The following is a 144179-nucleotide window of genomic DNA, read 5'->3' on the forward strand; positions in this document are numbered from 1 at the left end:
TGATTATTATTTCCCATGTAACTTTTTATATTTGAGTAAACTTACAATTCTCTAAGTTATGTCTTATCTTCTAATTCACCAGCTTCAACAATCTCAGGAGAGAGGTTATTCTACTGGTGTATAGATGTGGAAATTTAATAAATAAGGGAGTCAACCTGTGTTGCACTAGACCCCAAGTCTTTTGATTTTGAGACTTATTCTAGACCAAGATTGGCTACCACCTCTGTCATATGAGTGGTCCACACTCCCCTCCCTGACTCCTGCCCAACTCTTGCTTGAAGGGCCTCTTGGTGGTGGTGATTCTTTGACTCCTGCTCCCCAGTGAGCAAGATTAACTCATGGCAGAAACAAAGCTTATCCTCCAACCCAGAACAGGCCACTCATAGGCATGGTGCCATACTTTCTAAAGCAAACGTTGTACATATGATTCAAATGTATTAAATGCCACTGATAATGGTACATTTAATAAATGGATGGCATTTAATAAATGTAATGTGAATGCAGAAACATTGACCTTCTGGGACATTTTGATCATTTACAGGAACAACAGGACAGGTATTTAAACAGAACTGACCCCAAAACCTAAGACATACTTTGTGTATCTGCAAAACAATCTTTCCATCACAGCCTCTCTCCCTTCCTGGTACAGTAATCCTAATTAGAGCAAAATGTTGAAAAATGAAAACAACTCACTAGAATCATCAGTGCATAAAAAAACATACAAACCAAACAGGGAATTTTGACTCAATGCAGATGTTTATTGGAACTAATGTTTGGTTTTCCATAAGAACAACAGCTTCTGTTGTTCATAAAAACCAGGCGCGAGTATGATTGCTAACAGCAGCACTTATGGCTGAAATGACAGCTTCAGCTACACCAACTGTATTCTAGAGAGGTGGGCTTTGGTTGCACAAAGAGGAGATCTTTTTAAGAGGTGGCATATTAAAAAAATTTTCTTACTTATCTTAAAAAAAATAATATTCACAATTAATTCAAAAGGCAGCAATTCTACAGTTGGAATGAGCTGCTTTTGGGGGTGGTGAGTTTCTCCTCACTAGAGATGCTCAAGCATGAGGCTGTGACGTTAGAAAAGGTTGTCTTCACAGACACTTCAACCCTCTACTTCTATGGCTCTGTGAGATATTTGGGTTTCTTGGACCTTAGCAGCACAGCTAAGAAGTGCTTGTGGATGAAGGGGAAGCCTGGGTTCCACGACCTACTTAGACATTTTCTCAGAATAAGAATGAAATTGCAATTGGAGGAATAAACAGAATAAACCGGGTCCGGCCGGAAGTCAGTATTCGTGCACAAATCTTGAGGCCGTTCCAAGTCCTGTTTAGAATTCAAACTTTAAGGAGAAAAGCTCTTCTTGGTGTTGGTTCTGATCCCAGAACACGGGTCTACTGGACACGTGTTTCCATGGGAGGAGCTGGTATAATAAAGGAGATCTTGAGTGGATATTTACTACTGTTCTCCCTCCAGCTGGAACGCCTGCCTCTGTCTTATCTGTGGAAATGCCCCCTCTCCTCAAGGCTCCAGTCCAACCCTCTCTTCTGGAAAGTTTGTTGATTGATATCTCCTCCCCAACACCTTCATGCCAGAATGGTCTTTCTTTTGCCTCCATGACTCTCCAAAACAGCACTTGGCCGGGCTTGTTCTGTGACACAGTAGTCACTTACACGTTTCATGTCGTCCAACAGGAGCTCCTAGAAGGCACGAGTGATACTGTCCTCATCCAGGAAGTTCCCGCAGCAGTCAGCACAGCCTGGGATGTTGGGGTGTGCCCAGGCAGTGCTTGAGACGGGAAGGTATGGTGTCTTGGAATGCTTTGGGGGTGATTCCCAAACTGCATCGCAGTTCTTCTTTGGTATTTAAAATGGAGTTCCTGCTAGCTTGACAAGTGTCTGATGGAGCTGGGTCGCATTGCCACCTTCCCTTTACAGAATAAACCGCAGGGCACACACAGGTAGAATGACTTGTTTATAGAACCAGAGGCAGGCTGCGAATGGCTGTCCCTGAGTCTTCAGCCTAGGGCTTAACATATGTAAATTCTCATTCTCGATTATCTTCCTCTTTTTTTGCAGTAAGAGACCTGGAATTATTCCAGCAGCTGCATACAGGTCAAGAGTTAAAATCCCCTGGGAAGATCAGTTTCTACAAAACAGAAGACAGGAACTTAGAGCTTCTGATTCCTAGGAGGGCTTATATCTTGGAGCTCTGGAGGGCGTAAGGTCTCTAGAAGCTTCCTGAGAGAGGATGGGAGAGGCATTCTGCTTGGAAAACACATGTGGCCTTGCAAGGTTAGGGAGTTCAGGGTGAGGCTCAGGGCTGAGGAGTCGGGAAACAGCTGCGTGGGGTCAGCTGTGGACATAGGAAGGAAGAGTGCAGGGACTGGGGTACAAAGTACCAGCACTCACCTGGTGCAGCCCAGTTTCACAAGATGGGCAGGAGGCCAGGGCCCACAGCAGACGCTCTGCTAAAGAATAAGGAAGGATCCCTTGATTGCACTTTGCCTGGCCTACGTCCTTGGGAACCTGCCCGTAGTGGAAAGGGGTGGATATTGCAGGAGCAGCAGCAGCGTTTTGTCTGCATCGAAGTTCTTTGAACCTAATGTAATGTTTGCCTTTTGGTTACATTGGCTTTAATTCATCTTATCAGGGGGAAAATGGCTTCATTGTATCTTAGATCGTCAGAGGTTGGAGGGCCCTTTGAGATGAGGGAAAGGGACTTGCATAGGGTCATCCAGGGGGCTAAAGGCAGAGTTAGGTCTAGAACCAGGTGTCTGCCTTCCCAAAACACAATTCCCAGGATCCCTCCTGTCCCTGCTTCTCCCAGGCACTCCCGAAACCTGGTACCCAGCGCATGTTCCTAGCTACATAGCTAGGGGACGTACCAGAGGACTCAGAATCTTGTCTGTTTTACTTTTTTAGGGGTGAGGGCGAGGATTGATGCTGGGAAAGTCGCATGGTGGCAAAAAAGCATAGAACATTTAAGGGCAGGTGGAGATGGTCAAGGCTGAGGGGAGAGGCGTGTCCCTGATCAACCCTCAGACCCAGGCAGGGTTTTGTAAGAGAGCTTCGTCTGCCTGGTAGACACACTGACCTTTTGCTAAGTTGTATTTATTGAGAACTTAGTGCATGCTCTGCACCGTGTTAAGTGCTACGCATCTGCGCTATTTCTTCATCAGACTCTTATGAGGTAGGTAAGGTATACCATTTCCATCTTATGAAGAAACTGAGGTTTGAAGAGGTGAAGTCACCTGCCCAGCACTGCAAACTAGTAAGTGGTAGAGCCTGGATTTGGCCTTGTGTTCTGACCACTTCCCTGCTCTGTCTCTTTAAAGAGAGTGAAAGGGAGCAAAGATACCTGCTCTATTGCCCAGTAGTGGATAGGCTGAAGGAGAGGGGAAGGGGGGAAGGAAAGGAGAAATGGTCACTTGCATCAGAGGACTGTCTTCTGCTGCTGACTGATCACAGCAGGTGGTGCTGGGGCTGAGGAACCAAATTCAGTTCTTCACCCCGGTGACCCTCTGGATCCAGTCCTTGTTGTGGTGGATGGAGGAGTACACTCCATAGCGGTCCTTCTTCCCGCAGTCCTCACCCCAGGACACAATGCCCACCAGGTGCCAATGGCCTCTTTCTCTATTAAGGGTCACCATGGGGCCGCCAGAGTCACCTGCACAGGCGTCCTTTCCTCCTACGTGAAAAAGAGATGCAGATGAAGATAAAATGCTCCCCTTCCACAGCCCAAATCCAAAGGTGGTCTCGTTCTCCCACATCTGATGTGTAGTTCAGAGAATTGGGCACTAGAGGGCAGAGCAGACCGTTGGACCAAACCTGGGCTCCGGGCAGTTCTAGATCAGGCTGCATCAAAGCTCAAATGATTCTAGAAAGCATTGGTTCAAGCTTCTTTTTCTTTTCTTTTCTTTTCTTTTCTTTTCTTTTCTTTTCTTTTCTTTTCTTTTCTTTTCTTTTCTTCTCTTCTTCTCTCTCTCTTTCTTTCTTTCTTCCTTTCTTTCCCTCACTCCCTCCCTCCTTCCTTCTCCGTTCCCCTTCCTTCCCTTCCCTTCCCTTCCCTTCCCTTCCCTTCCCTTCCCTTCCTTCTCTCTCTCTCTCTTTCCTTTTTGTCTTCCTTCCTTCTTTCTTTTCTTTTCTTTTGAAATGGAGTTTCACTCTGTTGCACCCAGGCTAGAGTGCAGTGGTGCGATCTTAGCAAACTGCAACCTCTGCCTCCCACATTCGAGCAATTCTCCCACGTCAGCCTCCCTAGTAGCTGGGACTTGCAGGGACCTGCCACCGCACCCGGCTAATTTTTGCATTTTTAGTACAGATGGGGTTTTTCTATGTTGGCCAGGCTGGTCTCAAACTCCCAACCTCAGGTGATCCACTTGCCTTGGGCTCCCAAAGTGCTGGATTACAGGTGTGAGCCACCGCACCCAGCCTCCTTAAGGGAAACACTGGACTTGGGAAGGGAATGATGGACATTCTGTAGCAATCTTTTCTCTGATGCATCTTCTCCTGTGGAATCCCTCCTTGCATAGCATTCCTTCAGTCCCCCACACCACCACACTGGCAGCCCGCCAGTCTGGGAGGCCTCTGTGCTCCCTTGCTGGCTCTGCACCACTCCCTGGCTGGCAGCACCCCTGTGGTATGCCATCCTCTTAACCCACCTTCCTTCTCCCCAGCACAGATCATGTCCATGGTGACTTTCCTCTTCAGTGGGGCATAGGCCTTCTGACAGGTGCCGTGGTCAACAGTCGGGATTTCTATCTAGAACACAAAGCTGTTATTGGTCCCCACCCCTCGCTAAGAAGCCTCTGCTGTTACGATGCCCCTGAAGCCGGCTCCTCTCCACTACATACCTGAAAGGACCTGTGTCTCCCTTAGACTTAGTCTAAGAGACTGCTTCATGCAATAGGTAAAGGAACAATTGAAAGGAGAATCAGAAGACTCATGTTCTAGGGCAGTCTCAGCTATGAAGACCTTGGCTGTGTGAACCTGGGCAAGTAACGTGCCCTCTCTGGGCTCCAGTTCTCTCATCAGTAAGATTGAGATAATAGTACTTGCCTAGGAGATGTATTATTTCGATAGGACAATGTATACAAAAACGACAGTCAGTTTTCTTTTCTCACACCCCTACTGTGGGACCTAGGACGTGTGGCTTAATCATTGTTTTTCAGACTCTGAGACTGTTTTCTCATCTGAAAAATGGAAGTGGCAATATTTGGTATACTAATCACTGTACAAAGAGGAAATGCATGAACAAGTGCTTTGTAAACTACACACACTGGATAAATATTATTCACTGCGGAGTTATCACTGCTGGCTTTGCAGCAAGCTCTTTCTTTCTCTTTCTTTCTTGATGGAGTCTCTCTCTGTCACCAGGCTGGAGTGCGGTGGCGCAATCTGGGCTCACTGCAACCTCCACCTCCCGGATTCAAGTGATTCTCCTTCCTCAGCCCCCCAAGTAGCTGGAATTACAGGCGTGCACCACCACGCCTGGCTAATTTTTGTATTTTTAGTAGAGATGGGGTTTCACCATGTTGGCCAGGATGGTTTCGATCTCTTGATCTCATGATTCACCCTGTCAGCCTCCCAAAGTGCTGGGATTACAGGCAATAGCCACAGTGCCGGACCTCAGTTAGCACTTTCTAATGTTGTCCTCCCTCACTATAGTATGAGCATCTGTCTAGATGCTGGATCTGTGTTATACGCATTTCTATCTTACATAGCTTGGAGCTTAGTAAATACTCAGGAAAAAAATTTTTTTGGATTGCAGCAAAATTGATACATAAAAATAAAGCATTGTGACTATTATTGCCCTTGAACCAGTGTGGGGGTAACTGTTGGGGTAGACATTTGTAATTAAAAAGGGAAACGTGATTCTCTTTCAGTCAAATCAGGAACTGAATGGGCCTTATTCTCTAAACGAACAACTCCTGTGGCCCTTGCTGGGAGGAAACCAGAGGCCATTCAGATTCCTCTTGGGCCATGGCCTTCCATGGATAAGGGGAGAGGAAGCCACGGCAGGTTGGTCCTGAGGACAGGTCCTCAGCAACCTTTGAGCACCTGAGGATCATCGTTCAGGTACCATTATCAGCATCACTTCCTTTGGGAATCCCTGAGATGAGATCGGGTCCTCTTTTATATGTTCCGGAGCAGCCTACACTTCTCTCTCACCACTTTATCACATCTGAAACTACTTTCTGTCCATCCCACTTGACCATAAACCCAAGGGGGGCCAGAGACCAGACCTGTCCTTTTACCCCAGCACAGCTAGTGACTGGTATGGCATCTGGTACAAGGGAAACACCAAATAGACCCCTGGGAGTTAGTGAATGAAGGGATGAATGGTTGTTTCGAGTCCCAAATTTTAAGGTGTATCAAAATAATATACGTGGAAGAATTTAGAAACTGGCTGTGTCAGTCACAGACCCCAGTGATACCAGAGCCAGGCAGCTCTTGGAGAACAGCTCATGCTGCCCCATAACTTTGCAGTTGGAAATAGTATCTTATGGTCTAGAGAGGCAAAACGACTTGCGTCAGTCACCCAGCAAGTTAGTAAAAGCCAGGACTTGAAACCATGGCTCCTCAATCTTAGTTCAGTGTTTTTCTTCCTGAAATGACAGGAAGGTAAACTTCTGTCAAATGTAATTGTCAAGTTCATTACTGCGAGGATTGTGGTTCTCAAGAGCCTGGCTCGTTCTGGCCAATTTGGTGTGCAGTTCTCATGGTGCACAGCTGGATTATCACCCATGGGGGTGTCTAAACCTGCTGCTTTCTGGGAGAATTTTCATAAGCTAAGCCTTTAATAAGCTACCACGAAAACTTAACAGTGTTTAGAGGCTAGAGTCCATGACATGTAGAACAAACAAATCAGGCTTTCTGGGGTTCAAAATCCCATTGAACTTTGGAGGGGGGCCTGGGCTCCTAGCTTCCTGCTCACCAACCCCCGCCCAAGCCTCAAAGTCCCTAAGGGAACAATGTGAGCAGGAAGGCTCCGTGCAGGGCTGAGGTGTCGCTGTCTGCGAGTTATAAAATGAAGCTCACCTCCATCAGGGTCTCTGGGAACCTTTGCAAGAACTGCTTCCCCCAGCCACTGACAATGACCATGGCTCCTGGAGGGGAGAAGACACTGTGAGAACCAAGAGGCTATCTGTGGGGTGTTGGGGGGTTGCAGCTTGCAGCTCCATCGTCCTCTGTCTGTGGAGGAAAGACTGAATTATTCTTCTCGGTGAAAGGTAGCATGGTAGGGAGGAAGACGTGAAAGGCAACTGGGCATGAGATTGCCTTCAGGAGAGCTATGTGCACTAGTTTCTATGATGTGTTACTGATTTACTTGTTTAGTTTTCTGTTCTGTCCCACCCCCAACTAGCCTGAAACCTCGGCTCTGTGAGAGCATGATCTCATTCTTCTTGTTCACTGCTATATCCCCATGCCTATAACAATGCTGGCACATGGCAGGTGCTCAATCAAGAACAGCGAGTAAATGCAAAGCCCAGCCTAGTCTGCTACACGCTATGTGCCTTTAGCAAGCCCTCCTCTTTGCCCCCTTTCTAAGCCTCAGTTTTCCGATCCATAAAATGAGGATGCTGGACTTGGTCTTCTCTAAAACCCCTTTCAGACTTGACATTCTAGAAGTCTATGAAGTTGGTAACTCTGTGGGGCAATGCGGAGGTGGGTTGAGCACTGACAGAGCAATTATTTCCTCATCTGAAAAGGAGCCTGGATACTGAAGGCAGCGTTGAGCTTAAAGTCAGAAAAACTGTCCTATATCCCCACATCTGCTTCATACAAGCTGCATCTTGGGTGAGTCACCTTGCTGCCCCTTAGTTTTCTCGTTTGTAAAATGAGGCTACAATGCCACCTTGCAAGGCTTGCACGATGCACACATAAGTAAATGAACATAAAGCACCTGGCACATGGCAGGCACATGGCACCCATTAGGCAAAGCCAGCTACGCTTGTGCCTTTCCTGTTGGCTCAGTTCCCCCAAATACTCCTCGGATTACATCCCAGCCATTTTTATGTTGAGCTAAAGGAAGTGAACTATCATGTGGCGTTACTGAAATTAGAATGAAAGGGAAGCCAATTGGCATGGGTTGCATATGTTTAAGTATTATCTCAAACGTGGAAATATCACAGCCACCACATGGGGTATTATCTCCAGTGTGGAGGTAAGGGGATTGAGGCTTAATGAGGTTAAATAACGACCTTAAGATCACTCAACTGGGAAATGGCTGCAGTGGGGTTTGAGCCTGCGCCGAGTGTCAAGCCGTTGCCCCTTCGTGCCAGACCTACCCTTCTATACTCTGCTTTGTGGCCCTGGGGATGAGACTCTGATGTGGCAGTTCTACTTTGCTAGCTGTTTTTCTGAAAACAGGGGGCACTTTCAGAAAGGCAGGAAGACTTGCTGTGGTTGGTGGCATCAGCCTGGTAGTGGGTTTTCACCTCAGTAGTGGCCATTGTTTCCAGCTGTTTTCCTTAGCACATTAGCCTCTTCTGCAGACGTTCAAGTTCTGACTCCATAGGGCCCCTTCTCCAAGCTTCTAGTTTCTGCGAACTCCAGGTTCTTATCTTTGCTTCCTCAGCCCTAGGGTTGGCATTTTTTTTTTTTTCCTGCAGGTCCCGTCCCTGTGATCTCAGATCTTCCCTTTTACTTCTCCAATCCTCCAGTGCCCTATACTAAATTCTCTCTGTTACTGTAACTAGTCTAGTTTTTGTTTTCCCACATGGACCCTTAGGTCTGCCTGTTTACTATGTGCTTCCCTACACTTTTGCCACCTTGGACCCAGTTCTTGGCTGCTTGAGGGAAGCAGCTGGTGAGTCATGCAGACACTGCCAGCTGGCTTAATCGGCACCAGCGCTTCACCAGCATGAAGACGGACTCCCTGTGGAGGCACCAGCTGCCCTGCAGAGGTGGTGGTGGGGGAAGGTACCTTCCTGCTCGGGTCCCTCGGGGAGACAGATGGGCATCACGAAGGGGTTCAGCACTGGGCTCTCCAACAGCTCCACCAGAGCCACATCATTCTCGAATGTGTTGGGGACATACTGGGGATGGAGAGTGATGTGTTTGACCCTGAGATGCTGTTCATTTTCATCTGACCGGAGCCTCCAATGCTTGCCTGGGCAAGAAGAAGACATGTGAGCCACGGGGGCAATGCAGGATAAGGTCACACTTTGTTCCCTGTCAGCACCCACCCCAGCCCCGTCCAGCCCATGCTTCCAGCCTTAGCCCTTTCACTGCCTTCATCCACCTTTCCCCAACATCCCGCCCTGTTGGTCATTCTCCACATACTCTCATAGGTTCCCACCTCTCTTTCTTCATGAGCTGACGCTATTGCCTTGTAATGCTTGTTCTTATGCCTGCTGCCACATGTTCAATGCGTATCATCACCTTCAGTTCCTGGGTCAGACATTACCTCCTTCCTGTAGCCTCTCAGACTCTTCAGTTAAAAGTCTTTCCCCTCTGAATTTCCATGGCAATTTATCTGTTCTTCTTCTACAAAACTTACTGCTTCCTACTTTCCATTAGAGGTTTCTGCTCATATCTCATTCTTTTATTAGACTGTAAGCTCCCTGCAGGCAGAAACTAGGTCTTGATTATACTGTGTCCTTAGATCCTGGCACAGTATCAGTAGGTAAATATGTGTGGACCTGAATTGAATCAACTGATGGTCTGATTTTATAAACAAGAGGGGAAGCCTGGATTGTCCATGTATGATCCATTTGAAACCACAAGCTCATGGAAATCTAAAGCATCTTCGGATATTATCTAGACTGGACTCCTCATTTTATCATCATGAAACTGAAGCATAGACTTCAGTGCTTTGCTCATGTTCTATGACTGGAGAATCATATTTTGCACTTGGACTCAGGTTTCTGGACCCCCATCCCAAGTGTCCTGCCCTGACAAGTGAGGGAGCGAGTGAGTGAGCAGACACACCTTGGAAAGGGGCAGGAGGTCATCCCATTCCCAGAACCCCAGCTGGCTTTGGGAGTCAGCTTGTCACTCACTCACTCACTCACTCCTCACTCACTCACCCAGGATGATTTTGAAGTCAGAAGGGCTGAGCAAGTCTGAGGCATGTAGGGTGGGATCTTCTGGATCGAGTGACTCGTGGAGGCAGTGTGCAGCGGTCACAATCCAGCTGGACCCTGGAGAACAGAACACACGTACCGTTGTCCCACACTGCTTGGTCTTGCCTCCCTCTGCCTTGAGCTGAGGATCTTCAGGCTACTCCAGGGAACCCCTCATGACCTGCAAGTGGCCGTACTTCTCGCCATTGTATTTTATGGCCCCCGACTCAAACACTCATGTGGACCTAATCTGGAGATGAGGAATTAAACCTGTGATTTTTGCCTGCCTATTCCAACCCAGGCCTGGAATAAACATTGTAAACAGGACTTCAGGAATCCTTTAAGCCTGTGGCATTGGTGACAGCCAGATAGCCCAAAGTGGGTGCACAAAAAGCCTGTGGTCACTGGCTGCTTTCTCAAGTCTTGCTTCTCAAAGTGTGGTCCCTGGATGAGCAACATCAGCATCACCAGGAAGCTTCTTAGAAATGAAGACTCTTAGGCTGGCCCCACCTCAGATCCACTGAATCAGAATTTTCATTTTAACAAGAGTCCCCACTAATTTGTATGCACATGAAAGTTTAAAATTCACTAATCAGAAGCTAGATACACTGGCTGCACATTAGAATTACCTGGGGAATGAAAAAAGAGTAAATCAGGGGGACATTTATGTCATGGGAGTGGAGCCCTGGCACAGATAATGTTTTCAACACTTCCTTAGGTTAATTCTACTGAGGCCAGCACTGAGAACCACTGCTCTGATCTAGGCTTTTCATTTTATGGAGAGGAACCCTGAGGTCTGGAGAAAGCAGGGATGTCCAGAGTCACCCAGCAGGTTGGTTTCAGGGTCAGGGTCAGGGTCAGGGCCAGACCCCAGGGCTCTCAATAGTCAGCCTTGTGCATTTCCTGTGTCCCATCTGGCATCTTCCTCTGGATGAACAGGCATCTGCCCTTGGTTTAATGCAGGGTCAGGCTTCCATTCACCCCTTAGGTGGAGCAGATGACAAGCCCATCAGTAGCTGAGCCCAGAGACATACTCAGGATGAGCCAAGCAGAAAGAAAAGCTCTAGGACATGTGTGTGGGGGAGGCTGAGTATCAGGTGGAAGTTCAGGTGGAGGGCAGAAGTACTTAGTCCTGGAGCAGATTCCAGGCTCCACCCGGCCCTCTCAGGAGCAGCTATGTGCTCCTGGCTCCCGGCCAGAGCTCCACCTAGGCCCCTCTTCTCTCCCCTGGGGCATTTTGATCCCTGCCCATGTCTAGGACCAGATCTTCCAGATGGATCAGATGGGCTGAGGTACCCAGGTTAAGAGAGTCTGCCTTGGTGTGGGGCTCTGGGCTATTTAGGTGAACCCAGGGGTGAGCACTGTCCAGTTGAGAGACATCGCTTGGCCTGCCAGCTCGGCAGATTCCTCTACCCAGGCGTCAGTGTGGCCATGAAAGAGGTGCTTTTTCCTTCCTCTGTCCCTCAGCTGCTTTCCTGTTTCTTCTGACCTGTCCTATCCCTCCCTTGCTCTTTGAGACTGAATGATAGGAGGGGGTCAGAAATGATAGATCAGGATTGCTGCAGGGGTGTGAAGTGTGGGGGAATTCCAGCTTGGCTGAGGGTAGAGAAGTGAACACTAAACATCTTTCAAACATAAGTCATAGAGAATAAACACGCAATGAATAACAATATATGGTGGCCATTAGGGGACTCAAAAATTCAAGGTTTAAGAAAACAAATTCACTCTTAAAATTGGGTGCACACAATCCATCTCTCTTAGTTGCCTTCCAGCAACATTGGAGCTCTCTGGTAAAGCAGAGCCTTCCCTCCCTCTGCCCTCCCTGGCAGCTCTTCCTCCGCACCACCCGGCCTCTCTCTGACGTCCCTCCAGCTCCCTCCTCCCCTGGCTTCTTCTCTCCTGGGTGTCTTATGCCTGCCAATCTCTTACTCTTGTTGTGTTGCTCCTTTTTGTTTTCTCTTTTCTCTCTTTAATCCTCTGTCTTATTTTCCAGGTCTCTCTCAGTGTTCTCTGTCTCTTTCTGTCCTCTCCATTGCTGCTTTCCAATTCTGCTCCTCTGCCTCCCTTTCCCTCTCTCCCTCAGTCCTCTCCCCCACTCTGCTCCCACTGCACTGCCCTCAGCCCTGCCTGGACATTTATCACCTTCTCTCACTGTCTTTTCCTCTCTGGAGGACTCCTTTGAGTGAGAGCATTCATTTTTGGGCCTGTGAGGATGTGAGGATAAATTCCTTGCAGAGGTGGGTTTTTATATAGCCCTGGTGCTTTTGGCTGCGGTGCTAGCCCAGGCCGGGTGCCTTGCCAAGGGGATCCCTGCCCTGGAGCTGTCCACCCTGGTTGGATCTGGAGGAGGGTGAGGCTGAGTGAGAGGTTTGCCCAGCAGCCCGGGAGCTGCCCATGCAGAGGTGGACCAAGGTGGCCAAGAAGGTCAAGCCAGGCCTTCTTCCTCGGTGGTGAGATCCGTTGCAGAAGTGACCTAGATAGCCCAGATTGCTATTCAGTTTTCTTTTGATATCAGAACTGGAACACACCTTAGATTGCCTGGACCAAACTGTGGCAGAAAGAACCATCAGCTGCTCCTTTCTCACTCTTGCTCCCACTCCCTCCCACATTCCATTACAAAGGTGACAGTCTATTTCCCTGTCTTTTTGAATCTGCCTCCTTATTTCCATCCCTCATGCCCCGTTCTTATTCTGAGGCTATGCCTTCTTTCCCCACCAACGCAATGGACACCTCACTGATCTCCTGGCCTCCAGTTTCACCCTCCATTTTATCAATTCTGCTTCTGGAGAGAACTTTCTGGAACATACTTACCAACCTAGAGCAGTGTTCAAGATAAGTTAGAAATTTCTAAGCATGGCATTTAAGGCCTTTGTAAATCGACCTTCCCTGATCCCCAAGGGTGAGTTTCCTGGCTCTCCCTAACCTCACAGCCCTGGGATGCCCTGCCTTTGACCCCCGTGCACTGTTACTCATGGTTGAGAGACTCCCTGACATTATTCTTCCCAGTGCCAGAGACAGACCAGGATCCAGTCTAGTCAAGAACTCTTTCTACCACAATGTGCTTCTGTGCCCTGATGCTGGTGTGCAGTGATTCTCAATGAAGGAAACTTGGCAAGTCTCCAAGGAGGGGGTTTGGTTCCTTAGCTCTGCCCCTTCCACCTTCTCCTTACCTAGAAGGGAGCCCCCACAGAAGGGCTGCCCATTCAGGTGTGACAGCATGGCAATCCAAGGAGTTGTGCCCTTCTGGGCTGGGCGTCCATTGAAGATCCTGGCCAGCAGCTTCCTGGAGACCTTGGGGAGCCCACACACTGCATCCAAGGGAGGGAGGGACAGATCAGACTCTAGGCTCCTTCTTTCCCACCACGAGAGCTCCCAGCTCATCATCCTGTTAGGAACATCTATCATTTTTGCTCCACCAGCAAAATTGACCTTTCTGATAATAGCATCCCAATCTTTCTTTGGAATCTGCACTTTCCCCATTCTTAGTCTGTGCAGCTAGAGTTGGATTGACCTCATCTCTGGTTTCAGGGATAGGCGTGTGACTGATCAAAGCCATGCACTTCCTGGTTACAGCAATTGCTCAGAGATTGGTATGTGACCTTGGCTGGGCCAATGAAAGCCTGACTTGAGAATTTTTCTAAACATATTAGAGAAGAAAAAGTCAGTCCCTGCTGGAGTTGCCAAGTTATTAGCCATAAGCCCAGATCTGCCAGCAATCATGTCATTAAGAGTCTGCTGAGAACGATGGAGAAAAGTGGAGCTGAAAGTTGAGGGGTGAAGAGAGAGTGAGGGCTTTTCAGTGATGTGTGCCTATAAATGACCTCTATTTTCTCCCCTTAAGTTGCTTATGTTGGGTTTATGTCATTTACAAATGAAAGAGTCCCAACCAATAACTAATCATTTTGCTCTAGCCACAGGAATCTTGTCTCCTCAGAGAAGCCCTTCCTCAGGGCCTTGTGGGTTGAAGATCCCCACCACAGTGTCTGCCTGTTCCATCCCATTTTCCGCTGGCTTGGATTCACAGAAATGCCCTCACACTTTACAAGTGAATAGCCCTTGGAGACCATCTAGTCTATTGCTCTCATTATTCAGCTAAAGAAACCGAGGCCTGGAGAAGGAAATTGACTTGCCAAAAGGTATTTCATGAGTTAGTAGCAAGACTGTAATTCCAGGACTCCTGACTCCCAACTCTGGGCTTTTCTTACTCTGGCCAGCCCCCAAAAGTCTTAACTATGTGGCTTCCCAGAACACTCCTAACCCAAGCCTCTGGATCCAGGCAGTCATCTGCTACTGTTTTAGCTGTCACCAAGCTGAAGAAAATCTCAGATAAATGCTCTGCAACCTTGATGCATCCTCAGCATCTCCCAGCATCATTCTACATGCCCACAGCCAGCTTCCCCAAGCTAATGCCCTGCCCCCATTCCAACAGATGCTCAGACCCCACTGAGTGGGAACTCCTTGAGTGGGAACCCCCTGAGTGGGAAACATCCCCCTCACCATCTCTTCCTCCTGTAAACCTCGTTGACTTTAGGACAAATTTTTCACTCTGGATCTCTTAACTTTTGAACTCTTGGAGACCTGGCTTTGGCAATTCTCATCCTTTGCCTCTATTTTTCATCTCTTGCTGTTCTATGCCTTCAAAACTGAGTCAAGACTTTTCATCCTAAAAATCAGCCTCCATTTCCTTGTTTGTCATTCATTCCACAGTCTCTCCTTCTCCTCCCTTCTATAGTAAAGCTTCTGAAAAGAGGAGTTGACACTCCTTCCCCACATTCTTCCCCCTCCTTTGGAGCTGGATTCAGAAGAAGAAAGTGACATGTACTGCACAAACTTGGAAATAGGCAACCATTTGAATATTTAACAGCCTACAAATAGTAGATGGAAATCAAATGGCTTTGAGACCATAAATGGAACTTCAACAGTGATATCTACATACCGAGTAGGATACTATTTTTCGAATCTTATCAGATACATTTTTCATCCCTAGGAATTCTCTGTGCACTGTGGCTCCCAAGCCATTGAAGCTGAAGCAGTCATTGTTTTAAGCAAAGGCTGGATGTGGCTTTGACTTGTAAGAGCAAAGCAGAAACCAAAGTCTGGAAAGACAGACTTTCATTTTGAAGAGTCAGGCTTTATAGTAAGAATAAAAAATTTGTAGGTTTCAAGAAGCCAAAACATGGAGAACTGAACATATAATTTTTACCGTAAGGCTTAGGGAAGATGCAAAGGCAGTTTCCTAACTCTGAGAAAAGAGCTAAAAGCCCATCCTGGGAGACTGGAAAGGCTGGAGAGAGGAAGGAGGGAGTACAGAGAGAGGACACAGAGATGACAAAGGTAGAGACTTTAAACTTAGAGGCCTGCTGCCTGCATCCTCCCTCAGAGATGACAATGGAGACTTGGCTCCTGTCCTGGGGAACTTCCAACCTGGAGTCCTTCACTTGGACTCTTAGCAGCTCTGGATGCTGTTGACCACTTCGTCCCTCTTTATAACTCCTTCTCTTGGCTTCTGAAGCACTTTTCTTCCTGTGTTTCTGATCCCCTCCTTTTTAATTTTTTTATTTTTTGGTTTATTTCTTTTCTTCATGCCTTCCATGATGCTGGTGTTCACTCATTTGGCCCCAGGGCTTGGTCTCCTTTTCTTATCTATAAATTTCCCATAGATGATGCCCTCTACCTCTATGCCATCATATTACCGGTGTACTGATGAACTTCAAATCAGTGTCTTTAAATCTGCCCTGTCCTCTGAAACTCACCATTCTTTACTGCCAACTTACATTTCCAGCTGGATTGCTCATAAACTCCTCTGACTCAGCAAAACCAAGCCCACATGTCCACCTTCACCAACCTTCTCCTCTTTGTTATTCCAGATGCCTGCTAATGTCTGAACCAATCACACCCTTGTTGCCTCCCTTTTCTTCAACCCCGTCTTCAGTCAGTCACTAAACTGCTGGTCAATCCCTAGGAGAAGGAGAGCGATGTGTCTCTCCCACTTCGTATCACAGAGTGCTCTCTCTGTAACCTCATGATGCCTCAGAACCTCAGTATGTCACAACATAAAGTCCAAGTATCTAAAGAAAAACAAAAATTGGAAATGTCACGAGACACGATAGTCCTTCAAACTGTAAAGTGCAAAGCATAATTTAGGATAGGCTCTTATTTTCATTCTCAATAGTGTAAGAAGTGTGGCATTTTTATTATGATACAAACACAAAACAAAGGCAAACCATGAGTTCGTTCCATGGTGAGACTTCACTATCATGTGTCACTCATGCTTGAAGTTATCAAGAGATGCCTATAGGCCAAGCCCTGCTGAATGTACCACTCAAATAGATTTACGGTGTCCCTCCGCCTGTCTGCATTGTCTCAGCTCTGTGGCTGCTGCGTCTGCACCATCTCTCATCAGGACAGCTGCGTAGCTGCTTTCCTAGCTCAGCCCTTTCCTGTCCACTGCCATACCATGCTGCCCACCCTCAGACCTGCTGATTTCCAATTTTTCAGTGGGTGAGAACAAGCAATCGGCATTTTCCACCAGCACCCCAGGTGATTCTCATATACCCCAAGCTTAGAGAATCACTCATTTCAGGACAGTCCACCTAGAGTATGTGTTTTAAAACTCTTCCCACGTAAAGCCCATTGCTCTCACTTTAACTGTGACCAGCTTTCCCGCTCTGACACTTTTTTCCACTCTGCCCCTTCCCTCTCATCTCCCTTACATCCTTTGAAGCCTCTGCAAAGCTATTCTAAGCCCGCCCCCAGCTGTACGAAGTCACCCCTTCTTTAAGTTCCCCTAATACTTAAATCTCTGTTCCTTTTACATTTAACTCCTTTGCATACGTAAGACCTATATGCACATTAGCTTGTCTTGTATGCCAGTTTCAACCCTTTGAAGGCAAGGACTTAAATGGCAGGCGCTTAAATGAAGGAATAAGCAGACTCTGAGAAGGAGACACGTCAATAACCAAATTCTTTCCTCATTACCTCTTGGATAATATCCAGATACCAAAAGTTGTACTTTTTCTGCAATAAGGGAGATTTTGGTTTGATGAAGGGGCCGATTTCTTTTCAAAACGTCAAAACAAATGAACACACTTCCCCAACAATAACAAAACCTATAAATCAAGGCTGTTGGTTATCCACGAGGGTTTATTTCCACTTTAGACCCCTGCTGGGAGCAACAATGCAGAAGCCCTTTAGAGAGTGGTCAAGCATGTGATATAAAAAACAGAAAATACAACATCCTTTACATGTGCCATTCATAGACATAGGAGTGTGCTTTGATGAACCAGTTGGAGAAGTGGATACTTCTCAGTCATTCCCTCTCAGGGACTTCTCTGGCTGCCTTGCGCTGATGGAGATTTCCAGGAGAGAGCTCCAGGGAGAAGGAGAACAATCAGCCTTGTGAGGGCCAGAAAGGCTGCTGGCAGTCAGGGAAGCTCTGAGTGCTCTGGCTAGAAGGACCCTGCGGGGGACCTTGTGCCCTCCTGTTGTTGATGGAGAACCAGAGACTCAGAGAAGGAAAATGATTTGTTAAAGTTATACAGCCAGTTGTGGGCAGAGCTGGGACTAGAACCCAGGACGCTTGGCTCTTTTCATTGCCTGTCATGGGTGGGTCTCTGCTTCTCTTGACTCTGGAAAATGAAGGAGTGGATCCCTCTGAATGTCCTGCGGGGTGGATTCTTTGTCCAACTCATGCCCCAGGGATGTCAGGCAGCCTGGCAGGATTTGGGTGACTCCTAATGTGCCAACGCCACCCTTTCTTCCATTTTCTTGCCCAAAAGCACAGCAGGACACAGTGTGGGTATTTTCCTTTCGTGGATAATCAGCTAAGTCTCCACATTTGGGTCTGGGATTCAGGTAGCCTTTTAGAAATACATTTCAAGGTTGAAGGGTTGCTTCGTGCTTGTCTGGAGCAGCAGGTGTGGACACCCGTGGGTGACAGCTGGTATTCCAGGGTACAAATGTGTTCTGAGTTGACAATGGGGATTTAAGGGCTTGGTGAGCCTCCCACTGCTATTCTGCTCCCACCAGCCACCACAAACCTTTCCAACTTTCTCCACCTCCTTTGAAATTCCTTCAATGGGGAACATAAGGGTTAAGGCTTAGACTGCAAGAAGCTTTTGGGTGAGAAACCCCAGGGATGAGAGTGCTCCAAGGGATTACACTCAGAGAGAGGGGCTTGGCTAGAAGCCATCTCCTAAAACCTGAATGACCTTCTGGAGGAGGGACTAGGCCAAGGCTAGTCCCAGAGGGCAGAGCAGGAAAATATAGACTCGGAACTCAGTTCCATGTTAGAAACCATTTTCTAATAGTCAAGTCTAAGCTCAGTTATACCAAGAATGGGACTGATGGGTTTGATAAGTGCTCAGGAGTGAATAAAGGCCACTGGGGTAAGCGGCATGGCCTGGGGAGGAGTGCTGGGATTGACACAGAGGCCTTGGTTGAGCTCCTGATTGTATTACTGGGGAGTGAGGCCGGGACAGGCAAAGAGAGTTGGACAGGCTCAGGAATGCAGGCCTCTTGCCTAGAGCCTTTTCCTTATACCACACGCTGCCTCTCAGGGTCCTGGGGCTGTCTCGGTGGGAGGAGCCACTGCTAGGTCTGTGTGTTCCATTCCATTTGGTCTGATAAGCAATGTGGAGTGTGCTGTCGTAAGTGCGCTGTAGCTTTGCTCAGGCCGGAGCAGGGGTAGCAGGCCCCGAGGAAGTAAGTCAGCTCACCGCTCCACTTGGGGCTCCACCCGGGGCTCCCTGATGCTTTGTGGTGAGCCTATCTGCTCCCACACCCAGTCCACATAGTTGGAGACCTTTGTGTAGACTCCATAGACCTGCTTGCTACCACATTCTTCAGGTCCCCCCCAGGACACCAGGCCCTGTACCACCCAGCGCTGGCTCGAGTCATCAAGGATGACAAAGGCCCCGCCACTATCTCCAAGGCATGTGTCTTTGCCGCCTTCATAGTAGCCAGCGCAGAACATGTTCTCCGTGACGCTGTAGTTGCCTGAGCGGGACTCATAGCTGCTTTTGCACTCAGCATGTGGCACCACGGGTAACTTGACATACTGCAGGACATCCGACAGGGTCCGTGTGCCGCTGCTGATGATCTCATCCACGGTCACATTGGGATTGGAGATGCCCCAACCGGCCACCAGGCCCAGCACGTGGGGGGCCGGGCCTTCAGGCTCGAGCCTTGGCAGGCAGATAGGCATGATGTGGGGTCCTAGGGGCACGGGCTCCTGCAGCTGCACCAGAGCTATATCATGGTTGTAGTTTTGGATGTTGAAGTCTGGGTGGAGCACCATTCGGGCAGCTGAGCTGTTGATCGCCCCTGATCTGTTCCGCACATCGTGCAAGCCCAGGTAGACGGTGACATGCTCCTTGGACACTGGTATCACCGTGTTGTCTCTACGCTGGGAGCGCAGCACGTGAGCTGCTGTGACGACCCAGGACTCAGACAGCAAGGCCCCACTCCCAAACCACTTGTCATTCGGCACCCTCGAAGTGTCCTCCACCACTATCAGGGCCTGCCACGGGAAGAGGCCGGGCTCAGCATTTCGGCCCCCGATGATCCTCTTGACCAGGTTTGGCAGAGAGCGGGAGGGCTGACCACACTCTGTAAGGAGAAAGAGGGAGCAGGGACAAGAGACAGAGACTGGTCAGGTCAGCCAGATGACAGGAGCCACAAAGAGAAATTCACATCTCACCCACTATAGATTACGCCACCAAGGGACCCTAACCTGCCTGGGTCATGCTAGCCTGGGAGAGCTCTACTCAGGGTCATTTGAGGTCTAAGTCTCTCTAGTCTGGCTCTTCTGCAGCTGGGGCCCTCTCCAGACTAAACCACTGTGGGCTTGGGGTTTCTCTATCCTAACCACCTCTGGCTAAGACCACTTGTGACCCAGACCATTTACACCATCTATTCCTAGTATTGGTCACTTCTCCCCTTCCTTCTCTAGAAAGGCAGGTCCTATTTCAGAAGTGCTCATGCTATGGGAACCTACAGAATTTCTGAAACGTTTTTCTTCACGGGGACAGAGAAATAGAAGAAACCTAAAAAACCAACTACCAGGTCACAGCAAACACTAGTCTGGGAACAAAGACTGGAAGCCTTGACCTGGCTTTTCCATTTCCCATGTGACTCGGAGTCAGTGAATTTTCATCTCTGGATTTCAATTTTTGATCTGTCAAATGAGGCATTTGGTCACAATGATCTCCAAGGATCCTTCAAATTCCAGAAATCCTTTAATTTTCACTTTATTTGCCTTGACCATCACCGTTTACTAGGTGAGCAACTCCCTGGAGTTTAAGTGACTAGTCCAAAGGGATATGACTCTTAAGTCAGACAGCAGGGGCTTAACTAGATTCTGAGTCTTGTATCCCACCCTGACTCCATAGCTATGAAAACCATGGACATAGGCCCTCAAGCCTTTTCTTCTCTGTCCTAAAAGAATCTTCCTATAAATTGATGCCCATGGATTAAGGGCATCCAGGGCTGGGGAAAGGTGGCATAATCTATAAGCAATGATGCATGGGCCCTGCTCTGGGCCACCCATCATTGCACCCAGGAGCTGTGTAGTACCTTTAGGGGAAGGAGAAAGATCTCAGAAACTTCATTCCACTGAGTTGCACCCTGAGCATGCCATGTACCAGCAGCCTCCTGCAGCCAAATGCTTCTGGCCCATGAGCAGAAGGTCTTCGGCACCAAGCCCCCACTGGCTAAGAGCATTCTTGCATGGTCTTTCCTAGGCAGGGTGCTTGGGTCTGGGAGGCAGACCTACTGTGAGTGTGGCCTCCTCCTGGTTGCAAATGGCCAGGCTACACTCCTTGGCCTGGACGCTTTCAACAATCCTTTGGAGACCATGGAACATTGAGTTTTCTTGTCAACTTTGGGAGAGTAGGCTTTTAGCAACCTAATGCTTTTCAGATGCTCTTCTTCCTGAGGCCAGATGCTTCTTGCATGATCCTGGGCACCCTGCCATTCACCCAAAGCTGGATGGGAACTGGTTTTTGTAACTCTCTGTGGCCTGGCCTTTCAAAGTTGAGGGTCAGCCTTCCAATTACAAGTAGCAAGTTGCAAGGCAACATCTCAACGCAGTTCTGCGACTGGTCCTACATACACCTAGTGCTTCAAGGCCCTTATCCGGTAAGGGACACGCCTGTTGGTTGTTCCGTGGTCACAACAAAGTCAGCACTAAATGGTACCTTTCTCCAAGCAAAGTGTCAGTGGCACACTGCAGGTCATGCATCAGATCTGGAGAAACCCTGAACAGCTAATTATTTTTTTTTTTGGAGATGGAGTCTCGCTTTGTCACCCAGGCTGGAGTGCAGTGGCATGATCTTGGCTCACTGCAACCTCCACCGCCTGTGTTTAAGCAATTCTCCCACCTCAGCCTACTGAGTAGCTGGGATTACAGACACACACCACTACGCCCAGCTAATTTTTGTATTTTTAGTAGAGACGGGGTTTCACCATGTTGGTCAGGCTGGTCTCGAACTCCTGATCTCATGATCTGCCTGCCTCTGCCTCCCACAGTGTTGGGATTACAGGCGTGAGCTACCGCACCAGGCTGAGAACAACTAATTTACAGATGGAAATGTGGACGTTGAGAGAAGGCAAGTGACTTACTCAAAGCTGTTAATGGGAAAGCCAGAACTAGAACTTGTTTCTCCTGGGTCTAGCTTCATAACTCCACTGAAATCTGTTTTTCTCCTTGAAGTGTTCTTGTCCTTTTAAGAGGCTGAAAATGATACAACAAGCTCTTGGGAGAGCTCATTGAAATGGGGTCATTCTTACTGGTTGCTGCCATTTCCCACCCAGTCTTTCCTGGGACAAAGGAATCTTACTGAAAAGTTATAGTCTTGGCTATGCTGAAGCCAGATTTGGGTTCTAGAGGACAGTGGTTCCTGAGGGAAGGTCTTTAAAACAAAAACGTGATTCTCTAGGATTCAAGGTTCCTGAGGATGGCGTAAAACATGATCATGGTAAAATAATGGTTCAGCATTGCTTATGTTGCCATCAAAAGTATTGAGTTCACCTTTCAGCTCTGCCTCTAACTTTCTACAGGTATCCTTGTGCAAATCACTACACTGTTCTGATACTTAGTTTTCTCATTTACAAAATAAGGGGGCAAGTAATATTTGCTTAGCAGGCCTCCTAAAATGGCGGGCCTTATGACAATAGATGACATGGCTTTCTCCATCCTGGCCTGCATCCTGGTTTAATCACATGTGTTTTACGAGGAGAGAATTTAGAAATTTCTGGCCTGGTCCAATGATACACCATATTCTGCCCAACAATGAGTGTTAAAAGAATTTCATGACTCATTGTATCCAAGATGCTTTGTACAAACATAGAGGATGATGACCATTAAGAGTCATAGACTATCGTAGGTCTCTTGGTCCTGATGCTTTTACTTCTGAGGTATGGAATCCCAGACCCAGAGATGTGAAATTACTTACCGAAGATCACAGTTAGGAAATGGCAGCATCAGGATTAGTACCCAGGGCCCTGACTCCTTGCCCAGTGCCTTGTCCCCTTCCAAAGGTTGTGACATGAACTTACAGCATGCAATCTATCCCTAGCTTTCTTGGGCTCACATAGTATTTTAGCAAAAATTGGCCATGGATTAAGAATCCATGCCCAGATCCTTTGGTCTGATGCAGCTCCACCATTCCTCTCTTCTCTGAGGCTTCACTGCCTGGAGCCCGTGGGTGTGCTTCTGGGCAAGCCTAATCGAGGTAAGTGGAATCAGCAGAGTGGGTGGGATGAACGTTCCCTTATGCCACTTCCTCATACATTTTTCTAAGAAATGAAGACCTCTTATGTGAAGCCTTCCTAGTCAGTTCCTACCCCTCCAGTCATACACAACCAGGCATTGTTAACTTTCTTCTTCTCTGGGGTCCCATAGCACCTGTGATGGTCAAAACCTGGCTCCCAAATGCTAACATGTTCTTCACTTGCTAAGGATGAATGGTAGACAATGCCTTAGCCTTTCCATTTTAATGTCCAGTCTGATATCTAGAAGCCTACTGATATGGTTTGGCTATGTCTCATTTCTCTCTTGCCTACCACCACATAAGATGTGACTTTTGCCTTCTGCCATGATTGTGAGGCCTCCTCAGCTATGTGGAACTGTGAGTCCATTAAACCTTTTTTCTGTATCAATTACCCAGTCTTGGATATGTCTTTATCAGCAGTGTGAGAACAGACTAATATACCTACTGAGTGAACATGGAAGGTTACTGAAATGTACCATTAATGTAATAATACACTGTGTCAGTTTACCCAACACTCTCATTCAATAAAATACAAATATTTCTCAGTGCTTAACCATATTGCAGATTTCCTGCTGTTTATGCAAACATGCAGATGGAATTAGACAGGACACTTAATTTTCAGTATTCCTCAATGCTGCCTTGAATGACTGTATCATTAAACTACTGCCATTCCTGCTTTTTTAAAAAAAGATATAAATTACTGTTGTAAATATTAAATTTAATTTTTTGTGGATTATTTGTTTAATCCTAGAGTGTGCATTTTGGGGCTATACTTTTTTTAAGTTGACTTGAGTAGCTACACAGTGTGATTACAATGCAAATTCTCCATACTATTCATTTATTTATCGAGACGGAGTCTCACTCTGTCACCCAGGCTGGAGTGCAATGGTGCCATCTCAGCTCACTGCAGCCTCCACCTTCTGGGTTCAAGCAATTCTCCTGTTTCAGCCTCCCAAGTAGCTGGGATTACAAGCATGTGCCACCATGCCTGGCTAATTTTTGTATCTTTAGTAGAGATGGGGCTTCACCATGTTGGTCAGGCTGGTCTCTAACTCCTGACCTCAGATGATCCGCCTGCCTTGGCCTCCCAAAGTGTTGGGATTATGTGAGCCACCATGCCCAGCCCATACTTTTAATGCTAAAGCAAATGTTCCCAAAATCTGTATGCACAGTGACACTTCCTGTTACCACAAAATTTTCTTTCCATTTTAAAGTGGAGTCAGTAAGTAAACCACGGGAAAGGCAGCAATCAGAAAGGCTTGACCATGTTGCTGTTTGGAAGAAAGAATTTCTCACTCTGTCCTATTGTGATGTTGTTTGTCTTATCATCTCCTTGATAGCATGGCGACTGCTTGAGGACAGGGTGCCCACTTTTTAAATTTCCCTCACGTGACAGCAGGCACACACGCAAACTGCGTTATATGAAAAAGCTGGTGGCAAGGTCACAGAGAGAGGACAGGAGGGCTCTTGGAGTGATGGAAGAGGCAGAATATACAGGCTGGTTTGAGAAGGTGTGAAGCAGAACTTCTCTGACCTTTCACCTTTTGAAGACATCTCTTAAAAAGCAACCAAAGCATCACCTCCCCTTTCCTCCATCTCCCTATTAACAGCCAGAAAACCTGGGGCCCTAGGGCCTTGGATGGAAAACCTTGAGGAAACGGATTTGGAGAGTGAGGTACCTGGAAGGCAGGTGGGCAGGCTTCTCCCCAGCACTTTATTCATCCAGACTCCTTGGGCAGAACAGGTATATATACCTGGATTAGTGAAAGACATTAGGAGAAGAGAGAGACAATGGTTGATTTGTAGCTCATGGAAAAATAGATCTGGGTACTTAATTTCTTTAAAGTGAGTATTGTAAAAGTCTTCCAAATGGTCACGTAGGCTCAGATGTGATTCTCTAAGCCTAGATGTGCTAAAAGGAATGAGGAAGAAAGTGGAAGGCTGTGGCAGGTTGTCTCCGGGATATAATCCTCCAAAGAGACCAACTGACCTCCAAATAGCCTTCAAATACCCCTAGGGCTATCATCCTAATCCCCCTATCAAACTCCCGTGCAACCCGAAGATCTTTCTAAAATGGGAATCTGACCATGTCCTTTCTCATCTCAGAATCACTAATGGCTTGCTGTCACCCTCAAAAATAAGCACCACACTCTTCAGTATGGTGTCTGTCCAAAGCTCTGGGGAATCCCACTGCTGCTGGCTGAGGGCTGCTCTCCTCCCCACCCCATGCTGCCCAGCCTCTGGCAGGCACCTTCCCCTCACTTGTCACAAAGACCTGGGCTCACATGGCTCTCTGTTGGGCAGATGCCCTTTGCTTTCTTCTCCATTTGACAGACTTCAATAAACCACATTTGTGGCCACCGTCTCATTGGAGTCTCACAATAGCTCTAAGACCTTCATCACTGTTCTCTCTTTTAAAAATGAGGAGTTGGGGCCACACACAGTGGCTCACACCTGTAATCCCAGCACTTTGGGAGGCCAAGGTGGGTGGATCACAAGGTCGGGAGTTCGAGACTAGCCTGGCCAACATGGCAAAAACCTGTCTCTACTAAAAACACAAAATTTAGCTGGGTGTGGTGGCAAGCACCTGTAATCCCAGCTACTTCAGAGGCTGAGGCAGGAGAATTGCTTGAACCCAGGAGGCGGAGGTTGCAGTGAGCTGAGATCGCATCACTGTACTCCAGCCTGGGTAACAGAATGAGACCCTGTCTCAAAAACAAAAACAAAGAGAACGTGGAGGCTTAGATGTGTCAGGAGAATGTTCTCAGTGCTTGCATGCCAGAGTGGCAGAGCTAATGGGCCTTCCTTTCTCCCTGAGAGTTCCTTTTCTGCTAGGGACCATGAGTGTGTGTTGAGGGGGTTTTGGGCTGCCACAAGGCAGGGAAGAGGCAGTTTATGTCTCTAAGCACTTCTCCTCCCAGTTCCTCCCAGCCCTCCAGTGTGGCCAATGAACAGGTTATTGCTGGTTCTTCACGCTTTGGCCAGTGTGCTGCTGCCCAGCTGCTGGGGCAGCCAGGGGTCTCCCTGCCAGGTGGCATGGATGAGGCCTGGACAGAGACTGCGGTGGCTGTGCTTGAGCTATGCTCAGGGCATATGCCGGGTGACCTTGGGAGGCAGAGGATCTGCGTCTCACTCCCCAACCCTGCATGGACCCTGTCCTTCGCAGGGGAACATGTTTTTGAAAGAAGGACCCCTACCCGCTGAATGGGTCTGGCCTGGTGAGATGTTGCCCTTACCCAGAAGCCAAGGCAGATACTGGGTGAAGCAGCAATACTGGCCATTTATTGGAAACCCAGCTCAGCCTCAGACCACATGAAGGAGTTTCACTTGGGAGGTTCCAAGCTTCTTTAGAGTCTCGTATCTTCCCTTAGTTGTGTGAATTTGTGATTCCTTCATGCTCCCACAAACAACTCATTAGTAAATCAGTGCTAGATTTAAAATGAAAACAAATAAAAAGCCTGGGTTTTGGTCTTGAGACTGTTTCTGCCTCTCTATGTGGACTTGGTAACACAAGCTCATGGAAAGTGAGAACCTGATGAGAAGGTGTGTGAGTGACACATTTCGCCTTATCAGGCTCTATACGTGCATGAGCAGTGATTCCTTTCAGAGCTGTCAGCCCCCAGCCCAACCCTGAGGCCTCGAGAGTGTGAGATGGAAGTAGGATGGCTTAGCATGGAGGGCTTACCTGTGATATTGTTGAGCATCTTGTAATAGGGCTCCTGGCAGGAGTATTTGATCTCAGACTTGTATGTGGTGAGGTTGTTCCTTGTGGAGAAGGTGACCAGCCCGTGTTCCAGCTCCCTCGGGGCTCTACAGTCTACAACTGAGAGAGAAGAAGTGAGATCCCTCAACTGCTTTTTGCTCATCCTCTTTTGGATGGATCCTCTTATCTGATGGATCAGTCTCATGCAGATGTACAGGCTGTGTACTGCACACAATTCCAGAAAGCAAGATTAGAATGCCTCTGAATGGTGCCCCTGGGATGTGCAGTGTACAACCCGTGAGTCTACCAGTGGTCCTGCTTTTGCGGTCTCTCCCATACATTATGGTACTACTGTGTGGTCAACTCACCTGGCCAGTGTCCATTTACCGTAGGGGAAGTTCTACTGAGATTTAAGCAGACTTCCGTCTCTTCCTCAGCAGGGCCCCTTTCTTTGACTTCTAGTTTTATTGGGCAATCCTCTCTGCCTCTTGTGCCCTAGCATGAAACCCACGCCTCCCCCCATCCCCCCCGGGCCTGGTTTAGTGAGAAAATTCTCGTTGACATAAACCAAATAATCTTTTGTTCTTCTAGTCCCAACCACAGGCTGAGAGCAGCTAATGTGCTTGCATTAGAGTCTGGCACAAAAAGAAAGCAAAAAGCCCAGCTCCTGTATGAATGAATACATAGCCCCACCCTGCTGCCTCTCTACAGGCAGCTTGCTTGGCCATAGAAGACAGGAGGCAGGGTTAGAGGCAGATCGGCTTTCAGTCTTCCCCTGTTCATTTTCTGTAATTGTTGATGGCTGGGCATTGGAGCTGGCTGAAGTCCTAGCACCGGACATGACTAAAGATGCCTGTTCTCAGAGATGGTTTTTGGGGGAGCTTTCCAGTCCAGCTCAGTATTAGGGGAGTCGTAGCTCTGATGGAGCCCAGTGTGAGTCACCTGACAGTTGGCACCTTTTCATGGCCACATCAGAGGCTCTGGACCCAAATGTGTTAATCTTTACATTCCTAAGGAAATCCTAATTGTAGGTATGACAGCCAACTCCTGAGTTGAAGAATCATAGACGAATCACAGAATTTCACTGCTGGAAAGAAACCTGAAGTAGGCAATCTAGAATGTCCTCTTTAATTTTGTGAGCCTACAGAGGAGACCTGACTCGTGTAAGGTCATATAGCAAGTTGCTGCCACAGTGTGAGAGCTAGATTTGACCTCAAATCCATTGCTGCTTTAGTAAAGGGGACTAATAGTGCCTAAGGGTCTGTTTTCCAGTTAAATGGCTTGTTCTAGATATTAGCTGGCTAACGGTGGACATCAGCTGTCAGAATTTCCAGAGCCTTGGTAAAATTTCCAAAGTTCCATGTCCTCCTGAATTTTACCTGGTCATTTTGGGAAATAGTGAGGGATAATTTACCTCTGAGTGCTATTTAGACATTGTGATTTTAACTGTAGGACTCCAGATTCATCTCTTTTGGATTAGAGAGTCCATTCAAAACATAAATAATTCCAAGACCCTCCAGGTTGGAGGAAAAGATGAAGGAAGGGCATAAATACAGGTACTTTTTATCCACAAGGAAGGCAAGTCAACACAACCCGTTTTGCCCTGGCCTCCAATCCAATCAGCTGGACAAATCATCTCCATTTGTTTCATCATCCAAAGTAGAGATGCTCTTCTACTCTGTGACATAACCGTGTGCAGCTCAACACTAGGATAACGAGGCAACCATATTTATTATTTAATTACTATAAACAGTTTTAAATTTATTTTCCGCTAAAGCAGATTTTTCCTGTTTTTAGAAAATGCCGCTGACCTGGTACCTAGGTATTTGTATTACTCATCCTCCTTAACTTTGCTCCAGCAGTTCATCTTGTCAAAGTGGTCTCAGGACCTGACCACCTAGTTCAGGAATTCCAGGGTTGGCCTTAGGGTGGCTAGATGGCAGGGCCCCTGGGAGCCTGTTATGTGGCTGACACTAGGGGACAGATATTTTCTGGGTGGAGGACCTACTTTCACATCACTTCAGAGAAGCAACTTTGCCCACGGATATAGCCGGCCCTACAACTAGGTAGAGGGGTGATAAATAGTGGAGCATAGAGGGTTGTGTCTGTGGAGGGCTGCACTTTCTTCCCAAGTCTATAGTGTCAGGGAAAAAGCCTTGTCTCTCCGGGACCTGGAAGTGACTTCCCCTTGAGCAGCTCTGTCTGGCAAAATCAGGACATCCTAGACCCTGCTTCCTCCGCTTGGTCATGCTCTTTGCTTTAGGAAGGGTTTTATCCTTTTCTCTAAAGTTCTCTGGCCAGTCCCACACTCTGGAATCAAAACACCCTTCTCTTCCCCTGGCCTTGGCAGTACCACCCGACACCCCATCTCCATGGTAATTACTTGTTGACACTTATTTTCCTCCAGACACACCTTTCTTGACCTGCAGTTCCAAGTGTGACGTGCTGTACTGGGGGGCTTCCTAGAGAATGATGCACAGTCAGGTAACCCTGGCATTCAGGCCTGGGGGATTGGGCTCTAGCGCCCTCCCTGGCCTCATCTTTTCTCCCCTTGGTGCACCTACCCTCCAAACACTAGCTCCTTCAGCGTGCTCCCCTGCTGCCTCCTGCTCCCAAGAGGAGGCTGGTGTCATCCCTGCTGCCTGGGGCACCCTGTGTCCACGCCCTGGCGGCCTTGATGAAACGATCCTTCCTCTTGAAAGCCTTTCTAATGCGAACTGGGCAGGGCTGCTTCCTTGCTCTGGAACTCTTCACTTACGTTTCTTTGATGCCATGTATCTCATGCTGCCCGCATCAAAGCTATGACAGTGATTCGGATATATACCAAAGCTTCCTCTTAAATTCTGATTCCCTCTGTGGTACTGTTATTTCTGTTAATACTTTGTAGTTTTAAACACATTTATTCAACTGACGCTTGTCTTTAGCAGACAGCCCGTCTCTTCTTTCAGTGGTGCCTCTAGCCAAGAATGGCACCTCAGGCTCCAGACTGCCCAGGGTTGTGCCCTCACCACATAGCCTTTTAATCACCAAATGGGTCGGGCAGTCCATTTAATGCAAAGGTTCTCTGACAAGTGTGTCCAGGTGTTCAGATGGAAGCAGAGATTCCTGCTGCCACTCCCCAGCCCTTTCTCTATCACTGGTTAGGACCTGTGATGTCCCATGGCACAGAGCTGGGACCACTGCTTTCAAGTGTGATACCTATCTTTTTAAAATTTTTAATCAGCAAATTTTAAGAAACATAGAACTTGTAAGCCCCAGAGGAAAGAAGATCTAATGATGACATTTCAGCCCCGCGCTAGGTGGGGGTAAAAGGGATACTTTCGTGAATGAGAAGACATTCAGATTCTCAAAAATCCACACTATGTGAGTTATTATTTGCTTTACCTACTCACGGTGGCTAAGAAAATAGCAACAGGTAACACTAGCAGATTCATAAAATCCCAGGCAGTCTGGCTCATTTAAACTCCAAATGTAGAATGGATTAGAAACCATGCTGATCTGGTCAGCTTGAGGCCACATGATTTTATATTAAATCTTGTGTCTCTGGGACCAAAGGCATATTTTTCTTTGAGAAAAGTACAGTCCACTCAGAGGTGCTAAAATAAATCCCATATTTTTTTTTCATTATTTTCTGGAGTAGTGTTTGAATGACAGGCAAACCCTCAAGTGGAGAATTTGTTCTCACACATGCAGCAGCGTCAACTGCTGAGATCATGTTGCCTTGTTCAGCACTCTTTCTAATCCACACTGAAAGGGGCGCGGGAGTGTTGTTTGGTGGGAGGGGAGGTGCAGCTCTGGGCCTCGGGGGTCTTGGGAGTGATCCATTTCTGGATGTCTGCTTTGTGTGTAGTCCCGTCATTCACTCTGTCACTTGCTCTGACTTGAGTTCGCTCTCCAGATCGATTTCGTTTTCTGCCACCATGGTGAAGATTAAGAGATACAGAGGAAGGAAGCAGAGAGAGGAAGAGCAAGATAGATAGATAAGAGAGTGAGAGAGAGAGAGAGAGAGAGAGAGAGAAAGAGAAATTAGCAAGCAAAGCAGAAACAGTTTATGCAGGAAATACAGAAATCACTCCACCAGAATTGATTAAGAATGCATAGTTTAGGTACAGCCAGTGTGAAGAACAGTTTGGGATTGTGGAATTTGTAATATTCTGAGAATTTGCAGAGTCATACATCCTGGCTCATGAGGATTATAAAAATCTGTCCCTGGAGGGAGCTTTGCATGCATCTGGTTCAAACCCTCACTTGACAGCGTTCAGAGTAGAACAGGACTTGTCCGGGAGTCAGCACAGCAGGGTGGAGGCAGGGCCAGAACAACGACCCATAATTCCTGGGCTCTTTTCTAGTGCACATTTCTTCACCACACAGTGCACACCTCTTGTCTGTTTCCAGCTCTGTACCCCACAATCCCTGGGGACTCTCAACTCCTCAGTCCTGTCTATGCCTTTCCCCTAGGACCTAGCACAGTGCCTGGTACAGATACTCAATACTTACTAAGTGAGAAAAGATGCTGGGTATGCCTGAATAGGAATTCTAATAGTCTTAATCCAGCCTATTTTGGGAGAATAGGGTAATAATATGGAGAGAAACACTTCCTCTTTACTAAGAAATGACAGGGTGTTCTGTTGTATGCTAACACAAGTCAGGGAAAAATATAAATCAAGGAAACATTATTAATGTTTCCCACTTTCCAAAAACATGAATGAGAGAAACGAAACCTCTTCCCAGTAAGGGGATTGGGTTGGGGGAGGAGGAGTTTGTTGATCTTTTGCACGTTTCTGGCCCTCCAGGGTATAGTGTGTATATTAACCCAGTTAATCCCCAGACCAATCTTGAGGGCAGGAAACTGAGGCTGAAAGAGTCTGAAGACATCGATTAGGGACTCTCAGCCGGTAGAATCTGCATTTGAATCGAGAACTTCCTGACTCCAAAGCCTGATTCTGTCCCAGACAGCCCATATCCTCCTTCACCTTCTCCTTCAACAAGGCCCTCGATTTTCCTGCAGTGCTTTGCTTACAATGCTTTCATAGCCCTGCACCCAGAGCCTCAGACTGGGGGAGGTGGTGGCTGCGGCCACTAGCACTTGAGTTCCTCCGTGCCTGGCCCTTGTCTTTTCCATCTGACCTCCCCATAGAACTCTGCACAGGCAACCAGTCAACATTTTTTGAAACATTTTGTTAAAGCCATAAAATGCCCCCTCTTTCCCCATACTAGGCTCTGACTCCAGCCACATCATACGAAAGGAAAAACTAAGAACAAGCATATTTCACTTCAAAGTTCTGCCTGGGATTTGCCTTAAGGGAATGTCCCCCTTGGGACAATGGAAGGACATTTGTCTGCCTACTGAATCAAGGCCGTGTAGGAGAAAAGGAAGAGGACAGCGCTCCAGTTTGCGTGAAATAATGAAAGGAAGATGGGTGGGACCGACTCCAATTCTAGTTATTTATTTATTTATTATTATTTTTTTTGAGATGAAAGTCTTGCTCTGTCACCCAGGCTGGAGTGAGTGCAACAGCACAATCTTGGCTCACTGCAATCTCTGCCTCCTGGGTTCATGCAATTCTCCTGCCTCAGCCCCCGAGTAGCTGGGATTACAGTTGTGCACCACCACACACAGCTAATTTTTTTATATTTTTAGTAGAAACAAGATTTCATCATGTTGGCCAGGCTGGTCTGGAACTCCGGACCTCAAGTGATCCACCCACTTCTGCCTCCCACAGTGCTGGGATTACAGACATGAGCCACCATGCCAGGCTCTAATTCTTGACCCCACCTCTCCATTGTAAAGCAAATTCCCTCTTCTCTATCCCTTCCTTCCCTGACTATTTCTGTCGCTGTGCCGCCTCTCATCAATGTTCGCCATAGATAAGTTTCTAAAACTGTGGTCCTTATAAATCTTTCGTTGAAATCACCTAAGTGCTGAGGGGTGGTTGCAGGGGGTGGTGGTGAGGTGAAGTGGTTGGAAGCTTGTATTTTTACAAAGCTCAGTAGACGATTTATATAGACTATATTATTTTAAAACCAATGGGCACATATTATAAAATATAAAGCTAGTCCAAACTCCTTAATTTATAGTTGAGGTGAAGGGTCTTATTCACAGTCATAGAGTTGGTTAGGGGCAGGGCCAAGGCAAGAACTCTGGGTCCCAGGAGCCAGTGAAGAGCTGTATCCTCTGCTTCGTGCAGGTCTGCTGTGTTGACCCCACAGCCCTTCCCGCCCTAAATCATGAGCTGTCTCAGAAGACATAGGGGATATGGCTCATGGCCACGTGAAGACTAGCAAGGTCACTCAGCTCTGGGCACCAGCACCCAACTAGTTTCCTGAATTAGCAATTGCCAAAGCTGGTTTCAAGCCTGGACACACGCTATTCCTTTAGTAAGTCTGGCAACCCTTCTATTAGGCTGAATTAAAATTGGTATTTAACAGAGTAAACTGGGGACCACACAAAGTTTCTTTTGAGATCCTAACGTCTGATTGCCAAAAGGAGCATTGATACTCTTTTGTCCCCAACTCTTGTGTCTCTGTTAAATTCCTGCTCCCATCCCCCTTAGAGTGCTCCTGCCACGCTTTCACCCTTGCATGCTCTGCCTGTATCCCACCAGTGTTGGGGAGCTCAGTATCTTTATAACAACCCATTAGGCTTTCTTACTTTTACAGGTGGGAATCTTGTTACTCCACGTCCCATCCTTCAGACACTCAATCTGGAATGTGTCCATCTCCACATTATCCTGGGAAGAGACAGGAAGAAGGGAGTGGGAAGAAGGAGGTGGAGGTGGTGTCAGAGGTTGTTTCCTGGCAAAACCAACTCAAGTTCCACATGTGCCTGTCCTTGATTGAGATTTTCCACCTAGGGGCCTCCAAGGGCAAGCTTGAAGGTAGGGGAAAGATACATGCTGAATTCATATTCCCTTTTCATACTCCAGAGACGGGCAAGGGCTGTGTGTAAGAAGGGTTTGGGTAACTATCTATGAAGGGAAAGCTGTAGCACTGACGACTTTTTCAGAGCAGTGGCTCTCAAACTAGGGCATCTCAAACTAGGGTCAGCATCTCCTAGAAGGTTTGCTAAAACACCGGCTGGGGGGGCTTCTCCCCCAGAGCTTCTGATTCAGTGGGGCTGGCCTACCCCAGCACTTGCATTTCCAACAAGTCCCCTGTGATGCTGAGACTAAGGACCCCTCTCTGAGAACTATTCCTTGAAAGCGGTGGTCTTCAAGCTTGGCTGCACCAGTCAATGGTCCCAGCCCCAAAATGTCTGCTTTATCTGATCTCAAGTGAGAGCTGAGAGGTGATTTTTTTTTAAAGGTAATCATGTGATTCCGAGAACTACTGCTTCTGGGGGTGGGAGAATGAGGGGAACCCATCCGTAATTTTTTTTTTTTTCTGAGATGGAGTTTTGCTCTTGTCACCCAGGCTGGAGTGCAATGGTGCGATCTCAGCTCACTGCAACCTCCATTTCCTGGATTCAAGTGATTCTCCTGCCTCAGCCTCCCAAGTAGCTGGGATTACAGGTGCCCACCACCACGCCTAGCTATTTTTTGTATTTTTTAGTAGAGATGGGGTTTCGCCATATTGGCCAGGCTGGTCGCAAACTCCTGAGCTCAGGTGATCCACCTGTCTTGGCCTCCCGAAGTGCTGGGAGCCACAATGCCCGGCCCCATCTACTACTTTTAAAATGTCTGCTTCCTTTTCTGGTATCCCATTCCACTCTACCCTATAAGCCTGATGAACTTTGTTTACAGTTCTCAGCCTTGATGGATGGATCCATATTTTCATTTATTTATTTTTTTGAGACAAAGTCTCGCTCTGTCACCAGGTTGGAGTGCAGTGGTGCGATCTCAGCTCACTGCAACCTCCACCTCCCGGGTTCAAGCAAATCTCCTGCCTCAACCTCCTGAGTAGCTGGGACTACAGGTGCACACCACCACACCTGGCTAATTTTTGTATTTTTAGCAGAGAAGGGGTTTCACCATGTTGGCCAGGGTGTTCTTGATCTCTTGACCTTGTGATCCACCCACCTCGGCCTCCCAAAGTGCTGAGATTACAGGCTTGAGCCACTGCGCCCGGCCCATATTTTTAAAATTCAAACCAACTCATGCTCTGATTTGGGAGGAGGGGAACAAACTTTTGTGCCATTTTCAGAGTGTGAGAATGTCTGGGACACATGCTTTGGAATTTCCGGAGCATTTGAGAAGTTGATGGGCAGCTAGGAAATTCTGTGCTGGAACTATGACTGGTGCTGGCAGCTCATCTGCCCTGGGGAGGGGGCAGGTAGGGAGATTTTCTGTGGGCTAGTCACTCCCCTTTCCCAGGCAGGGCTCTGCACCTTCAGCACTTTGTAGCCTGTGTCACAGCTGACGAGCACTTGGTCTTTGAAGGAATACTTGGCTTGGGAGGGCTCGAGTTTCCCATGGACAGGAGGCCGTAGCTCTGGGCACTCATTTCCTGGTGGGGAACAAATGAAAGAACAGCAGGTGAGAAAATGAGAAGTGTTACCTTAAAGGGCCAGTCCCTAGAAAGCAAGGCCTGATGAAGGTGAAGACAATATGAAACTGGGTATTGGAGGCATGGATCTTCCAGGACCTGCAAGAGACTAATTCTGGAATCGTGAATAGGACAGTTTCCAGCTTGGACCACCAAGTCCTTACTTGTAGAATGAGATGGTTGGCCAGATGATTTCATTAAAACTCAGGGTTGGAAGGAATATTAAACATCATTAGGAATGTTAAACCAATCCTCATCTGATGCTTCTCTTACAATATCCTCCGCAGTAGACACCAAACATACTGCTCAGCTGGGAGCCCCACCAGGTCCAAACCTGCATCCCTCCTCCCTCAACCACCACCCCCTGGGAGGGCTAAGCATGGCGGCTCGTGGACACAGTGACAGGGAGCTCAATGCCTCCCTAACCTGTACCTTTCAGTAATGGACTCTGCTAAGTACATGAACACTGTTTTCCTACTTAGCTGAAATTCATGCCCTGTAATTTTTACTCATTTGTCCTCTTGGGCCATTCAGGATGACCCAAATTGCTCTTTCTTCCCAAGACCCTTCTTCAAAGCATTAGAAAGAATGTGATCATATGCCTCTGAGTCCTCTCTTCAAAAGGCTAAATCTGACAGATTCTTCAGGCCTGGGCCTGTCCCACAAACTCTCCTTTGTTAATATTGTCTCTGCTCTCCCCAGTCTGAGCAGTGTATGTGATAGTGCAGGCCGGGCCAGGGTTTCAGTCTGTGAACTGAATTGGTCATGCCAGCTGAGATCTTTTGTCAGTGATGTTCACCCTCTCCCTCCTTGAATTCCTACAGACCAGTTCTGCAGGTCAGGTGGCTCGATCAAGGTTTGGGCCAAGACTGGCTGACCTGGGGGACAGGGGCATGAGACCCAGGGGCTTTGCTGGTGGCGGGGTGGGGGGCACAAGGAGACAAAGCACCATAATGAAACATTCTGGGCTCTAGGACCATATCCAAATTCTAGCCCTAGATTTGGAGAAGGCTGGAGCTGAAAATGCCCTCCCCAAGTCTACTGAATCACTGTGAGGGGTAGAGTTCAGGAAACAAGATTTCTTTTTCTTTAATCTCTCTATGTGATACTGAAGTACATGTTTTGAAAGCCACCAGTATAGTCCACATGACATTATTGTTGTCCTTGCCCTCATTTTATACACAGAAAACTGAGTCAGGAGAGAGCATGCGCCTTGGTCCCCAGCTGCTCAACTGGGAGTTCCATCAGGTCCCCAGAGGAGATCCAAGCCTGCCCCCCTCCTCCCTCAGCCACTGCCTCTGCAAAGGCTAAGCACAGCAGCTCAGTGTGACCTGGGAGGGAAGAGGTTACCTGCAGCCCTGTATGAGAGCCTCCAGCCCCGGTTCTCGCCCGAGTTGTCGCTATGGAACAGGATCAGGACACGGTGGCTCTGGGTGTTGATGGGTTCTGGGGCTTTCTCTCCACAGAATGGCCCCCAAATTTTTGGACCAACTTTGACCTGCAAAATATGAGAGAGAGAAAGAGAAGGTTCCATCTGAGCAGCCAACATGGCCACTGCAGGCAGCACCTCTCCTGCACTCTGGGTTTTCTGGAAACCTCCTTATGAATCCTTGGTATTCACTTAGGTTTTTAATGAGCCTGAGCAGTCACCAAATGGTTTCATCTCCACTCTCTCATTTATAATTTACGATGGCTCTTGACGTGGACAAGGCAGGTTAATCATCTGCTTAACTATTTATAATAGCAAAGGCATGGAACCAACTCAAATGTCCATCAATGATAAGGAGATGGATGAACCTGGAAGCCATCATTCTCAGCGAACTACTGCAGAAAAAGAAAACCAAACACTGCATGTCCTCACTCCAAAGTGGGAGTTGGTCAATGAGAACACATGGACACAGGGAGGGGAACATCACATACTGGTGCCTGTCAGTGGGTGGGAAGCAAGCATCAGGACAAATACCTAATGCATGTGAGGCTTCAAACCTAGATGATGGGCAGGGTGTGGTGGCTCACGCCTGTAATCCAGCACTTTGGGAGGCTAAGATGGGTGGATCACAAGGTCAAGAGAATGAGACCATCCTGGCCAACTTGGTGAAACCCCGTCTCTATTAAAAATACAAAAATTAGCGAGGTGTAGTGGCGCACGCCTGTAATCCCAGCTACTCAAGAGGCTGAGGCAGGAGAATCACTTGAACCTGGGAGGTGGAGGTTACAGTGAACCCAGATCATGCCTCTGCACTCCAGCCTGGGTGACAGAGTGAGACTCAGTCTCAAAAAAAAAACTAGATGATGGGTTGACGGGTGCAGCAAACCGCCATGGCACATGTATACCTCTGTAACAAACCTGCACATTCTACACATGTATCCCAGAACCTAAAGTAAAATAAAAAAAAAAATCCTCTGCTGAGAGATGAACATATTGTGGCTCAGAGAAGGGCAGAGCACTGTCTGGTGCATAAAGCAGAGAAGATCTCTGCTGTCAAAGAACCTGCAGTCTATAGTTGGGGGAGGCTAACAATTAATAATAAACAACACTTTGGGAGGCCGAGGCGGGTGGATCACGAGGTCAAGAGATCGAGACCATCCTGGTCAACAAGGTGAAACCCCGTCTCTATTAAAAAATACAGAAAAATAGCTGGGCACGGTGGTGCGTGCCTGTAATCCCAGCTACTCGGGAGGCTGAGGCAGGAGAATTGCCTGAACCCAGGAGGCGGAGGTTGCGGTGAGCCAAGATCGCGCCATTGCACTCCAGCCTGGGTAACAAGAGCGAAACTCCATCTCAAAAAAAAAAAAAAAAATAATAATAAACAAAAGAACTATAGGCTATCATAAGGGTTATAAAAATAATCAGGATGCATATGTAATAGAAATATATGCCATATGTTTATAATTGATGTAGTAAAATATATGTAACCTATAGAAAGAATCACTTTTCTTTCTCCTTCCTTCCTTCCTTTCTTTTTCTTTTTCTTTCTTTCTTTTTAAAACGGAGATTCACTCTTGTTGCCCAGGCTGGAGTGCAATAGTGCAATCTCAGGTCACTGTAACCTCTGCCTCCTGGGTTCAAGTTATTCTCCTGCCTCAGCCTCCCGAGTAGCTGGGATTACAGGTGTACGTCACCATACCCAGCTAATTTTTGTATTTTAAGTAGAGATGGGGTTTCTCCATGTTGGTCAGGCTGGTCTTGAACTCCCAATCTCAGGTGATCTGCCCGCTTCGGCCTACCAAAGTGCTGGGATTACAGGCATGAGCCATCGCGCCCAGCCAGAAGTAATCATTTCTATAATGGCAATATAATATATAATAATTTTAATTAGGTGATCCAGAAAGGCCTTTCTGAGGTAGTACTGGAGATCTCAGATATGTAGGATGAGTATGAGCCTGTTTGAAGACGAAGGAAGAAAACTTTCTAGGTAGAGAAAACTGCAAACGTGAAATCAATGCCAAAGGTGGGAAAGAGTTTGCCTAGTGTTAGGAACAGGCAGGAAGCCATGCTGGCTGGGCAGTGGGCGTGCCATGGCATGAGGTTGGAAAACACACAGAGGTTACACCGTGTTGACAAATTTAGGTTTAATTTCAAATGCAAACTCGATTGAATCTAGCTTTTATAAAGATTACCCTCTATGCTGTGGGAGAATAGATTGTGTAGGGCAAGAGTGGAAGCAAAAAAAAACAAAACAAAAAACAAAGGGAAGTTTTGCAGTTGAGCAGGAGGCAGGTGATGCGTTTGTGGGGGGTTGGGGGCAGTGGAGGAGAGAAGGCAATAGGCTCTATCATCTAATCCGGATTCCCCACCTCCCGGTCCTGGTTATTCTTTGGGTCTTCAAACCGCTTTTCTCCCATCTCTGCCATGACTCCTTACCTATCGTTCGGTGACTTCTGCAATCCCAAGTGACATCTTTGTCTTGTTGTCCTTATTGAGGAGATGGGGAAACAAATGAAGCCCAAGAGGTTGTGTGCTTGAGTGAGGCTCCCAGGTGTAGTTCCTGGGACACCTGGCAGAATTCTGGGGTGGCCCCCTTGGCCTTCATTCCCGGTGTTACTTTGTGGTGATGTTATATTAAACGGTAAAAGGGATTTTGCAGAGGTATTAAAGTTATTCATTACTGACCTAAAGTTAAGAAGAATATCTGGGTGGACTTAACCCAATCGCATGAACCCATTCAACACAATTTCCTCTGGCTGGCAGCGGCAGCAGAAGTCAGGGAGATTTGAAGTGTGATAGGATTTGATGGAAGGGACTGTTTCTGATGACAAGGGGCAAAGTGAAAGGATCTGAATGCAACTTCTAGAGCTGAGAGCCACCACTGGCCAACAGCCAATAAGAAGGGGATTTTAGTCTTACATCTGCAAGGAACTGAATTCTGCCAAGAACTTAAATGATCTGTGAAGTTGCTTCTTCTCCAGAGCCTCTGGATAAGAACTCCACTAGCTAACACCTGGATTTCAGTTTCATGAGACCCTAAACAAAGAATCCCAACTGTGGCCACTGGGACTTCTGAGCTACACAATGCTGGGATAAGAAATTGGCATTGTTTTAAGCTGTTATGTTTGTGGTAGTTTGCTAAAACAGCAAAACAGAAAACCCATGGTTTATACTTCCTGATATTCCACCTCCAGCCAAGCTGCTTCTTAGTCTCTGTGTCCAAGTAGAGGACAGGTCAGGCTCTAGGTTCCAGAGCTTTCTTTTGACTCCTCTCAGGTTTTCTGCCTCTCTCACTGTTGACAGCTTTCTTTTTGGCAGTCTCATTTTCTGGCTCTTCCTGACCTCTGTTGGGGGTTTCTCCACCTCCGTCTAGGTATCATAATTTATCGTGTTCTAGCTTCCATTTTTTTTCTAGGACATCCTGCCATTTCCATGGTTTAAATCAGCACCTCTTTAAACATTTGATGACTCCCATCTTTATCCCCAGCTCAGTGTCTCTTCTGAGATAAACCCTAATTTTTAGCTCTACTTGGATGCTTTGACTGATCACTCTGTAAGGATTGCTGGTTTTACTTTCCGCATATCTCAAAAATATCTCCCCCATTATCCCAGCCATGGCTCAAATTCAGGCTGCCATTGCATCTTAATTACAATATTGAAGTAACCACAAATTGAGTCGTTATTTGCCTGTGGTATTTCTTCCCTCTTTATTTGTCTTTCGCATAGCCTCTTCCCACAAGCAGGCCCAGCAGCAAAATTTGTGAGTTCTGGGGCAAAATGAAAATTTGGAGTCCCTTATTTAAAGTGAATTAAAAATTTGATAATAGGTTAAAAAAGTAAAGAGAAGAAAATACTTTCATATGTTTATTAAACCAAGCATGAAGCCCCTCTGTGCACAGGGTCCTATGTGACTGCATGGCATGGATGCCCATGGGGCTGGGCATGCCCGCAAGAGACCTTTCTAAAATGCAGATTTGCCAGGTGTGCTGGCTCATGCCTGTAATCCCAGCACTTTGGGAGCCGAGGTGTGGATCAGGAGGTCAGGATTTCAAGACCAGCCCGGCCAAGATGGTGAAACCCTGTCTCTACTAAAAATACAAAAATCTGCTGGGCATGTTGGCAGGTGCCTGTAATCCCAGCTATTTGGGAGGCTGAGGCAGATAATCTCTTGAATCTGGGAGGTGGAGGTTGCAGTAAGCTGAGATTACTGCACTCCAGCCTGGGCGACAGAGTGAGAATCAGTCTTAAAATAATAATAATAGTAATTAAAACAAATAAAATGCAGATTTTGACCTTATGACTCTCCTCCTCAAGCCACCCCAGTGACCTGGGTGATAGTTTCAGATCAGAGATCCCTGGAATAGATCTAACGAAGATGATAGATGTTATTTTAAATAATGGCTTTTTGAGAAACTAGCTGCTTGGCTCTCTATCCTGGGAGAAGAAGGTGAAGGTTCCGGAATATAAATTTCCCCAATTCAGCCAAGATTTTCTAGCATCTCTAGGACAAGTGTTCATTACAGGCTTACCTTAATGTAGTCATAAGGGCAGGACACGTCAGGATGGTCTTCAATGTCAAAAATGTCCTCGAACTGCAGGCTGACCATGAAACCCTCCTCCAGCTTGATGGTATAGAGGCATTCAGAGCTCTTGGGGTAAGGGTTTGGGAAGTCAGGGCTGGTGATCACCCCCGTCCTTTGGGTGAAGAGGTTGTCACTGCACTCCACTGTTGGAAACACAGCAGAGAAAATGGCACATCGCAACCACGCCATAGCAAGCCTTGCTTATCTGTTACTATGTGATATTCCCAGTGGTCCCAAGCAGTAGACAGGGAAGGTATCGGCATCTTCATTTTACAGATGGAAAAAGTGAAGCTCAATGACGGGAAATGATTTGTTAAAGGTCGCATGTTTAGGAATTTACAGAGTTGAGACTCAATAACAGATTTTCTGATTGTCTCTCAGGGTTGTGTACCCTGTGTCATGATCCTTCTCATCAGATCCTCTGGTATAGGGGTCAGGGAGAGGAATCTGAGAGGGAAGCGTTTTGAGATGGAGTGGTCAGGCGGATGCCTGAACCTCTGTGATCCCGTCCCTCCACCCAGAACTTCAGGAGATCCCTCATCTCCCACAGGCCCTTCACACACACCCTCACTTTCTAGCCCTTCTTTGTTTTGTTTTTATTTGTAGTGCTTTTCACTCTGTTCAATTAAATGTAGCCCAAAGCTTCCTTCTTACTTATTTTATTTTATTGAGATAGGACCTCACTCTATTGCCTAGGTTAGAGTGCAGTGGCATCTTGACCCACTGCAACCTCTGCCTCCTGGGCTCAAGCCAATCCTTCCATCTCAGCCTCCTGAATAGCTGGGACTACAGGCACGTGCCACCACACCCAGCTGATTTTTGTAGCTTTTATAGAGATAGGGTCTTGCTATGTTGCCCAGGCTGATCTCAAATTCCTAGACTCAAACCATCCATCTGCCTTGGCCTCCCAAAGTGCCAACATTACAGGTGTGAGCCACTGTGCCTGGCCTCCTTACACATTTTAAATTCAGCCTGAAGGTCTGTGCATACATGGTGAACTATAACCTAACTGGATTTTTAAGTAGACTGTAAACTATTCTTTTACTGTAAATGAAAAATAAAATCCCAAGCCCTCCAGTGACCTAATGGGCCCCCGGTGGCAAAAGGATCTCCAGAAAAACCTTAAAACGAAATTTCTGGCCAAGATGGAATGGTAGGTTGGCTACTCCTTGTACATCCTCTCTTCTTTGCAGTTTGGACACAACAATTGACTAGCATTAATGTTAAACCAGAGATCATGAGAATGAGAAAATAGGTTCCTTGTGGCAATAAAGTACCAAATTATGAATTATGAAGGACCTAAGGCCATGCCAGGCAAGGGTTAAGCCACGTATCCCTACACCGAAAGCATCAACTATGTTCTTACAATGCTATGAAGTTTTTTCTTTTTCTTCAGCAGCTAAACAACAAGCACTGGGCTTGAGATAAGTGATATGAAAACAATTTTCAGCTCTGCCAGATGCTGACTGACTGAACGCCTGTCCCACCAGCCATAACTCTATCTTTGAATGGACAAGGGATTGATTTCACTTTCTCCTGATAAGAGACTTCTGACCATGGATTGATTCTTGCCAGTTTACAGAGGCTACACACTTGAATGCCTCCTGTCCTGAAAAGCCTTTTTGACCCAAAGGGCCTAACTGTAATAATTTAATATGAAGTCTCCATCCCAAAGTGAACATGGGTCATATGTGACATGCATATTTGTTCAATATGTATGTTCCAGGACCACTCTCATGAATATTCATAGCTCCTCCTGTGGCCTGTTGAATATGAATGTTTAGCCAACCTGTTCAGCATGAAGCTCCTAACTCAATCCCTCCTCCTTTTAAGTGCCTGGTTCTGATCTTGGCTGGAGGCTGTGCTTCCCAGACTCTCAGGATGGCCACCTGCTGTAACCCTTTATAAGAAATGAAATCTCCTCTCTTTTTCTAAACATACAGATTTGTAATCTTGATTTTTAAGTTAACAGTATCAATCACAGAGTTTTGGCCAGCCACAGGTGGCCTTCTGTTCAAACTATGTTCAAACAAGGCAAATATAAGCTGTAAGTAATTTGGCTGTTTCTGTACCTGACTTCCACGTAAGGTACAGCATTTCCTTCTACTTCCCTTAAACATTATCCAACATGAGCAATCCTGGAGCTGCTCTCAACATATTCTGGTGGTGGTGGGGTGGGTGGAGGGGATGGTTCTCAAATGGTTCTTTGCTCAGGTAAACTCTGTTAAATTTAATTTGTCTAAAAATTTTCTTTTAAAAACTCCCTAACTTTATGTTGATTTTCTTGCTCCCACTAGACTGTAAGTTCTGTGAGTTCAGGAATTATGCTTTGTTCACCACTGCATTTACTGCAACCAAGAGTCCACTGTCCTGGGAAGTTAGGTATGACGTTAGCCCCGCTAAGGAAACTTTATTTGTCACTGAGCCTTTACTCTTGGGCCAGCGCATCCTAGATTTGGGGTGTCATTCTGCCTATTTGTGAATGAGAAAACTGTGGCTTGGAAAAAGAGGGTGCGCCTAACTTAAAGTTTCGCAACTATGAGTTGCAGAACGAGGTTAAGATAGAGGTCTCCTGCGTTCCCATCTGTTTTCATTTTCTACCCCAAGCCTTCTCATGGGGCTGATCTTGCCCTCAACAAAGCTAAAATTCCTTCTTGGTGGGGAAGGTCTGACTTTTTAAATGCACAATACACAGATGGATATGCAGTACATAAACAGATATATAGTTTGTCTGTGGTGTTAAGATATCGTGGAAACTATTAGGAAAATGATATTTAAAAAGACTTCTGGTGATGGGTGAAAATGAAGAAAATGAGTGAGAATGCATGCTCCACCCCGAGCATTCTTGGCCCTGACTGTACTCAGCACATAGTAGATACTCAATGAAAACTTCACTGAATAAAAACAATAGAAAACATAATATTCTTTAAGAAAACTCTGCATGTGCCTGCGCTTTTGATTTTAGACTGCTTTATACTGATGTGTTCTATGGGGTTTTATTCAGAAGCAAACAGCAGCTTTTGAAGCAGGAAGAAGAAAAACTTTTGTCTCCAGACTTGCCCTCTTCCAAGTGAGATCTCATGCATAGATGCTTATCCTGGACCACACTAATCTACTGGCTGTTCCCTGAAACACTGTATGTTCTATCACACTGCTGACTGTTTGCAGAAGCTGTTCTCTCTGCCTGGAAGGCCCTTCTTCTCCTTACTCTGTCATCTCTGTCAAGGGTCACATCTCTGGGAAGTGTTTGTCTGTGCAGGTCTGATTGCCCTATGACGATACTTTCATTATGTAAATGTAATGGAAACATTAATGTTAACATAGAGACCATAAGACAGTTCACCATTTGCTTACATGGCAATTACCCCACGTGCCCAAGAGCTCCTCCTAGAAAGTGGCTAAACTCCTCCATTTCTCCATCCCTCTGTAAGCACGAGACTACAGCATAGTAGGTATGTTGATGAGAGATGAAAACAAAGATAGACAGAAGGAATGGGAAGTTTTCTGGCTGTCTCTGTTTGCCTCTTTCTTCTCTCTCTTCTTTCCTTTGGACAGGTCTCTCTGTTGTAGAGGAACTTAGGGACCGTGGAAAACAAGAGAAAAGGAGTTGCTGTGTAAGGCATAGTTCATGGCTCAAAGAGAAAGAACTGGGAAACCCAGGTTTTCCCCTAAATTGATCAACCCAATTACCTACAATAGGAAAAAAGACAGCAACCTATATAGTAAAACTGTTGCCTGGAAAGAAAGATGGCTGGCCAGTTGCGGTGGCTCACGCCTGTAATCCGAGCACTTTGGGAAGCCGAGGCAGGCAGATCACCTGAGGTTGAGAGTTTGAGACCGGCTGACCAACATGGAGAAACCCCATCTCTACTAAAAATACAAAATTAGTTAGGCATGATGGCTCATGCCTGTAATCCCAGCTACTCAGGGCGCTGAGGCAGGAGAATGGCTTGAACCCAGGAGGCGGAGGAAGAAAGATGGCCAAATAGTCTAGAGCTTCTCTCCTTTGACAAGCCAAGATCAGGTTTCCAGATTGCTGGGTGGGCATTTCTGCATCTGCATCCATGTGGTGTCTGAGGTGCATCATTGACTTCATTTTTACCTGTTCCTACTGCATATCTGTCTTTCTCTGAGTCTCAGCTAATGTTATTGAGGATGTGGCATATAAGGGCAATGCATAGAATCATTGGTCGGCTCTACCTCGGCAGGTCCTGTTGTCTGTGTGGAGGATGTAGCCAAAGCGGCAGGAGCAGTAGTAGCCACCAATGTAGTTGTGGCAGTAGTGGTCACAGGACAGCTCCTCGTCCTCCCTCTCCTTGCACTCGTCCACATCTGTAGGGGAGGTAAAGCCTCTCCATCAATACATGCATGATGATGAAGACTACAGTCCACATTTATAGAGCCCTTCACGCGCGCCCCTCGCTATGTTGCGAGGTTCATGCATTCTCTCATTTAATCCTCACATACAGCCCAGAGGTAGCCATTGTCTTCACTTTACAAACTAGGAAGCTAGAACTCAGAGAGGTTAGGCAAGTTACCCAAGGTCACAAAGAGCCAAGGTCAAACCCAGGCAACCTGACTGCTGGCAGTACCACTATCCTCTAACAGTTATAATAATAACTCTGCGTGGGACAAGAACCTCAGGAGGCATTACACATCTGTTACTATTCACGTTCAATGGAGGATGAAATGGAGACATAGGGGCATTAAAGACCTTAGAGTCACACAGATAGTAAGTGGCAGACCCAGGCTTTAAATCCAGATAAGCTACAGAGCCTGTGCTCTTAACTTCTACCTCATGCTACCTCTTCCTTTCTTTCTGCCCCTACTGTGGGTCAAGCCCTGTCCTAGGCATTTGAATTTACATTTCCCCAAAAGGGATAAATGAACGGCCAAGAAGCACATGAAAAGATGTCCAACACTGCTAGTCATCAAGGGAATGCATTTTAAACCACAATGAGGTACAGCTACATACTCACCAGAGTGGTTAAAATTATAAAAAACTGACAACGTCTAATGTTGGTGCAGATGTAGAGCAGCCAGAATTCTCGTACATTGGTGGACAGATAAAAAATGGTACACTTGCCTTGGAACAGGTCTGGCAATGACTCAGAAAACTAAATATACAGCTCTCCTATGACACACCAATTCTACTCTTATACATTTATCCAATAGAATTGAAAATATGTTTGCAAAAAGACTTGTACAAGAAGGTTCGTAAAAACTTTATTAGTGAGAGCCAAAAAATGGGTATATTCCAGGTAGCTGTCAATGAGATAATGAGTAAACATACTTTAGTATATTCATACAATGGAAAATTACTCTGCTAGAAAAAAAAGCAAATTACTGATACATGCAACACATGAATGAATCTGAAAAACACTATGCTGAGTAAAAGAATCCTCACCCCTGAAATATATTCTGTGTCTGTTCATTTAAATGAAGTTTTAGAAGAGGCAAGAACTAATCTGTAGCAGAAAAAAATTAAACAGTTGTTTCCTCTGAGGGAACTGGGAACAGAGATTGATTGGGCAGGGGCAAAAAGGAACCCTCTGGGCTGGTGGTAGAGTTCAATGTCTTGTTAGAGGTTTGGGTTACACACAAATATAGATTTTTCAAAATTCAACAAATGCATACATGAGTTTGGTGCATTTAATATTATGTCAATTTTAAACTAAAAGAAAAATACTGTGAACAAATATTGAACTCTAGCAAAATAATATGCATGCTGAATTATTTAAAGAAGTGTACTGATGTCTGCAATTTACTTTAAAACACTTTGTAAAAGATGAGTTGCTGGATGGATAGAGGATAGATGGATACATATGTGAAAGAGCAAATGCAGTAGGACATTATCAGTAGAATCTATGAGGTGCATTTACAGATTTCCAGTGTAAAGGAGAGGGCACATGGCAGTTTTCATCTTCAGAGAGAGAGAGAGAGAGAGAGAGAGAGAGAGAGAGAGAGAAAGAGAGAGAGACAGAGACAGACCGGAGGGTGAACCAGTTCTCCAACTTACCCACAGCCATGTAGTGGGCATCAAAGCCTGTGAATCGCTCCTCATTGGAGAAATCTGACCGGAAAGTGATGGACATGAAGGAACCAGGGGAGAGGACCACCTCCTTGCCGGGAGTCTGCTCTGTGTCTGTGGTCTCCCTGCCACAGAAGGTTGCCAACACCTGGTCTTCAGTTTCTACCTTTGAAGTCAAAGAGAAAGGGAAGAAGATGAGCAGTTTCTCAGTTTGATCAGTTTCTCATCAGTTAAGCTTCTTTCCTCATCTTCAGAAAGAAAAGGAAGGGGCCACCCAAGGGTAGGCTACTCAGCCTGAGAAACCCAAAGAAAGGAGGTTAGAGATTCTGAAACTTGAGAAAACACGCATTACAGGTTAAGTCAATGTGGACATCTGATCAGTTTCATCATCTTATTTTGTTCTGTTAGATGTAACTTGACATTTGTTGTTCCTGTCAATAACCAAGTGACTTATTTATTAAAAATAACTCAATATGAAAGTGTTAAAAAGTTAGATAACCTTGCATACAGATTCTATGTGCAACAGGAACTTACCACATAGAATGGAAACTGTATATACAACTCATTCATTGAGTATCCAATACGTGCCTACTGCTGAGCAAAGCATGAGATGGAGGTGATGAGAGATGAGCCGGACACTGCTGTACACAGGACAGCACTGCTGAGATTGAGGAACACCAACACAGGCAGGTATTATACAGTGTGACAAGTCTGTTCATACAAGCAGAAGCACTGCATAAACACTCAAAGCAGGCAAGCAATCCGCATTAGAACATAAGCTACAGGAGAGAAGGACTTTTTTTTTTTTTATAGATGTGTCTTCAGTGCATGGAACAGGATCTGGCACATAGTGGTTATCCAATAAACATTTGTTTATAAGAACTGAAAGTACAAGCCTCATTCCATGAACAGTGAGTAGCCAGGGAGTCTGTGGGGATTGCAGGAGGAGATGTACTTGGAAGGATACGTGGAAAGTGAATTATGGTTGACCTGGAATGCCATTAATTCTGTAATTGGAAGATACTGAAAAGTTTTAAGCAGGAGTTTAATAGGCAGTCTTAATATAGTAACTATTTATTGGTTAACTTAATAGAGTAACTATTATTATTTATCATCCAAAAATAGTTTGAGTGTGTATCTCTGTGTGTACATGTTTGTGTTAAGACTTGGATGCAAAAAAAAAAAATGCCTGTTTGCTAAGAGAATTTCATTCTTTGGAAGAATCAGAGGCCCTGTGCAAATTCAGAGATCCAAGCAGAGATGCCAAGCTGGTGGCCTAAAGCTGATTTCATGTGAGACAGGAGGTTTGGAAGCTTCGTATAATAGCTAGTTGCTATATTTATTGAAGTGTGAATTCTTGATGTATCTACTCTATTATCTTATATCTAACCCAATTCTTAAGTTTTATTTGTGTTTGCAATCTCTGGACTGATATTTTAGCCAAGATGCACGAAAAAAATCTCTTACCAAGAATGATTCCTATTGCCTTTCAGTCATTAAAGAAACGTTCTCAAAGGCTGCCTATCTCTAGTAGCTTCTAATGAATTCGTTGTTTCGTTCATTAGCTTAGCATGTCAGAAATATCTTAACATTTGACACTTCTGTTTTGAAACTAATGGTTTATTTATTTAAAATAAGTGGGAGTTTTAAAGAAAAACTATTTGCCCTGGCAACAAAACACAAGTACAATTAATCACTAACTTTGGGAATTGAAGTGTAAACAGAAGATGAGATCATGCCTTTGCTATTTATTCCTCTTCTCTGCAGATACCAGCTGAACTCATACCAGTCTTATTACTGTAGAGTGTGCCTATCTGCACACAGCTGAAATGTCACTTCCTTGAACCTCCCAGCTGTTGTGTTATTTTGTCTGACTCAGTTTTCCAGGTAGCCAAAGGTTTACCTAACTATAATTAAAAATTTTCTTTTTTGGTGTAACATTTTTTTTTAAAAAGTGCTTTAAAGAAGTACCTACTTTCTCAAGTGAAACATGCTAACCCTTTCTTGGTGATCCAGGGACATTGTTAGAATGTCAACCATTGTGATACCACATGAAAGTGATAATCTTGGGAATATTGAGTTGTGTAATGTTGCTTCACCTGCGTTAAACATTGCCAGACTATAAAGCCTTAAAATTCTTGAAGTCTTCATTATGTAGTGCTTTATTTCCTGTCTTTCTATCAGCCTATTAACGACACGTTCCTGTCTGCTTATTTTTAATATGTTGTGAATTAGAAACCCGTTAAATTTCTCTTGCTAGAACTTAATAAAAAAAGGCTAAGTAGATTTGGAATGATGTCCTGGGAAAGGGATTCTTCTGTTAGTCACTGCATGAACTAGAGTACACCATCTTGGTGACCTCTGCTTTGGAGTAATATGATATATAGGAACCTGGCAGTTGGAGGTTTGGGGTCCTGTTCCTGACTCTACCGTATGCTGCATTTTGGTTCATCTCCTTTCTAGCTCTCAGTTGTACACCTGTAGAAACAGGGGTTTGAACTAGCTGAGCTCTAGATTCCTTTCCAATTCTGACATGGTAGTCATCATAGTCTGACATTGTTCTAAGAAATCATCACCGTCATATATTATATAAACCAACCAGAAGATGGTAAGCAAGAGTTTTAACACGCAGATTCCTGCCTGCTGATAAACTTGAACTTGTTAATAATGAATAGTCATGTCTTAGGCATTAACAGTTCCACCTATACAGTCTTCTTTCTGCAACTCGGCATCCCCAAAGCCTCTTGGGTTCTACAGTGACTGGGACATGGACATTTTCAAGGGAACACACTGGTCATTTGAATTAGGGAGATACTACTGAGGTTCTGTGATGAATAACCTCCCTCCCTGTAACATCTGGGCTGAACGACCTTTACATAATGGTAAATAAATGGTCATCATCTGCAGAGCCATAGTATCCCAGAGAACAGGAAGCATGCCCTAGCTGAGGCCCATTGAAAAAATCCGAGCCATACATCCTTTCAGAAGCAGAGAAGAGAAGGCCAGTAGCCTGGGGCCCTGGGAATTCAGCCTGCTGCTCAGAATAGAGTCCTGAAATATCAGAGCTGGGCAAGACCTTTATGAGCTATTTTAATCTGTCTCCTTCTATAGGAAACAGAGGTCAAGAGAGGGGAAGTGACTTGCCCAAGGGTGGAGAGATAACATGAACATTTTCTGATATCAATTTTCCTTTGGGAACTATTCTGAGAGGAGAGAAAAGAACCCACCAACCCAGAGAGTCCATGACTAAAGACACAGACACTTAGCCAAACAACTTTCCTGACTCAAAGGCGTCTTGAAACCTTATCTCGGGTGCATGGACTGTCTCTTAGAGAGGATGTGGCTCAGTGATAGCTCCAGTCATAACCTAAACAGAAGGGTCACTGGCCCTGGTTAATATTTGCATCCTTCGCTATGTGGTATGGAGTTCTATAAAGATCATTTACCTCTGAGTATAGGCGGATTGAGACCTAGCTTCTATTTGGACTGTCCCATCTTGGAGGTCATCACGTCAATATGATGGAGGGACTTTATGAAGTGAAGACAAAACATTCATAATAACAGAGACCCACGTGGCTGAGAGTCATAGACTCTTCATTTTTCTCTTTCTTCTTGTGGGCAACTATGTTGTTACAGACTATTGTTATTTAGGACACCAACATGTGGCTGCATGTCCTCAATTTGTTTTCTTTCAACTCTATTTGCCAAATATGTGTGTGCTAAGTTCCGTGTACACTTTAATGTGAAGGATATCAAAAGTTATTTATTTGAGCTCAATAAGCAAGTTCTCTGCCTCCAGGAATGTGACATTTAGTAGAAGAATAAGCTAAGTACTCAAAGGTATAAGTGCTAGGGTACTGTCAGGGTATGGTAAGTGCAATGAAAGATGGGCTGCCCTGGAGGTTTAAGGAATGGAAAAGATTGCATCCAGCCAAAGGGAATCAGAAAACATTTGAGAAGAAGAAAATAACCTTTGAACTGAATACTGAAACATGAATAGGATTTAGGCAGGTAGAAATCATGGATGAAGGGTAGGGGGGTGCGTAGAGTATGTAGGCAGAGGAAATAGTGAAGGCCTGGGATATTCAAGTCTCAATTGCTCCTCCCCATTACCCATTACCTGGCATTAGAAAGGGGGTCTTTCTGATGGAGGATAGAGAGCTGAGAAGGCAGATTTTAAAAAAAGAAGCCAAGAGGCTTTGGTTTCCATGAGTTTTCTACCGCAGCAGAAATAGCACAAACCTCTTAGGCAAAACTAGGGGAGTGCAAAAGGGGTTGGGCCAATTTCTGTGGAAGGACAGCCTCTATGGAAGGACAGCTACTCTATAAAAGGACAGCTACTCTTGCTACATATGGCTGCTCTCTGCATGTCCATAAATTCATCACATCAGCTTAACAAATGCATTGATGGCTACCAACTGGCTCCTCAAAGCAATGTATGGAGAAAGCAGCCCAGGAGGGATTTCTTTCCTTTTATAGATGAAGAAATTGAAGCCCAGATAATTTGAACAAATCAGGCCAGTTGACTGGTTAATCTAGTGAGTGGTGAAAGAATCTCATAATTGAATCTAATGAGTGGTGGATCCAGGTCCATAATTGTAGCATCCTGATTCCGTAGCCAGTGCTCCTTTAAGACATTAGGCAATTAAACAAAGGGTGTCTTACAACCCAAATGCCTCATGGCTTTGCTTGCCAATGTTCCCGAGCTGTCTCCTGGAGCTTTTCTGAAATCTGCTCAGGGCCCTTGAGGAGCATTTCAGACTTGATTTAGGCAGACATTTAGGGAGTATGTTGGATTGCCCTGTTGCCAGTTTAGTTAATCTGGGAGTTACGTTCCCCAGACTCTTTGTATAGTTGCAGATTGGAGTTGGCCAGATTAGAGTTTGTGCAAGTTTGAAAGGCAATCGTCATTACTCACTGAAGGTTGTTTTGTAATCACATACAGAGAAAGAAAGGTGTAGATGTGTCCAATACGTCCTCATTTGTCCTCATGTTCCTCTACTCTGCACCCCGCTCTTCATTACAACTACTGGCTCTGACAACCAACAGCGGCCCACACCTATCACCAGATGCTTGCAGGTGAACCCACAGAGCTGGTAGCTGCCTATAACCAACAGCTTCTCAGAGGCCTCCTTCCATGAACCTCCCCTTCATGGTTGTACTTTGGCCTCTTACATAGAATTGACTTATCAGATTCCCTTGCAGATGCCAACATTTTCACCCACGCCAGGGCTTTAAGAGAACTGCTTGATGACCTTTTCTGTGATCCTCTAACTCCCCATTCTAAACTTTCACTTGTCTAGCTCCTTCTACAATTACATGAGTTCTAATACCCATAAATATTAATTATCTCATGTTACTTACAAAGACTTTGCTTTTCTTATTGAAGTCTGGCTGATACGGTTATTGATACCAGAAGTAGAATGCTGCAGTAACAAAAAACTAAAAACTAGAATATGCGGCTCCAGTTTTGGTATTAGCTAGCAAGTAAATACTAGAAAAACAGGGAAGAGACTGCTATAAGAGTCTAAAACAGACCCCACTGGAGTAATACAGGGTGAATCAGTTGGCAGAACTTGTCTGTGGCAACTTAGAAGGTAGAAAAATGTATGTAATGGGCCAGGTGTGGTGCCTCATACCTATAATCCCAGCAATTTGGGAGGGGAGGTGGGAGGATCACTTGATCCCAAGAGTTCAAGACCAGCCTGAGCAATATAGCAAGACCCTGTCTCTACAAAAAATGCAAAAATAAGCCAGGTGTGGTGGCATGGTGTGTGCCTGTAGTCCCAGCTATCCTAGAGGCTGGGGTGGAGGGATCACTTGGGCTTGGGAGGTTGACACTGCAGTGAACCATGATCATGCCACACTACATTCCAGCCTGGGCAACAGAGGACAGAGTGAGACCCTGTCTAAAAAAATAGAGAAAAAAGAAATTGGAAGGAAGGAAGGAAGGAAGGAAGGAAGGAAGGAAGGAAGGAAGGAAGGAAGGAAGGAAGGAAAAGAGAAAACTGTATGTAATGAACTTGTATAGCTGGCGAAGGAGAGCTCTACACAGAATGCTGAAAGTGTCAGTGTGCACTTTCAGTTGTATATGGCAACAAACTTCAGGAAAAAGTAAGTCTTCAATATGTGAGCAGGACTTAGAGAAAATAGAGAGGGCCCAGAACTAGCTGGGTTGGAAAATAGTCTATCCACTAGTAAAATATTTTAAGGCCAGGTTGCTCACATATGGAATCGCAGCACTTTGGGAGGCCAAGGTGGGTGGATCCTGAGGTCAGGAGTTTGAGACCAGCCCGGCCAACATGGTGAAACCCTGTCTCTACTAAAAATACAAAAATTAGCTGGGTGTGGTAGAATATGCCTGTAGTCTCAGCTATTCAGGAGGCTGAGGCAGAAGAATTGCTTGAACCCTGGAGGCAGAGGTTGCAGTGAGCCAAGATCATGCCATCGCACTCCAGCCTGTATGACAGAGTAAGACCCTGTCTCAAGAAAACAAGAAAAAAAAAAAAGATTTTAAAAGCAAAAATGTCTTCAGGGTAAATGTCAAATCAGTGATGTGGCTGTAAGAACCATTTGTTAAGACCTAGAAGATTTAAGACAGTACCTAGTACTCCCTATCGGCCAGACCACAAGGCATCTAAGAGTCTTAACCTTAGCACCATGACATCACCTCCAAAGTAGGAAGGCCTATTTCAAAAAGAACTGTGGGTATGTTTTTTGTCTAATGGAGTGAACTATATTCTGCTACATAGGAGATCCCAAAAGATTTTAAGGAAGCCATATTGGCTTGGACTACAAATGACTGTGGCAATTCAAAATGAAAAGAGCCCCCTGGGCTTCAGGTTTCTATGTACAGAAAGTGAGCCAAATAGACTACTCAGCTGCAAACATAGGCTATATCTTATAGAAAGAAAACAATATCTCAGAAGACAAAGCTAAGAACCCAGAGGCAGAGTCAAGGTCAGAGAAAAGAGCGACTCTCACCACTCCCAGAGAGCAAGGGACTGGGGATCCACTCTCACCACTCCCAGGAAACAGAACTGGGCTCTAATCAAAGAACATTCTTGATACCTGGAGTTGGCAACGTGTACCTAGCTAAATTTCAGAATTACTATGGAGCAGTAATTGCTATATGCCTCCCATTTTTTCCATTTTTCGATGGAGATTCTATTGTGGTTATCTTATTCTCCTCTGACCAAGACAAGGAGATATTGAGCATGTGGAGAGCAAATAACTTTTCTTTTGGGTTCGGAGATCTCTAGATCAAGAGGAGATATACTTCAAGAGCTATGCCCTTGTATGTCATCTGCCTCTAGACCTGATTTAGCCTGACCTGCTAAAGGGATAAATCTTTGAGAGAAGGGATGAAAGTGCATCTCGCATAGGCAAATGGCATGAATTATTTTGTCCCTAGGGTAGATTATAGTATATTGTTTGCAAACATTACCTACAATAATCTCTTCAATTTCTGCACACAGATCATTTTGCAATGTAACTTTGCTGCTCATGGACTGGACGGACTTGCTTTGACAAGTATACAATATGTTAAAAGCAGTATACCATTTCCAAACTTAGGCCTCAAGGGGCCTTGCAGCTGCTAACAAAGATTCTTTGCTTGGGTAAACTTTAGTCAGGCTTCTGAAACATCTCCTAGTCTCATCTGTGTACTTCTTTGTAAAACCCAGTTTTAGCAAACAACTCTGCTGAATCATTGTAGCAAGAACACCCTACCCCTGAAATCTTTTCACTCTAGAGATCGAACTGGGCTCCTCGTCTTCCACCACCCACCAGGTGCTGTCTGATCATCTTGGCCTGTTATCAGCAAGAATCCTGTTAGGTCATTTTAGCTAGAATCCCCCTGACTGCTGATGTTTCCTCTTAGTAATTTAACATCCACTGACCTCCATCCTGCTCCTTGGCTACACATTCCCACTTGCTCATGCTATACTTAAAATTGAGCCCAATTTCTCTACCTTACTGCAAAATCCCATTGCCGTGGTCCCTATACTTTTCATCCTGTTCCTGAATAAAGTCTGCCTTACCACACTTTAACAAGCATCATTGAATAATTTTTTCTTTAACCTTTCACATGTGAAATACTGCCCTGAGTCAACTGTGTGAAGGAGTCCTGTGAAGCCTCCTGGAGAATTAGTGGCCACACAGGGCAGAGATGAGCTGTTTGATTAAAATCTCTAGAACAGTTCACTGGCATTCACCGTCAGCCACGAGACAGGTAACTGAGGCCATCTTTGACCTTCCAGCTTCAGACACATCTCTGAACAACTGTAGCTGCTTGAATGACCCTAAGCTAATCCAGCAAAAAGACCATCTCATTGGGCCCAGCTCAAAGGCCGGATCACAGAATCATGAGCAAACAAAATGGATGTTGTTTTAGTTACTAAGTGTTGGAGGGGTTTATCACACAGCAATAGATAACTATTATAATAAGTAAGAAAGTGATTTGGTCTCATGGGTTCCTGGGGCCTCAAAAGTCACCTAATCTAACGTATCATCTTTTCACCACACCTTTAGCAAATATCATACCACCTTTTCACTATCAGCTGCAGGAATGAGAAACTCAGTATCTTCCAAGATAGAACAGGTTGTTTTGCATTATCCTTGACTTTAGAAGTTATCTCTTGGCTCCATATCTGGGAATAAAACCTAGGGGAAAATATTCCAAATGTGGAAAAAACTTTTCTAAACAAAGATATTTATAGCAGTCATATAATAATAGAATACTAGAAATACTGTAAATATCCTATTCTAGAGGAATAGTTAAATTAGTATTAACTTCTAAATACAAGGCAGTCATTAATTATCACAGTAATGGAGTATTTACAGCAATATGGAAATATTCTTAGGAGGCAATATTAAGTGAAAAAGCTGAAAAAACAGTATATATGGTATAATTATACCTATGTTGAAGTATGCATTGAAAACAAAAAGTAGAAGGAATTAAAGTAACTGTTAGCAATGGTTAGTGGAACTATAGGTAATTTTTCTTTTTCCTCTCTTTTTACATTTAAAAAGAAACTTGAGCTCAAAGCTGCTTCCCTCTAGCTTCCATCTCATGGTGTAAAATCAGTTAGTTCAAGTCAAAAAACAAAGGGAGCACACAGGAGGGGTGACTGAACCAGACTGGAAGTACAGGGTCCCTCAACTGCTGTCACCTTCCTTCTCTGAGTCTTCCCTTCATCAAAGGACATGGTGGGGGTACTCTTCAGCATTCTGTCACCTCCTCTCATTATTCTAGCCCTTGGTTTCCAACAGAGTTGAAAAAGAGATCTTTGCTTCATAAACAAATAAGGTGAAAAGTAAAATTCTGAGAAAAACATCAAGAAACTCAGAAAAAAAAAAAAAACCTCGCATATGGCAGTGTATAACAGGGAGGGTCACATGTCAGGGAACAGTTTTGTGACTGTGAAGTCCAAGGAGTGAGTAGGTGGGTATAAGTGGATGGCTAAGGGGAGACAGAAGAGTTTCTTAATACAGAGTTCATGAAGACCTAAAGGAAAGGAAAGGGAGAGAGAGAAAAAAGAGAAGACAGATAGATCTTAGATGTTTAGGAAAGGTTGTGATAAGAACATCTCTGCCCCTTTTTGACTTCTCAAGAATGAGTCAAATTGTGAATTGTTTTCAATTTGGCAGGTTCTCTGTTTCATTAGGATGCAACCCCTTACTTACTGGGGCACCTCATTTTTATATGATTGCTATATGTAAATTTTCAGTGCCACAAAAGAAGTAACACTCAAATATACATTTTCTCAGCAAGGCAATTTACTTTTATAGAAGGGTGCATCTCACAGATGGAGCAATGGCAAATGCACACTCAAACAGGGGAGGGGAAGGGGTTCTTATCCCTGACACGGGAAGCCCCTATTGCTGTGTTATTCCCCTAATTGGCTAGGGTGGGACTGCACAGTCTAGGCTAATTCCAGTGGGCTATTTTAAAGGGAGCAGGGGTATGAGCCAGAGTGGTGGGGTGAGCAATTTGGTGGGAAGGATGGTTATGGAGCAGGTAACTAAATGTGACTCAGATCAAAGCAGGTTACCAGAGGAATAGATGTGAACTACTGCTTAGAACTGGTGAGAAAGTTGTTTACTAAAACTAGGGGTAAGAGGGCGAAGAGAACCAGGAAGTTAAACTTTAAAACAAAGAACAAGGGTAGCTGAACATGCTGATACATTAGTTCTTTGGAGAGGATCTCAGAACTCATTGTACTTAACAATTTACAGGCTAAAGCCTTTGAAGAGGAATTTATTATATCATACATGGTCTTCTCCAATAATTAGATGTTGGAAAAATTACTTGAACTCTCTGTACTCCATCAAAAAAAAGTAATAAAAATAATGATGATAATAATTCCTTGCTCTATGTGGAATTTTCCAGTTGGCAGGGCATGTTTACCTTTTCTATTTCATTTGCTCCTAAAGGCATTCATGTAGTGAATGCACTTCAGGGAGGCAATTCTGAGTCCAGGGAGGTGACATGACTCCCCCAAGTCCACATAGCCTATGAGTGGCAGGCCTGAGACAACAGCCAGATGTTCTAACATCCAGGTTTGGCTAAATAATTGGAATCACACAGCTGATAAGCCACCTGCCAGAGCAAAGGTGAGAGCTGAAAAGAACATCAAAAGACCTCAAGTCTGTATCTGTCCTTTTTCTCAGGTGGAGGAACAGACTTGTTCAAAGTCAGTCAATGGCAGAGCCAGTACTGGGGCCCAGGTGCACTGCTCCTCTCAGGACGGTGTTCTTACTTGTGAATCAGGGTGAAAACCTCCTAACAGAGCTGGGTGATCCCCATTGTCTACATGCAAATACTTGGCACCATAAAGAATGTGGGGGTCTGAGAAACAACTGGTGGGGGCCAGAGAAACAGCTGGCAGGTCCTAAGAGTCCAAGAATCCCATTGCTGCCAGGAAGGACTGCCCATTCTCAGGAGGGCTCTGGACACAAAAGGGCAGCATGAGCAGACAGAGAAGAAAGAGCTGGCAGGGGAGGGGTCCTGCCAAGAGCCTGGGAAGCGGCATCCCGCAGGTGGGAAACCAGCAGTGCCCAATGTCTCAGAGGGAGCTGGGCTGGGGGTGGGGTGGGAGGGAAGAGTCTGGGAATTGTGTCTGGGAGGGAGAGCCAGGGAGGATTGACACTCTCTTTGGCCCGAGAATGGCTCAGACTCCCCCACCTCACTCCTTCTGGGACTTCGGAGCAGAGCTCATTCACATGCAAATCCCTGCAGCAACTTGGAGGCTGGGCCCCAAAGAGTTCAATACAGGAAAATAGCCCAAGGATGGGAAAAACAAAGGGTTGTTGTGTTCTTCTGCAGCAGAAGCTGCCCGGCTCCAGGTGTGTCAAAGCCGGGACCGGGTGAAGGCAGTGCTGAGGCTGGTGCTGAGTGGACAGAAGAGGCTGCCTGGCACCAGTGTCTTCCAGTAGAGTTTCAAGAGTTGTGAGCCGCTGTGTTCCTGTGACACTGCCCAGGACCTTGTGCTGATCCAGGCTAAACTTATATCTTCAAATCTTTGCACGGAAGTCCTACAAGAGTGCTGGAATAAGGACCAGCGATGTACTTTTTACAGGTCTGCCACTCATACCTCAGGGGTCACTTAAACCTCCCCAGGCAGCAGTGTGCTGGAGCCCGCAGCTCACACCAGTTTGTAAGAGCCAGCTGTCACCTTTTCAGGGATTTTGCTACCCTGTTGTTAAATTCAGCCATCATTAAGTTTCATAAACTTACAATTAAATAAATTCTATTAGAAACCAGTTTGAGGAAGACCAGTTCTGTGGAAACTGATGACTTCTTAATGATGTGATTGTTCTATGATCTAAGCTCTGAGGGCTCTCTGTGTCGGTGATATCTGAATGTTGAATGATGAACATCTCTTTTCCCCCATTCCCTGTCCCCGCCCCCCAATCTGATTGTTAGCACTCATACCCCTGTCTCCAGGCCTCAGTTTTCACAAACGTAAGAAGTGGACATTAATACTGTCCTCTGAGCATCAGGTCAAATGAGATTTGGGGCATGAAAGCAGCTCATAAAGGCTGCCATTGCCTGGCAGCATTTAGCAGGAATCCTGCTTCCCAGTCTCCCATCCTGTTTCCCCTGTACCTTTCTGTCTTCATCACGCATTCCTGCCCTCCAGCCACACTGCCATCCTTGCTGTTCTTCAAACACACCAGGCACTTTCCACCTGAGGGCACTGAATGTTCCCTCTGCTTGAAATGCTACCCAGGCATTTCATACCACCAAGAAAGCCACATGGCTAACCTTCTTACCGGCTTCCAGTCTTTGCTCAAATGTCACTCTCTCAATGAGGTCCACCCTGAGCGCCATATTTAAATCAGAGCCCCTGGGGCTGGACATGGTGGCTCACACCTGTAATCCCAGCACTTTGGGAGGTGGGTGGATCACGAGATCAGGAGTTCAAGACCAGCTTGACCAACATGGTGAAACCCTGTCTATACTACAAATACAAAAAAATCAGTAGGGCGTGGTGGTGTGTGCCTGTAATCCCAGCTACTCAGGAGGCTGAAGCAGGAGAAGACTTTGAACCTGGGAGGCAGAGGTCGCAGTGAGCCGAGATTGTGCCACTGCACTCTGGCCTGGGCGACAGAGCGATATTCTGTCTCGAAAAAAAATCAGAGCCCCCATCTCAACTCATGCAGAGCCCCTTTGCCCTGGTCTATTTTATTTCTTTGCCCACAAACTAATTACTTACTACATAAATTAGTTATGTATTATGCTCAGTGTTTATTGTCTGTTTATCCCAGTGCAATGTAACCCTCACTTTAGAGATTTCTCTCTGTTCTAATTATTGCTGTACCCTAAGCTCTAATAAACTGTAGGCACTAGATGAATATTTGTTGAATAATGAATGCCTCTCCTTCCCTGCCTTTTTCCTCTATAAATATATCAAAGAAAATTCAGGCACTGCTCTTCACCAAGGTGTTTTCAAGAGCAACCTGTAATACACACAAGCACAGAGATGTGCACCCCCTGTGCACCCACACCCCGGACATTCCTACCTCACACTCACCCACATTCTCTGCCTCTGCACAGGGAGCTTTCTTTTGTTTTCCATCACCCTGAAGCCTGTGCTGTCTGCACTTTCTGCATAAAATGAGCTTTCATTACACTTTCCTGAAACAAGCTCATTTTCATTTCGTAATTATTTTGAATCAGCTGGAATTGGTGTTTGGGACCTGGTGTCCCCGGAGTGGGAGAATTCCGCTGGAGACAACAATTGAAATTCATGAGAAATGTTTACCCATTTCTCATTTCCTTCTGGGGCCGAGGCCCGGGTCCACTCCCAGAGGATGAGTGGAGTTACTGCAGTAGAAGTGAGTTCAGCCGGAAGGAAGGTCGAGGGCATGTTCTAAGTAAACACAGAGCATTGCACAGAAATGAGGAGCTGAGGGGCCAGAAGAGTCCTCCTTGGGAGCGACTTACCTCTCAATGACACAGCAGGATGCAGACTGACCCAGTGTGGCCTGAAGGGAGGGACACTGGACTGGGAGTCACAGACCATCAGAACTGGAAGGGTTTGGAGAGGCCAGCTGGTTCAGTTCCCTCATCTGGCAGATGGGGAAACAGGCCCCGAATGAAGAGGTAGCTTGGTGTCTTGCCCAAGCTCTCAGCAGGAGTCAGCGGCTGCTTTCTAGGCCAGAGCCCTTTCCACTGCCAGGAGACATGTGCCTTTCTTTTCCTGTTCTGCCCAGGGCTGTGCTTTCTACTGGAGAAAACACAGACATAGGCCCTGAACTCATGGGGCCAACGATCTCGGGGGGACTGAGCTTGAGCTCATCATTACAAAGTATGCACTACAAGCACTTGCCGATTCACCGTAGTCCAGACTCATTTTCTATTATTTTTAAAAAACATTTTTTTTCTCTCAAAGGATAAAAGAGAAAGTTATTTAACATAATCTAGGCCGGGTGCGGTGGCTCAAGCCTGTAATCCCAGCACTTTGGGAGGCCGAGGCGGGTGGGTCACGAGGTCAAGATTATCGAGACCATCCTGGTCAACATGGTGAAACCCTGTCTCTACTAAAAACACAAAAAATGAGCTGGACATGGTGGCGCATGCCTGTAATCCCAGCTACTCAGGAGGCTGAGGCAGGAGAATTGCCTGAACCCAGGAGGTGGAGGTTGCGGTGAGCCGAGATCGTGCCATTGCACTCCAGCCTGGGTAACAAGAGCGAAACTCCATCTCAAAAACAAACAAACAAACCATAATCTAGACAATATAGGGACTCTCAAACCTTCTGTTTTACTAAATTTTATGAAATTATCTTGACAAGCAGAGTGTTGCTTTAGGAATAATTCATGTCCAGGAAACATAACAGGGTCCCTTCCACGATAAAGCCTGTTCTGAGACAGGCTCCATGGAGAGACAGACCCGTGGGGAGTAAGAAGACCGGGGATTCAGACCTGACTTTCCCACAGAGACCTGAACAAATTTACTTTTACCTGTTTCTTTTCTTTTTTTTTTTTTAATTAGGTGCAATAATCCCTGTTCTTCCTATTCCATGAGAATCAAATGAGTTAATAGATTAGTGTTATTTGTGTTTCTACAAGGTAAATACAAAGGAGAAATAAATAACCTCCTGCTTTTGAACAGTGCTTTGGAAGCACTTTTTCATAAATTGCCAGGAAAAGCTGAGTAACATTAGCAAGGTCATATATAGCCAGTCAGTGGTAGGGTCGGAGTTGACAAGAAAACTGACATTCATCGAGCATCTGGTGATCCCTGGCAGACCCTTTATTACTCCTACCATTGCCTTCATTCCCATTATTACAGTATCTATGAGCGAATTAGAGATGTGTTGGACACATGTCGTTAAAGCATTTACTTCATCTGTTAAAGCATTCACAGGAGGCCCATGAAATCGGCATCATTATTATCTCCATTTTACAAATGGAGAAGAAAATCTTAGCGAGGTTAAGCAACTGCTCCAGTAGGACGTGGAGGCGAGACTTGACCCTGGGTCTGAATGACTCCAAAGTCTGAGCTCCCAACCACTGAGCAAAACTGTGATTCCACTTAGACCACCTGTCATTCAAACCCTCCCACAACCTGTGAGGAAGACAGTGCATTCGTTAGGATCTCTTCCTTTCAACAGATGACGAAACCAATGCCGAGGGAAGTCAGGGAGCTTCGTTTGCTAAGGTTCCTCACTCAGATGGTGACAGAGACAGAATTTAATTCTCAATGTGTTAACCCTCTCTCCACCACCATCTCCGTGCTCTTTCCACAACCATTCTTATAACTCTGTCTCAAAATTTAGACCAGCATTTTCAGCTGTATTCAAAAGTCAATGCACTTCAGTGTACTCTGTATCTTTCTAAATCTACACATCTTCATGTTCTGGATCTCCATTTCTGGGTAAGTAGCTAATATGTTGTCATAACTGGGGCTTAAAGCTTCTGATTCCTCCTTTTCCTCTCCCACACGCAGCCAGTTCCTGTGGAGTTTACCTCTGCACATCCTACCTGCTCTTCTGTAGCTGTCCAGGAGGCCTGTGGGCTTCCTTGAAATATACTCCACTCAACATAGTCATATCCAATCTATTTAGCACAGCCACCTAAATGGCCTCATTCAGCAGCTCCAGTTTCTTTTGACTTTACCAGTCCTTGACATCCCTCACATAGCTCCAGATTGACCTTCCTTAACTATACCTCTGACTGTGTCACATCCCCGAACTCCACTGCCCCACCCCTCTGTCACATTGCAGCTTCTAATTGGAGGTCCTAGACTCAAATGCTAAAGGACGTCAGGCAGAAAACATAAATGAGTGAAACAAGCCGCTTTAAATTCTTTAGACAGACATACGCTTTGCCTGTTAAATACAGAGGGATATTCTTCACTCTGCAAATGATTTTTTCCTGTTATATGTGTCTTTCTTGGTAACTTTCAACTTTCCTACTTTTGATAGAGACACTGGGGAAAAATGGTTCACTTTCTTTAATGTAAGAGAGCAATGGTGCCATTAAGAGGCCAGGAAGCATTAGCATGGGGGAGCTATAGGGAATGGTGGGGACCCTACCCACACGGCCACCTCTTCCTGGTGCTGACTGATTCTTGGAAGGCAGGAAGCTGCCAGAATTGCCAGATTTTCTAATATTCTTAGAGAATTTGGAAACATGGATTGTTGTGTGAGATCAGAAATTTTATGTTGTCATAATTCTCCTTCTCTTTTTCCCCCTCAAAACATAGTATAAGCTAATAATATTAGGCTGGCCGACAAAATCCATCTGTGAAATTAATTCAAACTGTGACCACTTGTTCGTGACTTTGGTACACATGCTTAAACCCAAATTCACTGACCACTTCTCAGGTCACCCTCAGGTCATCTTCCTGGGTTTTACATCTCCCCAGAACATGCCAACACTGATTATTCTCAGTTTTACATCATTCCCCTCCTCTTCATCCTCCCTGCTTTGATGGTAGCTCTGCTAGGAAATCCTACTTGGGGAACTGCACTGCCGAATTCTTATTTATTCCTTAAGACTAATCTCAAACGTCAACTATTTCCACAGCCTTCCCTGGCCATCTAAAAATGACCACTCCCAAACTTATATACTAACTGATACCCCTTGTGTTACTTTGTCTGGCTTTATTAATTACGCACACGTTTCATCATATTCTGTGGAAGCATGAATTCCTTGAGGACTTTACATTTCGTTTTACTGTAAAGAATTCCTTTTCCTGATCTTTGCAGACCCAGTCTTTGTCATAGTGTCCAGCTTATCGTAGATTTTCACTAGGATTATTACGCTTCATTCCACAGACAATGGGGAGCTGTTGAAAGATTTTTAGAGCAGCAAAATCAAAGCTATGATGGAAGAAGACCCTCTGGATACTCATAGAAGGTAGGCTAGATGGGGAGAGGCTGACATTTCGTAGACATACAGAAAGTTATTGCAATAGACTCATTGAGAGGAATAAGAATTGGAACTAAGGAACCTACAGTGGAAAGAATGGAAGAAATGTTGAATACATCAAGGATATGGGGTTAAAAGGAAAAAAGTGACATTGCATTATATAAACACATAACAGATGCCATTGAAATATTATGGTGACAAAAAGAGAAAAAAAAGAAAGAGAGTTCAATCCAAATGCAGGTGATCCTTGCTTCCTTTTACAGTGAATAGATGCCATGAAATGAACTTGAAAATGGAATGTGTCATCTGCTGCTCTCTTGGTAGTTCTGGTTTGTAACTATCTAAACTCGGTCCATAACCATAGCTTCGTGGTTTCTTTGTAAGTATAAATTGACCACTTCATCTGGTGCTCAACCAAAGGAACTTCAATTTCTTGCATTTCCGGAAAAAAAATGCTCTTTTGGACATCTAAAAGATAATGCCTTACATGACTTAAGGGAATTTTAAGGGTAAGTTTGACTATAGACCAATATTTGTCTTATATTACAACATAAAAACCTAGTCATTCACAAGATGGGGTTTCACTGTTTTTTAATCTGTTAAATAAACAGAAGAAAAGACTGAGAATCTTAAGATGTAGATTTTAATCCAAGCATGATGTTGGCCAATGAATGGCCCTTCTCTGGGCCATTGGAACATAATGATCATGGAGTTGGATCATGATTTATTGATTATTTATTTATTTAGATGGAGTTTTGCTTTTATTGCCCAGGCTAGAGTGCAGTGGCACAACCTCTGCTCACCAAAACCTCGGCCTCCCAGGTTCAAGCTATTCTCCTGCCTCAGCCTCCCTAGTAGCTGGGATTACAAGTGTGTGTCACTATGCCCAGCTAATTTTTGTAGTTTTAGTAGAGATGGGGTTTTGTCATCTCAAACCCCTGACTCAGGTGATCCACCAGCCTCGGCCTCCCAAAGTGCTGGGATTACAGGCGTGAGCCACCATGCCCATCCTGGATCATAATTTCTAAAGTCTTAGCTGCACAGAATATCAAGGCAAAGTGGACTTTAGAGACCATCTGGTTTAACCCTTTGTATTTGATAGAGGAGGATACAGAGTCCCTTCTAGGTGCAGTCATTTGCCCAAGGTTAGTAATTACAGAATGACACCCAGAACCCAGGCTGGCTGACTCCCTGACCAGTATCTATGCTTTGCCTCTTGCCTGCAGCATTAACCAGCCTTGATTCATATGCCTCATCCATGCACTACAGGAATCTAAACATTGCAGCCATATTCCAAGGAAGCAGATGCTGTTGTGCAGATGTGCATGAGTCTTGAAGACCAAGAACCATGGGAAATCAGGCAGGAGAGGGATTTTGATAAATGTGAATATCCAGACCACAGTCTTGGGGGTCCTGCTTTCTTCAGGCTACTGATGTGCAGTATCAGCAGTTCCATCATCTTTGCCCTGATGGGCCTGGGTGGGAAGGGCAGTTTGTAGGGCTGGGCTGAGCTGGAAAATATTCCTGTGAGTTGGAAGGTTTCTTAAATCCACCCCTATATAGGCCTGGGAGGGGAATTTAGTCCCAGAGCAAAAATGCCTCAAAACAGGGAGTTTTATCCTGCCAAAGGTAAGTCAGTGATATTTGAAGTTGCTTGGTAAAGGACAGTGTTGGCATTGTATGTTTACAAGTTCTGTTCAGATGACATGCCACCAAGGCATCCCCAGCAGGCTTCAGGCTCTTACTGGAGTATGTGCAGCTATGTGACATTGAGAAGCAGCTGCTGTAAACATGCAACTTCTGTTTTCTGGTGTTAATCCTGACTACGATAATGACGGTTTGCTGGGCTTATCTTGGAAGGTCTGGAGAGGTGGACTGGGATTCTAATTCCAGAATTGAAAGGACTTTGGGGATCATCTCATTCCACCCTCTCATTGAACAGAGTAAAAAATATAAACATGGCATATTTGTGCTTCTATTGAGATGTAAAGGGAAGAGCCTCTCTTCTATGTATAGCCAGAAAAAGCATGTATTCTAGAGGCTAGCGTTGGGTAGGCTATTAGACAAAGCCAAAGGGTTTCAGCTAAGTGTGGAATACTTCTGGGTTTGGGATTTCAGAGGCAGACTGCTCATCATCTTTCTGAACTCTGACCTCCTCTTCTGTCCAATGGGAATGTGGCCAGAGCAGCAAGATTCAAGCCATAGTCCCTCAAGGGGCTTCAAGGTAACCAAAAAGGATGATGAGCAAGCAGAGCCACCTTCAGCTACAGCAGCTCACTTCTGTCTCTTCTCTATATTGGACCTCACTGAAGATTTTCTAGGAGAAAATGTTTACTGGGAAGAACATATATGAAAACCACAACTTAAGATGAGATGCGTCCCCAGAGGGCTCTTACAGCCTGACATTCTGTGAGTTCTCAACTCTAGGAGGGCAACTCACTGGGTGTGTAGGTAGGGGCACAGGGTGGTCTCCACATGAGCACCAGCAGTCAGCCAAGCAGCATGCAGTGTTCTGCAGGGGGAGGCCTGCTGGTGCCCCATGGATGTTGGAACCTGTGCGGGAGGCTAATGGTGACATTAGGATGGCATTCCGGAAGAGAGTCAGCTGTGTAAGCACAAGTGGAGAAATCTCACTTCCCGCTGCCACAATGTTAATCTCTGCTTTCAAAGGAACTGGAAAAATGTCTGACCTCACAGATGCAAGGACTGTAGGGCACTTCAGGTAGGCAGCTCAGTCTCCAAGTTGCCTCAAGAAGACTACTCCTCTGTTATGCCCAGAGGTCACCTGTCTAATTTTGAAGCAGAGAGGGTGCTATAAAATAATATTCTTCTCCACTCCATGTCATTTGGGGAATTAGTGACAGATCTGGGACTAGAAAAGGCATTTCCTAAATTCCATGTAAAAGGCCAGGGCCATGCTGCCCCTTCCAAAGGGCCCATGTCCATCTACTTCTGGTTTCAGAAAGGAGCCTCACCATTCTAGATAGAAACATCCACCAATTTCCAGAATATTCTCTAACCAAGAAAGCCAAGATTTGGGTAGAAATATATTCCAGTGTCTTTAATTCAGTGTTAGAAGAAGTCTTCAGATTTTATTATTGCTCTTGAAAAGCATCATCACTTCTTTCCCATTAATAAATTTCTGCTTTATGTCAGCTGCTTCATCTGTCTTGCTGGGAGACTCCACTTATTTGGAGCAAAGAAATGAGTTAAATCCTCTCTCGTGCATTTATCATCTTGATAAAGGAGTCCCAACAAGGTTAAATTGTCTTTTGTCTGAAAAAGGATCAAACTTAGACAGAACTGCTCAATGAATATGAAGTTAAGAGTCAAATCTCGGGGAGAAGAGGGGGCAAATTATGAGAAGAAGTAATTGCTACATCGCTACCAAGAAAAAAGTTCTATAATTTCTGTGATCTAGAGCCTCAGTACCAATAAAAGCTATTTGCACTGACAAAATTTCTAGATGGTTGACGTGTTTGAAAGTGGAGAAAAACATGCTTAGAAAGTTTATATCTAGCCTTATCTAAATCCAGAGAACTCATTGTCATATTAAACCAATGCTGGTAATTTCTCTTCTGGTTAAGACCACTCTTCAACCAAAATATTAAAGAACGCCACGATTTTATGACCAACATTAGTTGGGGGAATGGGCTGAGAGATTCCACTTAACCTAAGCACCCATCTGATAGTCTGACCTATCCTGGAGTTTAACTCTGGATAACACTCTTATCCTGGAATGTATAACTGATCTTTTGTCAGAAAGTTCAGTTTAGGATGATACATACTCATGTCCTCGGTGAATACCCCCTGGTGGCTCCTTGCAACCCTGAGACACTGGTTCTATTTTTAATGAATGTATAGAAATTGCATCTAGAGTACCAACCCACATCATCTCTCAGAGTAACTGTTTGATCTTTTCTCATTCTTTATCAGTTAGTCTTTTATTACCACCGCTGTTCTATCTTGTGCAATGACTATTTTCAAGACTCATCTTTCTGTTTAAGGGACCTGATCGTTTGTGTCCTAGCATTTCCACTGTCCCTAGCACAGGGCATTCTAAGAGGGCATCATCCCATACAACAGTGGTTCTGGGACATAGAACAACATCTTGACACATTTATGATTGCTACTGGCACCTAGTTAGGGTTGAAGCTAGGGATACTGCTAAAAATCCCACAATGCTCGAGACAGCTTTTCTCAGCAAATTATCTAGCTCAAAATATCAGTAGTGCTGAGGTTTAAAAAACTCTGCCATGGAACACCAATTTTTGAGAATTCTTAGATGCAGAGACCTACTGTAAATGGGACATTGCAGACAGACTCAACATACACAATGACAACACCCTACATATGAAATGAGTGGGAATAAAGAGCCTTCGTATGCCCCTGCTGTGTCCTAGGCTTGGTGGAGAATAGCTTGGTAGTTTTTGGTGTAGACAAAGGAACGTGTGATTCAAAAAGACAAGGCATGGGTTTGAGACCTTAATCTGTAACTTACCAGATGTACAACCTTGGGTGAGTTGCTTAACCTTCCTGGGTTTATTTTTTTTTTAACCTGTGAAATGGGGTCATAGCTCCTGTCTCATTGTTTTAAAGCTGGAATAAGATTATAATTGTAAAAAGTACTTGTAAACTCACTTCTCTGCCATTTACCAAATATTCTAATACAAGGTTAATTCATGTTGAATTACTGGCTGTGGAATAATGAGTGTATATAAATTGCTAAAACACTAAAAACACTAAAATGCTAAATATATCTAAATACTCTAGAGTTGTTTAATAAGAACCTCTTCCAGGAGGCTGGAGAGCTTAGAAGGTAGGTTCTTTGGTCTCCACATCTTTTTTAACTAGATGTAACTGCAATAAACTTGATCCCTTAGAAATATTCTGAGCTTTTTCAGCCTCACCTTAAAAGGAGAACAGGTTCCTACTCATGGAATATTTTGGTGGGATTTAGACAACATTCCTCTAAATTCCAGGGTATGTTGTTTTGATGTGATCCTGCTCTTCCCTCATATTTACTTTTTGCATCTACTTCTGATAGTGACCCTCCCTCCCTCCCTACCCATGACTTTTGCTAATAAAATGCAAACTCCTTGGCTTGACATTCAAAGGCCTTAAGAATCTCACCTCCACCCATCCTTCTAACTTCATCTCCTTTTCATTACTACTGCTTACCCTGCACTTCCCAAATACTTGATCATTATTTATGACATTGGATAATGTTTTCTAATGCCTCAACTTGGGACATAATTATGGTTCTGTTTCTATGATTACTGCCTACTCTGAGGTCTCTGCCCTTTTCTGCTTGTTGAATTAAAGGTGACCCTGAAACAGAGTTTGGTAGAAACATTGAAGGCTTTGAGAACGGGAAGAAAGAAGGGATGTGGTGTTGGGCTGAGTCATACTCCATCAGTTTCAGTTTCCTTCATGGACCTTTCTAGTTCTACCCATGAGCTTGCACTTAGCTTTCCACCTTGACCTGAATTGTGATGTTGTGTGTCTCCCTCACTCCATGCCACCCTGGAAGGGTCTAATTCATACAGCTTTGTCTAACTCCCAGCAGAGAGCCTGACCCAGTTAGGGGACATCGGGATTCTCACCTTCACATAGTCATATTCACAAAGATAGGAGGATTCCAAGTTGAAGTGCATGAAGTAAAGCTTGATCCGAAACCCATCCGGGACAGTGATATTCCAAGTCATCTCTGAATCACTGGGATAGGAGTCTGGATAACCAGGCGACTGGATCTGGCCAAACATATTGTTGAGCTCCACGGCATGGGCTGAAGCCTTTGACAGGGAGAAGCACAGAGCCTGATAGAGAAGCAGCCACCTGAAAGACATGAATGTAGGTCTACTTACATTTATAAACACAGCCCCCACCATTCACCTCAGTCACAGCTAGGAGAACAAGGTCTCAGCATGTCTCTGTCTCTGGCCTGCTGTAATTACTTTTCCCCTTCTGACCTTGCCTCTCCAGTCTGTATTATGAAGATATGGTAACTATATGATTTCTAAGATCTCTTCTGTTTTTGCTCATTCAAAGGTCTGATAATAGTATTAGAGTTAAACTCCCAGAAAGTATCGTGTTTGGGAGTCTGACACTTATATTTTACTGTTGAAAATGTAACTTTCATAATTAGGTAAAAGTTGATATCTCTTCAGTTCAGCTTCATTCATAAACTCTTGATTCTCTTCTCTAAAAAGTAAATGATAATAACATGGCAATACTGGGATGAGGATTAAATGCATAGATGGAATGAATCTGTAGCACCTTAAACTGATTTAACATGTTGAAAACGGCATTTTACCACAAACTCAGCTGAGGTATGCAAAATATTTAATAAAAAAAGAATGAGCAAAGCAAGTTTTCTTCCTCTTGGTAAAAGGATAAAAAACCTATAACTTACTCCTGTAGGAATCAGAGATAATGGACTGATAAGGAGTTGCAAAAGAGACAAGGAAAATTCAATAAAACTTACAGAGCACATCACCATGGCTGATGCAATAACAAGGCAGAATGACCGAGGCTGGTCAGAGCCCTCCTGGTCAGTCAGTACTGACCACACCAGGCATCTGTCTGACAGACGGCTTCCCCTGTGAGGTCCGGTGACCTTGAACTCAATCAGCCCAAACTTATCACTCCTCTCCTAATCATTTCCTGCTCTCATTTCTGATTTCTGTTAACAGCATTACCATCAACCTGTTCCTGGGCCTGAACTGTAACCACTCATCTTTTCATTTACCCCAGTGTCAATAGTCACCAGTTCCTACTTATTCTGCTTCCTATGTTTTGGAACTCCATCTCTCTTCCTCTGCAGTTAATCATATAGCTTAAATTTTCTTAAATGGCTTAATGCTAGAGCATCTTAACCGATATCGCCAACCCACCCACCAGCAGCCTTCCGCCAAAGCTGATTTTCTAAAACACAGGTGTGACCATTCTGTTTTATTGTGCTGATGAGACCCTTTTGATCTGATTGATCTACCCTTCCCACCTCATCTCAGTAGCCAGCCCCGTGAAGCCCCTGTTATTCTGGGAGCATGCCATGCCCTTCCTTCCATTCCATGCTTTAGTCCCATTGCATGTGCTCTGCTCACTCCTCACTTACATATCCTCCACTGTCTTACTTATCCTCCACCATCCAGCTCAGAGCTTCCCAGCTACAGAATATCCTTTCACTCCTCCAAATGCCACAGCTCCCTACACATTCCTCTATTATGGTGGGCATCACATTGCACTGCTTTACACACACCCTTTGGAGTGAAACATACTTGGATTGAAGTCCCAGTTCTCCCACTTACTGACTGTGAAAACTTGGGCAACAAGTCTCCCTGAGCCCTAGTTTCCTCAGACGTAAAATGGAGACTATAATAGCTAATTTATAAGGCTCCTATGCATCATTAAAGATGACGTATATAAAGGTCCTAGCATAGAGTCTGATATATAATAGATTATAAATGAATGAATCAATGAAGGTGGGGCCTGAGTCTCAGATAGCCTAAAACGTCAATGCTGGGAAACCATACCAGCATCTTCAGATTAACAGTTATATCCTTGCTAATCAGGAAGTTGTCTCCCTCCAGCACCCGGCCTGCCCATGTATTCAGATGCATATATCTGTATAATGCACACATATTTGGGTATGTAAGTAGAGCAAGGTAACTACATACATAGATTATGTAGCTATGTCACGGTAATATTTACATAAATTGTAAATAGGCAAGTACAAAAAGGTCTGAAAGGATATACACCAAGGTATTAACAGTAGTTATTTCCAAAATGGGAATGTAAATTTTTTATATTTGTGCATATGAAATGTTTACATTTGTCAAGAAGGACCATGTACTATTTTTTCAATAAAAAGAAAACACATGTATTTATTTATTTTTCAAGGTCCCTACAATGGCCATATGTGAGATTCTATTAGGAAAACAAAATGTCTTAATCCCATAGCCAATGTCAATATTTTCTTAAACCAATCTGTGGAAGGAGAGCCTCCGAAGCAGAAGGAAGGGAAGGCATATGTCCAAGTTAACCTGTCAATTAGTTGGAAAGCTAAGTCAAAAAAACCAGTTGGCAGGGCCTAGGCATTCCATTTTTAAATGAGGAAATGAACCAGTGTTAGCAGGGCTGGGAGTTCAGGTTCAGCCCTGCTGAGGAGGGAAGGGCAGTGGCCCTGGGTCAGAAGAGCTAGATTCAGCTCCAGCCTTGACTTTATTTATCCTTTCCATTTTAGGAAGTCATGGGAGGTCTTGTTTCCTCATCCATTAAGTTGTAATGATAACGACTTCCCACAGCGCTGCTATCAGAGTAAAGGAGGAGTGGGAAGTATTTTGTTAACTCTCCAGCCTTAGGCAGGCATTGGTTATGATTATTCCATGGCGCTGCTTCCCGAAAAGCAAGAATTAGGAATGAGCTTTGGCTCCTAAACCAAACTTCCCTATTATAGCAACACCCAAATTATGCAAGGCTGAAAGGTCAATTTCCTTCATGTGTGCTATTTCCAGATGACATCGAAGAGACACTGAGCCTCCTGAGGCCAGTTCTGTCAAGGACTGGCAGCAGACAGCCCTGTCTAGCCCAGAAGCCTGGTGCCATGTGTGGTAGGCAACTGGTCAGCGTGGGAGGAAGGCCCAGGAAGCTTTCCCTTCTACTTTTGTCTGCATCTCAAAACGGTTTCAAACATATGAAACAAATATCTCCCTACATGTAATGGGCCTGAGCATATGCTTGTCTCTCATGTAAATTGAAGAATATAAGTGGCAGCTTTCATTCCTTGTCACACTCTGAATGTTTTTGGCTTCTTACATACCAGGCACCGGCTGTATAGTTCCCAACACCTGTTATCTATCCTCTGACTAATAAAAAAGTTTAGCTACATTGCTGAAATGTCAGAAGTAATATATAGAGCTGAGATTTTATAGGCCCCATTGTAGGAACAGGCTAGCTGGACTGGGTAAAAATGCCTGCATATATCTGTGATCGTGGCACGAATGGCACTTGCTATCTTCTCCATACACTCCCTGTACAAGCCCCTCATTTCAACCCACACAACACCAAGACTCCGTTTTTTAACTGAAGAGTTGGAAGGGACTGCATAGATCTCTTACACAGTGCCCTAATTTGACAGATGATGAAAAGGATACCCCAAGAGATGTCACATCATGCCCAATACCATATGGTGAATTAACTTCAACAGAAGAAGGGAATAACAAGAGCTCACAGAAGAAGCTGGGTCCCTGCCCATATCACGCCCAGGCATCTGGCCAAAGCAATTAATCCTGTGAAAAATAATGTAAAAACCCATGGCTTTATGTGGAAAATTTAAAAATACTAATGCCAAAGTCCTTCCCCAGAATATTCTGGTTTAATTGGTCTGGGGTGAGCCTTAGCACTGGCATTTTTTAAGGCACCACAGATCATTCTAATGTACAGTCAAAATTAAGAGCCTTCAGTGTAAAATAAGACACTTGGCAGAAAGTCTAGTGGAATATAGTAGAAAAAAACCTGAACTTGGATTCCCGAAGACCCAAATTTGAATCTGACTTTTTCAAGATCATGAGTGTGGTTTGGGAAAGTTGCTTAACTGCTTTTATACCCACCACTTATCCCTAAATCATTCCTTCATCCAAAATCTGAAAACCAGATGAGACAGGACTCGTGAATGTGCTCTACACACATTGAAATACTGTGAACATGTGAGGCAAGACCTACCGGAGACTTTTCTAGTGGAACATGTTTCTAGTAGTTGCTTGGCTATTCAAAAATTGAATTCAATTCAACAAATACAACAAATTCAAATTGAATGGCTAGTAGAAAATAGACATTATGTTAGGTGCTGGTCATACAAAGATGAAAACATAGATCATGTACCTTAAGGAGCACTCAGATTTGTAAAAGGAGGTACACATTTAAATAAGGAGATGTTACAAAGACAGCAAGAGATGCAGCTTCAAGAGATGGAGGCAGAACGAAGGACAAAGGAGGAGATGCTCACTCTGGAAGATGGTGGTCAGGAGAGAGAAAGAGATATTTGTGACAGCTTGAACAATCAGGTCTTCTAGGTGGAAAATAAAGGGGAGGGTTGCTCCAGGTTTGGGATGAGCATGTGCAGAGATACAGAACTGTCACTCAGCCACGTAGTCTGGTGTGGTTGCAGCGCTGAATAGTAAGATGGGATTCTGACCAGATCGTTGCCACATAAATGAGATTATCATTCCATGTAGATGGACATAAATCCCATTTATTTTGGAGAAAGCAAAATGAAGTTTAATTGTGGGTTTAAAATTACAATGGATTTAAAAAGAACAGAATTATTGCACTAACTTTTTAAGGACCGGGTTCTCTCTCTGAACCACAGGTAATTGAAGTTCAAAGAGTTGACGTAGTGTGAAGCCTCTCATTGGTCTCAGACCCAGAAAAGTTGCTAGGTTACTTTGCAGAAGAGAAACAAATAAAAACACTTTCCCAAATGAAAAGAAAATTAATAGTAAAAGAGGTATTTAAGGACTTTACACATCTGTAGAGCATTGGTGTGTGTGTGTGCGTGTGTGTGCGTGTGTGTGCATGTGTGTGTGTTTTTAACAGCATTAGCACTTAAGTAATAAAAATAACTAGGGTGGTTGGGTACTCAGACTTACAGGCAAAAACTTGTATGAAATGCCTGGTAAGGAGTGTCTAAGTGAGGAATAAGAAAGGTTAAAGAGTTTAAAACCAATTATAATTTGAAGTTCTTGATTTCAGAACTCTAAAATCTTTTATTATTTTTTTAAGTGTGATATCTCTTTAAGAGCCATTTGGTGTAATTCATAGCCTGATTCATGCCACCAGCTGCCTCTGATTTCAATGAGAAATGCAGAAAATTTATAGGGAACTGTAAAATGGGGACAGATTTTTAGTTTTCTAAATTGAGGTTTAACTGGCAAACTTGTAAAGGTTTAAGAAATCACTGAGCCAAGCTACGGGAAGCTGGTTTCTTTTCTGGTCAGAACGAATAAACACACAAACACATATCTAACTCACAAAGTGTTGGAAGACAGAAAGCAATGCTCTTTCCAGAGGAGGAACGTGAAAGATCAGCCTTGTGGGTGAACAGGAGAGTCACATTCGCCAGCAGGCAGCGCCCTGTGCAGGCGGCGGGAGAAATCCAAGCTTCAGTAGCGCCCAGAGCAGGATTTGCACAAAGTCTCCCATTTCAAGTTGTGTGTCTCCTGGAGTCCTGGGGAAGGCGCCCATTCCACCCCCTGCTCCCTTCTCAGAGCCCCAAGAATGGATGAGAAACCCCTTCTCTACCACACGCAGGACTCCCAGGTGAGTCTGCCCAGTGACAAGGTCAGATCCTCCCTGCTATTTGACACCGGGTCCCCAACAGGGAACGGTGCTCTCTCCTTCCCTGGCACCTACCTCATTTTCCTGCCTTGGGTGCTCCCGGCTGCCCGGCCTTGGTCCTCCCAGCCTGACTTGCCTGTGAGCTCGTGCCCGGTGTGGTGTCCGCGATGCCTTATCTTTGTTCTGAGGTCTCTGTGTGTCTCTGGAATTGGCTGGCATTCTCCATTCAGGTCACGCCTTCCTCTGCCTGCAACAGATCCCCTCTCCCCCTCTCCCTCTGGCTTTTCCTCTCTCCTCTCTCTCTGCTTTGACTTGCTTTTGCAAGGAACCTGACAGAACAAAATCTGTCTTCTTCCCGAAAAGATCTGTTCCTTCCGTTCCCTCCTTTATCCTGTGTGGCTGACTTCAGCCCTCGAGAGGAAATAACAGAGTGGCTTAAACAGGTATTTGTGTGTGTGTGTGTGTGTGTGTGTGTGTGTGTGTGTGTGTGTGTGTGTACAGAGAGAGAGAGTGGAAGGGGACAAAGTCTAATTTCTTTTTAGTCTTTTTTGCCAGATGACTATAATTTTCTGCTTTTCTTCAGGACACCCGTGAAAGAAAAGCAATTAAATAGAAACAACCAAGAAGGCATTTCTAGCACCTACACTAGAAGGAAAAAAAGTCTGAATCCCAGAGTGTCTGTCTGCAAATAACTACAGATTTCCTTGTGAGCAGAGCCCCAAATAACTACAGGTTTTCTTGCAATCAGAGTCACAAAAAATGACAGGTTTTCCTGTGAACAGAGTCACTGGCTCGGAATTGGGGGTCACCAAATCCTGAGGTTGGCTGGTTGTGCTTCTCCATGAGCAATACCTGTGGCATGAGCAATACCTGTGGTAAATATACCAGCTTGGAGTGTGCTGGGGTGTAAGCCAGCCCAGAAAGGGCCTATCGCAGCAAGAGACCTCACTGCCCCAGGGTAGAAAGACCTGAGCCTGTATACATGTCTATACCCACGGCTATGGAGAAATCAAGACTAGATCTAAGATGAGCTGAATGATAAGAAAATTACCCCTTCCACAACAACAACCGCCAACACTGAATAGGGAGAGGCACGTCTGGGTGTAAAACTCAAGTCTGACTGTGCACCTTGTCTGTGTTAGACACAGTGCTAGGTGCAAACATTGTCTCAGTTACTTTCACAAGCTGGTGAGGGTCCTGCTGTAATATTCATTTTACAAATGAGGACACTAAGGCTCAGAAAGGTACGCAACTTGACAGGATCATCCAACTATTTATCACTCCCTGCTGGTATCAGCACTAGAAGCTAACAGTTATTGAGCCCTATGTGTCAGGCACTGCTCTGACATCTTTATATCTTGCATACATGGCTAGTAATATTCTCATTTTTCAGAGGAAATTGCCCAGAGAGGTTAAGTAACTTTCACAAGTTCACACAGCTGGAAAGTATTGGAGGCAGAATTGAAGTGTTAGCCATTGTATTACACTGCCTTTCATTAATAGGTTATAATGCATATGAAATTACAAATGCACACATATAGCATTCATAGAGAAACTCAATTTGAGTCTTTTTGAAAAGAAGATTAGACTCAGAGTCAAAGTTTAGCTGTAATCTTTCCTTTCTACCCAAGACAGCTGTGCATTTTAGGCACAATACCTAATGTACCTGATTCTGTGTATTCATTCGGAAAATGGGAGTTACTCTGAGGCTTAAATAAGATTATGCTTGTAGAACTGTTTTTTTTTTTTCCTGCGGTCCAGGGGAGTGCCAGGGAGAGGGCATCCAGCCCTTCTAACCAAAGCAGCAGACACATGCACTCTCTACCCTCAGATAACACTCCTTTGGCACATTTTGGGGTATGGTGGCTTGACTCCACATTTTGGGGTATGGTGGCTTGACTCCACATTTTGGGGTATGGTGGCTTGACTCCACTGTAACTCTTACACCATTTTCTCTCCAGTTTCTCTAATTTTTAACACTTTTGAATGCCAGCCTTGCCGAGCTTGGCATTATCAAGAGGCTGTGGTTGTAGGTACAAGTATATGAGATGAGAGGATATGTTTGAACTTAGGCACTGTTTTAGCAAAATGTTTTCTGTTTCAGTCAGCACAGGAAAAAAAAAAAGCTTTTAACATTTCCATTAAGAAGACTCACAGGCTCCTCACACATCAAATAACTCTCACAAAACAACATTTTAATGATTTAAGTGTAAATGAATCAGAAACACATGGACGACATTTCTCTTGGAATACACAAGGGTTTTAAAACTGAAGGAGAAAGAACTTGGCAAGATGCAAACTGTGCTGGGAAGAGGGCCCCTGCCCAGTAAAGACATTCCCTTAATTCATGCTGCCACCGAGTTTGCCCTCTCCTAATTTAGGGCATATACTGGGAACTGCAGTCATTTGTTCTGGGCACAGAGGGAAGAGCTTGGGCGAGAAAGCCATCAGCTTCTTCTTGCAAAGTGACACAGAACAATTAGGCCTCCTGGAATAATGTTCTAGCCATGTTTCTTCAAGGCTGCCAGTGTTCAGCGGAAAGCATTTGAGATGTGTTCTACGCCAAAGTTCTGCCAATATATAGCAGAGCTGATATGTGCGCTTCCCTGGGAGTTAGCCAGGGCTCAGAGGAAATCTGCATAAAAACAGGAACTACATGGCTCAGGAATGATCTGCATGTGATTCAGGGCAGTTTTCCCCTGGGTTAGACTACACATTGTTGGATGCTTTTGATAAATCTCCCCGAGGTGTCACTAACAGACCATGGGTCATGAGGGGTGGGAGGAATGGAAGGGACATTAGGCTGAAATGAGAGAACTGAGCTCAGTGTCTATAGGCCAACTTGTATGTGCCCTTGGGTAAGTCACTTACTTTCTCAGGGGTGGGGGTTGAGGGGTGGAGGGGTGGGATCGGTTTGCTCAACTATGAAATCGGGGGCTGGACTCAATTGAGATCATAGCGCTTATACATGTGGATATGAAGACTATGGAAGGATGTTCTTGGGAGGGGTTAGGACGTTTGCTAGGCCCAGAAGAGAGTCAGAGTCCAAAGTAGCTCTGATGATCTTGACATTTGCTTTTTCTGTGCTCATCACAGGGTTACCATTACTCAGAATTTAATCATAGATATTCAGAAAAAGGAATATTTAAAAGGGTTTAACTAGTTTTTTTAAAGTTTGGCAAAAATGGTTAAAAAAAATTCATACAAGGACCCGACATGGTTTAGAATCATGAAACTGTAAAATGACTGAGGTGGGCTCAGCACCCATGAGTTACAGTCCTATAGTCTGGGAGAGGGATCAGAGAGCCGCCTACCAAAGGTAAATGCTGCAACATTCCTACCGTTAAAACAAGTTTTGATTTACACGTTCTACCAAACTATTTATCTTATGCAACTTCTGAGCTAGAGTTTCTGGAATTCAATGAATGCGTTAAAAATGTAAAGAATTTGGGCAATGACTTTTTGTTGGCAAGGGTCGAAATCCAGGCTTCCTATAGACTAAATGAGAAACTGACAAGTGGCTCCAAAGATTGTAGCTTAGAACTAACATTTGAGTTCTTCAGCACATGGACTGACAGCATGCCGAAAGTCCTGGCTTCTGAGCCTACCAACAGAATAATGGGGATAATATTTTTAAAAGACGGCAATCCTTAAGCTTCATCCCAGGAGATTCAAACTCAATGTACCTGCGGGTAGTGCTCCTGAATCTGTAATCTGAAAATCTCCCCAGTATGATTTTGCCACTTTTGGTATAAACAACATAAGGATACATTTTATAATTGATGGCTTCTTAGATTTGGTAAGATATTCTTTGTATATGCCATATATATATATATATATATAATTGCATGTAGATATTTGCATCTTTACAAATCTTTAGTATTTTTGCATCAATATTAGATCTTTACACATCTGTAGTATTCAGATCTTTATAATGTCTTTACACAAGACATTGAGGTTCAGAGAAACTAAACATGCCTGTGTGCCTGTAAGTGAAAGACACACGTCTAGAGCCCAGGGCCCCCTGACCCCAAATGCAAGGCTCTTTCTCCTCATCTGCAGATTTCTCGTACTTCTTGTGGACTTTGAACATTCATGTGCCATGCTGTCACGTGATTTCAAGATTTTAGAGAAGATAGGAAAATGGCTTCTATTTGAAAAATAAGTGATTAGGCTCTGTTATGGGCTGAATTATCATTCTCCTCAAAAGCATATGCTGAAGTTCTAACCCTCAGTATTTCAGAAGGTAACTGTGTTTGGAAAAAGGGCTTTTAACGAGGTGAATAAGTCAAAATTGGATCCTTAGAATGGGCCCTAATCCAATACAATTGGTGTCTTTATAAGAGGAGATTAAAACACAGATACACCCAGAGGGAAAACCATGTGAAGACATAGGGTAAAGATGACCATCTGCAGGCCCAGGATACCAGCCGCAAGAGAAACCAAATCTGCCAACACCTTGATCTTGGCCAGGCTTTTTTAATAGTCCCAAAAGACACAACCGTGAACTCTACAATCCCAAATATTGAAATTCCAAAAAATCAAAACCTCTAAAGTCTAAATCCCTCACATCTAAAATCCCAAAAATCAAAATCGCAGGATAGTTGTATCACATTAGGTGGAATTATTTACTTCGTTACTGTCTTTATGTAGAAGAAAATGGATTTCAATTGAATCCTCAGACCATAAAGACAAATTTGGAATGAGGTGTGATCGAGGTTTCTAAAAGTAAACTTCAAGGTGTTACCAATAAAGTTTGTTTTTTTCCATTCTGCCCAATGTATCTGGCAGAAAATTCAGACGCGTGGACTGGTCACGTGATACAGCAATAAAGAAAACATCAGTTTAAAAATGCATCATTTGCCTGCCTCAGCATTTCTTCGAGCTAATGGCATTCCAGGAGCTTTTAATGAGTTAAAGCCACATTTGCCTGAAGAAGCCAGCGAAGTTACTGACTGGTTCAAAAATAACTACGTGCATGATGGGCAGTATTGTTACAGTTCAATCACCAGTATTGCTTCCACCAGATCTGTGGTCTGTATATGTGTGCGTATGGAATAGATTTCCACAGACCCACAACAACACAGAAGTGTGGCATAGAAGATGGGAATACTTAATGGGGAATGCTCATGTAGGTGTATATGAAATCATAGAAGAATTTTAAAAAGAGCAGTGTCACGCAGAAAATAGATGTGAACATATTCTCCAAGGACAGCCATGTCCTAAAAGAAAAAAAGCAGCTATTTCTTGTGATGCGAGGCTTCAGAATATAGTTAATGACTGTGAGAGTTGGCCAGCTTTTATGGACCATCTCCATGCAATTGCCCATAATCTATCTCCAAACTTTTTTATTTGTTGAATTTTCTTTTCGGTCTTTTGTAGTTTTTGTTTTTAGTTTTTTTCACTATTTGAAATTGTCAGCATTATTTTTCATAATTTGCTATGCTACCTATTTCACCTTTGCATCATTTCCAATACTGTACACATCAGATGAAGAGTTTTAGAGTTCTAATTTGCGTCATGCATTTTTGCAAATGTAACTCCACGATTGTGAATTACCAAAATGTTGACTTTGCGTGTAAGCAGTACGCGTGTGCGTAAAGACATTCAGACTTCCTCAGTAAATAAAAACGTATGTTCTTTGTACATCTGCTCTTATGAAAGATAAAATTTCTCAATATCTTGGCTCTTTGGGCAACTGATGTGGTGTTAATATGGTGGTGACTCATGGTTTTTGGTCAATCTTATCAAAAGACTTAGAAGAATCTAAGAATCACAGTATTTCAGATGATTGCAGTATAAAGCTGGGTACACACGATTACCAACCATAGTGTAATATACATTTTTATATTTTGCTTTTTGATCTGTTTATTTATGAATATGGTTCATCTGCTCATAACTGTTATACCCATGTGATGGTTGTTAGTATGTCTGAGTGTTTCTGCTTGCAAAAACATGGTATTATTGACCATTTTAATGTGTAAAGTAGCCTATGAAGAGTTCTGTCATTTTTTTTATATATTTCTCAGATAAATCTCCCTTAAAACTGTAAGTAAATCTTTTACAACGTTTTGAAAAGTTCTTTTTCTGAAATATTTTTGGGATTTTAAGTTTTCAAAATTTTGACGTTGGGGATTATGGCATTTGGGACTGTCCTTTGGGATTATGATCAGCTTCCATCTTGGACTTCTGGCCTGTAGAATTGTGAGAAAGTAAATACCTGTGACTTAAATCACCCAGTCTGTGGTATTTTGTTATGGCATCTCTGGCAAAATGATACAGCCAGCTTACAGAAGGGCCTCCCAAAGCATGAAACAATACCACCAGGGGTAACACACGGATTTCACACATCACATTCATGGAATTAACAAACACTGGGTCAGTTAAGGCTCTGTCTGGTAGGAAGTAAGAGAAATCTTGACTAATGTTGAAGCAGATAGGGCTTATTTGCCTTACACAGCAAGAAGTCAGGAAGTAGGCAGGGCTGGGGCAACTGCTCAAGGTTGTTTTCACTCTGCCTCCTCACGCTTGTCACCTCTTGGTCATAGAAAGGCTGCTGTAATTCCAGATGTCATGTTCACAATCAAGCGTGGGGAGAAAGGAGGACAAGGACAACATAGCATTGGGAGATTTCTGCTTGTGTCTCACAGGCCAGAGCCGGGTAGCACTACCAGCACTAGCAGCAAGGGAGGCTGGGAAGCCACGTTCTTACTTTTGCACCTTATATGGCAAGGCCGGCAGCAAGGAAGACCGAGGTTGGAAATGGGTGTTGCATGAGTCAGCTCTCAATATCTGTTACCGTCACGTGCCAAGAAAGTCCTGCCTTTTTCATTTGTCTTTTATTACGGATATGATTAAGAAGAAGAAGAAATAATTTGCCTTTTCTTTTTGAGATGGAATCTTACTCTTTCACCAGGCTGGAGTGCAGCGGCACAATCTTGGCTCACTGCAACCTCTGACACCCTGGTTCAAGTGATTCTCCTGTCTCAGCCTCTGGAGTACCTGGGACTACAGGCACGTGCCACCATGCCCAGCTGATTTTTGTGTTTTTAGTAGAGACAAGGCTTCACTACATTGGCCAGGAAGGTCGCAATCTCCTGACCTCATGTTTCACCCGCCTCAGCCCCGCAAAGTGCTGGGATTACAGGCATGAGACACTGCGGCCCGCCACTAATTTGCCTTTTAACAAGGAATGATGGGTCTCAGACTTAGAGTCTCCAGCAGGCATTAGTATTCTAGAATTTGACAATTTAAAAAAAGTATTACTGTTGGGCGCGCTGGCTCGCACCTGTAATCTAGCACTTTGGAAGGCTGAGACAGGCAGATCAGTTGAGGCCAGGAGTTCAAGACCAGACTGGCCAAATGGCAAGTCTCTATTAAAAATATAAAAATTAGCTGGGTATGGTGGCGTGTGCCTGTAATCCCAGCTACCTGGGAGGCTGAGGCTCAATAATTGCTTGAACCTGGGAGGTGAAGGTTGCAATGAGCCAAGATTGCGCCATTGCACCCCAGCCTGGGCAACAAAATGAAGTCTCCATCTCAAAAAAAAAAGTATTACCTTTACTGTTACTTCAGTGGTTCAGTGGTAGTGACATACTTTTTTTGTTTGTTTCTCTTTTGAGATAGAGTCTCGCTCTGTCACCTAGGCTGGAATGCAGTGGTGCAATCTCAGCTCATTGCAAGCTCCGCTTCCCAGATTCAAGCGAGTCTCCTGCCTTGGCCTCCTGTGTAGCTGGGACTACAGGCCCCAGCCACTATGCCTGGCTAATTTTTTGTATTTTAGTAGAGATGGGCTTTCACCATATTGGCCAGGATGGTCTCAATCTTCTGACCTTGTGATCCATCAGTCTTGGTTTCCCAAAGTGCTGGGATTACAGGCATGAGCCACTGAGCCCAGCTAATGCACCTTTAAATATGTGGATTTCAGTTAAAAATCCAGACTAGAGTTAACAAAAAAATATAGAAATAAGTAATAATATAGGTGGTACTAAGACATATGAAAAAATGTAAAGATAAATAACTGTTAAAAACAGCGATGGTTAATTTTATATGTCAACCTGACTGGGTTAAGGGATGCCCGGATAGCTGGCAAAATATTATTTCTGGGCCAGGCACCACGGCTCTCACCTGTAATCCTAACACTTTGGGAGGCCAAGGTGGACAGATTGTCTGAGCTTAGGAGTTCGAAACCAGCCTGGGCAACAGGGTGAAACTCTGTCTTTACTAAAATACAAAAAACTAGCTGGATGTGGCAGGGTGTGACTGTAGCCCAGCTCCTCCGGAGGCTGAGGCAGGACAATCGCTTGAAACCAGGATGCGGAGGTTGCGGTGAGCCAATTGCATCATGGCACTGCCTTTTTCCAGACTCCGTCTCAAAAAAAATCATTACTGGGTGTGTCTGTGAGGATGTTTCTGAAAGAAATCATCATTTGAATCAGTAGACTGAGAGAAGATCTGCTCTCATCAATGTCGTGGGCATGATTCCATCCCCTGAGGGCTTCAGTGGAACAAGAAAGCAGAGGCAGGGTGAGTTTGCTCCCTCTTCTGGAGCTAAGACATCCTTCTTTTCCTGTCATCAGACAACAGAGCTTCTGGTTCTTGGGCTTTTGGACTATGGGTCTTACACCAGTGGTATTATGCCTGTCCCACCCTCCTACGCTCTCAGCCCTTCAGCGTTGGACTTAACTGAATTGCAGCTCTGGCTCTCTTGGATTTACAGCTTGCAGATGGCATATCCTGGAACTTCTTGTCTCTCACACTCTTGTGAGCCAATTTCGACAATAAATCCCCTCTTATAAATCAACATATTTCCTATTGGTTCTATTTCTCTGGAGATCCTTACCAGCACAGCAACATTGCTCTGGAGTGTGGACTCAGTAAAAGCATTCCAGCAAGGGAGTGGAGGACTGGCCTGTGAGTTGCAATGCCTGAGTGAGACAGAGGCCAATTTCTGCCTTAACCCAGTGTGAAATCTTGAACTCCTGGTCTTCCCTGGGCTTTGGATTTCTAATTCACAATGTTGAGCTGGATTTGATGTTTTGTGTGTGCATGCGTGCGTGCGAGCATGCGTGTGTGTTTAAAGCAGGTTTCTACTCAAGCAGTTTATGACATCTTTATTTCAGTATGTGGAACTATATCTATTCCATTACTATTAAGACTGGATTAAAGTTTTAGAGGCGCTCAAAAAAGCTGTAAAACGGGAATGCACTCTGGTATGAAACAAGATGTTATTCCCAAAAAGAATTCTTCTCTTTTATTACTCATTTCATCCTGAAAACAACAAAAAAGTCAAACATTATCATCTTTACTTACAGAATTAGCAATATTGAGAGGAGGTAATTGAGTCCTAGAGGAAAGATATACCTTGCCCAGGGTCACAGAGAAGGTAGGTGAGGCTGGGATCATGAACACAGATTTCCGTATACTCATGCCCTTTTTTCCTTTTTAACATTTATTTATTTAAATTGACAAATAAAAATTGTACATATTTATTGTGTACAACATGATATTTTTAAATATATACACATTGTAGAAAGGATAAATCATGCTAATTAACATATGCATTACTTCACATACTTTTAATTTTTTTGCATTGAGAACATTTAAAGAAAAACTAGTCTCTGTAATTTTCAAGAATAAAATATATTATTATTGACTATAGTTGTACAGTAAGCCTCTTGAATTTACTTCTAACTGAAACGTATCCTTTGACCAACATCTCCCCATCACACTACCTCCCCCGACACCCTAGTAACCACCATGCTACTCTTTACTTCTATGAATTCAACTTTGTTAGATCATACATTGCTACAGTTTGGACGTTTGTCCCCTCCAAACCTGACATTGAACTTTCATCCTCAGTAGTGGAGGTGTAGCCTAATGGGAGGTGTTTGGGTCTTGGGGGTAGATACCTCATGAATAGATCAATGCCCTTCCTTGGGGATGAGGGATTTCTAACTTTATAGTTCTCATGAGAGTGGGTCTTAAAAAGAGCCTGGCGACTGGGAGCAGTGACTCATGCCTTTAATCCTAGCATTCTGGGAGGCCGAGGCGGGCAGATCACAAGGTCAGGAGTTCGAAAATCAGCCTGGCCAACATGGTGAAACCCTGTCTCTACTAAAAATACAAAAATTAGCCAGGCAGAGTGGCACATGCCTGTAATCCCAGCTACTTGCAAGGCTGAGGTAGGAGAATTGCTTGAACCTGGGAGGCAGAGGTTCCAGTGAGGTGAAATTATGCCATTACATTCTAGCTTAGGCGACAACAGTGAGACTCAATCTCAAAAAAAAAAAAAGCTTGGGATGTATCCCTGCCCTCACTTCCTCTCTCTTCATGTGATTGATCTCAGCACATGACAGTTCCCCTTCACTTTCTTCTATGAGTGGAAGCAGCCTGAGGACCTCACCAGGTGTCCAATCTTGAACTTTTCCAAATATCAGAATTTCGAGCCAAATAAACCCTTTGTATTTATAAACTACCCTATCTTTGATATTTCTTTATAGCAACACTAAATGGACTGAGACATGCATGTGAGATCATGTGAGATTTGTCTTTCTGTACCTAGCTTATTTCACCTAACATAATATCTTCCATGCTTATCCATGTTGTCACAAAGGAACAGGATTTCCTTCTTTTTGAAGGCTGAGTAGTATACCACTGTGAATATATATCACACCACACTTTCTTTATCCAGTTATCCATTGAAGGACCCTTAGGTTCATTCCATATCTTAGCCATGCTCATGTTCTTTCATATTAGGTTGTTGGCCATTCTATTTGAGAGTAATTACCCTAGAAAGAAACCTAACTGTTTTTTGAAGGTGCAGAGTGACCTTTGCTTGGTCAACACAGCTTGGCTTTCCAGCATACAGTATTGTCAAATAAAGGTACACTGAGATGTTTTCTCCTGCAGAACAAAATCTTTACACTTTCTCCACTGTCATTAGGATGATCATTTCTAGAACCTATTTTAGTCACTACATAAAAAAGGGCACCTCTCCCCCTCTTCCAACCTCTCAGCCTAACCTGCTTCCCACCCCCTTCATTCTTATCCAGGCCAGAGTCTGTTTATTAAGGGGCAGCGAAAGTGTCATCCACTGACCGTCTTATACATTAACTTCTCCCGCTTTCTGCCCTATTTCATACAGCAAAAAACAGCTTGGGACCAGCCTCCCTTAGGTCATGCTTTGTCTTTCTTTCTCTATGAATTTCTTTTTTCACTCTTGAACGATGGATGACAGGAGAGCAGGATTAGGAGTTAAACTCTGGCAGGGGTTGGGATGCTCCACTTAAATTTCTGACCAAAGAAAGCCCTGTCATCTAACCCAGAGTTACTGAAGAGTCCAGTGCTATGAAATCAGGTAGTAGCCCAGCTGGTAACACAGAATATCTGCTTTCCTCTTTGGTTATTATCCCCCCGACAATCTTGCAGGAGCATAGGTGAGGTATTAGAAAGAATTCCAGACGTGTGTGTGTGTGTGTGTGTGTGTGTGTGTGTGTGTGTGTGTGTGTGTTGATGGAGTCTCACTCTGTTGCCCAGGCTGGAGTGCAGTGGGGCGATCTCAGTTCACTGCAACCTCCACATCCCAGGTTCAAGTGATGCTACTGCCTCTGCCTCCCACGTAGCTAGGATTACAGGTACCCACCATTATGCCTGGCTAGTTTTTGTATTTTTGTAGAGCTGGGGTTTCACCATGTTGGCCAGGCTGGTCTTGAACTCCTGACCTCAGGTGATCCACCAACCTTGACTTACCCAAGTTCTTAAGTACTTGAAACATATATCCTCTGTTATGGGTTGAATTGTTTCTTCTTCACTACCTCAGACTGTGACTGAATGTGAAGATAGAGTCTTTAAAAAGGTGAATAAGTTAAAGTGGGATGGTTTGTATGGGCTCTAATCCAATATGGCAGGCGTCCTTATAAAAGGAGACCAGGGTACAGACACAGAGAGAAGACCATGTGAAGACACAGGGAGAAGATGGCCATCTACAGGCCACGTAGAGAAGCCTCAGAAGCCTCAGAAGAAACCAAACTTTCCAACTCATTGATCTTGGACTTCCAGACTCCAGAACTGTGAGAAAATAAATTTCATAAATTTCTGTTGTTTAAGCCACCTAGTCCGCGATGTCTTATTATGTCAATCCAGAAAATCAACATACTTATTCATACCTCTTACATTTGCTCACCTAAGTTTATTTTATATCAATTGTAGTTCTTTTTTTCTTTCCTTCTTTCTCTTTTCCTTCCTTCCTTCCTTCCTTCCTTCCTTCCTTCCTTCCTTCCTTCCTTCCTTCCTTCCTTCCCTCCCTCCCTCCCTCCTTCCTTCCTTCCCTCCTTCCTTCCTTCCTTCCCTCTTTCCTTCCTTCCTTCCTTTTTAGTAATGGGGTCTCATTATGTTGTCCTGGCTGGACACCAACTCCTGGGACTGCAGGCACATGCCACTGCACCCAGCCCAATTATAGTTCTATCCATTCTTGTTGTCTCCCCTTTTCCAGATATTTTTCCAATGCCACAGCCATCTGGACCAAGCATATCCAACCATAGAATACGAGAAAGTAGGCCATATGAAGCAAACGGACCACATGGTGTGGTCCCACCATCTAGGGAGCAGGACTCTGATCAAGGGAGAATCAGGGTTCTCGCTTCCCTGACTCATTCCTGATGTTTCATGACCATTACTTTTCCACCCTTTTTCCAAATTCTTCTGCTCTTCTTTCCTCTAGCGATTTCGTGTCTACTCATCTCTGACTGTCACCTTTCAATTTCTTTGTCCTATCATTCATTCCTTTTGCTTGGGGATGTGACACCATTGCTTACCTCTCCTTCACAATTGCTCCTGATGCCTTGGGCACACTGGGTTCTCAGTTCCTTGACCTCTTCACCTTCAAAGATGACTTCCTGCACTTCACCTTAGCCATCTATTATACCCATAGCCATGTCTACGTCTGAAATCTGAAATTCTTACACCACAGTCTTTGACCACAGTCTTCTATCTTTCTAGGTCTTTTACTTCTTCCATAAACTTCTGTCTAGACTTCAACCTCATCTAAGCTTTTTGCCGCTACTTCATTTTATACCAGTCTATAATCTCTTGGCCTTACATCTTCCTGGAATTGCACAAGCAATCACCAGCACGCCTCAGATTACTCTTTTCTGTCGGTTCCTTGGCTGTCTTCTTACTTCAAAGGAGTGGTGCTTCATCTTCTGGTGAATTATTGAGAATCTAATGATGGTTAGATTTCCTCTGTCTGGTTCTCCGCACCTTCCCTGAGAGCTGCAATCCTGGGATGTTAGCGATCGGCCATCTTGGATCGTTCTCCTGTCTGGAACACTCCCAAATAAAGTCTTGTAGTTCACTCCTTCACCTCCTTCAGTTCTTTCTAGAAATATCAACTTCTCAGCATAATCCTTTGTGACTACTCTGTTCAAGGTTGTGGCCTCTATCCCTATCCCACTCACTATCCCCACAAACTTTTATTTTTCTTCATGGCACTGACAACTATCTAAAAGGCTATTTATTTTAATTACTTATTGGTTTATTTCTTGCTTTTTACCCCACTAGAATAATATAATCTCCAAGTGGAAAGCGTTTTACATTCCTTATTCACTGTTGTAGTCTTAGTACCAAGTCTAGTGCCTTTGTTTTGCACATAGCAGGAACTTAATAATTATTTGTGGAATGTAGCTTCTTCCAAGAAAAACCTAAATATAGACATATTTTCAAAACCTGGCATATAATTTCAGGAGTCTGATGGCCCTCCTGAGGCTGGAAGCTCTGAAGCTCTGAAGCTCAGTTTTGACCATTGTTCCTGAATATGTTTCATACAGTCTACCACTATAGACTCAAATACTGTTATCTACTGATCACCGACAAACCTATTTCTTTAGTCTAAATGTCTCTGCACAATTCCTCACCCACAAATCAAATGACTATTCACACTTCCATTTAAAGATTCAAACATTAAGTTACTTATATAGAGGGTACAATAGTAAGAGGCTTTATTCTTATTTATAACATGACAAAGCTTTTGATGCCTGGCCTTGTAACCCATGATTAGGGTTTTGGTTGTTTTCTTAGTACAACAGGAAATCACTGATGAATTTTTAGCAGGAGTGTGGAACAGTGTAATTTACAGTTATAAAAGGTTCTGTCTGCATTGTGAGAAGAATGGATTTGGAGGATGGGGAGGCAGGGAAACCAGCTGGAAGGCTGTAGCAGTAGCCAGGACCCAGGGCCACTTATACTGACAGGCACAGTGGGTACAGAGCAGGGGGTCACAGAACCATTAGGGGCCCATGAAAATGTTTTAATTTTGATTTCTTTAAAAATCAGAATAAAAAATAATAAACCCAGCTTGGATTATATCTGCCTTTATACCAACATAGCACTAAATATATATTTTTTAATGTTTTTTTGATGGATGGGGAGGCCTATGGAGGTCACAAAGAAGCCCTGGGTATGACTTGGATAGAGCAGAGTGGGGACAGTGGACATGGAATGAAGTGAACGAAGGCAAAGACGAGAGATGTCTTGTAAGAAGAAAAGCTTGAACCTGGCCATAGAATGAGAGTGAGGAGTGAGGGAGAGGGAGAAAGCAAAGATAAGTATCAGAATTTCTGCATAGGAATTGGCCCCATTTACAGAGATGGGGAAGACAAGGGCAGTGGGGGTCAAACGGGTCAGAGTGTAAAGATCCTTCCCTCCCCAGCCAGACCAGTGTTGAAAATTTACGGCATGGGTCAGTGTCTCTCAACTCTGGTTGACATCAGAGTCACATGGGGAACTTTAAGAATTCAAACTTCTGCCACATCCACCAGACCAACCGATCCAGAATCTGGACAGTGTGCAAGGTCAAGGACCACAACGTTTTTAGGCAATGGGGCTACAGAAAAGTTTTTTAAAACAAAAAATGAAATGGCTAGAGTGATCTTTAAAATTCACCTGTTTGATAGTAGTGTGGGAGATGGGAAGGAGAGGGTGAGAGACCGGAAGGTAAGCCAGGGAGTTAACAATACCCAAATTCCCAGGTCTCCTGATTCTCATACCCCTTCCTGGGTTCAGGAAAAATGTCAGAGAACTCAGGCCACTCAGAAAAGAGCTGGAAAGACCTCCTGGGTCCTCAGCCAGAGCCCATCTTGGCTGAGGGACAAGGGCATGCGGAGCATAGAGGCTGGGTGGTCCATTGGCTTCTCTGGCTAAACCACAGGACAAATTTAAACACTCTAGCTGTCACAACACAGCAAATCTGAATGACAATGGCTTTTTTAAAAGCAGGATTTTAAAACTAAAAACACTTATTCTCGAAAAACCATCTCAGGGAAGCTGGCTAATCCTAAGGCAATTTTTTTTATGTGTAAGCATTTAATTTACTTTTTAAATAAATTATTTTGTAATTGATGAAAATTGTATATGTCTATTGTGTACAACATATTTTGAAATATGTATACATTGTAGAACAGCTAGATCAAGCTAATTAACATGTGTATTACTAACACCTCACCTACTTTTTCTGTGGTAAAAGACTTTAAAATTTACTCTCAGCAATTTTCAAAAATCCAGTACATTGTTATTAACTATTGCCAGCTCGTTGTACAATACAGCTCTGGAACTGACTCCTCTTATCTAACAGTATCTCTACAGCCCCACTCCCACCTACCAGTCCCTTATTTTTTAAGCAATTTGAACTCATAGAATTTGAGAATAGAATGTTAGTGAGATCACATGGTATTTATTTGTCTTTCGGTGCCCAGCTTATTTCACTTAAAACAATGCCCTTTGGGTTCATCTATGTTGTCACAAATGACAGAATTTTCTACTTTGTAAAGGTTGAATAACATTCCATTGTGCACCTGTGTGTGTGTGTGTGTGTATTACACTTAGCTTGTTTCCATATCTTGCTATTGTGGATAATGTTGCAATGAACACGAGGGTGCAGATATCTGAAAAACAAATTTTGCTTCCTTCGAATATGTACCCCAAAGTGGATTGCCTGGATTGTATGGTATTTTATCTCTAGTTCTTTGAGGAATCCTCATATCGTTTTCCATAATGGCTGTACAAATTTACATTCACATTCCCACCAACAATGTGCAAGGGTTCCCTTTTCTCCACACCCTCGCCAACACTTGATATTTTTTAAGCTATTGTAACATGTTTGAGGTAATATCTCATTACAGTTTTGATTTGAATTTTCTTGATGATTAATGATGTTGAGCACTTTTTAATATACATGTTGGCCATTTGTATGTGCTTTTCAGAAAGTGTGTATTCAGGTTCTTTGCCCATTTTCAATCACGTCATTTGTTTCTTCTGTTGAGTTTTGTGAGTTTCTTGCATATGTATCTTGCAATATTAACTCCTTATCAGATACATGATTTTTTTTTTGAGATGGAGTTTCACTCTGCCACTTAGGCTGGTGTGCAGTGGTGCGATCTTGGCTCACTGCAGCCTCTGCCTCCTGGGTTCAAGCAATTCTCCTGCCTCAGCCGCCCAAGTAGCTGGGACTACAGGCACCCACCACCATGCCTGGCTAAGTTTTTGTGTGTTTTAAATAGAGACAGGGTTTCACCATGTTGACCAGTCTGACCTCAGGTGATCTTCCTGCCTCAGCCTCCCAAAGTGCTGGGATTACAGGTGTGAGCCACCGTGTTCGGCCACTCAGTTTCTTTTTTGGCCCATTTGTTGTCAATGTATGGAAATGCTACTGAGTTTTGTATGTTGACTTTATAGTTTGAAACTTTACTGAATTTGTTTATCAATTTTCACTGTTTTGATGGCATTTTTAGAGCGTTCTGTATACAAAACAATATCTCTGTAAACAGACAGCTTAAAGCTTTCTTTCTGAATGGGATGTCCTTTATTTCTATGTCTTTTTCTAATTGCTCTGGCTAGCATTTCCAGTATTGTGTTGAATAGAAGTGAGAGTGGGCACTATTGTCTTACTCCTTATCTTAGAGAAAAAGTTTCAGCTTTTCACAATCAAGTTTAATCTTAGCTGTGGGCTTGTTATATATGATCTTCATTGTGTTGAAGTATGTTCCTTTTATATTTAATTTCTTGAGAGGTTTTTTTTTACTCATGAAAGGATGCTGAATTTTGTCAAATGCTTTTTCTGCATCCATTGAGATGATCACATAATTTTTCTTCCTAATTTTGTTAATGTATTATATCAAATTTACTGATTCACATATGTTAAACTATCATTGCATCCCAGGGGCAAATCCCACTTGGTCATGATTAATGATTTTTAAATATGCTGTTGAATTCGGTTCACATTTTCTCATTTACGTTTATCAGGAATATTGTCCTGTAATTTTAATTTTCCTTTCTTGTAGTGTCTTTGTTTGGCTTTTATATGAGCGTAATGCTGACTTTATAAAATGAATTAGGAAGTTTTCTCTCCTCTTTATCTTTTGTTTGTTTGTTTGTTTTTGTTTTTTTGGAGGAGTTTGAGAAGGACTGGTTTCAGTTCTTCTTTAAATGTTTGTTGGAATTCACCCATGAAACCATCTGGTCTTGAGCTTTTTTTTTTTAATTGGGAAGTTTTTTTTTTTTATTACTGACTCAGTCTCCTTACTGATTATTGGACTTTTCAGATTTTCTATTTCTTCAAGATAAGTTGTATGCTTTTAGGGGTTTATCCACTCCAATTTGTGGACATAAAATACATATTTTGTATATTTTGTATTTCTATGGTATCACTTATAATGTCTTCTTTTTCATTTGTAATTTTATTTGTTTGAGTTTTCTCTTTTTTTTTCTTGGATAGTCCAGCTAAGAGTTTGTTAATCTATTTCATCCTTTTTAAAAAACCTCTTAGTTCTGTTGATATTTTATATTGCCCATCTGTTTCTGTTTTATGTATTCAGAAGTAATCTTAATTTCTTCTGTTAACATTGGGCTTAGTTTTTTTTTTTTTTTTTTTTACTTCCTTCAGGTATACAGTTAGATGGTTATTTGAGACTTTTTTCCCCTAATGTTGGCACTTATTACTGTCAACATCCCTCTTAGAACTACTTTGTTGAATTCCACACATTTTGGTATGAAAACGGTATTCCATTTTCATTACTCTCAAGATACTTTTGGATGTCTTTTTGATCCATTGGTTGCTCAGGAGTGTTTTGTTTAATTTCCAAGTTAGACTTTGGAACAGAAATTATTTATAAAACAGGCATTTGCTACTGAGCATGTTTAGTCTTCAATTAAATTCTTTTAAACCTCTGGCTCCATGGTGTAATGGTTCTGGTGTTAGTAACAATAAAACATAGTTACATTGGTGAATAATGATTTTATTTAAAACAGAATTAAAATGTTGTTAACCCAGTGAGGCTCAGAACTAAATGTAAACTCTCTAAGTGGCTAGCTTGTGAATGTCAGAGGCCATGACCACAATTAATAACAATTAGGTTGGTGTTTGAGACTCATGAAAGCAACCTGCATTTTAACTTGCTGTTTTATCTGAATCTCGAAATCTTTTCGTGAATACTTATCATAACGTTTTCTACTGGTGAAAAACCCTAAAGCTCAGAAAAGTTAATTTGCTGGAAGTCATAAAGCTCGTAGGCAGTGACAGACCCCAGGAGTTTATAAAGCAACCCAGTAGATAAAGCAAAGTCTCATGCCACGTCTCAGGCAGCTTGGGTGTCTGGGGAACTCAGATACTGGTATGACATGCAGTCATCATGTATGAATGGGGAATCATGCCTACTTCATGAAGACATAATGTGTAAGCTGTTAGTTAGACGCAGGCATTCACCTGAATGCTTCAGGAAGATTAGCTGTTTTCTTTCATCATCCACCTAACTTTCTGCTAGAACACTTGTGAGCTGATAAACACAACTACAGGCAGCCTTCAACTGACATAGTGTCTCAAATTACCCAGGAACATGCCCCCCACAACCCAGTTTGGAATTAACTAAGTTTGGTCAATTCTTCCCTCCCAGCTTGTGTGTTCTAGACTTTGGGGAAATTCCTCCACTCCTCCTTTTCCTTCCCTCCGCCCTTCAGCCAGCACTTCAGCCTGAGCACATTCTCCCTTCTCTGAACTTGAGTCCCAGCCTCCTGGCTCTGAAGCCACAGGGGTAGGGGTGGGTGAAGGTGGGGTTTATAGAGGGCAGTGTTTTGTGGTAGGTAGGAAGGGAGAAATAAGAGAAGAAGCTGGAGCAATGTCTCCCTCTACCCTTTATCTAGGAGGACTAAGACCTGCTCTAACCTCTCAGGCCCAAGGCCATGCATCTCTCTCCCAGGCCATGCCATCTTTCTCTCTTCTGGGTCATGCCATCTCTCTCTCTCTCCCAGTCCATCTCTATCTTTTCCAGGCCATGCCATTTCTATCTCTCTCTCCTAGTCTATGCCATCTCTCTCTCTCTCCCAGGCCATGCCATCTCCCTCTCTCTCTTCCATGCCATGCCATCTCTCTCTGTCTCCCGGGCCATGCCATCTCTCTCTCTCTCTCCCAGTCTATGCCATCTCACTTTCTCTCCCAGGCCATGCCATCTCTCTCTCTCCTAGGCCATGCAATCTCTCTCTCTCCTAGGTCATGCCATCTCTCTCTCTCCTAGGCTATGCCATCTCTCTCTCTCTCTCCCAGGCCATCCATCTCACTCTCTCTCCCAGGCCATGCCATCTCTCTCTCCCGGGCCATGCCCTCTCTCTCTCCCAGGCCATGCCATCTCTCTCTCTCCTGGGCCATGCCATCTCTCTCTCCCAGGCCATGCCATCTCTCTCTCTCCCGGGCCACACCATCTCTCTCTCTCAGGCCATGCCATCTCTCTCTCCCATGTCATGCCATCTCTTTCTCTCCTGGGCCATGCCATCTCACTCTCTCTCCCAGGCCATGCCATCTCTCTCTCTCTTGAGCCAAGCCATCTCTCTCTCTCTCCTGTGCTTGGAATTCCAGCTCCTTTGCTTGAGCCCTGCTTCACTCCTCTTCTCCTAATTATAACATCTTATATGCCCATGGTACAAGCATCAAGAGCTCTCAGGGTGTTAGTTATACTTTTTATTTTGAGGTAAGTGTAGATTTACATTCAGTTATAAAATATAGCAGAGAGATTTCCCATATTTCTTTATGCAGTTTTCCCCAATGGGAACATCTTATCTAGAACTTTAAGTATTTTTGTTTTATTCTTTAGGTTGATTCACATTGAGGAGAAGATTCTCAGATTTCTTCTGAGGCAACAGAGACAGAACCCTTTTTAAAAATAATATATATATATTTTTTTCAGGCAGGAAAGGTGAGCATCTACTTTACCTAAACCAATAGTTGTTTCTTCAGGGACCATCCATGACCTCAACAAAAGCCTCTGGCCGAAAGCACCGGTAGGTACTGTCCAAAGAGAACTGCACAGACAGAGGCAGGAAGAATGCAGGTACAGCATTGTAGGCACTTAAAAGCCTCCTGAAACCTTGCACTTGGGCATGATCTTTGAGGATGACCACTCAGTTCTTTATCTGATGCTTGAGTCTCAACCTCTGCAGAACACTTCCGGTGCTAGGAACTCACCACTATCTAAAAAGCTTTGCTAACTTGGAATGCCAGAAGGGTATTTCACGACGCCTGAGAGCAGGACTGTGTTTCCTTGTTCACTGTTGTATTTCTACTCCTAACACAGAGCTTTGCAACACAGTGCTTAACAAATATTAGCTGAGTGAATGGATGAATGAATGAGCTAATGAACAGACACATTCAGCCCTGTCTGAGAGGCTGGAAGCACAATCTTTCGAGGAAGGAAGGGGTAAAGGCTGCCTGGGACACTGCAGGCATGACTGAGGCCAGCCTGTCAGGGACAGAGCCAAGCCCATGTGTGGGTGCCTTGTAGAGCACAGGAGCCCTTAGAACTTGGGGGAATAGGAATGCTCCAGGGCAAAAAGCCACTGGGGTTGGGGCCAGGACAACTCAAGTGTTCTAAGTGCCAGGGCTAAGTGGCAGCCTTTCTCCACGGTCCTGACTTATTACATTCCTGGGTAAGTAGAGGAAATTTAATCCATATGTTCCCTGATTATTTACACAATTCTGAGCAAGACGCTGCCATTGTGTAAGAGCTATTTGACGTCGGTGGTTCTGCTTTCTTTTTCCATTCTAAGAAGAATCCTTGAAGAAAATCCAACTCCTTCTTCCCTGAAGAAGGAAGGGGTAGGAGCCCAGGGAACAGTCATCTGGACCCAGCAGGGTTCTGCAGCATCTGGGGCAACTGTTTTCAGTGAGATTCAGAGAGAAGGCTGAGGAGGGGCGTTAACACAGGAGCACTAGTGGGCTACTACTGCCCACCCCTGTGCCCATGTGGGCTCTGCCAGCTGCTGCCAGCAGGAGCTTGGTGGAGGGAGGAGGTAGAAGCAGCTGGGAGGTGCAGTGAGAAGATGGGGTATTCTAGGCAGGAGTCCTTCAGTCTTGCATTCTGTCTTAACCTTGGGAAGGCTCCTTTCTCTTCATAAACCTCAGTTTCCCCTTCTGCAAAGCATGAGGCTGTACCTGGTTCTGAAATATTTATGGTTTCCAACAGCCCATTTATTCTAGAACTCTTTTTTGTGTGTCTTATTTTGAATATTATCTGGCACTCCTTAGACAAATGTCTTTTAAAAAATATTTTTATCATAATCCTCAGTTAGAAATAAATTTTACACAGTAGCATACTTCATATAACTGAAACAATGGTTTCATAAATTAATACTTAGGCTTCTACAAGGATAGACAGAAAGATTGATGGAATAGAAGGGAGAATGCACAAATAAATCTATATGTTTATGTTCAATTGATTTCCAACGAGGGTGCCTAGGTAACTCAAAGGGGAAAGATGATCTTTTTAAATAGTAGTGAGCCAACTGGTTATCCAGATGCAAAAATGAATAAGTATACACATAAATACATAAACTTAGTGTCTTACTTCACATGATACACAAAAGATTCATTAATAAATGGATCACGGACAGAAATGCAAGAGCTAAAGTTAAGGAGTGACATATTAAACTTATACACATGACGAATGGAATCACCCTCACAGACATTATGCTAAGCAAAAGAAGGCAATCATAAAAATCTAAAGGTTTTATGATTCCATTTATATGGAATTTCTAGAAAAGGCACAAATAATAGAGATGGAAAGTAGATCCGAGATTCACTGGGGCTGTGGGACTGCACATAGGCAGGAGGGAACTTTGCTGTCAGACAACAGACGTGTTCCAGAACTGTGATGACGCTTACACAGCTGTACAAATTTACTAAAACTCATCAAACAATACACCTAGAATGGGTGGACCTCATGGTATATGAATCATAACTGAAAGAAATATGATGACTAATACAATTAAACCTAAAGAATACAGATGATAAGTGATTTGTTCATTTTAAGAAACGTATGTTCTCTGAATATGACGAGTTAGCTCCAAGTCACCTCTTACTGCTTTATCCGTCTCTCTTTATAACATCCACAGCATCATCACACACAGCTATTGCTGATCAATGACTGTTCGCTTGAAAATATTACAAAGAATAGATATATACTGATCAAATCTATTTTGAAAACTAAATTCTTTTAAGAAAATGGGTTTTATAAGTCTAAGCATATCTTCCTACATTCTTATATTCAATACCAAAAAATGCCACTAGTAAACCGTAATTAGCCGTAGATTCAAGCACGTAAGTTTGTCATACCCAGGACAGGCACAATCTAATGGTTTTGAATACTTGTGAAGCACAAGGATGAAAGTTTTCTCTCTCTAGGAGTTTAGGATGGGAACCAGTCACCTCCAAACCAATTGATGACTACTTTCCTACACAGTTCAGTGGTTTCATACCTAACTGATTATCAGAATGATTTACTGACCTCTCATCCCCTGCCCAGAACTACACAATAGGAATTTCTGTGGGGACACTTCTTAAAAAGTTTTTCCAAGCAGGGCACGATGGCTCACCCCTGTAATCCCAGCACTTTGGGAGGCTGAGGCAGGCAGATCATTTGAGGTCAGGAGTTCAAGATCAGCCTGGCCAACATGGTGAAACCCTGTCTCTACTAAAAATACAAAAATTAGCTGGGCATGGTGGCGTACGCCTGTAATCCTAACTACTTGGAAGGTTGAGGCATGAAAATCGCTTAAACCCAGGAGGTGAAGGTTGCAGTGAGCTGAGATGGTGCCACGGCATTCAAGCTAGGGTGACAGAGAGAAAGATTCTGTCTCAAAAAAAAAAAAAAAAAAAAGCTTTCCAGGTGGTTGGGAAGGTTTATGAGCCTCATTTGTAGCCACATCCTTCGAGATAGATCACAGAGACCTGGTTTCCAATTATAGCTCAAATACCAAGGTTTGCAAATAAGGAAAATTAAAATATTATAAAGCACAATATAGATTAGGTTGCTCAACCATCGCACCGTCCACCATTCCTTGTCTTTGCATCTTTTTTTTTTTGAGACGGAGTTTCGCTCTTGTTACCCAGGCTGGAGTGCAATGGCGCGATCTCGGCTGACTGCAACCTCCGCCTCCTGGGTTCAGGCAATTCTGCCTCAGCCTCCAGAGTAGCTGGGATTACAGGCACGCGCCACCATGCCCAGCTGATTTTTTTGCATTTTTAGTAGAGACAGGGTTTCATCATGTTGACTAGGATGGTCTTGATTTCTTGACCTCGTGATTCATCCGCCTGGGCCTCCCAAAGTGCTGGGATTACAGGCGGGAGCCACCGCGCCCGGCCAGTCTTTGCATGTTTAGAAGGAAATGGTATAACAGTTGATGGGCTAGAATTCTGCAAAGTCCTGAGAACCCACATTGATAACCTCAAAGTCTTAGCTTTTCAAAGCCTCCTCAGCCTTTTTAGTCAATTGGAGATATCGCCAATTAATTTTTTTACATCGTTTATGATAGCGATAGCAAAGACCTGGAGCCAACCCAAATACCCATCGACGGTAGACTGGACAGGGAAAATGTGGCACATATACACCATGGAATATTAGGCAGCCATCAAAAACAATGAGTTCGTGTCCTTTGTAGGGACATGGATGAATCTGGAAACCATCATTCTCAGCAAACTGACAAAAGAACAGAAAATCAAATACTGCATGTTCTCACTCATAGGTGGGTGTTGAACAATGAGAACACACGGACACAGGGAGTGGAGCATCACACACTGGGGTCTGTCGGGGAGAAATAGAGGAGGGACAGTGGGGAGTTGTGGAGAGATAGCATGGGGAGAAATGCCAGATATAGGTGATGGGGAGGAAGGCAGCAAATCACACTGCCATGTGTGTACCCATGCAACAATCTTGCATGTTCTTCACATGTACCCCAAAACCTAAAATGCAATTAAAAGAAATTGTTTTACATCGTCATTTGCTATTAGATCAAGTTACCCTCCTGTATTCATACAAATTAATTTAAAAACCAACTGCAGAATTTTCACTTACGCTACTGAAGCCAACTTGTAGCTCTTCACCCTAGATCGTAAATATCTTTTTAATTTTCAGTTATTTAATGAACTCATCAGTTCTCCCAGATTTGTAGTGTCTCAAATTTTACCAAATGGGCTTTTGTATTCAGGACATTTATTTTCATTGCCTCTACCTTTAATCAACCTGTGAACTTACTTTCCCTCAAACTCTCCTCTGGGTCCTCAGGAGGCTCCCCTCTCCAGTGAGGCCCGCTCTGTTTATCCACTGCTTGTGACTCTCAGGCTGCTCATCTTCCACAGCAAAGACCGACATTTAAATCTTTCCCATCTGAAAAACAAAATTCTTTTCTGGCACAAAATTTCCATTCCCTTTCAGCCTTCATCCTCTTTCTCATTTTCTTTTCCAGTCAAGTTTCTGGAGAGAGGAATATTTCCTGAGTTCTCCTTATTTCTCTTCTCCAATGAGCTCCTCCTCTCTATTGCTTCTGTACTCCTTGTTCCAATGAAACCGCTGCCAGGTGGAGCCCTTAGGGACCCTCTGGCGGCCAAATCCAGTCAACCCATTTTCTGTTCACACCTACTTTAACTTTTCTGTTGAGTATGTTTTTGTGAATGATTGTCTCCTTACAGCAATCTTTCTTTAGTTTTTCGCACATTGTTTTCCTTTCTCCTTCCTACGCCCGGACTGCCTACTTCTGCTGTAATCTCGAGGAGCTCGTTCCCTTTCATCCTTTGCAAACTGCCTCTGTCTTTGCCTTCTCATTCTCCTCCAGCGGCTCTTCAAGTGTGGCTCTGGAACCATTTGTGCCAGAAACACCCAAGGAGCTTTCTGCTTGCTACAGGTATGACTGGGGTTCTAGTCCAGACCTACTGTATGGAGTCTCTGGAGGTGGGTAGGAATGTGTGTTTATAAGCTATCTCTCCTGGACACTCTGACACTTTCCCTGGGTCACACTTCCCCCCTTCCCCCCACCCCCGACAGGGTCTCGCTCTGTCACCGAAGCAGGAGCAGTGGTGTGATCATGCTCACTGCAGCTTCGATCTTCTAGGCTCAAGTGATCCTCCTACCTCAGCCTCCTAAGTACCTGAGACTACAGATGTGCATTACCACACCTAGCTTTTTTTTTTTTTGAGACAGCGTTTTGCTCTTGTTGCCCAGGCTGGAGTACAATGGTGTGATCTCAGCACACCGCAACCTCTGCCTCCCGGGTTCAAGAGATTCTCCTTCCTCAGCCCCCTGAGTAGCTGGGGTTACAGGCATGCGCTACCACACCCAGCTAATTTTGAATTTTTAGTAGAGACTGGGTTTCTCCATGTTGGTCAGGATGGTGTCGATCTCCTGATCTCAGGTGATCCACTCACCTCAGCCTCCCAAAGTGCTGGGATTACAGGCATGAGCCACGGCACTGGCCCAATTTTTTGTAGAGATGAGGCTTTGCTATGCTGCCCAGGCTACAGGCCATACTGTGTGTGTGTGTGTGTGTGTGTGTGTGTGTGTGTGTGTGAGAGAGAGAGAGAGAGAGAGAGAATGAAAATGAGAGAGACAGGGTCTCACTCTGTTTCCCAGGTTGGAGTGCAGTGCCGGGATCTCAGCTCACTGAAGCTTCCACCTCCTGGGTTCAAATGATTCTCATGTCTCAGCCTGCTAAGTAGGCTGTGTGATGGTGTGCGCACCATCACACCTGGCTAATTTTTGCATTTTTAGCAGAGACAGGGTTTCACCATGTTGCCGAGGCTGGTCTCAAACTTTTGGCCTCAGTGATCTTCCCACCTTGGCCTCCCAAAGTGCTGGGATCACAGGCATGAGCCACAGTGCCTGGTCTGTAGGCCATATTTTTTTTAACGTTTTTCAGTTTATCCTCCCTGCTGCTACCTTGACCCCACCCCACTGCTCTCCTCCCTACGAAGAGATGCTAAGCTCCATATCCTGGCATAAAAGACCTTTTGTGATTTGGCCGATGTGCTCTGTGCTCCAGAGATGTCCTTAACACATCTGCTTGCTCCCACCCTGAGACTGGAAGTTCCGACTGCCAAAACGCCCTCCACCAATTTTCACTTGCACTCACCTTCAGATCTCAGAGTGGGAAAGAGTTCCCAAATGAGAGGAACGGCCTAAACCCCAGTGTTGGCTCTGCCATTGATAAGTCACATGATACAATGATTATACAACCCTGAGCCCCAACTCATATGTAAGCAAGGAGAGGATATAAACTGATTTCAGTTTTGGAATACTTAAAACAGTCAGAAATGCAGCTGGGCACGGCTCGCGTCTGCAATCCCAGCACTTTGGGAGGCCGAGGCAGGCAGATCACCTAAGGTCGGGAGTTTGAGACCAGGCTGACCAACATGGAGAAAACCCGTCTCTACTAAAAATACAAAATTAGCTGGATGTGGTGGTGCATGCCTGTAATCCCAGCTATGCTGGAGGCTGAGGCAACCGAATCAGTTGAACCCAGGAGGCAGAGGTTGCGGTGAGCCAAGATGGCGCTATTGCCTTCCAGCCTGGGCAACAAGAGGGAAATACAAATTTGGTACGTTGTGAAAGGCGTAGTAACAAGTGGCAGCCACCAGATAGCACTAGAGGATCTCATTTAGCACAAACTCTGGGCTTTGTCTGCGTGACAAACTTCATTCTCGGGGTGGTCCACTAGAATTTGGTGCTGATGGGTGTCATCGGCTCCAAGTCTAACCTTTATATGAGACTATTATGAGACAGAGGAGCAGAATTTGTCACTTAAAAACCTCACTTTGGGGGAGGCAATGAAACTAGTCGTTAGTTGTTTTTAAACGCACAAAATTAAAAAGCAGCACTTTCCTTGCTGACTGGTGCATTTTGAAGGCTGTCCCAGTACTCCAACCTTACAGCTCCTTTTTGGACCTCATATGCAGGACACATGGAAAGAGTTGTTTTGTTCAGGTTCTAGTGGAACCATCTGCACATTCCTCACTCTCTGCGGGAAGCAGGAATTGATCACAGGAAATGACCTCGGCTGTTTTGGGAAAGACTGACTTCCCATCCCTGGGGCTTTGAGCAAATCTGGGTAGTTGAGGGGCTGAGGAGGTAATTGCAGACCCTCATGTGGCTGGGTTTGAATCTGAGACTCCTCTGAGGATCTGATGAAAGTCATGGACAATTCCCCACAGAATACTCATAATATGCAGATGATTTCAGCAGCTTCGCAGAACTTTTGTCTAGGGACCCAGGCTATGGACTATTTAGGGTTCTTCTCAGCTTTAAGAACCTAATGTCTTATAGCTGTGCTTCATAACCAGCTATGCATGTTGGCAGCTTTCCAATTTGTAATAAGACTAAACTCTTGGTTGTTTCCTCTGGAGATACAATTTCTCATCTGGGGGTGATGAATCCCACTCTTTAGGTAGTAATACCTAAATAGTGGATCATCCATTAGATTTGCACTTTTCCTACTAGCACTCAGCCCCTTAGAGAGTCTGCCTTCTGGAGCTCTGCTGCAGGGGAGGCTAAAGAGCCACATACCTCCCCAGTCAGTGCCTGCTGGTTGGGAATGTGTCCTGGCCACACAGGAAGGAAGTGAAGCTTCTTGCCATGTGGGTGTCTACATCTCAGTCCTCAGTTTTCTTTATAAATCTTTCTGTGTGCTAGGAAGCTCCAGGAACTCAGCCTGCTTTTCTCTACACCGGACATCTGCTCCATATGCTCACACTTTTGGAGTTCTTCGCATACTGAAGCTCGTGACCTAGAAGCCTCATAAAACAAAATAACTAACAATGATCCTGGGATTAGAATCCTCAGTCTGGTCTTGGCTCTGCCATTTATTAAATGTGGGACTCTGGCCTCAATTATAACATAGGAAGAAGAATTCCTGTTTCTTGTCTTATTGGGTTCTTTCATTTTTCTTTAACAAATATGCACTGAGCACCTGTTACATGCGACTCCCTGTCCTAAGCACGGTGGATACAGTGAATGGAACAGACATGATTCTCTGTCTTGATGAAGCTGACAATCCAGGGTAGTTTGAGAATCAAATCAGAAAGTATCTGAACACCTTCTGTTAAGTGCAGAGTGCTCTACTGGCACGCTCTTCCTACTGCTTTTGCTTGATATCAACAATCTTGATCTAGGGAGCAGTGAATCGTTTGAAAACTCATTGTAACACAGCTCTCTTCTCAGCACGCAGCAGTGCCCTCGTGACACGGTGAGTGCAGACGTTCCTGGGGTACCGGATAGAGCCCCGATTCTCTCTCAGCCTTGACTGAACTCATGAGGTCTCCTGGACTCTAGCAACACCCATACTTTCACCTTGCATGCATTTTTTTTTTTTCCACAATGCCCTGAGCCTTCCAGGAAAATTGACTCACCCAAACAAGCAGGTCAAGATTTCCATTTGATCTTATTGCTTCATGTGGTCCTAAATTCCCAGAGCCATAAATTACATATAGAATGTAAATTAGTGTTAGTAATGGGAAGCTGGGAGGCCCTCATCTCCCATTTCCACTCTTATACCCTTTTTTTCTCCCTGTCTCTTATCCCCTTTTCCTCTCCTGGTCCCCTGGTTGAGTCGGGCTCATATCTGGGCGAGGAGCCATCAGTGGATGGGCTATAGCTGAGCATCAGTGGCCCAGTGGTTCCAACTGCTCAGAGGACTTCAAGTCAGAAAATGGGGCTCTTCCTTATTCCAAGGGTTTAGAAATATAAAATGTTGACTGTACTTCTTTCAGTTACAGAAATAATATATGCCCCTCTTACTGGGGGGCTTTAAATGGACATTGAGGCTTTCAGACAAGACTTGCACGTTCACTTGGGAGAGGGTGTGTGTGTGTGGAGATCACTAAAATCTGCATTTTGATTGAAGAACACGTCAGAGCTATTTCTGTTCTGTGAAAATTATTCAGAAAACTCATTTTTTTTCTGGACAGAGTGAAAAAGGCAGGGAAAGGAGGAATTAGTGATTAGGGATTTTGAATTCTTCTCTCTTATTTCTGAGAAAATTGAAAAATGTGTCTGTTCTCGGTTAAAGAAGACATGTTGCTCATGCCTGTAATCTCAGCACTCTGGGAGGCCAAGATGGTGGATCACCTGAGGTCAGGAGTTCAAGACCAGCCTGGCCAACATGGTGAATCCCTGTCTCTACTAAAAATACAACAACAACAACAAAAATTAGCTGGGAGTGGTGGTGCACCCCTATGATCCCAGCTACTCGGGAAGCTGAGGCAGGAGAATTGCTTGAATTTGGGAGGCGGAGGTTGTGGTGAGCCGAGATTGGGCCACTGCACTCCAGCTTGGGCAACAGAGCAAGATTCTGTCTCAAAAAAAAAAAAAAAAAAAAAAAAAACTCCACGGGAAATGTTCATGAACAAAAAAATTACAGGCAATTACAATTACACATTCTCTGAATATCAGCAGTGTCCTGAAGGTGCAGTCAGGTGCTTTGAGGGCTCCCTCCGCCTCAGCCGAGGGCAACGCTGTCCTTCCAGATGTTCAGCCCCAAAGTTGTGCTGCTGCTTCTGACCCCTCTCTTTCTCTCATGCCACACATCACACATCCAGCCAGCCAGGAAACCCTACTGACTCCCTTTTTCAAGACTATCTAGCACCCACCTACTTGTTACATCTTCTACTGTATGCCACGGCTGTGACCCGAGCTGTCATCACTTCTCTCCAGAAGGGTTGCGAGCTTCCTGGCTGGTCTCCCTACTTCTACCTTTCCACCCTACACTCCGTTTTAAAAGCCACAGCCAGAGTCATCCTGTAAGGCGGAAGTCACATGGATTTATTACGTTCATCCCCTTGTAAGCCCTTCCATTAAAAAAAAAAATTAAAAACGACTTGTATTTTCTACGGATCACTGGAATATCCTGACAGACTGTGCAGAGCCTGCTTATGCTTTGTTTAGCAGCATTAACCGTACTAGCTCTTGGGTTAGGGTTTACTTCTTTCATTTATTCTTAAAGACAGAACATTTCTGGAAATGAGGTAATAGCGGAAGTAGGTTGAGGTTTCAGGGAGGTTGTTAATTTTTACTTCCTGCTAGCTAAATTGGGCCTGCGGTTCTCCTGAGAAGCCCAGAGCAGTGATTTTAGCAGAGCTCTGCCAGGTCCAAGGGATCCATCCAAGGCTGTATAAGAAGTCGGTTGGGGAAAACCTAAGAGCCCATGCAAAGTCTACTGGAAATAAATGAGTCTTGGATGAGCTTCATTAATCTGCAAACATTCCCTGCATTTCCCCCTCACCCATGGTCTTTTCCTTCAAGGGGTTCTTTGCCAATCAAGTTCCTAGATCTTTATAATGCAAATGTGATCTGAAAAACGGGTGGTGATATTGAGGACAGGAAATAATTATTAACTGCTGTTTAGGTGCCAGACACTGTTCTAATAATTTTATATCCATTTATTTATTCACACATTCAACAAACATATTTTGAGTATGTGAATCCAAAATTATCTGAGATGGGTTTCTTTCAATTTAGAAAGTTTATTTTGCCAAGGTTAAGGACGCATCTTGTAACAGTCTCAGCAGGTCCTAATGACATGTGCCCAATGGTGGCTGGGGCACAGCATGCTTTTATGCATTTCAGGGAGGGATGAAACATGTAAGATATACATTGGTTCTGTCCGGAAAGGCGGGACAACTCAAAATGGGGGCTTCTAGGTCATAGGTAGATAAGAGGCAAAAGGCTGCATCTGTGTGGGTCTTTGATCAGCCTTTCACTGAAGGCACAGTTTACATATGAGAGGGGATAGAGGAGGAATAGTCATTTATGCCTTAGTCTGACTCACTGAATCTGCATTTTTACATAAACAATAGGGCAGAGAAAGCAATTGGATATGCATTTGTCTCAGGTGAGCAGAGGAATGACCTCGAGTTCTGTCTGTCCTTTGTCCTTTGTTCAGCACCTATGAAGATAAGCTATCGATTTGTGTTGCCAGGGTGAAATTCAACAGAACTGGTTTAAGGCAAAGATCTTAAAAGGCCCACAAGGAATTTCCTTGAAGGCAAATTGTGAGGGAGGTACATTTTGTAGCTACCTTATTTAGTATTAAAATGGGAGGCAGGTTTGCCTGATGCAGTTCCCAGCTTGGCTTTTCTCTTTCACTTCGTGATTTGAAGGTCCTGAGATGCATTTTCCTTTCACAAGTACCTATTATACACATGAATCAACAACAACAACAAAATAAATCCCTGCTCTTGAGAGCGTATAGTCTAGCACAGGGAGGTAAAACATATATTATAATCACATGAATAAGTAAATTATATTGTACGTTAGGAGGTGATGGGGCAGGGATAAGGACAGGAATTGAGAGCAGGGATTATAATTTTAACTAATTGCAATCCAGGCAGACCTCATTGAGGAAGTGACATTTAAGCAGAGGTGGTAAGAAAGTTATCTCTGTGGGTACCTGAGGGGACGGTGAGAAGGACCAGCCAGTGCATGGACTCTAAGGGGAGCAACTTGGATTCTCTAGGGCCAGCACGGAGCCCTGTGGCTGGAGTGGAGGAAGGAGGGGAATAAAAGCAATGAGATATGCGGGTGGGCAGAGGCCATGAAGGGCCTAAGGAGCCACTCTAGGGCTTTGACTTTCTCTCCAAATCAAATAGGATCAAGTAGGGAGCCTCTGAGGACTTTGAGCTGACTGAATGCAACTTGTGTTTTACAAGATCTCTCTGACTGCTGAGTCGAGATGGACTATAGAGTGTGGAATACTGGGAATACAAGTAAGCAACAAGGAGGAAGGGTCCCCGTTGGGGAAGAACAACTGTGGGTTCAATGACTTTATTCAGCAGGCACAATGACCTTATTCCACACATGGCCCCCTTCAGCAGGACCCTAAAAAACTTCCCTCCAGCCCCTGCATCTTTGCAGATAGTCCCTTCTCTGCTGTGCTGCCCACTGCAACCTTGCAACAAATTTTCATACTTTCTCTCATAACTCTGCCTTTTTAACCTACAACTGTCTTGGTAAATTCCTTTACACCTGCAGAGTCGGCCCTGGCCACTTATACCCATGACATAGGGTGCAAGAGTGGAAGTCCAGAGACCAGTCAGGAGGCGATTGCAATAATTCTAGGGAGATATGATGTTAGCTCAGCAGAGGAAGCGAGAAAGGTTTAGATGCCACATAGGGTTTAAATGTAGCTCCAATCAGACGCCTTGACTAGTGAATCTGTGGTGTGAGAGAAAGTGAACAGTTAAGAATGGCTACCAGGTTCTGGCCTGAGATCCTGGAAGGATGAAGTTGCCCATTACTGAGAGGTGGAAGAATACTGGTGATGAGGCATTTGGAGGAACGTGAGGAGTCCAGTTTGGGACATGTTAAGCTTGTTGGTGTCTAGTGGAGTGAGCAGTGGGACAGGTGAGTCTGGGATTCAGGGAAGAGGCTTGACTGAAGGTATACATTTAGAAGTCTTTGGTACACAAGTGGTAGTTAAAACCTTGAGCCTGGATGAGTCCACTGAGGAAATGTGAGCACACACAGGGGAGGACCAAGGACAGGGCCCTGGGGGCTCCAATGTTAGGAGTCTCCGAGAAGATGAGAATGAGAAGGAGCAGTCAGTGGAAAAGGCCAAAGAAGGCCAGTGTGGTGCTGTGCCACAAGCCAGGGAAAGGGAATGCCTCAAAAAGCAAGCAAAGATTGGCTGCATCCAATGTTGCTGGTGGCTCAAGTAAGAGCACGGCTGAAAATCAGCCTCTGGGTTTAGTAATGTGGACTCACTAGTGCCTCGGACGAGAACTCTTTACGTGGACTAGTGAGCATGAAAGTCTTAGATTGAGTCTCTTTAAGGGAAATTAGGAGGAGAAGAACTGGAGACAGTGAATACATCAACACAGGAATTTTTGCTGCAAAGTCTTGCAGAGAGAGGGGGTGGAAGGCAGAGGAAGTGGAGTCAAAGGAAGCTAAAAACTATTTTTTTTTAAATAATGGGACAAATAACAGCCTGTGTGGATGCCTATGAGAATGATGCAATAGAGAGGGAAAAACAAACATCATAGGAGAAAAAAGGAAGCACTCTTTAAACAATGTCTTTGAGTAGTTGAAAGAGGGTAAGACCCAGCCACTCTAGGTGATTGAAGGGGTGGACCTCATCATAGTCTACTGGCTGCCATAGCGAAGTACCACAGAATGGGTGATTTAGGCAACAGAAATTCATTGTCTTACAGTTCTGGAGGCTGAACACTCAAGATCAAGGTGTGAGCAGGGTTGGTTCTAAGAGCTGTAAGGCAGAACCTGTTCCCTGCCGCTCCCCTGGTTTCTAGTGTTTGCTCGTGATCTTTGGTGTTCCATGGCTTATGGGTGGGTCACTCCGACCTCAGCCTTCATCTTAATCTGGCATTCTCCCTGTGTGCATGTCTGGGAATACACTTTTCCTCTTTTTAAGAATCGGTCATATTGATTTAGGGGCCCACACTCCTCCAGTATAACCTCATCTTAACTAATTACATCCACAAAGACCTCATTTCCAAACGAGGACATGTCCTGAGGCACTGGGGATTACGACTTTAACCTATGAATTTTTGGAGTACACAATATAGCCCATAACAGCTCTAGACAGGAGATGGGAATTTGTCTTTAGTAATAAAAGGTAAGGTCGAGGATTTGTTTGAACATACTGGCAGTTTTATGGGTGTATTTGTGAGAGTCCATAGAAATGCTCATCTAATTGTTTCCATTTCCTCAGAGATGAGGAAAGCAAGGCCAGTTGCCGAGGGTGTGGGCAATGGCAGACTGAAAAGAGGGGAAGCTGTAAAAACGTTTCTAGCAGGTGGGAGAGTAAGTGAAATAAGACAATACAATATGGTAGCCAGGTAACCTTAAGGGCACACCTGTGGTCCTGGGTCCTATATTTAAAGCAGGGCAGTTTGTGTGGTCATAGGTATTTCCCAAGCTCCTCTCAGTTGCATGGTGGCAGGCAGAGAGTAAAAGGAGAGTTCTGATTAACTCTCCTAGGGTGGTGGTTTTGGAAAGCGAGTATAGCGCACAGAAGAGAAGGAGAGGCAAGGGAGTGTAATGACAAGGAAGTTGTAGTGATAGACCCTCAAGAGAAAAATTAGATAAGAGGGAAGAAAGGACTCTATGTGGAGATACTATGATTACACCGATTTTACAGGTGTGTTAAAGTCATGCACAGAGGTTTGATCAGCGGCAGAGCCAGAATCCAAACCCAGACAGCGTGGCTCCAAGCACATAGCTCTCTACGAGAGAGACACAGGTTCAGAAAGGTGGGAGGATGGAGGCAGGAAAGACAGGGCATCAGATTAGAGTTACAAAACTGATTCCTTCTGCTGACTCCCCACATAACCGTAAGGGAGGCATTCCTGTTCCCTGTAATAGGATATTCCATGACTGCAATGATTTCTCTCTCATCTTTGGAGAAGGATCATTTTAATTTTACAGACCTCCCACCCTCCTTTTCTTTCTTTTCTTAAGCGTACACAGTGTTTCACTATTCACAAAGTCGTTCATGTTCATTTTCACACTTTGTGTCCACAATCACCTTGTGATAGCAGTTATTACTATTGCTACTTTCAAGATCAGACAATGTGGCTTGGGATAGTGAGGAGATGAGCACAAAAGCCGTTTCATAGAAGACCTTGACTCCAAGTCTAAATTTCTAACTTTAAATTCAATTCTCTTTCAATTTCCTGAAATGCTTTCTTCTAAAAATAGTGTTTTCCTGAGTTTGAAATAGATGAATTGGAGAGCAGGTGTACCCCTGAGAATGAAGGAGTTTGTACTAGATTAGCACTCTTCTGAGAGTCTGCAGCATCAATTCACTCAGTGATTGTGGTGTTAGAGTAAACAACTGCTCGCATGCTTTCCACCCTTGACTCTAGGATATGTCGGGAAATAAATGTCTACGTTTACAGAAGTAAGCCTCGATTAGAATGTTTATATGTCGGGAAATAAATGTCTACGTTTACAGAAGTAAGCCTCGATTAGAATGTTTAGATCATGTTTAGTATGGCACATGAATTTGTCTTATTTGTTCTTGGGGCTGTTTTTTATATAAACAAAAATGCTTCTAAAACATTTGGTAAGCCTCCTTAGTAAAGTGTCTTAATTGGAACATTTGTTCATTAATTCATCAAACTTTTAATCCCTTGTTATGTGCCTGGAATGGTTGTATCTTTGTCTTTAGGAAGTTCATAATTCATCAGTTAAGAGAGACCTATAAATAAACACCCACCCTATAAATGCTGTAGGAAAAATATGTATGAAGAGTGAAGGAACACAGAGCTGGGACTGAGCACCTACCTGGGCAGAGAGAGGAGGGCTTCAAGTTGGAGGTGACATTGAAGCTTCTTAGGGGAGTTTCCCTTGGTAGTGCAGGAGAACAATCACACAGCTACCACAGCTCTCCTGAGATTGGTCTTGGTGTGACCACACACCTGGAATGACAAAGCCTATACTACACTTATACTTTAAGACAAGCAATGAGCAGAATGATTCTTTTAGCTCTGAGATTTGGATTATGTTTGAATCTCATGTATTTCCCATGAGATTCAAGAGATAGACACTGTGACCAACATGATGAGGGACAGGAAAGAGGGCATGAGCAGGCAGCATTGAGGCTTCATCAGCGCTTCTTGGATGGGACAGGCTTGTTGTCCATCTTTTGTTTCTGCAATCAGTAGAAACAAACGAGGTCTTCCTGTTTCAGGGGGAAGTACGGAGGACTGGCATGGAGAGACTTGACCAGTGACCCACACACTGCTAGATTCCCGGCCCACAGCTTCTCCTTCCTCAGCCACAGCTTACAGAGCGGATACAGTCTCTGGTAATGAGCTTACGGATGACTTTTTCTTTTCATGCTGTTATCTTTACTTTCTGAGACACTGATTACCACCTGCAGAGGTCTGTTTTACAGACCCTGATTTAACAACCAGATGAGTGAATGCACTTACACACACCAGAATACCGTGCATTTGAGTGGGCCAGGGATGGTCATCAGCTGCTTTTAGAGGGCAATTGCCCCTAAGCAACCATGATTCCCGGTTCTTCCTTGCATTTATTTAGCATAGATTTAGTAACAGATGTTCTAAGTTGACACACTTGTGGATAATTAATATTGTTAAAATTAATATTGTGGTTTTACGAATGCTAGAAGGTTTTATTTCTGGGGCCCAGAGCAAATACCATTAACGGGTAATTCCCCTTCTCCCTCCCCGTGAGAGGACCATCCAGCACAAAGTTTATATGAGTAAACAGAGTAGAGACAAAGGGGTGTGGGGTAAGCAGACTTAACTGGGGAAGCTTTTGTTATCCTGATCTTTTATCCCATGACTTAAAATTCTAACATAATGAACTGGCTGCCTTCAGCCCATTCTATTAAAACCTTTTGGCCTTTCAAAAGGTTTGAGACTAGAATCTTCTAACTTACCTTAATATTTCCCTAATATTTTGCCAGTCACCCTGAGTGAATCCCAACAACTTTCCATATTTGCCGCCATGGAAATGTTTTAGTTAACCTTGAAATAGTAGCGTATTAATGAACCTCAAAAAGTGAACATATAGGGATTTAAGTAAATGGCTTCTAAGACCCATTCTAAGTTAAAATCTGATTTTAAAGAGAGAAGAAGTAGAAATAGAGGGAAAAAGAGAGGAGCAAATGACTTTCGATAACTATAATACATTCTTTGAATGCCTTTTCATAGTGGCTGTAATTTATTAAGCTTCAGGTGTTGTGGAAAACACTTAACAGAGTCAGGTTAACTATGCACACATAAGCACTAGGGGCTAGTCTTTCAAACACATATATTCACCCCAGAATAGGGAAAGGCAACATAGTGAAATATTTAAAGTTTCTTTTTTTTGTCTTTGGATTATGTTTGGATTCATGTATTTCCCAAGTTTCTCTGAGCCCAGTGCTAATCAAATTTACAGCTCCTCTACATGTGAGCTTGGGCAGAATACCTCCCTAGACCTGGAGAGTCTGAAGACCCATAATAGTGCTGTAAGTCTTCACCTCAAACTCCCTTCACAGAGCCCAGCCGCAAACCACATGAATGAGTGCAATAGGACAGCGCCTCCTAGTGCTGGGGCCCCAGAGGCGGGGATGTACCTGTGACAGTCAAGAGAAGCTGGAACCCCTCCACACCCCACACCTAGGTCTGGCCACAGGCACAACTCATCAACTCATTGCCTGGAGCACACCCCATTCCTCCACCACAGGACTGGAGTCAGATTTTGGTAAAGAAAGAACAATCCCAGACGGCCTTGAAAGCCATCTCTAATGCGAAGTTGACCATGTTACCAAGCATTGCTAAATATTTAAGCAAACAAATATTGAGAAAGAAAGGAACAAAACTTAATAGAAAATAGTACCTGAGGAAAGAGAAAATTCAGTAAATAAAATGTAAAAACTATAATTAATATTTATATTTATAAAATAAGAACAAGCTGTTATGAAAAAGTACCAATTAAAGATCTTAGAAATGAAAAAAAAGGCTGGTTGAGAAGAAAAAGTCAGTAAGTGGCCTGCAAAGGCTTATTGGCTATACATAAAGAGAGAGTCCTGTGCTGCGGGACTGAATGGAGTGATGCTGTCAGTACTTAAACAGAAGGACCAAGAGAGAACAGACGGGAAAAGTGAAGACATTCAGAGGACAGGGTGGAAAATTCCAGTATCTGTAACAATAAGAGTACAAGATGGAGAGAAGAGACAAAATGAGTGAGAGAAAAAGTAAAGACATAATATAAGAAAAATCCCAGTGCCAGAGTTTTTAGATTGAAAGGGAACACCAGGTTTCTAAGCAGAATGAATGGGAAGAAAAATATCAACCCTAGACATGTTCTGGTCAAATTTTGGAAAATGAAAGGAAAGACAATATAAAAGCTTCTAGAAAGAAACCAAAGATTGTGTACAAAGGAGAGAGAACAGGACAATAATAAACAAGCTTCTGGTTGGCAATAATGGCTTCGAGAGAGTATAGTATCTTCAATGTTAGGAAGGGAAATAATTTTGAACCCAGAATTCTGTGCTGATTCTCAAACGATCATTGAAATGTAAGATAAAGTAAAAGTGTTTCAGGCAGACAAAAGTCTGCCCAATTCTCACTATGAGAATTCCTGAAAACTCTAATCTTTAAAATGAAAAAGGAATACAAGGGGAATTCATAGGAGAGAGAAGCGTTCCTGAATAAAGAAAGAAAATTTAAAATTAAATCTAATTGCTGGACTATTAAAAAATCAATATTAGATTCTAAACCCCAAATGTTCCCTATGTGAAATGTGGGAAGTAGGAAGTTATTGTTTTTGTTATTATAAACAGAGGAGAATATAGATAGCTTAATTTTAGATATACAAAAAATACATTTATTGTGTTGTTTGGACTATAGCAATAAGTGTGAACTGCTTTTGGAGTTTGAAAGGAAAATCAGCAAGCTATGAATAAGAAGAAAAAGAAAAGAATCCTTCATTAAAATGGGAATAACATTCTTAGCCAACCCCTCAATTGCTAAATAATTCCTTGATTCCCTTCTAACATCTGTTGGTTGACTATCTAAATAAGAGTAATAATGGGTAATGTTTACCAGGCTTAATGCCCAGTCACTACTCCACATTAATTAATAAGAATTTCTGGCCTAGTATAATGGCTTATGCTTGTAATTCCAGCACTTTGGGAAGCCAAGGCAGGAAGACAGCTTGAAATCAAGAATTCAAGACCAGCCTGAGAAACACAGTGTGAGACCCTGCCTCTACAGAAAACAAAAATAAATTAGCCGGGCATGGTGATGTGTGCTTGTAGTCCCAGCTACTCAGGAGGCTGAGGCAGGAGGATCACTTGAGCCCAGGAGTTCAAAGTTGCAGTGAGCCATGATCATCCCACTGTACTCCAGTCTGGACAATAAAGCAACACCCTATCCCTAAGAAAAAAAATCTCTGGGGGTGGGATCCAAGCAACAACAAGTTTGAAAACTCCCCAGGTAAGTCCAATGTGAAGCTGGGTTTGCTAACCAGAAGAAGAGAGAACAGGTCCTTCAAGGGAAAAGGTCTCATTTCAGGTGGGACTAGATGGCAGAGTGACAGTGGGAGGTCCCCAAACACGCAGACATTCCTTTCAAAATCTCACATCTCTGAGTTGTGAGAGTTGGTATGGAGGAGCTCTGCCGGTCCTGCCAGAGCCGAGGAACCCTAGTTCTGTAAGACCAGTCTCGGAAAAAATAGAATCCACTTACTCTTTTCTAAAATGTACCACGTGGGACCCGCGTGAGTGCAGAACTCACCGGTTTCTGGTTGTCGGAACTGGTACCCATCCTGCTGCTCTGTTTGTGCAGTTGCAGCCAAACGTGGGCCCCTTCTCTTTAGGAAATTGTTAGGCATTTGCCCACAGCCATGGGTCAAAAATCCCATGAAGACCTTTTTGGTTTACAGTGATGGTTGGGGTCCTTGCTCCCTGCTGCTGGTCCCAGGGCCAAGCCTTGCCCAGCCTAAAGTTCCTTCTCTTCTCCTTCCTGCCTGTTCAGGATCTACCGAGCTTCTCTGGGAAGTTGTCACTTCTTTCTCTGAACTTCTGGTCTCTCTTTTCCTGCCTTTCATATTACTTAAATATTCACTATCTTGGCTCCTAAGTAGATGGCCCCTCCTATCTGGTACTTCTTTTGAAATTCCCTGTATTAGTCCATTTTCACACTTTTATAAAGAAATACCCTAGACTGGGTAATTTATAAAGGTAAGAGGTTCACTTGGCTCACAGTTCCGCATTGCCAAGGAGGGCTCACAATACTTACAATCACAGTGGAAGATGAAGGGGGAGCAAGGAACTTCTTCACAAGGCAGCAGGAGAGAGAAGAGCAAAGGAGAAACTTCCAGACACTTACACAGAGACATCAGCTCTCCTGAGAACTCACTGGCTATCATGATAGCAGCACGAGGGAAAACTGCCCCCGTGATCCAATCACCTCCCTCCCTTGACATGTGGGGATTACAATTCAAAATGAGATTTGGATGGGGCACAGAGACCAACCATATCACTCCCCCAAACACTTGTTAGTTTCCAAAGTCCAGTATAATGAAGAAGCATTTTAACCCGCAGTCTCTGCATGTGTTCCCACGAGAACCCACCAGTGTGTGTGTCAGTCTCCTGAACCATTGACTTCTTTTCTCTATGCTGATATTCATATTCTGTCAGACAATTTGGGTGCAATTTGTCTCCGACATGATGAAATTCACTTGCCTTTACACAGCATGAGCTCTTCCCCATCCAGCACTCGTCAGCCTCAGGAAACACCATACTCTCTGCCTTCCAGTTAAAGCTGATTCTCCAGCCGCCTCTCGAAGGCTCTGTATTTTTGCTGGGAGAACATGCCACTCAACCTACTTCTCCATTCATCATCTCTGGAAGCCTTTGTGGACTCCCCACTTAGAGCTGAGTTCTCCTACCTCTGTGTTCCCTCACCATGGTGCTTCTCCCTCATGGCGCGGTCATCACTGTGGTAGTTTCTGTTGTTAAGCCACAGGAAACTCGAAAACAGAGGAAAAGTCTCTGTCTTCATGAATAACCAGCAAAGTGCCTAATGAAGATAAATATTTATCAGCCGAATGAATGAATCAATGATTGATTCTTAGATGACTTCAGTCCAGTTGACCAAGGAAAGCAAAGATCTTGAGCTGGGCTAAAAACCAGAGTTTAACAAGAAAGTTTGTCAGAATGCTTACTCCCAATTATGAGATCTCAGCTCAAAAGATTCATATTCAGTAGGACCAAGGCTTGGCAATATGTGTTTTTAAAAGCCTCCCAGTTGAACCTAATTGATCAGCTCTGGTGACCCGCTGATGATTTGGAGATTCTTCTTTGGAAAACTCTGTGCTTTTGCATTTCTCCCAGGGCTTAGGGACAAGAACAACGTGGCACATCACTCAATCTGTTTGGCTCCTCACTCTCTAGGGAGGCTGAAGAGGCCACTTGCTTCTCTAGCATTCTGACCCTGCATAAGGAAAACCATTTACAGCCTGAAGCCCCCTGAGGGCTGGGCCCTAGGCCAGAAAGAATGCAAGCAGAATGCTAGAGCAGAATGTAGAATGCAGAGCAGAATCCTGTGCTCAAGCAGAATGCAGAGCCATGGAGCCTAACCTGACAGCAGATCTGCATGCATTTTGGCTAACTTCTAAATCCAAGAGGAATTGAGGAAAATAGAGCAACATTTTCCTATTAGGGTCCTGTCATTCCATTACTGCCCGATGTGACTGACAAACCCAGTATGAGCAGTCTGCCTTTCAGTCTCTGTCTTTTTCTAGATGAGTACTGACTCAGTGTTTTCCTTTAATTAATATTCATTGTGATAAAAAATTGTACTCATTCACTTTTAATTATTTCTTTCTTGCATAAACAGGCTTTTAATAACAGATCTTTTAGGGTGGAAACACAAGCGCTCCGCTCTCAACTTTGGTGCCAGGAAAGCTGCCTCTGCTATTGATAAAGGGGATTTCAATTTGTCACTTGGTGCAGTGGAAGGAGCGGTGGGTGGAAAGTTAGCTCTTCTAACTTTTAGCTCCAGCTCTGCAAAAGCTATTGGAGGTTCTTGGGCTAACTCCTTTCTCCCCCATGCCTCAGCGTTTGTGTCCAAAAAATGGTGATTGAACCAGATCAGTGGTTCTCATCCACTGGTGTATATTGGGATTACTTAGGGAAATTGTTTAAAAATACCAAAGAGCAGGTCACATTTCAGACTGATTACATGAAAATCTCTATGAGTAGGACCAAGGCACCACTATTTTAAAAAAGATTTCCAGGTGAAAAATTTAAATACTGAATACGTCAGGACTGATAATTGCTGACACGGGCATCATTCTCACCAGACTTGGAGTTGCCTGTGGCTGCTGCTTGGGTTTCAGATCACACAGGGCTCAGGAGAGAGGCTGGGGCAGGCCTCATGCAACAGCTCGGCTCTGCTCTGTGCTCTTCTGTGCTGAGGCCTCACCACCTGCCTTGCGCTTAGTGGTGCACTCTGGTAGAGGAGAGGAGGGAATTATATTGGCTGAGGACTGGCTGTGGGTCAGACACATTCAACATTTCATCTGTCAGCCATTGGATATGTATATTTCATGTCTGCTATGCTCCAGCATGGGGGATTTAATAGTGGTGAGTGAGGCAGTTTCTGCCCTCATGGCACCTAAGAAATAGTAAGAAAGAAAAACTTTATTTTTATTTTATTTTACTTTTCTTGGAGATGGAGTTTCATTCTTGTCGCCCAGGCTGGAGTGCTGTGAAGTGATCCCAACTCACTGAAACCTCTACCTCCTAGGTTCAAGTGATTCTCCTGCCTCAGCCTCCCAAGTAGCTGGGATTACAAGTGTGTGCCACCACACCCAGCTAATTTTTGTATTTTCAGTAGAGATGGGGCTTCACCCATCATGTTGGCCAGGCTGGTCTTGAACTCCTGATCTCAGGAGATCCACCCACCTTGGCCTCCCAAAGTGCCGAGGATTACAGGTGTGAGCCACTGCAACAGACCGGGAGAAAGACTTTAAACTGGTAATTGACAATTACACAAGTTTAAGGAGTTGTGAAGGAAAAGTACAGGTTGCTATCAGAGCACAGAAGAGTTGTGGGGGAATGTTTGTGAAGGAAATCTTCTTCAGGACGCAGTGTTTAAGACCTAAGACCAGAGGACCAGAAGTTCTTTCACTTAATAGTTGGGAAGGAGCTTTTGAGTCAGAGAATGTTCCTACAACAAGGCAGATGTTATCACTCTTACTTTACAGAAGAGCAAACAGGTCCAGAGAAGCTCAATGTTTTTCCTGAAGTCCAGAGAAACCACTCTGACTCTTTTCAGCCCTGAGGGATATTAGAAACCACTGAAATCACATGTGGGGCAGAGATGGACAAAATGACTTTGGCTACAGCTGGACAGGGTCAGAATAAACTTGAAATAGAGAAGAAATGAGAAGGCAGCCTAGAAGCAGAAAAGGCCACCTGCTAGGCTGCACAAAGGGCCACGTGTGGCCCTGGGAAGCCTGTCATGGTGTCCAACAGGAGTTCAGGATGGGAAGGAGTTCTTTGTGAGGCAGGTGGTACCAGAAAAGGAAGGGTTCGACAGCAGGGGATAGCTGCATAATCCCAGCAGGTGGTCAGAGCAGGGCAATCTTCCAGCTAGTAACAGGTTTCCCATTAGCCTAGGATTCAGACTCTGAGAAAAGCGAAGCAATGCCTTGCCAAGCAGGGCTGGACAAGGCCAGCATGCAGCTCTCCTAGGGAATGAGGTGAGCGCCATGTCTGGATGCCTGGGTGGAGTTTAGATGTGACTGACACAAGAGGTCAGAGCCAGCTCGGTGCTCGGAGAACTTGATGCTGAGGTCCAGAGCTTGGGCCTGAGGTGGTTTAAGTGTCTCAGACTAAGGATGGAATCTGGGCTGAAGGTTGTATCCAGCCTTATCCTATGGGGGGGTCCTATACTTCCAGCAGTCGGGGGAGCAGGCATGCAGAGGTGGGAGGCAGGTACTTGACCATCCATTCTAATGGTTCTCAGTGGTCATGAGATTCTCCTTTCCACAGAGAATCTACTTCAGCATATCTGGGGTGAGAATGGATATCTTGACAGAGCTACACTGATGATTCTAATGCAAATTTCTAGTTGAGAATAACTGATCTAAAACAACATTTCCAGTTTTCAGATGAAACTGTGGCCTAGAGAAAAGTAACTTGTCTAAGGTCTTATGAAGATCAGAGTCAGAAATGGGATTAAAACCCTATTTTCTTCCTTCCCGGTTCAATGTACCTTAATGATTATGTTAGAAATTAACATCAACAGCAGTAAACAGCTCCTAAAATGCGCTTGCCATTCCCAGGTGTTTCCATGCTTCTGCACTCATCTGATCTTCACAACAGGGATTCTTTATGCCCAGGTAAGGGGTGAGCAAACAGAGGCTGTGTGAAGTGAAATGATTTGCTTGTGCAAGATCATATGGCTGGGCTGGAAAAAGAACTTATTCCTCTTTCCAAGTCCTGAGATCTTTTTCCTGCTTCAAGCATCAGATTATAAAGCTAGACTTTAGGCTTTTCTTCCAAGAGGCAAGACCTGACCTTTCTCAACCTGGATGGTCTAATGGCCTCCAGTCCATTTCCTGTGCCTGTCACCAGCAAGCCCTAATGGAGCACAGCAATAAGGCTAAAGGGGAGCCTTGTAATTAGTGGCCCCAAAGCAGAAGTGATGTTTGGACAACTGGCTGGCTGGCTGCAGTGCATCTGGCACCCCCAAGGGCTCCAGAAACCAGAATCAAAGTGCCAGGAACATCAAACTCAAGTGTCACCAAGGTCTGAGCTCAGCTGCTCCCTCAGCATTTGCAAAATGTCTTGCCCACACTCTGCCCCTCACATCTTCCCCTGGTCATTTTCAGGAGCAGATGAGCTGGGGTTACATGCAGCTGATCCCAGACTTGCTGGCTAATTATGTTGGCCTGTAATTAGTGTTTCCTATTCCTCACTCCTTGCCAACTCATGAAGTTAATGTATCATTTCTCTCTCTGCAGAAACTCCTTTGGGAGGGCTCTGAGGTGGCCACAAAATAAAACTCTCTGGCAGTGGCAGACCTTTAAAGATGTTCCATCTGCTGACTGTCCCATCACCCCAAGCCAACCCCTTACCATCATCCCTGATTCCTTTCTCCATCTCAAAGTCTGTACCAGCCATCAGGTCTTGCCAGGGGTCCCTCCTGAACACGTCTCGAAGGTACTTTTATTTCTCCGTCTTTGTGCCCTTTGATTTGCTTAGCACTCACCACCTCTCACTCAGACCTCAGAATATTTTCATATGAATCTTCCTGTCCTGGTCCTGCAGGCATCTCCTCTGTAATATGGGGCAGAATAATCTGCTGAAGCTGCCAGTTTGGCCGTGTCCCTCTCCTACCTTAAGTCTAGCTGTTTGAGTTTGGCATATAACGCCCTCTGGAATACAGCCTGCCTATTTTTCTACCCGCTCTTCCACTTGGCTTTTATACTAATTCAGTACTGCTGTATTTACTCCCTATTCTCTCCTGTACACATTTCAGTAGACATGTACATGTGCACACACACATGCCCTCTCACACTTGGACACACACATCATCCACCCATCCATCTGCTCCATGAGCAGGAGGACAGGAGAGGGGACAGAAATGGGGACCTGACTGCCTAAGGCAAACAGCCCAAGCACCAACATGAGGTAAGGGAGAATAGACTCATTCTATGTGGCTTGGAAGACAGAATTAGAAACTGTGAGTTCATTTCAATGTGAAGAACTATTACTCGGCAACTGAAGTTGTGTGAACACAAGGCGGACTCCCCTGAGAAACAGTGAGTGTGCTGCTGGGATCACTCAGTACAGCCTGTCTCTCTCAGATGCTGCAGGTGCAGTTCTTGCTCTAGGCATCATCTGGGAGTCAGTGGCCTTCGGGTGACATTCTGCTTGCATGATTCTATGCATCTCTGATATAGAGTCCAGATCAAATTCTGCTATTTCCAGAAATACTTTCCTGTTTGAGGAAATCTCTCACCTCCCCGAACCCTGGCGCCCCTGTGTCATCTACTCATGAGAGTGGATCACACAGTCATACACAATTCACTCTGTTATCCCCTTTTCCCACCAACTTATGATAAGAGTCTGAGCCCAAGAGAGAGGAAGGGATTTGCCTAAAATCGAAGAACTGTTAAGGGAGCATAATTGGGGTCCCTGACCATTAGACATCCCTCACCCATAGACACACACACTCCACACACTCCCCCAATATGCCCAGTCTCCACCAGACACTGAGAGCTTTGCCATGCACAATACCATTCTCAAATTGCTTCCAGCATTCAGCAGAGTCACACGTGCTCTCATTTAACTACCTGAGCTTGATGGCGAAGAAGAGGAGGAAAGTAATTTGAACAGTGTGGGAGGCCACCTGACCTTCTGCTCACTAAGCAGAGCCCCAGCCTAGGCTGAGGGGAGGATGGGAGCTAAGAGCCTGCCATTTCCTCAATGTGTCTCGTTCCCTGAGTGCTGCTCAGAGTTGTAGGCATCCTAAATTATACGGCTGCTAAACGCAAGCTGGTGACTTCATCTGAGGCAGCATCAAAAAGCAGAAATCATTTCCAGCCCTGGAGGCTGATTGCTGGCATTGGACACGTTGAGGAATGTGCTTTTTTTTTTTTTAATTTGTTTTGAGACGGAGTCTTGCTCTGTCACCCTGGATACAGTACAGTGGCATGATCTCAGCTCACTGCAACCTCTGCCTCCCAGGTTCAAGCGATTCTCTTTGCTCAGCCTCCTGAGTAGCTGGGATTACAGGTGCCTGCCACTGTGCCCAGCTAATTTTTATATTTTTAGTAGAGATGGGGTTTCACCATATTGGTCAGAATGGTCTGAACTCCTGACCTCATGATCCACCCACCTCAGCCTCCCAAAGTGCTGGGATTATAGGCATGAGCCACCGCGCCCAGCCTCATTGAGGAATGTTAAGTCAGTTTGCATTGTGGGGACTTTCTGAGAGAGCTCAGAGGGAAATTATGATGCTGTATCCTTTCCCCTCACAGGCTGCAGGTATTAAGGTACCGCTCCACTGTGTGAGGCCTCACACCACTTCTGGTACAGACCACATGATGGGAAGGCATCAAGCCTTCTATCTACAACTTGCAGTCCCCACAGCAGCCTGAGAAGGGATGGTGCTGGGCACCCAGTGTTTCAGGAAGTAGTTCTTGAGTAGTTGCTTAGGAAACAACTTACCTTAGCCTTTTGGGATTAGTGTGGTATTAACAGAAGGAACATTCGTCTAATGGTTAGGGACCCAAAGTATGCTCCCTTACCAGTTCTGTGATTTTAGGCAAATCTTTGCCTCTTTCTTGGGTTCAGATTCTTGATCTGTGTGTGGGTGGCAGCAAGGTAGAGAGGGAGAAGGTAATGGGATTACAGGATCACCACCACTCTCCTTTCCCATGTGAAATGCTAGGGTTATCTGAGTTTTCTGTTTCCGCGGTCAGCAAAATTCTTCTGTAAAGGACCAGAGAGTTTGGGCTTTGTGAACCACATGGACTTTGTCACGGCTACTCAACACCGTCATCGTTGTGTGAAAGCAGCAATAGACAGTAAGTAGATGAATAAGTCTGGGTTTGTTTCATTACAATGTTATTACAAGGCAAGTGGAAAGCTGAAGTTGTTTTGCTGACCCATGGTTTGTAGATGCTTGTTCTAGCGTCTTCTATCTATTCTCCACACAATAGGTTTTCTCGTTGAGGTGAGCGGTGAGGACTCCATTCTAGACCAGTCTGTAGCCTACCTCTGGGAAGAAGCCTTATTTAGTCAAAGGGTTCCAACTGTACTAAGAGTTTTCTTAAGTTATTTCAGAATTCTGCTTAATTTAGAGATAAGAACCATGTGGTAAAAACAGAAGCAGCAATTGACCATCTTCACTTCTGCCAGAAGTCCAGGTTTTCAAGACATCCCAAATCACTATGGTAAGAGGAGCATTTAGCCAATAACAAAAATGTTTCATCTTTTCAGTAACAAGACCGATAGAGAATATCTCAAAAGTTGGACACATTTGCCTCCTAAGCTTGGCACGCGAAGTCCTCTTGGTTTAGCTTCAGCAGCTTTTATACATCCTCCTATAACTACTACCAGGCTTAGTATCCATTCTATCACTTCTTTTATTTATTTATTTTTTGAGGCAGAGTTTCACTCTTGTCACCCAGGCAGGAGTGCAATGGTGTGATCTCAGCTCACTGCAGCCTCCGCCTCCTGGGTTCAAGTGATTCTCCTGCCTCAGCCTCCCAAGTAGCTGGGATTACAGGCATGTGCCACCACACCCAGCTAATTTTGCATTTTTAGTAGAGACTGGATTTCTCCATGTTGGTAAGGCTGGTCATGAACTCCTGACCTCAGGTGACCCACCTGTCTAGGCCTCCCAAAGTGCTGGGATTACACCGTGCCTGGCCCCATTCTATCATTTCTAAGCTTCAAGCAAGGTGATCAGCCTCTCTGTGTCTCACTTTTCTCAATCAAATAAAATAATTTGTTTCAAGAGCTCTGCACAACTCCTGGCATACAGTAGGCACTTGATAAATGCTGTGTATTAGATCCTTGTTCCATGAACAGTCCTCACACTCACCTGCCTCTCAGATAATGCCTTGGCTCACCTTCCTCTTGGCATGTCTGTGTTCTTCTCATTCTCAAAATTGAGCTCAAACTGGCCAGGAAAGTTTTCCTGATGATAAGAATAATCTTCCTGAGTTCCACTCACCCCTTAATTGAATCTCCTACTTCTACATATCAGTTATTTTCTACTTTGTCATAGTCTGTTAGCACCTGATACTGTAAATATCGTAGGAGCAAAATAGGTCTCCAGGTCTTTTCTGGATCCTCTCCAAGGTGCTGAACCAAGGGCTTCAATATATAAAGGATTCTCGGTAAGTGTTGGTTGAATTAACGAATCAGTAAATCAAACAAAGCCTCCACAGCCAGATTGATTTTCCTTTTATTTTGCATTCATACACATTGCTTTCATGAGGATGGAGCTCTACCGTCAGTTTCTACAAGCCTCATTCATTTCCTCACAAGGCTCATTAGTTTTCAGAACATATTGAATATAACTGACAGAATGTGATTTTTGTGCAGGTTTCTCTTGAATGTGGGGGAATGGACTTTCTTGACAACTTGCATCCTGTAAACGTATCCATTTATACCACATCTAGGCCCAGACTGGAGGCTTTGCATTCTGAGCCTCTGAAGCAGGAGGAGCAGGTGGGCTTGGAGTCTAGGACTCTAGAGAGCATTTGTCAAATTTTGCTAATTAATCTGGGATTCCTCTCTCCCTCTGCCTGGTAGGGTGATGCCAATGGGCTGCAGCTAGTTATTTTACTGGAGAATTCCCATTGCAATTTTTTCTGTCATTAGTGAAAGAGGAGTCTGTGTGCATCAGCCACATGTTGCAGTCATACTTTACCCCAATTTAGAATGCATATTTGCTCCTTTGGTGAGTTTAACTTCAGGGAGATTTTGGTTCCCAGGCCTACAACACTTCCAAGTACTGGATAAATCACAGATTTTAGAAAATTGAAAAGGGACTTGGAGATTAAGGATTCAAGGGTCATCTGCGTCGATCTCCCCCAGCGTTTCTGAGAGAGGGTTGCGTGCCTTCCTTATAAATGCTTCCAATGATGGGATGTTGTATTACTATTTGAGGCAGTCCATTTTTTTCTTTCTTATAACTATCATTCTCATTGATATTAATAGCAGCATCAGCTTTCTTTCTCATGGTGCTTTATCTCCAATAAAATATTTTCACATTTGTTTTCTTCAATTTTTTCACAAAGTTATTGGGGAGTGGCCTGGGTCTATCCTACCATAACTGCTTCACTGAGGAGGAGCATAGGCCCATCGGGCTCCCCACAATGAATCTAGTACAGGATCTTCTGATTCCATACATGAGATCCTTTAAAAAAGGAGTTCCTGGTCAGGCACAGACTCCTGTAATCCCAGCCCTTAGGGAGGCTGCGGTGGGCGATCACCTGAGGTCAAGAGTTCAAGACCAGCCTGGCCAATATGGTGAAACCCTGTGTCTACAAAAAGAAACGAAATTAGCCAGGCATGGTGGTGTGTGCCTGTAATCCCAGGCACTTGAGAGGCTGAGGCAGGAGAATCACTTGAACTCAGGAGGTGGAGGTTGCAGTGAGCCAAGACTGGATGACAGAGTGACATTCTGAACAACAGAGTGAGACTCTGTCTCAAAAAAAAAAAAAAAATTCTCTTTTTAAAGATAGTAATTATTTTTACTTTCCAATTTTCAAATGATGGAATGTATTTTCTAAGAGGGTAGAGGGGAAACGAAATAGTTTATCTATATGCTTTGAACTCACTCCCTGCCTTAGCACTTACTCTGTGCTAAAATCACAGAACTGGTAAGGGAGCATACTTGGGGTCTCTAACCATTAGACGAATGTTCCTTCTATTAATACCACACCAATCCCAAAAGGCTAAGGTAAGTTGTTTTCTAAGCAACTACTCAAGAACTACTTCCTGAAACACTGGGTGCCCAGCACCATCCCTTCTCAGGCTGCTGTGGGGACTGCAAGTTGTAGATAGAAGGCTTGATGCCTTCCCATCATGTGGTCTGCACCAGAAGTGGTGAGAGGCCTCACACAGTGGAGCGGTACCTTAATACCTGCAGCCTGTGAGGGGAAAGGATACAGCATCATAATTTCCCTCTGAGCTCTCTCAGAAAGTCCCCACAATGCAAACTGACTTAACATTCCTCAATGAGGCTGGGCGCGGTGGCTCATGCCTATAATCCCAGCACTTTGGGAGGCTGAGGTGGGTGGATCATGAGGTCAGGAGTTCAGACCATTCTGACCAATATGGTGAAACCCCATCTCTACTAAAAATATAAAAATTAGCTGGGCACAGTGGCAGGCACCTGTAATCCCAGCTACTCAGGAGGCTGAGCGAAGAGAATCGCTTGAACCCGGGACGCAGAGGTTGCAGTGAGCCGAGATTGCACCACTGTCCTCTATCCTGGGTGACAGAGCAAGACTCCATCTCAAGACCAGAGAAGAAAGGAAGCCTAGAGGAGGTCCCACCTACTTGACTGCAGCCCTGGTTTTATGAAGATAATTTAGGCACTGTCTGGGAATCTGTCTGTTTGCCATGGATGATAGCCTGCATCTCAGAGGACAAGGAGCAAAGTGTGGGAGAAGCCCAGGCTTCAAGTTACTATACAGTTCGCAGCCCCAGGAGAAGCTCAGCCTTGCTGACACTAGCTATCCTGATGGGTCTCAGTCCTGTGGAGGGGCACGGCTCTTTTGCAGTGCTCATTTTTTTGTCTCCCTGACCTGGAGAAGTTCATGAACCTAATGGCCTCTCTCCCTCCTCAGTATAGAAATGAAGCCTCTCTACCCCATTGCTGTTGATCTATTTGAAAAGGGACCAACGCCTTGAAGTAAGTCCTCAACAGCCTAGCTGTAGTAGTGTTGAAGGTACTTATACTGGCTGATGGTGCTGGTAAGTCTAGGCCTATGTTCATAAGAATAAAAACAAACAAACCCCTTCAAAAGTGGGCAAAGGATATGAATAGAAACTGCAAAAGAAGACATATATGAGGTCAAGAAACATGAAAAAATGCTCATCATCACTGGTCATTAGAGAAATGCAAATCAAAACCACATTGAGATACCATCTCATGCCAGTTAGAATGATGATCATTAAAAAATCTGGAGACAACAGATGCTGGAGAGGATGTAGGGAAATAGGAACACTTTTACACTGTTGGTGGGAGTGTAAATTAGTTCAACCATTGTGGAAGACAGTGTGGTGATTCCTCAAGGACCTAGAAATAGAAAGTCCATTTGACCCATTATTGGGTATATATATCCATCCCATTATTGGCTATATATAGCCAAAGGATTATAAATAATTCTAATATAAAGACACATGCACAGGTATGTTCATTGTGGCACTGTTTACAATAGCAAAGACCTGGAACCAACCCAAATGCCCATCAACGATAGACTGGACAAGGAAAATGTGGCATATATACACTGTGGAATACTATGCAGCCATAAAAAATGATGAGTTTGTGTCCTCTGTAGGGACATGGATGAATCTGGAAACCGTCATTCTCAGCAAACTGACACAAGGACAGAAAATCAAACACTGCATGTTCTCACTCATAGGCAGGTGTTGAACAATGAGAACACATGGACACAGGGAGGGGAGCATCACAAACTGGGATCTGTTGAGGGGGAATAGGGGAGGGACAGTGGAGGGGGGTAGGGAGGTTGGGGAGGGAATAACATAGGGAGAAATGCCAGATATAGGTGATGGGGAGATGGAGGCAGCAAACCACATTGCCATGTATGTACCTATGCAACAATCCTGCATGATCTGCACATATACCCCAGAACCTAAAGCACAGTAAAATATATATATATAAAAAAAAAGAAAAAGAAAAAAATAGAAAAAAAGTAAAAGACAATGACATAAATAGTGGACATTTGAGGGAATGAGAAGCCTAAACAAAGAAATATGATATTGACAAATCAAAATAAAGTAGGGCTGGTTTAAACAGAATAGGAGAAAAAAGAGCTCAAAAGACAGAACTCTCATACAATTTCTCAATAAGATTCAGTAAGGTATTACAAAAGAGAAAACTCATAGTAAGAAAAAACTTTCAGAAAGTAGAAAGAAAATTAGGAAATGATTTCTGAAATTAAAACCATCTTTAGAAGGAGTGAAAATATGTGGAGGGGCTGAAAACTGAATTATTGATCTTCAGATAGACTTAAAAATATACTCCATAACATAAAGCCAGGGAAAAAAAGACAAATTAATGAAAATGTTAGTGAAAATGAAAGAGAAATGGAGGGTAGATTCAGGATGTGTAATTGAAAAAGATGCACGGTTCTGGAGGAGAAAAATCAAAGAATGAAGAAAGAATAATAAAAACAGTTAAAAAGAAATTCCTGGAGCTGAAAAAAGACCAAGATTTTTGAATGGGAAGTCAGAGAATAATGTGCATAATTAATGAAATGACACAAACATTTTCTGGTGAAACTCTAATTTCCAGGAATAAAAAAGCATATTTTTAAAATTCAATGTAGAGAAATCAGGTGTATTCCTATATATCTTTAACAAACAGTTAACACATAAAATTCTAAAAATACATGAGTATAAAAAAATAAAATATCTAGGATCAAATCTAACAAAAGATGTGCAAGGTCTCTCTTCAGATGAACAGAATATTTTTGAATAAATAATAAATTTTTAAAGAGAAAGAATAGGCTGCTTACAAGAGAAGGGCAATAATTTGGCATTAGAGTTCTTATTTGCAACACTGGAAACTAAAGACACTGGGAAATATTTAAAGACTATTAGTGGGAAACGGCTGTGACTACAAAATCTTTCACAGCCAGAGACTAGAAGGAATTCAAAGTATGAACCCATGAGCCTCTTATGAAGAACTTGAAAAAGCACACCTTCCAAATTAAAATTTAATCAGGAAAAAAGATAGATTGGGGAGATAAAATACACAAGAAAAATATTGATTCTCACTGAGTCCAATACATTTTATTTAAAAATATAAATCAAGTTTCTTACAGAAGAGGAAATACTAAAAGAAATATTTTAACAACTCAGAGTAAAATTCCAATCATTTTAACAGGCAAGGAAGACAGAGTAGGAAAAAGTACTCTAAGAATCTCTTCTTGAGGGAATATAAACATAGTTATCTAACTTTGTAAGTTTCGTATTTGGATAAGTTTAAATGTGTTTGTTAAATGTTTAAAACTAACCATTAGTAGGCCGGGCACGGTGGCTCACGCCTTTAATCCCAGCACTTTGAGAGGCCGAGGCAGGTGGATCACGAGGTCTAGAGATCATGACCATCCTGGTCGAAATGGTGAAACCCCGTCTCTACTAAAGATCCAGAAAATTAGCTGGGCATGGTGGCGTGTGCCTGTAATCCCAGCTACTCAGGAGGCTGAGGCAGGAGAATTGCCTGAACCCAGGAGGCTAAGGTTGCGGTGAGCTGAGATCGCGCCATTGCACTCCAGCCTGGGTAACAAGAGCGAAACTCCGTCTCAAAACAAAACAAAACAACAACAACAACAAAAAACTAACCATTAGTAAAATAGAAATGCATACCAGAACTAAAACAAATCACAAGAGAAATAAAAGACAAAAGAATAAATTCAGATAAGAAAAGAAAAAAAGGCAAGTAATAAATTACATGAATGTAAAATACAAAATAAAAAAACTCAAGCTTTCGGCCAGGCACAGTGGCTCATGCCTGTAATCCTAGCATTTTGGGAGGCTGAGGATGGTGGATCACCTGAGGTCAGGAGTTTTAGACCAGCCTGGTCAACAGGGTGAAACCCTGTCTCTACTAAAAATACAAAAATTAGCTGGGCGCGGTGGCACATGCTTGTAATCTCAGCTACTTGTGAGGCTGAGGCAGGAGAATAGCTTGAACCTGGGCGATGGAGGTTGCAGTGAGCCGAGATCGTGTCATTGCACTCCAGTCTGGGCAACAAGAGCAAAACTCCATCTCAAAAACAAAACAAAACAATGAAACAAACAAAGAAAAACTTCAAGCTTTCAAATGGTTTCAGTGAATAATTCTATTAATCATTTAAGGAAAAAGTAATGCCAATCTTATACAAACTATCTCACATAATAGAAAGAGGGAGCGGCCGGGCGCGGTGGCTCAAGCCTGTAATCCCAGCACTTTGGGAGGCCGAGGTGGGTGGATCACAAGGTTAAGAGATCGAGACCATCCTGGTCAACATGGTGAAACCCCATCTCTACTAAATATACAAAAAATTAGCTGGGCATGGTGGCTCTTGCCTGTAGTCCCAGCTACTCAGGATGCTGAGGCAGGAGAATTGCCTGAACCCAGGAGGCGGAGGTTGCGGTGAGCCGAGATCTCACGACTGCACTCCAGCCTGGGTAACAAGAGCGAAACTCCGTCTCCAAAAAAAAAAAAGAAAAGAAAAGAAAGAAAGGGAGCAACTCCTAACTTGTTTTTGTTTAAAGGTTAATATGGTGTTCATATCAAAATCTGACAAGAATGCTATATAAAAGAAATATTCTAGTTCATTTTCACTGAAGTATAAAGTCCGAAACAAAATAGTCACAAGTGGATTCAGCAACATAAAAAAGATAACGCATCCCATTTAAATTGACTTCTTATAAAAGTTTAAGGATCATTTAACAACAAAAAATTGCAGATGAATTTGCCACAGGAATAAAAGAGAAAATATCATATAAAGAAAAATAATTTGGTAAAATTTAGCATCTATTCATGATAAAAGCACTTAGCAAGCCTGGAAGGTAGTTACATAAACCCTTCCGCAAATTCACACATTATGGTGAAATGTTGAAAGCTTCTCTCTCAAAGTAAGAATACAAAGTGCCCGGGCCGGGCGCGGTGGCTCAAGCCTGTAATCCCAGCACTTTGGGAGGCCGAGGCGGGTGCATCACGAGGTCAAGAGATCCAGACCATCCTGGTCAACATGATGAGACCCCGTCTCTACTAAAAATACAAAAAATTAGCTGGGCATGGTGGCGTGTGCCTGTAATCCCAGCTACTAAGGAGGTTGAGGCAGGAGAATTGCCTGATCCCAGGAGGCGGAGGTTGCGGTGAGCCGAGATCGCGCCATTGCACTCCAGCCTGGGTAACAAGAGCGAAACTCCGTCTCAAAAAAAAAAAAAATACAAAGTGCCCAAGTTCTCCTTCTGTATTTACTATTATTCAGGGGGTTCTAGTTAGAGTAGTAAGTAAAGGTTTTTTTTTAAAAAGTATAAAAGGTCTTAAAGGAAAGATTAAAAATGTAATTTTCATAGATATATGATTGCATATGTAGACAATCTAAATTAATTTATAGATAAATTATTACAAAAATTTTAAAACTTCATAAGTTTTCTTGATACAAAATCAATGTACAAAAATCAGGTGTATTCACGTATGCCTTTAACAAACAGTTAACTCATAAAATTCTAAAAACATATGAGTATAAAAAACATCAAATATCTAGAATCAAATCTAATAAAGGATGTGCAAGGTCTCTCTTCAGATGAACAGAGTATTTTTGAGAGACATTAAAGAAGATCAAACTAAAGGGAGTGATATAACACGCTCATGGACTGGAAGATAGTGCTGTAAATGTGACATTTCTTTTAATTATACTGAAGATTCAATGCACTATCAATCAAAATCCCAAAGAATTATTCTTTCTCAAGTTTCCCAAAGGAACTTCAGCTGATCATGAAATTTGTATGGAAATTTAAAAAAGTCAAATATCCAAGATACTTTTGAGAAAGAAACCAACGTAGGAAGACATGCTATGTAAAGTGTGAAGGTGTTATAAAATCCGTTATTAAAATGTTATAATATCAACACAAGGATATAGCCAATGAACTAGAATAGAGAAGCCAGAGACCCACTCCAGCATATATAAATACTTGGTATGTGACATAGGTCACACTGCAGAGCAATAGAGAAGGGGCATTTTTTTTTTTTCCTGAGTAAATGATACTAAGCTTGATCTGTATCTCATAACATGTGTAAAAACCAATTTCAATTGGTTATTTAACAAAAATAAATAAATGTTTTTATAATATAAAATAGGAGAATGTATTTCTATTTCCAGGTAAATAAAGGTTAACTTAGAAAGACATGAAAAGCATGAATTTCTTTCCATAAAAGAATGTGAAGTTTGAGTATATTAAAATGAAGAAATTCTGTTAATCAAAAGATAATTTTGAGAGTAAAAAAACAAACCATAGAGGGAGAGAAGATTTTTACAACAAGGGATTATTGGTATGCAGAAAATATAATTCAAAAAACAAATAAGAAAATGGCAGACAACCTAATAGTTACCAAGAATTTCAAACAGATATTTCACAAAAGAGAAAACTTAATGGGAATTAACATGTGACAAAGCACCCACTTTCATTAGCAATCTCAGAGATACAAAATTAGAACCACTGGAATGTATCACTAGATAGTCATCAGAATGATCATCGTCAAAAAGACGAATCATGTATCACTGAGAATGTGAGTTAACAGACACTCAGCATGCCTGTGGGATTTATAAATAGATACAATCCCTTTGAACAATAATTTGGCAGATCTGAAATCTGATGATACACAGTATGTGTATCATACAACACAATCTACTTATGGTTGTATAATCAATGTCAATGAACACACAATAAACTTGTTAAAGAATATTCTTAGCAGCACTATATGAATAGCCCCAAAGTGGAAATAACCCAAATGGCAGAAAACAGTGGAAGAGAAAAATAAATTAACATGTATTTAAACTACGGAATAGTATAAAGCATCATCAACAACCCAAAAAGCTATAGCTCCCCAAAAGTTAAGTAAATCTTTAATAGATACTGACTGTATTCTACATTCTGTTACTGGGCCTGGGTAGTGGACAGATGAGTGTCCTTTAAGTCACACATTTGTGTTTGATGCATCTTTTTCTGTATGCTATATTTTATATTAAAATATTTTATAACAAAACAAGCCACAAAATCCAAAGGTTTTCTTTCTGTGGCTGGTTTATATCATTTAGCATAATGTTCTCCATGCTCATCTATACTGTTGCAAATGACAGGTTTTCCTAAGGCCAAATAGTATTCAATGGATAGAGGTACAATGGTTTCTTTATCCTTTCATCCACCAATGGACACTTAGTGTGATTTCACATCTGGCTATTGTGAATGATGCTACAATGGACATGAGTGTGGAGATATGTCTTTGACATACTGATTTCGTTTGATTTGGATAGAGCCCGTAGTGGGATCATATATGGTTCTATTTTGAGAAATGTCTCTACTGTTTTCCATAATGGTTGTAGTAAGTTACACTCCTATTAACAGTATACAAGGATTCCCTTTTCTCCATATCCTCACCAACACTTGTTATCTTCTGTCTTTTTGATATTAACCATCGAAACGAGTGTAAGGTAATATCTTATTATAGTTTTAATTTGCATTTTCTTGATGATTAGTGATGTTGAACATTTTTTTCATACACCTGTGGCCATTTGAATGTCTTCTTTTGAGAAATATTTATGCCCTTTGCTAATTTTTAAATTGAGTTGCTTTCATCCTATTGAATTGTTTGAGTTCTTCATATATTCTGGTTATTAATTCCTTATCAGATCCATAGTTTGGAAATATTTCTCCCCATTCTAGAGGTGGTCTCTTTGCTCCTTCGCTGTGTGTAAGCTTTTTAGTTTGATGCAATTTCATTTTTCCACTTTTGCTTTTGTTGCCTGTACTTTTATGGTCATACCCAACAAATCTCTGCTGAGGCCAATGACAAGCAGCTTTTTTCCTACCTTTTCCTAGAAGTTTTACAGCTTTAGGACTGACAGTTAAGTCTTCATTTCATTTTCAGTTGATTTTTCTATCTGGGATGAAATAAGGGTCCAAGTTTATTTTTCTGCACGTGGCTATTCAGTTTTTCCAGCATTGTTTATTGAAGAGACTGTGTTTCCTAATTGTGTGTGGAATCTAAAAAAGTTGAACCCATAGAAGTAGAGAATAGAATGGTGATTGTTCGAGTTTGGGGCAGCAGGAGTGGGGTGAGGAGTGGGAGATGTTGGTCAAAGGGTACAAAGTTTCAGCTAATGAAAGGAGAAAATTCTGGAGATCTGTTGTACAGCCTGGTGACTATAGTTAACAATAATGTACTGTATACATGAAAATTGTGAAGTTCTCACCACAAAAAGTTAAGCATATAAGGTGATAGATATCTGTATTAGCTCAATTTAATCACTCCACAATGTGTGTGTGTGTATCAAAACATCACATTGTGCCTCATAAGAGCATATAATAAACTAAATAAACACACTAAATAAAATAAACATGTAAAAACTTTCCAAAAATAAATTTTGAGACCAAGAATAAAAATGGAAAAAGAGAGCACTTTCTATTTGATTTAAAATGTCAAGACCATATCTGTCATAAATTTAGATGTACTTTAAACAATGTATTGCAAGATATAGGAAGCACAATTCTTAGATATAAAAATAAAATTTGATACACTAGAATTAAAGAATTTTTATTCAATTTTTCTGTACAAAAAAGAATTCTTAAACACCTTGTCTCTGAATTTAATTGACCAAATAGACAAAAAATAGAATATTAATGAGTTTAGTCACATAATTAATAGGATGAATTTGCTAGATAATCTAGTATGTGGTACCTTATAGAGAATATGTATTATATGCCCATAGAAACAAGAGAAAAAATGTGATGGACAGTCATGAAGAAAATCCTTAATAATATTTTTCAAAGTATAAAAATCCATGGACTATGTTCTAGGACAATCACACAATCAAGCTAGATCCACATAAATGCTGGATCAAACCTGAGACCTGTTGGAAGACTTAGAAACAAAAACTAAACAAACAAAATCTCATATTTTCTTTAAAAAATTGTAGATCAGGGCCGGGTACGGTGGCTCATGCCTGTAATCCCAGCACTTTGGGAGGCCAAGGCAGGTGGACCACACAGTCAAGAGATTGAGACCCTCCTGGCCAACATGGTGAAACCCTGTCTCTATTAAAAATACAAAAATTAGCTGGGTATGGTGGTATATGCCTGTAGTCTCAGCTACTTGGGAGGCTGAGGCAGGAGAATTGCTTGAACCCAGGAGGCAGAGGTTGCAATGAGCTGAGATCAGCCACTGTACTCAAGCCTGGCAACAGAGTAAGACTCTGTCTTAAAAAAAAATTGTAAATCAAATCAAAACTATATTCTGAGATTATCTAAAAATCAACAAAATAAAAACAGCTTATTGCAAAAGTATGGGCTGGTGTTAAGCATAAGGACTATTCATATATTTAAATTCAAAAGGCCAAAAATAACCAATTTATTTCCACTCAATACAGAAAAGTTAACAAAATAAGCCATATAGAGGTATATATAACATTTGACAATTAATGAAATAAAAGCATAAATTAATAACTGAATGCTAAAAATAAAAAATACAATTAACAGATAAAAGGGGCAATTCTTCAAAAAGTTAAATATAATACGCAAGTCCAGCCTGGCGCTGTGGCTCACACTTGTAATCCCAGTACTTCGGGAGGCCAAGGCGCGTGATCACCTGACGTCAGGAGTTCAAGACTAGCCTGGCCAACATGGTGAAACTCTGTCTCTACTAAAAATACAAAACTTAGCTGGGCGCGGTGGCACATGCCTGTAATTCTAGCCCCTCTGAAGGCTGAGGCAGGAGAATTGCTTGAGCCTGGGAGATGGAGGTTGCAGTGAGCGGAGATCACTCCACTGCATTCCAGACTGGCTGTGTGTGTGTGTGTGTGTGTGTGTGTGTGTGTGTGTATGTGTGTGTGTGTGAGAGAGAGAGTGTGCAAGTCCTTAGGAATTTGGGACTTGAGTGATGGAAGAAAGAAAATACAAAGAATTAGAAATAAGAAAAGTATAACTAGATGAAAATCTAAATGAAATACAGAATTGTTTAGGAAAATTGTAAAACCAAAATTGAGGTGGTGGCAGTGGGAGAGGCTGTGGTTCTCCAGACCTTCCAGTTGTCTGGAGAGGTTCTTTAGGAGGATCCCACTTTGCCTGCAGAGCTCAGAATGTCCTTCAGGCCATCTTTGCAGGTAACAAAAGGTATATGGCATTTTAATTCCCCCCAGTCAGTGTCTATCTTTCAATGTGTTCTAAATAAAGGTGGAAGGAGGTATGAATTATTTGCTTTCCAACACTTTCCACGAATGTAAACAATATGAAAATCTGCCTACATCTTTTTATGGGGCCAGCATCAATAGGTCTGACACCAAAACTTGATGAGAGCCCAAAAAATCAAAATATGGAAAATTTGAATGGATGAGTGGTATATCAAATCATGTCAAAGGGGCTTAGAAAAAAAGGGAGCTGATTTGTTCATGTTACCAAAAAATATTGCAGAATGTTCTTCGTCACGTTGTAAACAAGTTCTTAAAGCTTTCTTTTTTATTGGTTTCATTCTCAAGCACATTTTCACCTGGCTATGGCAAGCTGCCTGCCAGTAGGTACAAGCTGACAGTCTATGAGCGTGGCACTCCAGCAGAAGGAGAGCATCTCTCCGTTGGCAACTCCAGCACAAGTCCCCAGAGCAGGGTCTCGTTGGTCGGGCTTAGTTCCCCTGCCATCGCTAAACCATTCACTGTGGCTGGGAAATCTGGGAGTACATTGTGTGTTCACTCCTAGATTATGGCTCAGTATTAGGAAGTTTATGAATATAAATGAGCATATTAATCATTTAAAAAGAAAAGTCATGTGGAGAAAGGCATGAGACTTGATTTAGCACCCATTTCTGGTTAGTTCATTCATTCCTTCGACATACATTTCTTAAGCACTAATGCTATATGGTTTTCTAGTTTTGGTATGGAAGTAAACAAAAACAAGCAAAGCTCCCTACTTTCTGGAGGTTACATATTAGGATTTAATACTGTATGCAAAATAGTAAGGAAGTTTAAATATGGTAAAAAAAAAAGTTAGATGCTAAAAAGCAAAATGTATGTTAAATATTGCAGCACTGAAGACATTCCCATCCTAGAGTATTTATTTTAATTAACTTTCAGAGCACAATTTTACTAAGGTTTCTAGGAAGCACAGATATATGTACTGAGTTTCTACTTGTGAAGCATCCTTTTCTTCCTTTTTGCAAGTGAAAACAACTTGATAGATGTTTCAGACACAAATATTTTTTCTTTAAACTCTTCAAAATTTGCTTCATTTTTTTCTGGAATTTAATATTAACCAGAAAGGATCTGAAGCCAACCTAATTTTTGTTGCTTTGCAGGTAAGTAATTTCTTCCCATCCCTGCCTGGGTACATATAAGTCATTTCCCCCCACTAGAAATCTAAAAAACCTTAAAAAAAAAAAACTTACCAGAGTACATGTACATAGAAAGCTCTGTGCATTAATTTTGTTTGTTCCTTATGAAATCCTTTCAAATCCAAACATGTCTTTTTGACTCAAAAATATTTATTTTTTATTCTTTAAGTGTTTCTCCTTAAATTGTACATTTCCCCTAGCATATTTTATCTGTACCTAAATGGGGTCTTCTGCATTTGTTCTTTATATCTTTGTTCTTCAGCTGTTCACCACCTTCTCTCTTTTCCTTGATTTTGGGAGATGTTTTTGAACTTGTGACCTCCTGCTTCGGTTTTCCATGGTATCTAGTGCCCCTTTGCTGTTTGAATTTTGTCGGTGATATTCTTTGTTTGCAGTCTTGAAAACTGCATGATGTTGTTTTAAAAGAAATATTTATTTAATTAAAGATTCTCAGAATCCAAATCAAATGTTCTTTCTATTCCCTAGTAATTTTATTTAATGTGACGTCCTCTGATTTCAGAAGCCTGTCCTTCCCAGTATTAAATGTTGAGCCTTAATCGCTCAAGAACTATTTGTGGACCTTTTAAATGTTAAGTCTAGACAAGGAGGGACTGAAAAGGTTTGGATTTATAGCAGTTTTTCCTTGCCTGTCTGCATTCTGGAAGCCTGACAAGGGTAGGCAGAATGCTGGAGGAAATGACGGTCAGGGTCTTAGAATTATCCACTCAGGCTTCTTTCCTTCCCCATGTTTCATGTGATCTGAGAGCTAGCTGGGGCAGTGGCCTCGTTTGCTGGCCCTCAGGGTTCCATGCCAGTCAGCTCATATGTCCTTGGGCATGCTCCAGTGTGCTGGCACTCCCTTCACAGTGCATGGACCGTGAAACCTAATCCAAACAGGTTTAGGCAATAAAGGGAATGAGCACTCAGTTCAGTGAGATAAGCTGAACTCTACAGGCCTTTTTCCTCATACCCTAAAGGGGTAGTCAAGGATCAAATTTCTTTTAATCTTTGTTCTTTGCCTCCTGGATGTCTTCACCCCAAGCCGGGCCTTCCTTAAGGAGACAAAGTATATGCACAAGTTCTCACAGTTGACGGCTGCACAGCACATGAGCCAGCAGGAGATGGGGCTGACTGGGTCAGACTGTAATACCTGAACTCCTTGTTATTGAAGGAGGATGAGTGCTCACTAATTGGCTTAGACCCATCGTGGCATTCCCTCTGCCCCATGCTGGGATGGGGTTAATTCACTATTTCCTGCTCCACCATACAGCTGCTACCCAGGGGAAAGAGTTAGACAGCTAAGAGAATAGTCATCCATAATATATTCAGGTTTTAATGCCTCTTCTAAGGGTGTTCTCAGAATCAGCCAAGTTCTGGAAGTGGTAGAGACACAAAGGGATAGATTTATTTACTTTTGTGAATCTACTATATTAATCATGTAGTTCATTTAAATGGTGTGATTCCGTTTTGAGAGTAAAGTTGGGAAAGACTCTTAGCTCTTATTTTTATTTCACTTTGATAGTCTGGTAAGTCAATCTCAATGAGTGAGGAGCAGGGAGGCTAACAGGGGTTTACAGAATAACATTATACTTTAATATTAAAATAGAAACATTTGAATTTATTCGTGTAAGAAATATTTTTTAGCATCTACTACCTTCCAGGTACAGTTGACCCTTGAACAATGCAGGGGTTAGGGGCACCCCCCCACGCCCACCACACAGTTAAACATCTGTGTGTGACTTTGACTCCCCAAAAGCTTAACTCCTAATAGCGCGTTGTTGGCTGGAGGCCTTGCCGATAAACATAACCCGTCTACTAACATGTATTTTGTGTTATATATATTATTTATTATATTTTTACAGTAAAGTAAGCTAGATAAAAGGAAAATGTTTCTGAGAAAGTCATAAGGAAGATAAAACATATTTACTATTCCTTAAGTGGAAGTGGATCATCATACAGGTCTGCGTCCTTGTCATCTTCACATTGCGTGGGCTGAGGGGGAGAAGTTGGTCTTGCTGACTCGGGGGTGGCAGAGGTGAAGAAAACCCATGGATAAGTGAACCTACTCACTTCAAACCTGTGTTGTTCAAGGGTCAACTGTATTTCATTACTGAGCCGGAGAGTGCAATGTGTACCAGCTAGACAAATGTTCCTGCTCTCAAAGAGTTTAAGTCATAGAGGAAACCACAGTCACGTGATAGGTTTGTAAGTGTGAAATTGTTATACAAGAAGCCTTAGTGCTATGGAAACACATAGAGCAGATGCCAAATCCAGGCCCGGGGAAGCAGGAAAAGCTTATTTATTAGAGGAGAATACTGAGTCATACTTGAAGGGCGGGTTAGCATGGGTCAGGTAAAGAGATGCTGAAGGAGCCTCCAGACAAGGAGAGCTCATGTGGGAAGGTCCGGCCATGAGGGAGGCAGTGGGTTCTAGAGTTAAACAATCTGTCTTGGAATCCTGGCTCTTCCACTTACCAGCTGTGTGGTCGTATGCAAGGTATTTTAGCAGGAATAAAAAAAAAAGGCAGCTACCACATGAAGTTTTTATGAAGATTTAGCAAGTTAACATTTGTAAAGCACTTCGAACAGTGCTTTGTTTGTTACATAAAGAAGAATATAAAACATACATATAAAACAAAACAGATCTGTCCATACTGCCTCAGTCAACAAGAAAGAATCTACTCTTTAGTGTTGCCTGTTAGAGGCAGCCATGTTTGCTGTCTGACCTCCCCAGCAGTGGATCCGGTGCCTAAGCCTGCTCCTGCCCTGCACGGAGCTTCCGGCTGGCTCAAGAGACAGGCTCACAGGCAAGCTCAGAAAAGAACTAGGAACACCGAGAGACAGCTGTTCAGTGAGTCCACGGGAAGAGGGTCAACATGGAATCCAGGAGAGGCGGTCATGTGCACATCTAAGATAAAAGCCAGGCAAGGCAGCTGTCAGTGATTTGGGCAGGTAGTCATGGAGACCGACGGAAAGTTCTATGCCACTTCCATATCTTGTGAAAAGGCAAGACTTCAGGTCTGGGAAGATTGACCAGCACCAAGCCAGGCCCACATCCAAGAAAATCACAACACAAGGCAAGGCATTTATCAAAGGAATAACTCTCTTGCTCCTTTCCTTCTTTCCTTCCTTCCTTCCTTCCTTCCTTCCTTCCTTCCTTCCTTCCTTCCTTCCTTCCTTCCCTACTTTCTTTCTCTCCCTTTCTTTCTTTCTCTTTCTCTTTCCCTTCCTCCATCCCTCTCTCTCTTTTTCTCTTTCTTTCCCTCCCTCCCTCCCTCCCTCCTTCCCTCCCTTCCTTCCTTCCTTGTCTTTCTCTCCTCAAAAAATTTATTTAAATGCTTAACTTGTGCCAGACAATGGGTCAGGTACTGAATGTATTAATAGTAATATATCATTTCTGCCTTCAAAAGGTTTAGACTAGTGAGAAAGACAGATATCAGATGATGCAGTGCTTTGATAAAAATATGCACAGGGCACTATGGTAGCAACCCAAAAGTTCTGACTTCACCAAGCTCAACTGCAAGGATGAAAAGAAAGGTGATGAATGGAGGTGGATAGAGAAAGAGGATTAAGAAAGTCTTCATTCAGGAGAAACCCAATTATTAATGTTAGATCACAGCAAGATGGCTTCTAGATGGGCCTGTTGATGCCACTCGTGATACACCTGTGCTTCTAGAACTTAGGGTAGAGACTGGGTTGGCAGTGTACAAAGACAGTCATATAATGAATGTAAGAGCAGTGTTGGAATGAAAGAGAGGAAAAAAATACAGTGTCCATAAAATAAGAACAAGTCTCCAATATCATTGTAGAGACTACAGTGATGTACAAAGTATATCATTGTAGAGAATACTATTCAGCAATAAAAAGTGATGAAGTAATGACATATATTACAATATGGCTGAACCTGGAAAACATGATGCTGAGTGAAAGAAGCCAACCACAGAAGGCCATGTATTAGATGACTCCATTTATATGAAATGTTCATAAGAGACAAACCAATACAGACAGAAAGTAGACTGGTGATTCCCTAGAGCTGGGGGAATTGGAGAAAAATGGAGTGACCGTTAATGGGTCCAATGTTTCCTTTTGGTTAGTAAAATGTTATTAAATTGATTGAGGTGATGGTTGTTCCCCTTTGTGATTATACTACAAACCATTCAATTGTACACTTTAAATGAATAAATAGTAGGCTCTGTGAATTATATCTCAATAAAGCCATTACAAAATTGTTTTTTTTTTTTTAAACAGAGTCTTGCTCTGTCAAATGCTGGAGTGCAGTGGCAAGATCTCGGCTCACTGCAACCTCCGCCTCCCGGTTTCAAGTGATTCTCCTGCCTCAGCCTCCGGAGTAGCTGGGATAACAGGTGCACGACAGCATGCCTGGCTAATTTTTGTGTTTTTAGTAGAGACAGAGTTTCACCATGTTTGCCAGGATGGTCTCGACATCTTGTCCTAGTGATACAACCCCCTTGGCTTCCCAGAGTGCTGGCATTATAGGTGTGAGCCATCAAGCACAGCCTACAATATTTTTTAAATAATGAAAATGGTTCCTTAGCAGAGTAGAGGAAAGTGAGTATGTTTAGAACTTCAGACATGTAGGGTGCAGGATGTAGTGATAGTTTAAGCGGTAGATCTCAGCCAAGGTGAATTTTGCCCTCCACAGAACATTTGGCAACGTCTGGAGACATTTTTACTTACCACAATGGGCGTGGCGGTGCTACTGACATCTAGTGGGTAGAGGCCAAGGACGCTGTCAAACACCCTGCAATGCACCGGACGACCTCCCACAACAAAGAATTATTCAGCCCAAAATGTCAGGAGCGCCAAAGTTGAAAAGCCTTGGTCTGAAGAGATAAGCGGCCAGGTCATGAAGAGTTATGGGGTGAAGTTGAGAAGCGTGGCCTTCCTCTAAAGAAGAAACAGTGGTATGGAGAAATTGGCATGATGAAATTGCCACCGAATACTCCAAGTGTCGCTTTGTGTACAGCTTAGAAAGCAGGTTAGAGAGTCAGGGAGGACAGAGATAGTGGTGATGTAAGTAGGGTGGTAGCAGAGGGAATGGAAGGATTTAGGAGATGTTAATTCACAAAGAAGAATTCTCAGGGTATGGTGATCTGTTTGATTCAGTGTTCAGAAAAAGAAGGAGAAAGAGGAGCAACCTGGGATCCAGACTTCTGGATGTGCTAGTAGGTGATAGCAATGAGGCCCCTGCCTGACACAGGAGACAAAGGTGAAGGAGCTGGCTCAGGGGAGAAAATGGCAAATTGAATTTTGTCATTTTCAAAATCAAAGTGGAGACTTTTAGGGAGTCGCTGAGGACTAGATCAGGAAACTCTGGAGAGACTGGGGCTGTGCATTGGGCATTAGGATATATATTGCATGGGAATGCGTGCCACTGCCTGAGAGGAATGTGGCATGAGATAAAAAGGCAGAACTCAGAGGAACACTAACAGGCATAGAAGAAAGAATCCAAAGGGTTGTTAGAAAGGGCAGTCAACTTAAGGAAAAAAACAAAACCAAATGAAACCGGGACTGTGCAGTATGACAGAAGTCAAAGAAAGAGGGTTTCAAAGAGGCCACAGATACAAGTATACACTAGGAAGACGGAGAGTCACTCAATGGACTTAGCAACAAGGAGTGTGAGGGTGGCTATGACAAGATGGGCTTTTTCTTTCTTTCTTTCTTTTTTTGAGACGGAGTTTTGCTCTTGTTACCCAGGCTGGAGTTCAATGGCATGATCTTGGCTCACTGCAACCTCTGCCTCCTGGGTTAGGCAATTCTGCCTCTGCCTCCTGAGTAGCTGGGATTACAGGCACGCACCACCATGCCCAGCTAATTTTTTGTATTTTTAGTAGAGACGGGGTTTCACCATGTTGACCAGGATGGTCTCGATCTCTTGACCTCGTGATCTACCCACCTCGGCCTCCCAAAGTGCTGGGATTACTGGCATGATGCATTGGGAACAGAAGTCAGATGGGGTGTGATGAGAAGTGGCTGGGAGGGGAGGAAGCAGAGTGGTGAGTGTAAACAGCTCACTTGAGAAGTAATGGTTATGACAGGGAGATCAATGATAGCGGGAGGGGGATTTGGGATCATGGTTGGGGGCATTCGAGACAAGAAAGACTTAGTTTAACATGCTTAAGCATTGAGTGGAAGGGGCCAACAACAAAAAATTAGATATACAGAGTAGGGGAAATCAAATTGTCAAGATTTGGGGGAAGTACTGAAGTCATTGTTCAACAGAGATTGACGATGCTTCTGCTACCAAAATAGGAGCAAAGGATAAAAACACGGGCAAAGAACACAGAAGGTTTATAGGTTTGGTGGCATTTGAAGATTTTAGCTTTTTCTGAGAAGGAGGTAAGGTCATTTCCTGAGAGTAAGCCAGTGAAACAGCAGAGTTGAACTTTTGTGGATAGTGGACACAGTTTGAAATAGCTGTAGGAAAGTTGGAGAAAAGAAAGCAGAGATTAACGGACCATGTGGAAGGCTCTACTGAGATAGGGGAACATAAATGTATGATGCCATCAGAGTGTGTGTGTGTGTGTGTGTGTGTGTGTGTGTGTGTGTGTGTTTTCCTAACAGCACTCAGCAGATTGAATAAAGTGGGGAGTAGATTAATTTTAGGTTGAGATTTTTACAGTCATGTAGGACAATTCCTAGTGTTGAACACCATTTTTTAAACTAGAGAAAGAAGGAGGCAAAGGCACCAGAGCACTGATGGTTGGAGAGGTCAGGGACTTGCAAGGTCTAACACTGGACTTGGTGGAAGTGGCTGAATTGGAGAGCTGGATGCGGCTGGACAGGTATGTGGCCGTGAAACTGGCTGACTTACGTAAATGGAATTGAAGGGCATTGCAAATGAACGGGGTCAGGAGGGTATGATGGATTTTCTTCATCAAAGCTGACTTGTCTTGGCAGAATAAATGTATGTCATGCCTCTTTGGTTAAGTGCAGATTCTAAGTAATGTCTTGTTTTGTTTCAATTCTCAATTGGATTTTATCCATAATGCTAGACTCAATAGTACTTGTTATATTTCAAATCTAATACTTGCACTTAAAAACATTACAGAGGGCTACAAATGAATATAGATCATTGTGTCCTCATTGACATGAGGGTTAGAAGAAGCTATGGAAAAGTAGTAGCCTAGGTTTTATCATCTTTTTGTAAACAAACACCCACTTAACCTACTTATACGAAGAGTTTGACAGGCACCA

At 43.6% G+C, this 144179-nt stretch overlaps 1 protein-coding gene and 1 long non-coding RNA gene across 11 annotated transcripts; one reads left to right on the forward strand and one right to left on the reverse strand.

Annotated features, from left to right (window-relative positions):
- Positions 1 to 737: 737 nt before the first annotated feature.
- MASP1 (MBL associated serine protease 1) lies at positions 738 to 75719 on the reverse strand. 10 transcript variants are annotated; one of them, XR_004734344.3, is made up of 16 exons: positions 75442 to 75719; positions 69575 to 69806; positions 47070 to 47247; positions 45251 to 45382; positions 40997 to 41193; positions 36389 to 36536; positions 34881 to 34999; positions 33207 to 33285; positions 26537 to 26674; positions 24531 to 24605; positions 13249 to 13386; positions 10043 to 10156; positions 8938 to 9123; positions 7050 to 7202; positions 4670 to 4769; positions 738 to 3696 (listed from the first exon to the last, which is right to left on the reverse strand). XR_004734344.3 is itself a non-coding variant. In XM_008981372.5 (16 exons), the coding sequence occupies exons 1-16, from the start codon at positions 75522 to 75524 to the stop codon at positions 3506 to 3508; spliced, it is 2178 nt and encodes a 725-aa protein (XP_008979620.1). In that variant the 5' UTR covers positions 75525 to 75719; the 3' UTR covers positions 738 to 3505. The 10 variants fall into 10 exon arrangements, 5 of the variants coding, with proteins under 5 accessions (XP_008979620.1, XP_002758208.2, XP_008979618.1 ...); XR_013526891.1 differs by having other exon boundaries at positions 75381 to 75490; XM_008981372.5 differs by having other exon boundaries at positions 7050 to 7117.
- On the forward strand, positions 75080 to 119501 carry LOC144579422 (uncharacterized). Its single transcript, XR_013526895.1, has 4 exons — positions 75080 to 75287; positions 111312 to 111428; positions 114266 to 114576; positions 119438 to 119501. It is a non-coding gene; the product is annotated as an uncharacterized LOC144579422 (long non-coding RNA).
- The last annotated feature ends 24678 nt before the right edge of the window (positions 119502 to 144179 follow it).

Source organism: Callithrix jacchus, chromosome 15 (assembly GCF_049354715.1).
Source record: "Callithrix jacchus isolate 240 chromosome 15, calJac240_pri, whole genome shotgun sequence".
NCBI classification, from domain to species: domain Eukaryota; kingdom Metazoa; phylum Chordata; class Mammalia; order Primates; family Cebidae; genus Callithrix; species Callithrix jacchus.

Excerpts from the sequence above, each read along its gene's own strand:
- MASP1 (XM_008981370.5), bottom strand. The coding sequence starts at position 75,524 with ATGCCAGCCAATTCCAGAGACACACAGAGACCTCAGAACAAAGATAAG. Across the intron at positions 36,537-40,996 it reads GCCCTTATGACTACATTAAG|GTCAAAGTTGGTCCAAAAAT; the intron begins GTAAGCCTGTAA and ends CATATTTTGCAG. Across the intron at positions 26,675-33,206 it reads CAAGATTCCCACCTGTAAAA|TTGTAGACTGTAGAGCCCCG; the intron begins GTAAGAAAGCCT and ends CTTCTCTCTCAG.